A 143,731-nucleotide genomic window follows, 5' to 3' on the forward strand; every position below is an offset into this window, starting at 1 on the left:
CAGCTACCCAGTGGAATCCAGCTGCCTGTGACACCCACATTTTTTAAACCAGCTCTGACTCTCCGTGTAAGACTGTGAGGGCTTTTATTTTCAAACTGAGTCTCCACTTGTACAGGTGCCATGCACTCTCCTGGCAAAAACAGAGGGTTCCCTTCTTGGCTTTGGCAAGTTGCTGCTGGCGATGGAAGCTTGGGTGTGTTGGGCAGCTACCCCTGATCACCCGTGGGCTGAGCTGGAGTCAGACTGGCGGCCAAGAGGGGATCGGTGCATTTTCCCCGTAGACTGCATATTTCCTGAAGCGTTAAAAGGCTGGCTCAGCTTTGCCTGCTCTCGTTCAGTAGCATTTGCACTGGTGTCTGCAATGCCACAAGGATGGGAGCAATGATCAACTGGGTCCTGAACGTTTTTGCCACCCGTGACTGCCACCTCAGGAACAGAAGCGCCTTCCTTTCTGCCACCTTTTCTGCAGTCTCCCAGGAGCCACCTCCAAGCACCAGCTGTGCGTTCTACTCCCAGATCAGATGTGGAGGGTGCTGCAGGTTTCTTAAGCCATTAGCCCTTCCAGTGAAAATGCTGATAAGAGAGCTCTTCGGTGCAGCGCCCACAGCCTTAAGCATTGTGGGGCATCTAGGCAAGATGCCATGCAGACTGAATCTCATTGAATCAAAAGGGAGCATTAGGAAACAATGAAAACCCCTCAAATCTACTGCTCTCGGAAGTGCAAAAGAAGAATCTACCACTTTTATCCCTCGCCCTCCAAAGGCTCATTGCAAAAGGTTGAACAACATGGGACTAATTAGGATAGTCAATTTTAAAGGGATGCAGACAACTCTGCGTTAGCCCTGCCCCCACAGCATTCAAACAATTTGCAGAAGCTTGTACAAGTGAAGATGGTGAGGAAGCTGCTGCTAAAAGCTTCCAGTGAAAATTGTCCTCTTAAAACAACTAGCTCAGACTTTCTCCTGCTGTGTTTCAATCCAGGCACTGCTGCACCAAGATCATGGGATCGATGTTGACTAAGACACATTTCTAGGCTCCAGCCCCAGCTGAGAGAAAAATAAAAAAGGAAACAAATCACAGGTGAGATGAAATGCTCAATTGGATGTCTGCAGATGCTGCAAGTTTTATTCATTGTAAATGGGACTGGGAGGAGAAGCGATGGCTTTGTTTAAAGGATCTTTTCATCAACAGCCTAGGCCCCCTTTTGGCTGTTGGTTTCATGAATGGAGAATCCAAGGCCCATAGGAGAAGGGTTGATAAAAACTCCTAGAGCGCTGTGAGCTCAGATCCTGGGTGATACCTGCTGGCTAGACATAAGAAAAGGAACTCTGGCAGCTGGCTGGCTAACAGGTGATATGATCTTCCTTAGAGGATGTTGCCACTGGCAGTGAAGTGGGACAGGCTTGGGAACTAGGCGTGGGAGACAGATCTCTAAGGCAAATGAGCAATGCCAGGAGAGCTCTCGTGCTGGCCCACGGCTGTGACTTTACCACCAATTACCCTCGAATTTTATGCGCTGGGGCAGTTGTGTGCCACGGGGGGCACTGCAGCACAGCCTGCCACCCTGCTGCCGCTTGAGCCTCCTGCCTGAGCATGGCCTTGGGGAAATGCAAGAGTTGAGGGGCAGGAGCCAAAATCCACCTCTCTAAATCTGACAGTCCCCCCATTTCCCCGTCCAGACACCCAAATTCCAGCTCTCCCCCTCCACAACGGTCTATAGATCCAGGCCACCCGGGCTGCTCAAAACAATCTGCCACTCTTGGTAAAACTTCAGCCTGCTGCCCCCTTTGGCATTCATGGCAGACACCCAGCGCCTCCCCCTGCTGCCACCTCCACCCTGGAACTCTATGCAACTGGGTTGGAGGCTGATGTGGCAGGCCCCAGCCTGGGGCTGCAGGGGCCACAGGGCCCAGAGATGGACCCTGCAGGATGGGAATGCAGGGGTAGCTCCCAGACCACAGGGTCCTGGTTAACAGGCAGCGTGGCTCCCCCACCACAAAACCACCTGGGCTGGGGGTGCTGATCCCCCTCGCATGGGGGCAATGGGCTACTACCCACTGGATGGGAGGATCTGGGCATCTCATCCCCCCACTCCCTGAGCCCAGCCCCCACCCATGGGTCCGCTGGCCTGGCCTGTCCCCGCCCCCCACAGCACCCTGCACACCCAGCCCAGCCCCGCTGCATTCAGTACCCCCTGCCCAGCCCCAATCCCAGTTCCCCTCACACCTTCACCCCAGCCCCTGCATTCTGTACCCCCAGTCCAGCCTAGCCCCCACACTCTGCATCCCTAGCCCAGACCCCCCCACACACACTGCACCTCCCAGCCCAGCCCCATGCAACTCCCACTCAGCCCTCGACACCACCATCCCATCCCCCTGCACTGTGAATGCCCAAGCCCCCTTCCTGACCCCCCACTCCATAGCCCTAGTCTAACCACCCCACACCTTTAGCCCCCACCCACCCACCCAGCCCATCCCTGCACCCGGTCTCCCACACGTTGCACTCCCAGTTCATCCCAGCCTGCCCTCCCCCACCCACCCCCCGCATGCTTTACACTTTCAGCTCACACCCGGCTCCCCCCACTCACACCCTGAGCCCACACACCCTGCCTGGCCCCCAGAAAACCCTGCCCATGGATGAGCTCTCGCTGCTGGGCTCCTTGGCCACATGGTGTAATTGATGTAGTGGTGGCCAGGGCAGGGAACTGCCCGGCCAGCAAGGTGTGCAGTGGAGTGGCAGGCCAGGTGCCTACATGGGGACAGATGGGCCACTGTGCTTGTGGCCAAAGCCCAGGCAGCAGTTACGGTGGCACCAGGCACAGCCCCGGCCATGATCCTACCCCTGCTAATGGTGGTGGTCGCGGGGGGTGGAAAATTCTTCCTAGCAGCCTGGCTGGGGGCCACTTCCTTGGAGTCCCAGCTGGCGACTGCCCCCTCCCAGCCTTGTCCCTTGCTACCCCCAGTCTGCTTGTAGCTAGAGCAGCCTCTGCCAGGCCAGTAGAGACCATTGTTCTCCCCAGCCTGCCCTCCTGCACAGCATGGGCCGGAGAATCTTAGCCACGTTGGGTGGAGAGGGACTTTGGGACACTATCAAGGCCAACCGTCATCCCAGTCACCTCTGTGGTGCAGTGATGCATGGACAGCACACTGGAAGTTCAGGGCCAGCATCAAATCACCTAGAACCAAGATCAAATGAAACACAGGCCAACAGCACGGATGGGATGGGTAATGTGGGAAAAGTAGGACACGGGGCTGAAGGCATGGGTCACTTTCATTTAATTCTATTAAAGCATCCACTTTTTCAAACCTCCATGCAGTTTCTGGGGAAATCCCCAGACTTCTGCACAGGAGACTGCCAGACTCAGGGGTCTCAGCGCATCAGTCCAGTTCCCCACAAAGCACAGGTGCAATTCTCTGTGCTGTGCCAAGCAGCAGAAAAATCTGTGGCTGCATGCTAAAGAAGCGGTTCCCAAATATTAGGTGTACTATAGTTACTTGCAGTATATGATCTAGCCACTAGAGGTCTCCAGGTGCTGTTGAGAAACCCAGGCCCGGTGTGGTGTCTGATAAACAAGAGAGACAAAGCTGGGATGTGAGCTGGGGGGAAAGCCTGTTTGTGTCATTACCTGTTTCAATAAAAGTCTCCCTTTAAAGGTGGAATGGGATTCCCTAGTTCAGGACAGTAAGAAGGGAGGGTGCTGACCAATTTCAGAGTTCAGGCCCCCAGCTGTTTCAGGGAAAGAGGTCCTTTGCCACCAACTGTGCTGCATTTCTTCTTTCAGACAGTGGCCTTTCTGCACAGACACACGTGTGAGATTGCAGCCCCAGTGAGCGTCAGATACTTTTTGAGGGCCCCCCCTGCCACCGAGCCATCAGAGCTGAGGTGTTAAGAGGTTCCCCAACCACCTTGGTTCTTTCTGCTGAATGCTGGAGGTCCGGAGACAGCAGGAACCCCAGGAAGGTCCTGACGTTGGGGTGAAAGCAGAACAGGGCTCTGGGGAGCACTGGACAAAGCACAAAGCCCAGAGCCTCAAAAGGTGTTTAGGTGCCCATCTCTGGCTGATTTCCCATCAATGGGAGTTAGGTGCCTAAATACCTTTGAGGATCTTGGCTTAAGTGACCCAGAAGCTTAAGTCCTGGTCAAAGTCAGGCTGCTAAGTGATGCCAGTGCATTGGCTAATGTCCCTTCGAGGCTGAATCTAAGGCATTTCGGCAGGTGGGGGCAGCAGAGTCATTCCCCTCCACCCCCTGCTGATCTCCCAATGCTACCAGACAAGGACCCTCCTGAAGACTATGCTCCTCCTTAGCCCTTTGCATACACAGCCTCACCTCCCCCATACAAGCCCCGTGTTTATCATTATCCAAATACGTGTGACGAAGTGGCTTATCAACGTGGGATTATTTTCGCCAACCCCGCCGCCAATAGTAGCATTTTATCCAGGGCCGAGGAAACAAAACTCTACGTGAGGATGTTTCCATTGAGAAGGACAGGCGATGTATCTAACCAGACACAAACTGGGCATGAGCCTAGCTGGAGGGGCTATGCCTGCCACTGGAGCTGAAAGAAGGCCCATGCTCAGGGCATGCCGGATGTCACCAGGAGCTTTTAGGGGAAAGCGGTTCTTTTTTTAAGAGTGGCTTATTGGAGATTAGTTTAAACTGGTTCCTTATTGACTTAAACTGATTGGAGCCTGGTTAAGCCAAAGGGAAAGCCTCTCCCGGCAGGGATTAGCCCTGGTTTAAATTGACACCGTATGTTAAAAGTCTGCAATTTTCTCCTGAAGCCAAGTTCTAACTCTCAGAGGAGAGGGATTCCCAAGGTGCTAAGAGCCTGTTCAGTTTTAAGGCTTCCACCAGGTCCAGATTACCTCTACCCAGAGGACTCAGTGCCCTCAAGGAATCCTGTCACCCTTCGAACATTTCCTCGCCTAGTCCCAGATTCCAAGGCCAGAAGGGACCATTAGATCTTTCAGTGTGACACCCTGCAGAGCACAGGTCAGAGACAGTCACCCAGTTACTCCTGTAATGACCCCAATAACTCGGGTTTGACTCCAGCGCAATTTCACCATCATCATCGTTGTTGCAGTTGTCTCCAGGTTGCTTTTTAAGCTGCAGCATTGCTCAGTCATCTGGGAATTTGGGCTGTCCAGTCCCACTGGGAACCCTCTGTACCAGACATGTTGCTTTCTGGCAAATCCAGAGATTTTGGCCATTTTGGTTCTTTAGGTCACTTCTAGGATGGGGCTTTCGCTCTTCATAATCGTCTGTCTGATATGGCCATCTCACCTGTGCCACTTTTTGAGGCACAACTCCTGAGTGGCAGGGGACAGCTGGGCAGCACATTGAATAACCTCATCTGCCTTTGGAGTCCTTCACTCTTTGTTCTGAGGTCAGTGCACGTTTCAAAGGGTCTCCAGAAGTTGGTGAGGTCTCCAGGTCCCAGCTTCTTAAAGGTATTTAGGCACTTAACTTCCGCTGCAATGAATAGGAGTTAGCAGCCTAAATTCCTACGAAGATCTGAGCTTAAATGGCTCAGCTCCATTAAAGGCAAAGCAAGGAGCAAAGGAAAGAGCAGGGTGCTGTGGATAGAATGGCAGGTCGTGACATCTCCTGCTGGGCCTGCCAAGACCCCATTGCTAGAGTCGGGTTGATAGCCAAAGGTTGGAAGGTGGCTTGGGGTGACCTACTTGACACACTTTATAGGGACCGGAATTAATTTCAAGCCCCCCAGCTGAACAACCACAAATCAGGCTTCTTTAAAAGGGCACCCAGAAGAGTCACTTGGGGAAATCTCAGCCAGAAGGTAGGTGATAGGAGAATCCTGTGGCAGACAGAGACCCCAGGAATGGGGGTAGGGGAAAGGAACATGTCAGGAACTGGGTTGTGGGGCAAATTAGGGAAGGTGGAGGAGAAATTAAAGGCAGCTTTGACTTTGCAGGGCAGAGAAAGTGAAAGGAAAAACTCTCCCTCCCCGCCCTTCCCCGCTCTGCAGGGGGAGGGATCAAAAGGAGGAACCAGGGCTAGAGCCTGGCAGAATGTGAAGCTGAGGAGGTTGCATGAGTGAAGGGTACCAGGGGAGCAGCTCCTGCAGGGCATAGGCCACATGAAATGGTACGGGCAGCAAGACATGGCAGGGAGGAGGAACACGGCCTGGGTTTCTGAGACAGTCACTTTGAGCAGGGAAAAGCAGAAGCACGAGGTGCTGTGGCAGAGCTGCCGGGGGACAGGGAAGAGCCCTTGCTCCTCCAAAGGGACCACGTAGGAGGGGTGGGGAGATGGCATCCAAGAGGAAACTGGCAACCCCATAGGTTAGTCTCCAATGGCCTGAAATTGCGCTGCACCGTGTGCCATCATGACACTAGCAGAAGCCGGAAGCCCAGCAGGGATGGCCTGTTCCTGTCTGGCAGCCCCTGGGTTTAACGCCTCATCTGCTGTTAGCTAGGTGGAAGAAGTTCCCCCATTCATCAGTGAGTGGAGTTGTGACAGTTCTCAAAAGGGATCTATGCACCCAGCCCCTTTTCTCATTGCCAGGGTTACACTGCCCTCACCTGGCCATTTTTGGAAAGAGCAGCTCCCATGCAGGAACCCTGTCAATTTCACTCTGATCAATTTCCATATACCTATACCTTACCTATGGGGTGGAAAAAGGGCTACCCCCATTGATAGAGCAAATGTCTCTGTAGGAAAAGGTCTGAGCGATGGCAGTTTCATGAAGTGGATCCACTTTCAGTGGAGAGGTGGCTAGTGCCCACTGAGTTGTTTACAGGTGTCTCCTCTCTTCAAATTGATGCACATCTTCCTATCTGTGTTTCTAGCAAGATGTCTCTATACTCCTGACAGGCTGAGAATCCTATTTCCCCACTGGTTTGCACAGGGCCAGGAAGGACAGCTCCATTTCTGTCATTCAGATAGCTTCACGGAATTCCCAATAGGTCTTTTACTCCCCAGCTTCTATTCCCAGGTTGCAATCAGCAGTCGGATAGTCAACGAGAGTTTGCATTTAGCACACTTGATTCTAAGGGGGGTGATCTGGAGCCCACACCAGGTGGCAGGGGAATACGAAGAGTCACCATGATCGAGGCACAGACGACAACTTGCCCTGCAAAAGAATAAGGAACAAGATGCCGAGTTCAAGTTACTGAGAGAGCAGATGACCCCGTGGATTGGCACTGCATACTGCCCTAGTGGATGACACTGACCAAAGGCAATGTTTTCAGAAGTGGCAAGTGACTGAGGATCCCGTCTCCTTTTCCAAGGTGATTTAGACACCTCATACTCTAAATTCCATTGACTTTAGAAAGCATTCCTTTGTCACTTGCCATCGCTGGGCCTGCTTTCTCCTCTCTTGGCTTTGCCTATTCCAACTGAGCTCTTTGGGGAGGGACTGTCGCAGTGTGTATCTGCAGCGCATCATGCAACGGGGCCCTTCCAGGCACTACTGTCATACAACCAGTCTGCGCTTGATTTGGCATTCAGAACAGGGAACTGGCTGCTTCCGAAGAGAAGAGGCTTCTGGCCAAGGGCTCCCTGAGGCAAAAGCTATGTCTGGAAAAGCACATACAGCTAGATATTCACTATAGAGAACTGACATTAAAACAGATATTAAAAGGGGGGGGAGGGGGGAAGATGACTAAAATCATCCCCTGTACATTGGTACGAGTGATGATTTAGACTGTAGACACTGGGGCAAGGACCATCTTTTTGTTCTGTTAGTACAGCACCTAGCGCCCTGGGTCCTGGTCCATGACTGGGGCTTGTAAGTGCCACCCCAATAAATGATCCTAAAGTGAATGGGATAGGTTGGTGAATTCTCATTTTTCAATCCCTCATTGTTTCCACCCTCCACCTTAAAAGGGAGTCTAGGCCTGTAGCCATCACTAACATGTTTTGGTCCACTGTGCTATTAGACAAGTCAGTCTTAACATACAGATGGGTGCAATGGGCCGTGAGATTTCAAGCTAGCTTTCAAGTTAGCTCTGGCTAAGCCCGGGCAAGAAAGATTTCAATGCAAAAAAAGCTTGTTTTTCAGGATGTCAGGAGCATGGGGAGACAAAGGGTTGGAAGGAAAGTTCAGACATGATCTTAGCCAGAAAGCTAGAATGAAATAGATGTTAAGAGGAAGGAAATAAATCTGTGAAGAGCTCACGGAACCAAGCAGCAGCAGTCAGACATTGAGTCAGTTACTTGTTTGCTTTTTCTATCCAAACCTCAAAGTGACTGGATGAAAGGAGCAGATGGGAAAGGTTGGGTTTCATTTAAGCGTAGGACATAGGAGTGGAAGAGCCATCCCAGGTCATCAATTCTGGTTCCATGTAATCACAGGCAGCCCTGTCATATAATCCATATAATTCATAAACCGATCAAGCTCCATTTTAAAAATGAGTCAAGTTGTTCCCCTCTTCCCAACCCCTGCTACTGGGAGGCCATCCCAGAATCTCACTGCTCTGATGGTTACAAAGCTACTAATTTCCAGACTAACTTTGTTCATGGCCAGTTTATCCTTATTTGTTTTTGTGCCATTAGCTTCAACAGCTCTTCTCCCTCACTTGTGTGTTTACAACCCCGATGTATTCAGAGAGCAATCAGATCCCCCTCCCCCTGCCTTTGTTTTGTCAGGCGAAATAGCCAAGCTCTTCAGTCTCCTCTTGTAAGCCACACCCCTAATCATGCTAGCAGCCCTTCTCTGCGCCTGGTCCAGTTTGAATTCATCGGTCTTGAATCTGGATGACCACATCTGGGTGCAGTATTCCAGAGCGGTCTTACCCCTGCCTCCTAAAGTGGTATTAATACTTCCTTCTCTCTACTGGAATACCTCTCCTGATTCATCCTACAATCACATTTTCCTTTTTCACAGACACATCATACAGTTGGCTCGTAGTCATCCCGCAATCAAGTATACACCTAGGCCTTTCTCCTTCAGCCATTTCCAACTGAAGTCCTGAGCTTATAGCAATTTTATTAGTGCCTAAGTGCATTATCTTGAACTTTGTACTATTACATTTTATCCCATTTCTATTACTCCAGTCCTCAAGATCATCCACTTCTTCCTGTATAATATTCCAGTCTTGTTGTATTGACAATGCCTCCCAACTGTGTCTCATCAGCACACTCCAACTTTTTGTTCCAAGGTCATTATTTGAAAGTCATTCAAAATACTTGGGTATTAGCATGATTGTATGGCCACACAGTTAGGCCTGGTTTAAGTCCAGTCACAGATCCTAAGGGCAGAAGGGACCATTGTTATCATCTAGTCCAGGGGTAGGCAACCTATGGCATGCGTGCCGAAGGCGGCACGCAAGCTGATTTTCAGTAGCACGCACACTGCCCAGGTCCTGGCCACCGGTCCGGGGGGCTCTGCATTTTAATTTAATTTTAAATGAAGCTTCTTAAACATTTTAAAAACCTTATTTACTTTACATACAACAATAGTTTAGTTATATATTATAGACTTATAGAAAGAGACCTTGTAAAAACGTTAAAATGTATTACTGGCACGCGAAACCTTAAATTAGAGTGAATAAATTAAGACTCGGCACACCACTTCTGAAAGGTTGCCGACGCCTCCTGTATAACAGAGCCCAGAGAACTGCCCCAAAATAATTCCTGTTTGAACTAGAGCAGAGAAAAACCTCCAATCTTGATTTAAAAATGACCAGTCATGGAGAATCCACCACAGCCCTTGGTATGTTGTTAATGGTTAATTATACTATTAAAAATTCAACAGGCAGATGATGCTAAGTTGGTGCAATACACCAGCTAGGAAAGGCAAAGAGTTGAGCAGGACATTATCAGCTAATAGCCCACCTCTCCAATAAGATGGAGAAATGAGGGCAACAGTACCTCTGAACGATGCTCAGGGGTGGAAGCAGAGAACTTAAATGGAGTTTGCAATATTGCATGGTAGCAGAAATCAGTGCAGGATACGCCGAGGCACCCTACCTGATTCCAGAATAACTTCTGCATGCAGAGCTACAAAGACCAGAATGCACCACCCGTATCATATAGTTTGACCTCCTGTACAACACAGGCTAAATATCATCCAGCCCAACAACCAGAATTAGACTAAAGTATTACAGCCTTCAGAAAACTACACTATTGTGTGCCACAGGCAGAGAACAGGATGGAAGCCCTAAATTACAAACGCCTAGGGAACCCAATGCGCACAAAGAGCATGAAGGGTGCAAGCGAAGTGGAGAGAAATTGAGTTGGTCAAAGCAGGCATAACACGGAGATATAGAAGGAAAGGGCAGGGACACATCCTGCTGTGAAGACACATACCGGCAGTGAGATCTTTCAGCTTGTGAACCCAGACTCCTGGGAGGTGATGGAGGTTTTAAATCAGATAGCATTAGCATTTGGTTCTCTCGTTCCTTCCACCTGAGTCTCTCAAAGCACTTCCCTGCTTCAATGGCTGTTTATATATAGTGACTGCTGCTGGTCTGAAAAGCTTTTGCTTCTCTGCTAAAAACCCCATCAAGTTTCAGAAAGGCTTTTCTTCAGTAAAACCCAAAGCTACGAAGGAGCCTGTGAAAGGACCCAGTGTACTGAGCCTCCCAATGGACTTATGGCATTAGAGGTGCCTACATGAGTCAAAAGATGACATCCAACAGAACATGCATAACGGGTGCTTCATCTCTTACAAGAGCCTGAAGAGTGGCAGGATCTCTAGACCATCGTTTTTTCCAACAGAAATACTGGTCTGAAGACTGTCTAATCAGAGAACTAGCAGGGGTCTGACAAGGAAACCACCATTAACGGAAATAGGAAGAGCTAAATATGCACAATAAAACACCTGGTAGGACTGTTATACTCTTCTGATCACCTGAGGGGTGGCAAGATGACGGCAGTGAAACTAGGAATCTGAGTCGTACCATCGACTTGAGTTCACCTCCCCCTCTCGGGACGTTCAACTCCCACACAAACAACGTGCAGACCCGACAGTGTTTTCTTTAAACTTTTATTCCAAAAATCCACCCCCAAGAAACAAAATATTTCCCTTCAGAGGCTGGTATCTTCCCCTCCCTCCCCCAAAAATGTCTCTCCTGTTCATGTGGTAATAGGTTATGAGCAAAGATTCTCTCTAAAACCAGTACTGGAGAATGCTTAGAAGAGAAAATAAAAACAAAAGAATTCCAACTAGCTCCCCCTCCCTTTGCCCCCAAATAACCCCCAACCCAAACAGCATAAGACTTGTTTTCTTTTACCCTTAATGCTTACATTTAATTTTAAAGCACAAATGTTGGAGATGGGCTCTAAATCGCCAACAAAAATATATATTTACAGTATTTCTCTGGGGGAAAACAAAACACAAAAACACAACCAAAACCCTTTAAACCAATAGTGACTTTCTTCAGGGAGTTTTATTTAGGGAGCAGGGTTGGTTTTTTTTAAATCACTAAGTGATTTTATATATATATATATATATATATATATATATATATATATATATATATATATATATATATATATATATATTTGTTTATTTTCTTTCCTTTGTGAATTTTCATCCCTTGCCCTCCAAGGTGGTGGCCAGATACAGTAACGATATCACACCTTTATTTTAATTTTTTTTTAAAGTCTCTGAAGCCACAGACTTAGTGGAAGGCTGCGTCTGAGAAGGCTGTGGGACAGCGAACTTAAAGACTGACCACTTCCTTCACCCATCAATCAGCTCGACTCCTCCTCCTGCCTACCATGGACACCCCTGGCACATTGATCCGCTGTTGCTCAGCGCTGAATGCATATGTGACAGTAGATAAGATGCTTTTGTTTTTCAAACTGAAAAGCCAGCCCAGAAATCCTCGGGGCCGGAGTGTCCCCCAGGTCGGATGCACTTATATATCCTGTTTATAGCTTCCCCTGCCTTCCTTTAAAACAAACAAAAATAAGTAGTTTGATTCTTCTGTTTTCCACAGGAGTAACCAAAAACAAAATGGGAGAAAGCTTCCACTCCTAGGTCAGTTATAACAAAGTGTGGGCTTTTTCCCCCCCCTCAAAACTCTAACAATCCATTGTAGCAAAACTCCCATGTACCGAGGCACTGCGGAATTCATCACACTTGCACGTTCCAGTCAGCAAGCAAGCAGGCTCACAATATGGAGGCCAGAGGGGGGGAGGGGAAGCACAGGACCTGAGCCCCCCCACTGGGGGTTCAGTGGATCTAAACAAAGACATCCCCCACCCCCAGCCAACACTGCAGCAGCAGAAGTCATTGGTGCCAGAGAATTCGGAGCCAGCAGGCAATGGGGAGAGCTGGAGGGGTGACAGCTGCTTCTGCCTCCCTTATTGCTTTTGAAGCAGTGAGGGTGCATCTGGTCGATTCTCCTTTGAGGTTTCGCAACCGCTCGTCCCTCCCCCTTTTCCCTGCTGCTTAGAGAGTTCCTTTCTCCCCCGTAAGGCTGGAAAGGGGCTGGGGGGGAACACGTGGCAGGCTGGTTTTGTGCTATCCGTATGCTTAGAAGGAGGGGATTTGGGGGGCAGTAGGAGGAGGGGAAAGAGAGCAGAGTGCAAACTGTGCATTAAACATCAACAAGCTCAGACAGTCAAGGGAGCGTCCAGTCACTTGGGGGAGGGGAGGGGGGGAAATGACCCAAAATAAGATTCCAACCTTTCTTTTTAAAGTGCAAAAAGCTCTCTGCTGCCCAAGAGAGAGGGTTCTTTGGACCGACCATTCATTGCAAAGGAAAAGTGGCAGCTAAAGGGGTAAGGGGATGGGGACTTTCACACCCCCTTCCACATCTCCCAGTTCGAGAGCTGACAGCTACACACTGGGTGACAAGATGGAGAAGCATCCTCTCCTCTGGCCGCAGCATCCCAAGAGTGCTCAATTATACTAGCCTGCCCAAGGGGGTGGGGAGAGCATGTAGCCCACCCTGTGCAGGATCTAGAAACCCCTCTGGATGCCTTCTGAGTCCTCCCTGAGCTCTGATGGACCTGGCCCCCTGCAGACACCCACCCCCAGCCCTTCCAGAAGGGCTGGACACACTCATCCTCATGGGGGTGTGGATATATGGTGCTGTGAGCAGTCTAGTGCTGCTCTGGAGTGGAAGCTTGGCTAACCAAGGGAGACACCTAGCCTTGAGAACCCACTGCCATAGGGCTCTCGCCCTCTACATACAAGCTGCAGGAGGCAAACCCTGGCCACTTGGGTGAGGCAAGGCTAAGAGGAGGAAAAGCTCAGGGGGCAGAGATGTGGCATGAGTGCCAAGTATGACAAGCCACAGGGCCAACAGCCACATCTGTGGCAGTGGTACTGGAGAGACCAGGCATGCTTGCTTCATACCATCCAGCTCCAATCCCTTTTCCAGGGCGCTCCCCTTGCTGAGTAGGAAGTGAAATCTGTTTTGGGGTGCCAAGGCGGGGAGAAAAGCGGGGCACATTTCCCTGCGAAGACACCTCTGCACAACCTCAGACTAAGAGCAGCCAGGCTCCAGAACAAGCTCCCCTGGCCACGGCCCATTTCTCCTCAGCTATCGATCAGCCTGGCGGGACCCCTTCCGCTGCCGAAATCCCAGGAAGAGGAGGAGGAGGAGACCCAGTGGAGTGGGGCTGGCTACTGCCCTGCCTGTGGAGGTGGGTGATGGAGGAGTGCAGGATGCTGGCCTCACAGCAGGACAGGGCTGGGGAGGAGGAGCGCCTCTCTGAGAGGGGTGGGATGGGATCTTTCCTTCTCCTCAGTCTGCCTGGGGTTGGTCTCTAGCTGATTTTCTGGATCAGCTTCTCATCGGACAAGCAGTAGAGGCTGCTGATGGACAGGTCTGAGATGAAGTGCTCGCAGGCCTTGCGGGTAATCTGCTTGCAGCCTCGCAGGTCGATCAGGGTGAGGTTGGAGATGCGCCGAAGGTACAGCAGGGACTGGTCCGTCAGCTTATTGCAACCTGAGCAGAAGAGGAGGAAGGGGTTACAGCAGAGCACGCAGTACCCCCCACATGCCATGCACGGCCCTGCACACCCCACAGGAAGCTCGGACAAGTTTGGCAGGGAGCTGGGGCAGCCAGCTGGGAACATGGGGTAGATTAGAGGAAGGGAAACACACATTGAGGTTTATACTGAATATGAAAACATCCCAGCCAGAGCAATATCCCCCTAAATATCCCAGTCAGCACAGCACACCCCCTCCCCCCTTCCTCCGGCTAACATCTGCCTCTGCCCCTCAGCCCTATGAATACCCCAGCCAGCACCCCCTATGGAATTTAATCTGATGTCAACCTCAGTCTAAGCAGCCCCTAGATTTTAACCTTTTCCGCCTGCCATGGACTGGGTCTCTACCATTCACCCTGCACTTGTCAAGAGGGAGATGGTGTGTTCTGGTAGCTAAGGGAACCCTTGGGTCTGGAATGTAGAGCTGGCTGGAAATGGTCAGACAATGTTTGTCAGAAAAGGCTGATTTCACAAAATCAAAATGTTCCATTGGGATGTGTTCACTTCATCCACTCTTCTAGTTGTGCTCTGAAAGCCTGCCTGGTTCCCAGCCATCTCACCTGGTTCCCTGCACCCGCTAGGTCAGCTGCCACAGAACTGGGAGCCCGGCACAGCCCTGGCTCAAGCTGGGGGTTCTGGCTGTATGCCAGAGAGCCTGAAAGCAGGGCTGACTGGCGTCTGGGTGGCTCGGAGGGTCTCAGTTATGAAACAGTTTTGATCTCACTCTCATGTGGAATGAAGGTTTTCATCCATCTGAGCGTTTCCCCACAGGATGGGAATTGTGGATTCCGATCAGCCCTACTGGCCATAAGGGCTATCGACGTAATGTGTTTAAAAGGAAAGAGTGCCGATTTCAGAGCATAACCCTGCAGCAGATGCTGAGGAACATCTGGGGCACTGGAGACAATGCCACATGAGGCCACCCCCTTCATTCGGCCTTGGGAGCAGATTCCTAGCTGCCGGGTATTGTCGAAGACTCACAGTTCACTCATCCCTATGGAGCAGGACTGTGCTGAAGGTCACGACTGAGCCAACATGGAAACTAACCCCCACCCCGCCACTGTCCCCCAGCAGCATGGAACCCCTCCGAAGCTAGGGTAAATGAAGGCGGAGCAGTGGCCCTGTCTGGAATCACGCAAGGTGCCAGTGGAGGGGTGCAGAGGTTGCAGGCACCTGCCATGTTGATCTCAGTGAGTGAGTTGCGCGTGGAAGACCCCACGGCCGTTAGGAGGTTGGCCGACTGGTCCGTAAGGTGGCTGCAGTGACTAAGGTCGAGTCGTGAGAGCAGGGGCATATGGCGGATGATGAGCCGGAGCGTGGCATCGGTGATGTCCAGACCAGCTAGCCGGAAGTCTGTCATGTTGCGGAGTTTGCTGCGATTGTCTTGACCTGCAGAGGTGCGTGGGAAACAACCATGTGATGGCCACCCCCAGCTGTATTCCCGCCTGCTACATGCCAGCACCTCCCACTTCATCACCTGCACCAAGAGATGAACTTCTAATAAGTCAAGTATCAGGGGATGCATCTGAAGAAGTGAGGATTTTACCCACAAAAGCTTATGCCCAAATAAATCTGTTAGTCTTTAAGGTGCCACCGGACTCCTTGTTGGTCTAATAAGTCAGTGCAGCCCAGCCACCCTGCAACACTACCTGGAGACTACAGCCCCCATCTCGCTCCCAGAAATATGGATCCCTGAGGAAATACCCCCATCCCATGGCAACCACAGCTCCCACCACATTCCCTGAACACTGCCCCCGGGAGATTCTTCTTGGTAACCACAACCCCATCCCACCTGAACACAGGCCTTCCTTGCGCAACCACACCGTCCACCCTCATATGACCCAGGAACCAACATACTGGGTTTGTCTGTGGGAGGTGTGAGCAAGTCCCGGATCTGAGGGTCCTTGATTCCTACTGCCCACCGAAGATCGAGGGTCCTGAGAAGGGGGCAGCTGGAGGTACTGAGCGCACAGACTGCAGACCAGGAACAGCCTGCTAAGATGAGGTCTTTCAGGCCTGCCGAGAAGAGGGGGAACCAGTGAGTCAAGAGAGCCCTGAACTCCAAGACACCCCTGTAGCTTCCTTTCTGATCTGAGACCAACAGGATCCTTTGTCCACACTCCCGCCAACACATTCTAATGACTTCACCTCTTGCCCACCCCTGGGAGAGAGACAGCCAGGACGAGATGTACACAGAACCTGAATTCCCACCTCATCCTGGCAGGATAGGCGTGGGGAGGTCTCCCCACCCAGCACTGAAGAGGTCTCCTCTTCAATGATGGGGAGACTGGAGGACACAGGGAACTTACTGCTAGAGCCGGCTTCTCCATGTGACTCAGGAAGATCCAAAAGGACTCCTGGGAATGGGTGGTACCATGAGATACCCTGAAGATACATGAACATGGCAACAATCCTAGGTTACCTCTGACATCCACAAGGGGCACAGGGTTATGGCTGGCTGGCTATTCAAAGTGGTGGTGGGGCTACCAGACAAAGGGCAGTTCTGCTTTGCCCTCAGCATTACAACCCACACGCTGAAGAGACAAGTCCCCCCGCATCCTCCCAAGCACAAGCCCCACTGACCTGGCAGCCTGTTGACAAGCCAGGTGAGCTGTTTTTTGGAGATATTGGTCCAGCTAAGGTCGAGGCTGACCGGCTGCCTCTTGATGATGCCGCTCAGGGCCTGGGGAGTGATGGACTTGCACCTGCTCAAATCAATCTTCGTCCACAATCTCTTGTCGCAGCACCTGATGCACAGAGACACGCAGGTTGGATAGGAAGAGCCCATGGCCCCACCCGATACAGACTGCTGGATGCCAAGGGAGTGAAGGAGCTCCAGTGGTAACATGCTCCAAAGGACCGGGGAGCTCGCTGTGCTAATCAGACTACTGCAGGCTCTTCAGCACCAGTCTGTCTCTAGACACATTCCAGCTTGTGCTGGAGGAGCCATTTCTGATGCCAGTCATGCGGCTCATGCCCCAGAACAGGGGTTAGGCTGCTCTGGGAACCAGCAACAGGGCAGTCGGTTATCTCAGCACTGCTGGTTACAATAAGGACCAGGGAACGCCTGGAAGAGAAACCATGCTGGGCCAGCAGCTAACAGGTCTTGCAGGCCTGTAGGATCTAGTGTGCTTGTGCCTTCATGGGCACTGAAGTTGCTAAGGCTGAGGGGTTAGGGAAAGATGGGTCCCTGCTTCCCACTTCACTAGCTAGGAGGCTGCATGTTCTGCCTGAGGGGCCAGCTCTCCTCACACAAGCTACAGGTAACTCCATTGCCTTGATGAGAGCCACCAGGTAGCGTGAGGTGAGAGAAAAAGGCCCCTGGGTGGAACAGGTAATCACCACGTGCCCATCACGACTGGGGACTGGAGGGGGTAAGAGACTCAGGACCCTACGGGAGACATCACTGCAACAGTGCAGAGCCCAGAGACAGTCCCCAGTCCTCAGTGTCCTTGTACAGTGCCCTCCATAGAGAGTTAGTTTGTACAGCCTGGAGACAGCTCTGCAAAAGCCACCAGGAGAAGGCTGGTGGACACAGGACACTGTCAACCACAGGAAAGGTAAGGAAAGTGCAGGATTAGTCACCTTGGGCACTAGCAAGGATGGAAGGCAGGGACTGGAACTCAGGAAATGCTCTCTGATGGAGAGGACAACCCACTGATCACGGCCCAACAGAGCCATGCAGAGAAGGTTATTTCTTGAGACTGGAAGAGCACGTATGGCACAAATAGCAGCACGACAAGCTTCTAGCATCAACATACCTCAGCCAAGAGCCAGAGGGACATGGCACCTCTGCCAGGGGCCCCAATACATACCAGCTGCGATGGGGCTGCAATTGACCCTGAAACAACCCTCCCAGCTCTGATCATCTCCTATTTGGTACTGACCAGCTGGCAGGGGTCCACTGCCTTTGATGAGGGCGGGGATGGCACTATGCCCCACTTACCATTTGTACCAGGTCTTGCACACCCGCATACACTCGCAGAGCTCTCTGCGGCTGAGGTAGCGGAAGACGGACATCCACACCTCGCGCTGCATCCAGCTCTCCTCGCCATCCTGCACTCGGCCGCCTCTGCCATTCAGCCGGGCCGCCCCGCCCTCCTCCGCGCTTTCCTCCTCCTCCTCCTCGTCTACTGCCTCCTCCTCATCTGCCTCCTCCTCCCCGGCCCGCTGGGGCGTCCTGGCTGGGCAGTGGCGCACGACCACGCGGGGAGAGTGCCGCAGATTAGTGGAGGAGGCGGTGATGGCCTGCAGCTTGGGCACGATAGAGGTGCCATGCAGGTCTTTGGCGGGCCTCTGCAGCGTGACCGTAAGGTAGGAGCCATGCAGCTTGGCCTTCTCCACCTCTGACAGCTCCTTCTTGCCGCTGGGGTTGTTCTCCTTCTCCCGCACCACGGTGCGCTCTGTGACCTGGAGCCGCTGCAGCTGCCGCCGCTTGAAGCGCTCATCCCGGCTGGCACTGTGGTGGTCACTGGGGCCGGCCCCCGGGGACGAGCGCGTCGCCACACCCCGCGGCGATGCCGGGTCGTGGATCAGCTGCAGCATGGAGGTGGGCGAGTGCGGTGGGGGTGTCAGGGGCTCCTCGCAGCTCCGCAGGGGTCGCAGGACTTTGGCCTGCACTGTGTCCTCATCGCTCTCCTCCATCTTCCGTTTCTGCAAAGCAGCCAGAGGGCAGTTAACACCTCACCTATCAACAGTGCCAGGCCCAGACAGCACCCCCCAATGGCACAGCAGGCAAAACCCCAGGGGAAACACACCGCCACTGTGCTGATACAGGGCCCCACTCACCTGGGCAAGACCACTTTCTCTGGGCACTGAATAGCGGGGTCCGCACCAGCAGTGCCCAGTATGTGGAGGAGGGGCTAAGGAGAGTTTGCCCAGCACTGTCCATATGGCAAGTCTGCTCTACCAACACAGACCTGTAGTAACCAGGGTAGGGAGTGCAGGGTGTTACAACATAAAGGGCAGAGGGGCTCGAGCAAACCATCCAGGCTGCGGGCATCTTCTTTACAGTAGCCTCGCACCCAGGCCATGGCAAGTTCACCAGGCCTTACCCACAACTGGTTTCCAGGGTGGGGCCATTGGGCCCTCCACCATTTGCAAACCCACCTGCACAGAGGACTCAGTCAAACTCTTGGGAGTCACACTGATGGGAGGGGCAGAGATTTGGAGGCTGGCTGGGAACAGCACCAGCTTTTAGGAGTTACGTGATCAGAGCTCAGCACCTGGTCACCTGAACAAGCAGCCTGACTTTCAGGATGGCTAAGTACCCACTGAGGTCCTTTGCCTAAGGGAGTGGTGGTGGAAGGATTAAGCCACAAGACTTTGCTATGTCCTTGAGGCCAATGGGAAACCTGCCCCCTTCCCACCGCTGAGCCCTGCACCCAGGCTGGCCACATTCATCTCCTCCCGAGTTGCAGGCCCACTCCCTGCAGGAGGGTCCCCCACCTTGCTCGCCTCTGCTGGGACACTGCTCTCTGGGGCAACAGGCACAGTTCTACGTATGAGCTGGTAACTGTAGTTCTGCCGCCTAGGCAGCGCTGCCAGCCTCCACTTGGCCAGCCGGCGCCGCACATAGTCTGCTCGCTGCTTGGTGGCAGGGTCTGGGCGCCAGTGCCCTTTGAGGAGTCGTTTCTTCTGCAGGATGCTGGAGTTTGCTTGCTGACGGGCTCTCTGTGAACGTCGTGGGGGGTGGACACGGAAGAGCTATGAACCAGCTCCACTGAAGTTAGCAACGCGCAGCTTCACCAGTGCCTGCAAGCCACCTGGCCACACCGAGGTGCCACAGCTCCACCAGTGCCCACCTGCCTGACATGGCACTCACTGCCCTCTAGAGCATCAGTTCCTGTTGACCCCATGTGGCCATGCACATACACGCACACATGCCTGGCTCCATGGCATGGTGACCTCAGAGCCTCCTCAATTCTCCCTGCAACTCAGTGTCCAGAGTGAGTAGCATCCCACAACCAGCTGGGCTCCCCGCTTCCCCACATACCTCCCCATCTGAGAAGATCTGAGTGGGGTGTGCGTTTAGAGGGCAATCCAAGTCCTCCCATTCTCCCCACACTGGTGCTGTCCAGGCGAGTGGGTCTCCTCTTACCTGGCCCTTCTCCGAGTCATCACCCTGGTAGCACTTTGGACACTCCCAGCAATTGGGCAATTCATCATTCAGCAGCCCTTCCCCGTCCATCTGCAGACGGGACATACCAAGTGGTTAGGCACCACCCTTCAGCCATTTGCCCCCCACCTCCCACATGAGTGTGGACCCAAAACCCATGTCCCTAGGCCCACCTCACCTGCAGGCAGCCAGGGTGAACTATCTCATTGCAGATGCAGCATTCCATGAGCTTCTTCTCAAAGTCCTGCGAATCCTCATTCTGATCCACCTCCCCGCAAAGCGCGCACGTGACCGAGTGAGGCAGCCTGGGCTACAAAGGAAGCCAAGAGTGAAACCAGGGAGACGGGCACCCCAAAGGAAGTGCCCTCAAGCTTGGGGGATGGCTAGTTCCAGGAGCTCCCTTGGGTTGCCCCAAATTCTGCTCTGTCAAATTCAGATTTGGAGTGGAAGGCTCAAACAAATTCCCCTCCAACCTTGGCCCCAAGTGGCTAGCCACCGCTCCCTCCCCAACGTAACTTGCTGCAGAACTCACCGCTAAGCACTGCCGGAGGACGCAGGACTGCTTCATGCGACCAGGCCCCCCAAACTTCTTCATGTCCCTGCAGTAGTGGCACATGCCGCACTCGCCTTGCATGCAGGCCTTGCATTTACGGCACCGCACTCGCCTCCGTCGTGCTCCTGACACTATCGGAGACACTGTGGGCCTTACAGGTGCCAGGCGTGGGGCTGGCTTCATGGTGTGAGGCTTGGTGATGGGGATGGTGGGCAGGCGCACCTTCGGTCGGGCCTGGAGCTTTAGCTGGCGATAGAAGCACAAAGGAGAGGTCAAAGATTGGGAGGTTCATGGCTCACAGCTTTCTGTCATGTTCGGGCAGCAGGAGCATCTCAGCAAGCCCCGGTCTTGCCCCTTTCATTTGGATCTCAAAGGACTGCAGAGACTCAGCCCAGTCAGCATTTTCCCCATTTTAGAGAGCTGGGTATTGATGTATCCAAGGGAAGGCAGGATTAGATCCCTTGCCACTAGCTGCTACACCCCAGAGTCGGGTGGGAAGTCAGCACTTTCATACCATGAGCCAAGGAAGGGAAGTGACTGTTTGCAGCACTTATCTTCTTTCCCAATCCATACCCCAATCTCTTCTTCCAGTCCAGTCAGAGCTGCAAATGGGCCCCTACATCTCACTATGATCCTAGACAGTGGCTCGCTCCCTTCCAGCCTTCCCCTGGTGAGACTTGTTTCTGACCCAGGGACAGTGGCTGGGAAAGTATGCCAAATCTGAAACTGTTTATAACTGGCCCAGCTGCTAAGCACCTTCGCAACAGTCTTCTCCACACAATTGCAGCAAATTCTCCAACTGCCAGTGCTTTATACCACTGGGAAGCTGGGATCCAAGCTCAGCCTGTTAGGGCTGGTCAACGGTCTCTTCATCTAGGAAGGCTTTTTGGTCCAGGCCTGAATATTGACGCACTGCCCCTTGGAGCAGTACAGTTCCCAAATTCTCCTTCAAGAGACATCCTACTCTGACATTTCTAAGAGCAACACCCATGGCGAGAGCAGCCAGAACAAAAGGGACAGACTATTAACCCTCACAGAGCTATGGGGCATAAACTAATCTCCGCTGGGGTAAACTGCAGACCCACCTGGCCAAAGGGCCTGGGTGGGGGGCTTACTGTATCTCCCTTTCTCCAAGTCAAGAGGTAGGAAGGCAGAAAAACTCCTTGGCCAACTGCCAACACAATAATTTCTGTTAGAGGGAGCCCATTATCCAGCATGCTCACTCCCTTTTGGGGAACAAATTCAGACTTATGAACGTACAGGCAATTTTTTTTTTTTTTTTTTTAAGTATTTAGGTATCTATCTCCCATGTACCTTTTAAAATCTAGGCCTCACTGCTTATTCCTATGTATTTGCCGAATAAGTTAGGCAAACATTTCATCCTATGGGACCTTTCACTAAGTTTTCCCTGTGACTATTCGCCACTAGTGGCAAGTGATTGGACAAATGAATCACATGGCATCACTTCAGCTCCACGACTGGATAGCAAACTATGGATGGAACTGGCGGAGAGTGGTGACTCCCGTTTGCATGTGAATGACTGGTATTCAGACCAACACACTTAGATTCATGGATAGGATGTGAGGGCAGAGTCTGAAGCAGTCACTCTGGATCGCTAGCTAGCTGCCACCTCTGGGAAGCATTCCTTCGCAGGAAGGCAGGAGCATAGCTGGGACTGATCCTCATGAGCGTGGGGAAGCTGCCTGCTTCGCCCTGCTGTGGGCTTGTTAAGAGAGCAGACAGTAGATAAAGGGCATATCTGTGGGAGGCCCAAACTCTGCTCCAAGACAGCCACTTATGGAAAGTTCACTGGCTTAGAGGTGCTTGCTGGTGGGTGCCGACTTAAACCCAAGTGCGCTTCTGTGTACATGTTCATCTTTCACTTCTGCACTTTGCATTTCACCTGAAGTGGGGAATGTGACAGCACCACTTTCTCTAATCCTGCATCTTGCTGCCTCCTCCCATCCACATTCCTGCATTTAAGTGGCTCTGGGAAGGGCTGCTGGGAACATGACTCCTCTCCCCTGTGGTCCCCCTCTAGTGGCTATGTCAAACAGAACGCCAACTCCTGTGGAGGGTCATGGGGCAATTAGACTCCAGGGCTCTGCTCTCCACTTCCACCACTGGAATCTCTCTGCAGAAGAAGCAATAGGGAGAAGAGAGGCCAGACGAAACCCAAACCACCAGCAGTTGGCTGGGCCATGGTACAGCCCCATCTCTTACCTTGTCTCTCTTGGGCCACTGGATGATAGGGACTCCTGTAAGTGCCAGTTTGGGGTCGCTGTTTGCGTGCTCTTCCAGCAGCAGCTAGTGGAGAGTCAGGAAGAGAAAAGGAAGGAAACAGAAGCACAGATAGGTAAGCAAGGGAACAAGAAACTGCTGCCAGCCTGGATCTGTCCAGATGCGAGGGAGAGAACATTCTTTTCACACACTGCTGCAGTAGCTGGGGAAAAGATGTCCTCCACTCCACCCCCAGCTGCTTCGCGCCACTCCCAGCAGAGACACCTGTTCATCATTAGCAGAGCTGAGCTACACAAGTGATAGTTATCTAGCCATTTCAGCCCAGCAGTCCCTGGCAGACCATGCTGAGAGGAGTGTGCACATGTATGAGGACTAGTTCTTTTGAAACAGTGTAGGGTAGAGGAGAGGAAGCCTGGCCCGTTTCCCCGAGGAGCCGAGTTGGGGCATGATGCTTCCCTGTAATTCAAATGCTCGAAGCAGCAGACAGAGTGCAGGACAGCCAGCCCCCTGCTCTGGTGTAGGAGGCAGTCATTCTCACAGGGAAACCGCACAGCCCTGTGCTGGGTGCCAGGTAGCTAGAAGTGTCTTCCTATTCTGCCTTCCAGTTTGGATTTCACAGTAATTAACAGTTCCAAAAGGCGGCAGAGCTTCGCGGCTTCTGGGAATGTTCCCAGGGCTGGCCCGCCTACCTTTAACTCAAGGACAACATACTACAGCCAGGTGTTAGCAACAGGCACCTGCATCCCCAGGAGGGCTCTTGGGCTACCAGTGCCAAGCCTACTGCCTCTGCTCTCCACCCCACCCACCCAGATTGCCCTTGCAGATGTGCTTTATTTACTTGGCTGTTGCTATGGCTACGTTTTCAGGAGCCTCCTGCTGGCACTCCCATGTGCCAGGCAAGTGCAGTGCTTCCTGCTGCCAAGAGGAAACAGGGCATGGGCTGGGCTCACCTCCGCCCCTCCCCAAGGGATGCACGTCCCCCCAAAGGAAGCCTCTGCCGGGGAGGGCTGCTTTCCCGTTACTCCCCGCCCTTCTGAGAAGACTGCGGGCGGGCGGAAGTGGCTGCCTCCACTCCCAGAGCAGCACAGTCCACAACCAGACTTTCCTCCCTCAGCCAGCCTTCCCATGAGCACACACTGAAAGGAAAGGTCAGGGTCTGGGGGCATTTAGACACACGCCTCAATGCCTATCAGAGCAGGGAGGGGGAAAATGCACACTCCCCCTGCCCTGGGCACTCCAGGGGGTGGCTGGCTGGCTGTTCAGGCATGCACACCCTGCTTTGAGTGGGAGGGGGCACACCCTGATCCACCATCTAACCAAACAAGGCAGTTTGGGGAGGGGGACCCTAAATATGTCCCCTCTGCTCTCATCTCAGGAGGGAGAACGCCAACTCCCAGCCTTGTAACACCCCGCTGCGACGATCACTAGCACAAACGGAAAATGCTCCCATAGAGGGAACGGGCGACGGGATTCCCACCCCAGAATGACCCCCCGAAAAAGGTGCAAGGACCCCACGTAAGCAAGCCAACCCCAGTCAGATGAGAGAGGACAGCCCGAGCCCCAGCAGGGAGCTGTTTTGAGAGGGCAGGATCTCACAGAACAGTGCCAGCAGCATTGTTCTGCGGAAACGTGGATGGCAGCTGAGTGCCTCCCCACCCGGGGATTCCCATCCATTCTCCCCAAGGAAGCTCTGCTAGCTGCCTGACCTTGTGTGCCACGTCCCTCTGGAGCTGCCGAGGCTGTGGGAGGTGAAGTTTCCGAGCCCCTTTGTTTCGCTGCCTGCACTGCGAGCTGCGGAGCTCTCCCTGGCTCCACTCCTGCCGATTTACAGTGTGTAAATCAGCAAACCCCCCGCTCTTCGGGAGACATGTTCCCAAGAGCCGCCCCCCGAACCCAGCTCGCTCCTTTCCAGACCCCGTCCGCAGCTTCCTGTGCCTGCAGACAATGCTGCTGCGTCACCCACATGCGGCTCCCAGCAATGCTTTGCAGCGGAAGATGGCAGAAGAGAAAGAGCCAGCGAGCGAGGCAGCGCGCAGAGGCCAGCTCCGTTCTGCTGCAGAGTCAGAGGAGGCTGGGATAAGCGGCTGGCGGCTCGCTGATTGGCAGACAGGGCTGTCCAAAGAGCCCCCCTTCCCTGTCCCCTCCCCTCACCACTGCAATCGGAGAACCCAGGGCCAGACCCCCGAGGGCTCCGGCAGTGTGGCAGACTTTAGAGAGCAACAGAAAAGCGTTAACCCCTTGTGTGCGCTGCGGCTGGCCTGTATTTGTCCTCGTCTTACACGCCCTGGCTAGCCACCTTCCCATTGTCTTAATCAGGCTGTTTTACGGGCACAGCATCTCACATGGGGGGGGGGGGGGAAATGAGATTATTCGGATGAGAAAGGTGGTGGTCAGGGACGATTGCAGACTCTACTGAACACAAACCAAGTCTGCAGGCATTGAACCCGGTAACCTCGGGATCTACAAACATGAACCTCCACTACTTCAGCTAAGAGACCACCTCCACTAACTTTTGGAGGCAGTTGCAGCCTCGAACCAATTTATAGGTCCCCCTCTAGTGGCTATGTCAAACAGCCATACTGGGTTTACCTGAGTTACACAAGATATCCCAGTGCACCCATCCCGTTCCCATCACTGGTGAATCTCAACATAGCACATTGTGGGACAGCTTCAGCTAAAAATAGAGGATGTTATTTAAGTATGAAATATACAAGGAAAATGGTACTAATTAAGGTCTCTTAAATTGTGTTATGCTGCCAAAGTTTAATGTATTACATACCACAGATCCTTCACTCTTGTAGAAGCTGGAAGGGAAAGCTGAAAGTCTGGCAGGTGAGCAGGGGACAGTTGGATTTTTTTGCACCCAAGGGGCATGGGGAGCAGTTTGGGAAGGATGTGGCAGGGATGCACAGATTAGCTGGATGTTTCCACTAAAATAATCCAGTAGCTAACAAGGCTGTGGTTTGAACTGCCATCCATATTGGGCATCAGCATTAACACCATGGTGAACTGACCATCTTAGTGCTACTGTTGCAGGCTGTCCGCAGACTCAGGCAGACATCTCTGCACCCATAAAGGTTAGAAGCTTCAAATAATAAAAAGCTGAGATGCTAGATCACAATTCTGCAGAAGTCTGCAAATCATGGAGTACATGGGGTCCTTCACCAACCAATCACATGCACCTCCTGGGAAACATGCCCTGCATTCCTGTCCCTCAATGAAGGAGGATTTAATTAGCGACTGCAGGGGTAACAGAAAATAGATCTGAGCATAAGCTTTCGTAGGCTACAGCCCACTTCTTTGGATGCATCTGAAGAAGTGGGCTGTAGCCCACGAAAACTTATGCTCAAATAAATGTTAGTCTCTAAGGTGCCACAAGTACTCCTGTTCTTTTTGCAGATACAGACTAACACAGCTGCTACTCTGAAACCAGAAAATCGATTGGTGAAGAGACATATGGCGCAGTTCTGGGAAGCAGTTAGACTCTGCCATGAGCAATTAGCTCAGCTACACACTGGCGGCAGCCAGATCAGAGAGGAGATCTTGGATATGGGAACTTCAGATTGTTCACCCTTCAGGATAGGGAGTCTGTGTTTTTACAGCACCCAGGTCAATGGGATCCCAATCCCAGTTGGGCCTCCGGGCACTACCAGAATATAAACATTTACTACTGCAATGACTAAGAGGTCAAGACTTGGAATTAGATTGTTCATAAACCCAATGAGCAGGTAGTCGATATAACAGATTTCTCTGATGGCCCACTGAACAGCTACACCACTAAGAAACCAGGTCCCCACTAAGACTTTGGGGAGCATTGGGTGTGGGAAGACTGAGGGACAAGGGTGATTGGAAAAAAAAATGGGTGTGTGTGAAGCAGGTTTTAAGACCATAAAGCAGGGGGAGGGAGGGGAAGGAGCCTCTATTATTGAGACCAGATGAGGCACAAACTAATGGCTGCCCTGTTAAAAACCCACAATTGCCAGCTTAGGTACCTCAAGAGGAACCAGATATTAGCTATGCACCAGTAAGTGTTGCACAAGGCTTTGCATGATAGTCAGGAGGTAAGAGTGCTACTGGATAAAGGGAGTTCTGAGAAGTTTGTTCTTTGCAAGAGATCTGGACCGAGCTGCCACGTTCAGGTTGTATGTATGAGGACAGAGGGATCTATGCAGCAGTACACATCACTGTTTTATGATGCAGGTTAAAATAGGAACACACTCCCTTCCAATAGGGTATGAGGACAAGGTTTTCCAGTTCTCATAGGCCTTCTTAGTGAAACCATTACAGCTTGCGTAGTGATTCAATCACGGGACAAGAAAGGAAAGACCTGGAATCACACCAAGAGGTTTGTTGAGGAGCCAGGAAAAGCTAAAAAACAAAGCCTTGGAGAAGAGGGTAGGGCATGATGAGGCGAGATTAAGAGAAAGATGAAGGTGGATGTGGTACAACCCTCTCACTCTTCAGCCTCTATACTCCCAAGTGGTGTACAAGTCAGGGGTATACCAGTGAAGGTATAAACTATGTCCAAATATGGGACCACAGATAAGTATGTATCAGAATGGCCCACAAAAGGAAGAAGCCAGTAATCCCTAAAGCTTGTAGAGGAATGGTCCTAATGGTTTGACACACAATTCCATAGGCAGGACCCCTCTGCACCAACAAGAGGAAACCTAGGACAGGATAGCACTAAGATTTTATTGGCCTGATTTGTATGAACAAGTAGAGGAATGGATTCAAGCCTGGCCTGAAATTCCAGAAAGTTGCCTTCACTAAGAAAAAAAGGTGATTACACATCTTGTGATATTTCCAGTTGTAGGAGGTGTCACTTTCCCCACATATGATGGATGCTGCAAGACCCCTAGAATGCAGTTATTTGGATAACCAGTATCTAGTGGTTGTTAATGACTACATATCCAGAAACCTTTCCCAAAGAAGATATTAAAAAGCCAGCAGGTGGTGAGTGCATTTGTTCAATTGTTATCCAGGACACACCACAAACACCAGAAATGTCATGTCCAGGGTTACGTAGCCACTGTACAGACAATTGGAAATAAAAGGGATTCAACTGCATCCATTGGTTGACGGCCCTAGAGAAAGGTTTAAAAGATGCAGTGGGAATCTGGAAGTGCTACATGGGCAGTTTGGGATAGGTGACTGCTCATGTGCAAATACCTCCGGTATCTATAGCTTTTACTTTGTTCTATTATGTCTGACAGATGAGAGGACTGCTACACATTCTTAAAGAAACCTGGGAACCGTAGCGAAGCCTGGAAAGTAAAGCAAGTCAAGAGCTTCAGGTGAGCGACGGACTCTTCCAAATGAGCAAGCTGGCACAAGAACATTTTAAGGAAGCCCCCAGTTCCAGCGTAATGAGGAAGCAAAACCTACTAATACCAGGACAGAGGGTTTTATTTATTAGGCCTGGTCTACACTTGGGGGGGGGGAGGGGGGGGGAGGAAATCGATCTAAGTCGACATACTTAGATCTGAATCGACTGCTGCCGCTCCCCCGTCAACTCTGCCTGCGTCTCTTGCCGAGCTGGAGTACAGGCATCTATGGGAGAGCACTCGGGGATAGATTTATCGTGTCTAGTCTAGACACGATAAATCGATCCCCGCTGGATCGATCGCAGCCCGCAGAACTGGCCAGTAGTGAAGACATACCCTTAGTGTTGCAACAGAATAAGTTACTTGCAGAGTGGGAAGGACAATATGCAAGTTTGAAGAAAGCGAGGCTGTTAAGTTATCAGACAGCTATCCCAGACAAATGCCAAGTGTGGTGAGAATATATCTTAACTCTTTGGGAGTGGAGCAATGAGCCAGACAAGGGTGGAGGATGGAGAAGATGTAAGATCTAGACAGGCTAGGGTTACATCAGGAAGAACCTCATTTGAGCCACACCTCAGAGAACAAAAGAACTGCAAGGGAAGACTGAGCACTACTAGCAGAAAGACCAGTCAGAAGAACATATCACCACTGTAGGACTCCACTCAGATACAGCAATAGTATCATTGTATTTCTGAAAAGATGGCTGCAGTTCTGCAGGAAGAAATACAAACCATGATGAATATGGGAGTTACTGAACCAACCAACAGCAAACAGGTAAGACTCACAGTCCTGGTACCAGAGAGATGGGAAGATCTTCAGGGATATTTGCAATTAAACACAGTATCTAAGTCTCATTCATCCTTTATGCCATGTATTGAATTATGGAGGCATCGACAAGCAGCTCCAAAGATAAGGTTTGGTTCAATTTTGTTACATAAAGCAAAACCCCTTCGTTTTCCATAAGTAATGGAGCGTCTCTCGTCAGCACATAATCTGAGAGTGAAGATTTAATGTTGAGGATTTTACCAAAATGATCAAGAGATTTAATTATAATTTGTTTAAAATCGTCCCTTTAACTTTATTCATGTCTCAAACTTTTGGTAAAAAGTTAATCATCTTTTAATCTTAAATGAGTACCTTGTAGATTTTAAGTGCATCTAAGGGAAAGCTGACTTTAAAGTTTCTTAGTCGGTTATTTTGATTTAACAATATTCACCTGAGCTGTTTTTTCCTCCATCATGATGTTTGTTGACTAATATTTTTGATGACAAGTAGTTGCTCCAGAATCAAAGCTTTCATTTGAATAAGTTTCTAGCCCTCATGGCTGTGGAGAAAAAGTCTTGAAAATATGGATTGAGTTTATATGCAAGCCTCAAAGAGGTTCTTTCACAAGAGATAGGATCTCTGTGGAAGTTCACAATTGGCTTAGGAGTTCTATTGCATGTTCTGGCCAGTCTGTACTCCTTTTCACCCACAGTCCTTTCTGTTGATCTGCAAGGCATGATCCACCAGGTTTTGTGGATTATAAAACCTAGGAAAGTGGCCAAGAAGTTCCTATACTCCTTCTGGAGCATCCATTAACTGACGTTTAGAATGTGCCTGATGTGCCATGTAATTCACAAGATACGACATCAATTGGTGCAAGCTGCGAAGGGATCTAAAGGCAGTACACCTAATATTCAGATGGTAAGGATACGCAGCAATATCCCTTTTTCAGCTTAAGAGTGCAGACACACCACTTTCACAATTCTTATATCATACAACACTGTACTGTGTATGGTTAAGGTTGCGACACAACATACATGACAAAGCCACAAAAGCAAAAGAAAAAAGTTAAACCACCCAGCAGTATACTCCTCTATGCAGACACACCTCTCCACACGTGTAACTACCATAAACCACAGTCTTGGCTCACTTCCCCAAACTGGAAGGGGCATGTTTTTTCAAAATTTTGTACAGAAGGAATGGGTGGGAATCTGGTCTACTTGTGCTGATGGCAGGAGTATGGGCAAAGCTTGGCTAGAAGGCTGGCAGTGCCACCTGTGGAGAGGTAAGGCTAAGTTTGCCTCTTCATCTGCTTCAGAAGGGACAGAAAGCATAATGTAGGAGTGGACAATGAGGAAGGGTGGGACAGAAACCCAGCCTTCTAACCTTGGTTTTAGGATTCAAAGCTGATATTTTGGGAAAAGGGTGGGCTGGAATTCCCTTCTTCCTTCAGTAATGCAAGGGTTAGAGACCTGGCTCATGGTGACCATCTTCATAGGCCTGCCTATTGCAAAGCATGGTGGGATACAGGGTGAAAAGGAGAAACATGCATATAATAACCCACCTAGCGAATTCTGCAAGAGATCATATATCCTGGGCAAACAACCAAACAAAAATACAACCGAGTCCATCTGTACTGGGCAATAAGGAACAGAAGAGATTGTTCTGCTGACCACTAACAGAGGATTAAGGCTAGTATGGAGAATACATTGTGCCATGAACAATCTTGCAGTGGCACCTGAAAATGGACCAAATGGTTCCTAAGTTGATTTTCTGAACTTGTGTCCATGACGGCACCAGAAAAAACTGCCTTGGTAGAGATTGTTAGTCACACTAGCATCTCTACACCCCTAAAGGAATCAAAATTAGGTTGGGTTCTGTTTTCCCCTTTGGGCCCAGAGACCCTCTAAACATCATTTGGTAGGTTGAATACTTACATTTTATCTCTGAAATATGAGTAAAGACCATCAGTCCCCACCGGAAAAGGGGGGGACCAAGTTAGAGGGTAGCACATTTAGAACTAAATGAGCCTTTGGGGGGGTATAGCACACTTTTGGGGCACCTCTCACAGAAAGTCACCAAGACAGAGTGGACTCAGTAATGGAAGGTGTAGTTTTATAACCATTGATAACTATGTGCCAGCTTAGATCATGTAGCCAGACCTCATGGTTTCAGGCACAAGCTGGTCAGCTGCAGGGGGAATTCCTCCCTGAGCCTCTCTTGCGCTGCCAACAGCAAGCCAGGAGCATCCTGGCATTCCTTGCTTTTGTATACAGACAATGTCAGGCAGTGGGAATGGGACTCCGTGAAGCAGAGGTTCTCAGCTCCTACATACCTTAACGTCAGCAATGAGGGCGTCCTCATCCTCTATGCCCGTGGGGACACATTTCTTGTGCAGAGGCAGTGACTCCAGCTTGTCCACCAGGCAGCGTAGACCTTCCAGTTCGAACTGGGTCAGATGCACCTTCCTGTACTTGAAAGGACTGCTGCCATGGGGATCCCAGGCCTGACCATTGTGGGAGCCCCGGCTGGAATCAGAGGAATCCATAGATAGAGTTCTCTTGAGGCCTGGCAGGCTCCTGCAACTTCTGCTTAGTTCATCATAGTCTAGGTTGGCACCATTAGCCACAGGGCTTGTGAGGATTGATCGTCTGGTGACTGGGCGCCTGGGCTCCCTGCCTGCTGCATCGTCCTCTTCATCCATGTTCCCCGGCTCCAAGCAGCTCAACTCCATATCTGCCAGGAGGGTGAGGGGAAAGAGTAGAGGGTGAGAGAAGCAGAATCGCAGGCCTGCCAAGCAGACTGCTTACAGGAGATTGAGGGTTTTCAGGCTAATCATCTGAAGGAGACAAGAATGGATCTCCCTCAACCACCAGAGAATGGCATGTAAAGCCAGGAAAACAAGCGGCTGGACAGAGCAAGACACTGAATGGATACACCAGTGGGGCTGATCTAGAGTGACCGCTGTGCGGGAGTTGCAGAAGAGTAGCCTGATTTCCAATGAGTGCTAAATGTAAAGCATCCCTCCCCACCAAGGCTGAGAGAGGAGAAGGGCTGCAGATGCTGCTGGTCCTATAGCTGTCCCATTAACGCCATCTCTCTGTTCATTATTTCACCACACACCACTGCTGGGGGAAGCTGATCAAACGGACATGGAGTCACGCTGTAGAAGAGCAGGCTGCCCTGAACTGACCATCTTAAGCTTCTAAAGAAAATACTCTGAAATCTGCAGAAGGAGGAGCCACAGGGCTTTGCCTTTGCTGGAGCCCTTTGGGTAGAAATTTGAGCCCTGGAAATGCTACAGCTGTGATGAGAGGCATCCTGCAAATGATTTTCGGATCCCTTTTGAGAGCAAGACCTCATACATCACGCTTTATTGGATTCCTGGCTCCAGCTATGTTGCAAGAGGCCCCTGCAACCGTCAACATAAAAACTCACAGACATGGCAACTTAATCTAGCACACCATGAGGTTCTAGGCCACGGGAAATATTTTCCCCATCATCAGCTGGAGCCGGCCCTTGAACACAGCAGCAGGGACTGCATCGCCCCTTTCCCATTCACTAAAAGCTGCACGCCACTACACTGGGCACTTACACGGTGACAACTTGGGCTAGATTATCTGCAGCCCTTTCGAGCAAAGATGGCGGGCCTAGCACTTCATGGGGTAAAGGAAAGCTCCAGGACAAACTGCTGCTTTTGACTCATTGATAAAACCATACCTCCTCCATCCTGTTTGCCCTCTCCCCATGGATTTCCTTAAACACAGGAAAGATAGGAAGTGTGAAATTTAAGGAAGTGAATCTTCTGAATGCCCACCCCACCCTGCTGTATTGGCAGTGAGGGAAGTGGAAGAAACTCCTCCAGTATGACAAGGAAGAGATGGGGGCCAAGCAGCTGCTCTTACCCATGTTGAGTGATTCCTTCTGGAAGTCCTTGGTCAGGTGGGAGTGGCTGGTGATGCAGTAAACGTAGCGTTCCAGCACATACCAACACATCTCATAGTAGAAGGGGTAGCGAAACTTATTTGGGACCTGTCATGGAGTGAAAGAGGCAAGACAGAGGCAAGGGAAGAGATCAGTTACACTCAATAGGAAAGCACAGTGATGGCACTCCAAGCACAGCTATCTTGGTCCCAGAATGAGCCTCTTGTGGGAGGTGGGAATTGCAAGTACATGGAACAGCATATACAGGGAGTGCTTCCAGCATCCCGACATTTCGTCTCACGGTCGGAAGCTGCCCACAGGCAGTGCAGGCATAGCTCACTCTCAGGCCATTCACATTTTATTCTTGTTTAGGGTCACAGATCTGTGCTACATTTAACATCGAACAAACCCTCCCGCATTGTTGCGGGGATAGTAGCAAGGCAAGCACACTACACAACACCTTAGCTGTGAGTACCACACTTTGACCTCAAGCTAAAATCTAACTAAGTAACATGTTCTGAAGGATGCTTAAGAGAAGGGAAGGCTATTGCCAATAAGAGTCTGCGTAGTGCTTTTGCAGCTTCATGTTAGGAGCTGTGTGCTACGCCTGGCAAGTCCTGAACCCAATTCACAGCAGTTAACTGGTGGGGATGCATCAGCCTGCAGATCCAAGCACTCTCACTCAAGGTCACAAGAGGCCTTTGGCCTCAATAACCCTTTCCGCCTGGTCAAAACTTAGCATAAGACTCCAAAGCAGCAGAGGAAGGAAAATGAAAATGCAAAACCACTACATTTGAGCAACTCCAGTGACAAGTAATCTTCCTTTTCCTACGAAGAAGGGCTTGGAGAGCCCCACTCAGATTCACTGTACCCAACCTGGAGCTGGATTAGAACCAGTGCTCTAGAAGTTAATACCCCATATCCCAAACCAGTCAGTCCTCCCATTTTCTTAGACACAGCAAGCTAGAGACAGATCCTTTTGGAAGCTTGGTAACCTGTATTTCTTCCCTTGCATTGAGGGAGAGTCTCTGATTCAGAGGTCGCCTTCAGGGCCTCCTGATGGTCCTTACCCGTGTGCGGTCTTCAATGTTGTAGATCCGTAGCTGCATGGGGATGTTGAAGCTGTGCAGGAAGTTGCCCCCGAAAACCAAAGTGTCAGTGGGAGTGTACACAGCATGGATCCAACCTGTCAGAGTAAGACAGTAAGCAATGATCTTAAGTTGCAGTGGTGGAGGTCTAGGTTGGATATTAGGAAAAACTATTTCACTAGGAGAGTGGCGAAGCACTGGAATGGGTTACCTAGGGGGGTTTTTAAGGCCCAGCTTGACAAAGCCCTGGCTGGGATGGGGTTGGTCCTGCTCTGCGCAGGGGGTTGGACTAGATGACCTCCTGAGGTCTCTTCCAACCCTGATATTCTATGATTCTATGAAATGGAGAGTTCATAGACTAGCTCTGTCTAACAAATGCATGGTTGAAGCATCCTCACACACACCAAGGATGTGGACAGTGTGTGCCTGGCGGTGCTAATCCCAATCTTAGCTGCTCCAGCCACCCCCACTCATGTATGTCTAAAATTTCTCATTTGTCACTCACATCCTTACCTCCAACAGCACCTTCTCTCCCTTTTCTATTTCTTCCTCGCATGTTAGTCAGATTAAACTCTTTGGGGCAAAGCCTGTCTATCTGCATGGCACCTAGCACACTTGTGATCTCAAAGAAATAGCAGGCAGTCTACCTCATCCATCTAGAAATTAAAGTGTTTCTGATCACACTAGATTCTCCAATAGGATGTGATCTTGGTCATGGGTTTCCTCGGCTTGGATAGCTCGATAGCTGCCTTTAACCAATTCACTCCAGTGAAAGTTTGCAGTTCTCTGTTTTCCATGCAGGCCAGCTATTATAGACCCTAAGTCAGACAGGTCAGTGCCTTGAGAAAAAGCAGAGATGGGGTATGCACTGTTTACTAAACCAGAAGATCTAGAATGCACAGATATGATCGGCAGTGATGCCTTCTAAACAGTGGTCTAATTCCTGATCCTCCCATCTTTTCCAAAGGTGCATGTAATTCTCACTCTTTCATACCATTAGTACTCTTCACTCTCACAGCTCTCTCTCCTTGCTGAAGCCTTCCCACAACCAGCAGGGAGGAATTTACTTCCTTCCAAGCTGCGGCAGCCATGGTTCAGGGAAGTATCTATCTCCTTCTTTCCCCCTACCTTCCTATCATCCAATCTCTTAGGAAAGCCACCTCTGCAACATTTGTCCCTAACACTCCATATTCCTGCCACTCAGCTCTTTTATTCAGGTATCTTTCAGATCTGTTCTCCTTTAAAAAACCTCTCTCACTTACTACTTATTTGTAATCTTTGCTTTCACCAAAGAGGTGTTAGCAATCCTCATCTCTCCAACCACCTCTTACAAACCATGCCCTTGACAAATTTCAGCATGGGTTTCACTGCAACAAGAGCCCTCTGAGACAACTTAGATGCTAGGCATTATGAGCACAGTTGAAAAATCCTGACATGTGGTATTGTCCATTCCTTGCCCCAGGAGGAAGCTGCATATGGTAATTTATGTGCTTTTATTAGTGAAGGCAGGCTAGAGTGTGCCTGGCATTTGGGACAAAGTAGTGAACCCCAGATCCTGCAGGAGTTCCATAGCCTTGGACCAGCTCTTGAGAAAGCTCTCTTGCTCAAACAAGCTTTGCCTTCCAGTAGACCATTCCATTTGCCAGCACAACCCAGTTGACTGTTAATTTTCAAGACATACCAGACTTAAATCATTAAGAGTCTTGAAGATAAGTGTTCAGATCTATAGATTTCCACAAGGATCAACTCTTATCTTTCTGCTTTATCTACCTTTTCTCTCTGAGTTCTCTTCACCTTCTCTAACACTTACTTGGATCATATTCAGCGGTATGTTTAAGGACTCTTGACACCTGTTTATCCTCTGCCTGCCTTGGCAAAGTCAGTCTGAAGCTTTGTTTCAGCTCCCTTTAGCTGAATGTCCCAATGTCTCAAAGGACAGAAGGGTTCCTCTTGGACAGATGGACCAACCTCAAACCCCACTTCTCATTTATTTAGAGCTCCCAAGTGCTTCCACAGTTCCTAGCCCTGGAACCATCCTTGGCTATGAACTCCCTTTTGCCACATGTTTGTTCTACAAGTCACTACACAGTTAGCCCTCAAAGTCTCAAGATCCTCTGACCTTCACTCCTGCAACTCCCATCTCGATGTTTCCAGCTCTCCAGATTCCAGCATCTGCCGGATGCTGCTGCCACCTTCTCACACATACAAAGCAGTGCAGTCACATTACTCATTTCCTAAATACATGCACTCTCCTCCCCCCACCTTTCATTACAGGACACAGGTCAAAACTGTCCTCATTTTAGGAATGTCCACGGAGTTATTATAGCCAACCACACACCCTCCCCCATACTCCCCTACTTTGCTTCCTCTATCAGGACTAGCTTCCATTTTGCACCTCCAATAGTTCCCACCAAGCACCTTCTCTTCAGCTTCTGCCATCTGGAAGAGCCTCTCTTTGTCCAGCTCATTTCAAATATTCAGCTGAACACATCTTTCTCCGCTGCCTCTTAATTACTGACCCCTGCTTTGTTATTTAGATTTAGTATCTAGTTAACTTGGTGATCTATTATGGGAGTTTGTATGAAAGATGCTAGAGAGAACAGAGGTATATCCTATTTTCCTCTCTCACAGAGGCTTGCTATCCAGGAAGTTCAGGGAGAAATCACCCTGCTCTGAACTGCCCAAATTTTATGGGTGTCCCCCCCCCCAGAGATTCTTCTCCCCACTGCCTCAGACTTCCTGACCCCTAGCACAGATCATATTCCTTTCAAAGACAAGGACAAATGCACACTTCCAGGGTTCTCCCCCCAGCCCCTTATACCTGAGGGGATGACGAACGTGTAGCCCTGCTTGAGCTCAATTCGTTGACAGTCTGACACTTTGTCACCAAGAAAGATGTCCCCCTGTTTCCCTGACAGCAGCCAATTCTCGTAGAGCTCCAGGTTCTGGGGTGTTGGCGGGATCAGCCAGAAGATCTGCAAGGTTCATTGGGTAGAGATCCTTTAACGGTTGTGGACAAAACTCCCTTCACTCCTTTTCTATTATTTCTTTCAAGCACCAAACATCCAGCTCTTTCCACCCACAACAGGATCCACACAAAGGCTGGTTCTAACAGAACCATCAATAGGTATTCCGTTAGAGATACCAGCAACTAATAAAAGAGACTTCATATCAGAATGACGTGAAGAGTACTGCAAGCATCCAGGGTATGTGGAAATTCATCACCTTACAGGCAAACCAACAAGACAAGAATACAAAACCCACTGGAAATTCTAGATCCTTAGACACACACAAGATGTATAGTAACGTTTTCTGAAGTGCAGTTCTACTATTGAAAATGCCTAAGATTATTCTATTAGCCTCTGTGTAGCCCTACAGTATACAAAGACAATAACTCCTTCCTGAAAAATGCTACTTTACGTGAAACGATGTTAAGCGAATCCAATTTCCCCATAAGAATTAATGTAAACGGAGTCAGGGTGTTAGGTTCTAGGGAAATTTTTCCAAAATGGCTCATATTTTTGTGCGCCTATAATAAACAGCAAGTTGCCTGTTACAACTGAACACCTTGGGACGATTTTCAAAGGCAAAGATGAGAGTTGTGTACCTTTCCATGGCAGACAGATGCCTTAGCTGCCTTGGGTGTTAGAAGATCTCCCTCTTCCTGTACATGTCAAACTCCATAAAGTGTTGTGCATAATTAAAATAGTTTTTACAAAAAGCTATCACAAATCTTTGGCATCCATGACACTGAGGCCTAGCCTACACTAGAAAGGGTTAAAACCTCCCAAATGAGACAGCTTATACCAGCAAAAAAGTTTTTTGCTCATAGAGCCTATAACAGGGGTTGGCAAACTACGGCCCGCAGGCCGGAGCCATTTTAAGCCGGCCCACGAGTCTCACCATGCAGCTCGGCCCCACTCTGGCCGGGGCGCTGGGTTGGGGGCCGACCCACACAGCTCCAGGAAGCCACGGCATGGCCCCACTCTGGCTCCTACGCACTCCAATGGCCCCCTCCGGTGCTCCAATGGGAGCTGCAGGGGTGGTGCCTGCAGATGGGGCAGCATGCAGAGCTGCCTGGCTGCGCCTCCGCGTAGGAGCTGGAGAAGCGACATGCCACTGCTTCCGGGAGCCGCTCGAGGTAAGCGCCGCTCCGAGCCTGCACCCCTGAGCCTCTCCCCACACCTCAACCCCCTGCCCCAGCCCTGATCCCCCTCCTGCTCTCCAAACCCCTCGATCCCAGCCCGGAGCACCCTCCTACACCCCAAACTCCTCATCCCTAGCCCTCCCCAGAGCCCTCACCTCCTCCCGCACCCCAACCCCAATTTTGTGAACATTCATGGCCCGCTATACAATTTCTATTCCCCGATGTGGCCCTCGGGCCAAGAAGTTTGCCCACCCCTGGCCTATACCAAATTCCCTGAATGAAGTAAGCTATACTGGCAAAAGAACTCTGTTGGAATAACTGCATCTACTTTTCGGCTTTTATTAGCGTAGTTGTTTCAGTTAGGGATGTAATTTTCCCCCGTATGTCCTTAACTGACATAGCTACGTCTGCAAAACTTTATAGCTTAGACCTGATCTGAGCCTCTCTTAACCTAAAATATTGTTGATGAAGTTTTTTGCACTGGTTTAAACTCAAACAGTGCAAATGTGTGTCAACAATTCTTCAGCACTGTCTACACTAGGGAAAATGGTGTGTTATTAAAACATGATAGCTAACGTACATCCCAGAATGAAAAAAGTGAACATCATTCTTGCAAGAATGTTGTAAACAAGACACAAGGAGCAATTCTTCCACTCTATTCCACACTGGTAAGGCCTCAACTGGAACAGAGTGTCCAGTTCTGGACGCCACCTTTCAGGAAAGATGGATAAATTGAAGCAAGTCCCAAGGAGAGCAACAAAAACAATTAAAGATCTAGTAAACATGAGGAAAGATTGAAAAACCTAGGTTTGTTTAGTCTGGTGAAGAGAAGATGGAGGGGGGACACCATAACAGTTTTCAAGTACATAAAAGTTTGTTACAAGGAGGAGAGTGAAAAATTGTTCTCATTAACCTCAGAGAATGGGCTTAAATTGCAGCAAGGGAGGTTTAGGTTTCACATTAGGAAATACTTCCTGTCAGGATAGTTAAGCACTGGACAAAACTGCCTAGGAATCTTCTGGAAGCTCCATCACTGGAGGTTTTTAAGAACAGGTTTGACAAACAGCTGTCTAGTTATTACTTAGTCTTGCCTTGAGTGCAGACGCTTTGACTAGACGACCTATCAAGGTCCCTTCCAGTCCTTACACTTCTGTGATTCCACGTTTTAAGTCCTAGTGTTGGTGTCACTAGGCATAACCCTAGGTAACTCGGGAGGGTGGAAGGCCACAAAGTGTCAATGAAGCCTTCCTTCACTAGGCCTATATGAACCAAACTTCTTCCATGTTTAACTCTAATCAACCTCAAAAGCCAGGTGCAACAGGCTGCATACCAGTGCCAAGCGGTAATAATGAGGCCTGCATGTTTCTGGCTGAAAGGGGAGATAATAAATCAAAGGGAAAAAGGACAAGATAACGGTTTAAAGAAGTTACTAACAAGCTGGACTTATAGCCGCCAAGATGACGTAACTGCTTAAATGTAATTGTTTGCTACTTGCTTAAAGTAAACTATTATAGGAGAAAGGGAGGGGGAGGGGGGGGGAGCCTAACTGCAAAAGAATAAAAAGGGAAAACTGTTTGTCTCAGTGTGCTTGATCTGAGACTTGCCTGTCTCCTTGCACCACTTTGAGATCTCAAATAAACTTTGTTTGCTTCTCCACCCTGGTGTGTTCATTGGCGTGAAGCACACCGGGCAACGAACCCCGCTGTTGCTGTCCTCGGGCACTCTGTGCCGGCAACAGTTTTGGCGCCCAACGTGGGGTTCGAGGCTGAAATTTAGCCTTGCCCGGACCCCTCTCGGAGGTCGACGGATTGCAGCGACGACCGACGCCCAGCGCGCACCGGTGACTTCATCGTGGGCCTCGGCGGAGACGTGGTTTGGTCGACCCCGGAGGGCACAACGCGCTCGAGTAGTGGAGAAGCAGCTGCGCGTGACGGTGCAGAACCGGACCCTTGGATGAGGTAGGAACAGTCCAGTGGGGACTTTACCTGTTTTGACCTGGGGACGCCCAGTGTCTCCCTAGGGTATGGGGCAGGGACAGAGTACTCTAGGCAGGGCAAGGTGTACGCCCTTAGAGTGCATTCTGGTGAACTGGAAAGTGTTTGGATCGGATCCGTTGATTAAAAGTAAACTGAAAAGGTTCTGTACAGTAGACTGGCCTCAATATCAGCTAGAGGACCAGGAAAGGTGGCCACCGGAAGGATCACTTAATTATAACACGATCCTTCAATTACTTCTGTTTTGTCAGCAAACGGGTAAATGGAATGAACATATGTATGTACAGTTGTTTATGTTGTTAAGAGATAGGTCAGATCTTTTGCAAAAGTGTAATTTGACTCAGACAGGTTCGGTAATAGCTACTGTTAGTCCCCAGAACCCGCCCACAGCTGTAATGGCAGGTCCGGTGTCCCCTTCGGCTCCAACACCCCCACCATATAAAGACAGGGTGCCTCGGGCTCCAAAGATTGCCCCCTCAGTAGGGTTCTATCCGTTAGTCACTGAGACCGTGGTCGCCCGCCCAGGATCACAAGATCGCCTGGCCACTACTATGCAGGTCTATACGCATGTGCCTTTTAACCCGGTGGACCTAGCAGCCTTTAAGGCACAGGCAGGGGAATTCTCTACAAACCCAAGCAAGTTTATCTCGGTCTTTGAAGGGTGCCTGGCTAGCTGTAAGCCTGACTGGGATGATTGTAATGTCCTTATGCGGACCCTGCTGTCTGAAGTGGAGCGTAATCAGGTTGTGTCTAAAGCAAGGGAGGAGGCACAGCGGAGACATGACCTGGATCCAAATCACGTCCCGGTGCCCGCGGACATGGTCCCCCTAGCAGATCCCAGGTGGAACCCTAATGACCCTGTGGGCCAAACCCATCTCACCTCCTACAAGGAGCTCCTATTACATGGTCTCCGACACTCGGCTGTCCGACATAACAATTGGGCTAGGCCTTATGAGCTAGTACAGGAGCCAAAAGAGAGTCCGGTTGCTTTTCTGCAGTGTATTCGGGATACCATCAGGCAAACTACTAATGCAAACCCCGACGAGCAGACAACTGAGGCAATTATAAAGGGTATCTTTACCAGCCGTGCGGCCCCTGATGTTAAAAGGAAACTACAGAAAAAGGAGGATTTGATGGGTATGACCATGGCACAGATTCTGGAAACTGTGAACAGGGCTTACAGCCTTAGGGAGGGAGAGAAGGAAAAGAGGCAAGCGAAAATGATGGTTGCAGCAGTACAGGCCGGTGGCAGGGGAAAATTCCAGGAAGGTGGAAGGGGCCGGGGAATGAGAGGACGTGGGCGTGGGCGCCCTGGCTCACAGGAAAGGCGTCTGGGTCGCAACCAGTGTGCCATATGCCGGAAGGAGAGACATTGGAAAAAATGAGTGCCCCGAAAGGGAAGGTACCCCTATGATGGCAGCAGAGGATCAGGAATAGGGGTGTCAGGGGAGACGGACTATCCTGCGCCCCCGGAACCCCGAGTAAAAATGCGGGTGGGAGATTCGGACATAGACTTTTTAATAGACTCTGGAGCAGCACGAACCGCCGTAAACCAACCCCTTCAGCTGCCTGTGGCAGACTCCCTCACTGTGGTGGGTGCCACAGGGAAAGGAACCAAGTGCCCAGTGTATGCCCCAGCAGAATGTGCTTTGGGAAACAGAACTCTATCTCACAAACTGGTTTACCTCCCCGATTGTCCAACGCCACTACTAGGACGGAACCTGCTTTGTCGCTTAGGTGCCACCCTGCATTTCACCCAAAATGAAATAACCCTCACCTTACCCCCAGAGAATGCCTGGATAATGACCCTTGCAATTGAGCCCTCAGCCATGCAAGCCCCAGAATGGAGCCAGTGGGAAAAGCAGGTTTTTTCCTCTAGTATGGGCATCAGGGATCCCAGGAAAAGCAGCCCATCAAACCCCCGTTAATGTCCAGCTCTTGCCAGGAAAAGGTCCGGTGCGAATCAAGCAGTATCCGATCAAAAGGGAAGCCAGAGAGGGACTGCAGGAGACTATAGATCAGTTCCTAAAGTACGGGGTACTTCGAGAATGCCAGTCAGCTTGGAACACCCCCATCTTGCCTGTACGAAAGCCCAATGGCACATATCGGCTGGTCCAGGACCTGAGGGCGGTTAATGAGCGGGTTAAGACTGCACCCCCTTGTTCCAAACCCGTATACGCTGTTGGCCTCTATAGGGGGGCAGTACACCCATTTTTCGGTCCTAGATTTAAAGGACACTTCCTTCACGATTCCAGTCGACACCCAATCTCAGGAGATTTTCTCCTTCGAGTGGGAGGACAAGAGAAGGGTTAAAAAGCAGCTTTGTTGGACAGTGCTGGCCCAGGGATTTAAAAATTCCCCCACCCTTTTTGGCTAGGCCCTGGCCAGAGACTTGGAGGAGTGGGACAATGAGGACAAGGTCCTCCTCCTGCAATATGTGGATGATTTGTTAATTGCCGCTGTGGGTTTAACCTCTTGCCTTAAAGCCACTGTGAGCCTCCTGAACTTTGCTGGACTCCGAGGATATCAAGTAGCACGGAGTAAGGCTCAAATCGCCCTCCCAGAAGTACTGTACTTAGGGTTTCATATAAGGCAGGGAGAGCGCCAGCTTTCAAACGAAAGGAAGGAAGCTATCTGTCAAATTCCTATCCCAAGCAACCGTAAACGGCTCAGGGCGTTTTTGGGCATGGCAGGCTTCTGCAGAATATGGATCCCAGAGTTTGGACTGTGGGCTAAACCCTTGTACAAATGCGTTAAGGGAGTGGATCATGACCCCTTTCACTGGTCCTCAGAAGCCGACAAGGCATTTAAGGTTTTAAAAAGGAAAGCTATTGGACACCAGAGGCTGTACCGAGTGGATTCCTCAAAAGTGGGTGTGCTCGTCCTGGTTTGTTGCTCCAAAGCTCTGTATAGAAGTTATTTTACTGGAAGGGTGTATGATGGCAATGTGTATGTGTCCATTGTTGGGAAAAGGTGTATAAGTGAAGAGTGGAAGTTTCCTTTGTAGGTTAAAAGAAGCCAAGAAGGGGAAAAGGAAAAAGAACAGAACGAGTTAACTGGGAAAAAAATATAGCTAGCAAGCTCAGTCCAAAGATAAGATGCTGGTCCCATCCAAGGACATTGTTCACAGCTAAAACTTGGCTGACAACCAAGAAAAGGGGAGGCCTGAATGTGCCCAAGCAACTATGAGATCTGCAAAATACTGCCAGGCATTAATGAAATGTGTTAGGTTTCTTATCTCAACAGCCCTGCCGTTCATTAAAACAAGAAAACTGAGTCTATGTAAAGATCCACCAACGAAAGACTGCTTTGGCTCCACACTGGAAAGGCCCTTTCCAAGTCCTGTTAACCACCAACACCGCTGTGAAGTGCCAAGGACTGCCTACCTGGACCCATGCTTCTCACTGTAAAAAGACCCCTCCACCTCGGGAGGACTCTCCGACTGATGATAAGCCTATTTCTCCTTCTAGCTCTGCTGTGCCTTCTGGACAGCAGGAAAAAGAAAAAGAAAAAAAAAAAGGACAAGGTGAAGTGCTAGTAACCTCTTCCTTGTCCACTGACAGACCTACTGTGCCTTTGGATTTTTCTAGAAGAAGCAAAACCATTACAGGGTGATGTGCTAGTAACCTCTCCCCTGTATGATGCTGAACCACACTGTTTCAGGAAAAGAGAAGAAGGAACACTTGCTTCATTGAAACCACAAAGTCCAGGGATTTCTGACTACAAAAGACATTAAGAACTGACCTGGTGAAGAAACAAAGAATTATACGCTGGCAGGGAGGCTCTTACCCAGCTTATGAGTAAATATTTTCTAACCTCTGGTCTTAGACCCCTGGCCTCCCAGGTACAGGCTGAATGTCTAGTCTGCCAAAAGAACAACCCTCGACCAGGAGTGTCAGTGCCACCAGCCACTCTGGAACCTACCCCAGGCCCGGGACTGGTTTGGCAAATAGACTTTACTGAGTTCCCCCGGACCCAAGGATTCGGATACCTTCTCGTCGTGGTGGATCGATTCAGCGGATGGCCTGAAGCCTTCCCATGCCATAACAACACTGCCAAAACGGTGGCTCTGAAATTTGTCAAGGAGATCGTTCCCTGCTTCGGACTCCCCCAGTGGATGGAATCTGACAACGGAACACACTTCACATCTCAAGTCGTTCAAAAGATATCGGATGCCCTGCAAATCCCCTGGAAGCTCCACACTCCATGGCGACCGCAGGCCAGTGGAGTAGTGGAACGCACAAAATCAGACACTTAAGCGGCACCTCTCAAAGGTCTGCCAAGAGGCTTCCCTTAAGTGGCCTGATGCCTTACCCCTTGTTTTGCTCCGAGTTCGCGCTCTCCCTAAGGGCAGATTAGGGCTTAGTCCCTTCGAGATTATGTTTGGAAGGGCATGGCCTATGAACGGTACACCGGTTCTGGCAGGGGAGTGGGAGATAGGCTGTGGCTTTTTATCTCAGTACATGTGCTCTCTGTCTGCTGTTCTCTGTTCTCTCCACAGGTATACCAGAGATTTGCAGCTTCTCCCGCTGGATGCCCCGATCCACTCCCTGCAACCTGGTGACTCCGTTCTCGTTCGGACCTGGAAGGACGAGCCTCTCCAAGAGAAGTGGAAGGGACCCCACACCGTCCTGCTGGTTTCCCACACAGCAGCAAAGGTTGAGGGACACAAAAACTGGATCCATCACTCCCGTCTGAAGGCAGTGCCCACTCCTGAACGGTGGACCGTCCAACCTGCAGAGAAGACTGCCAGCGACGATCTGGGACTTAAACTGTTATTCAAAAGACAATAAGGTCTGCTGGGAATGCCCTGTGATCTCTTTGGACAGTCGCGGCGCACTCCCCGCGAGAACTCTGAGCATTGGTTGTGTTTATTTTCACAGGGCCGGCCTAACCTGGTGGCCTGGTCCCTTTTGTTTTTAGTCTGCCTGCTATTGGTAATTGTTATTTTGTGGGTATTTGGGGAATTGTAATTGTTAGGCCCTAGGGTCACCTGCCCAGCATGAGTTCAGGTCCAGGGTCTGCCACAGTGGTACTCTTTGCCATAGGGACACTCCTCTCGTTACCTCCCGTTTCCCCCCAGGCACATGCGGGATGGAGAAAAATCCCTACTAACTTGGAAACAAACACATATGAGTCCCTGAAGGTTTGCTTTGCCCAAGAGTTTAACCTCTCTAACTGCTGGGTGTGCTCCCAAATCCCGCACCACGTGGCAGGGTTACCTTGGAGGGCAGTCCCCCAAAATTGGTCAGATATCTGTTGGGGATGGTTCAGTAGGGGAAAAAATACCTCGGGTACCCCCTTGTCGCAAAACTGTACCATTGAATCCCAGTATGGATTAAGGGACAACCCCTGGAAGCCGCAGGCCAACACGCATCTCCCTTCCCCTATTAGGCTGCGGTCAGTGGCCCCTGGGTTGGTGTGCTATCGACAGTTCAAGTCTAGCAATCACACCTGGCCTGCTGGAAATAGCACCTGTCAGTATTATTTATCCCCCGACAGTAACGCTTCCATCCCTGTCTATGTTAACGGCAAATCCGACTCTACCGCCCGGTTCGGAACGTTTAGTGACACCCAAACAAGTAGGTGGAGTAGCGGTTATAATGGCTTGGTAGGGAATGGCCACTCCTTTTACATTTGTGGTACCTCTGCCTATAAGTGGCTACCGCATCGGTGGTATGGAAGCTGCTATCTAGGATATCTTGCCCCTGCCCTTCGTGTCCTCCCTAAACTGCCCCCTGGCCGCCCCAGGCAGCGTAGATCTTTGTATGCCACCCCAGAGCCCATTAAAGAAGGAGACAGGTTGGGTATGATCTTTCTCCCATCCTATGGGGTGAGACGACTGGCTCAATTTTATCGTGGGCTCTCTGTGTTTCTCACCAAGTATGCCAATGAGACCTTAGCCATAGAGAAAAGCCTTAACTGAGAGCTTTACCAGCTCCGGTTGCTGTCCCTGCAAAACAGACAGGCCTTAGATTATGTTTTAGCCTCCCAGGGCGGAGTGTGTGCCCTTATTGGAAATGAATGTTGTACTTATGTCCCGGAAAACTCACAGGACATTAACAAGCACATCCTGTCGGCCGAACAGGTTTTCGAGCAGTGGAAGGCCCAGGAAAGGGAACCCACGGTTTTCGATTTCCTTTGGAGTCGGTTGCCCGACCTGGGAGGACTGGGGGGTGGCCTTGTGCGTCTCCTCCTCACAGGTGTGGTACTGTGCCTGGTCACCCTCCTCCTGATTGCTTGTTTTAAGATGCTTCTCCGTAAGCTTTGTGCCCCCCGTTCCCCAAAAATCCCGGCATACCCTCTCATTGAAAACCCCAGCTTCATAGCACTCAATCATATCTTGTCCACAGAATATGAGAAAACTCAGCCAAAGGCTTGTTGAGTATTCTCAAAGGAGGGAGTTGTTGGTGTCACTAGGCATAACCCTAGGTAACTCGGGAGGGTGGAAGGCCACAAAGTGTCAATGAAGCCTTCCTTCACTAGGCCTATATGAACCAAACTTCTTCCATGTTTAACTCTAATCAACCTCAAAAGCCAGGTGCAACAGGCTGCATACCAGTGCCAAGCAGTAATAATGAGGCCTGCATGTTTCTGGTTGAAAGGGGAGATAATAAATCAAAGGGAAAAAGGACAAGATAACGGTTTAAAGAAGTTACTAACAAGCTGGACTTATAGCCGCCAAGATGACGTAACTGCTTAAATGTAATTGCTTGCTACTTGCTTAAAGTAAACTATTATAGGAGAAAGGGAGGGTGAAGGGGGGGGGGGAGCCTAACTGCAAAAGAATAAAAAGGGAAAACTGTTTGTCTCAGTGTGCTTGATCTGAGACTTGCCTGTCTCCTTGCACCACTTTGAGATCTCAAATAAACTTTGTTTGCTTCTCCACCCTGGTGTGTTCATTGGCGCGAAGCACACCGGGCAACGAACCCCACTGTTGCTGTCCTCGGGCACTCTGTGCCGGCAACACTAGTGTAGACAGGGTAAGATGGTACTTAACACATATCAGGCAGAGTGCTGGCCCAGATGGATCTTGGGTCACACTGGGGCAGACAATTCCTATATGAACCCACAAGGGTTCAGCACAAGAAGCTAACACATGTTAAGTGTTAAGACCAGGCCTGAATCAAGCCAAAGAAAGTATAGTTTCAGGACCAGAAAAACCCCAAACATTTAAAAACACTTTCTATGCAAGATGAGTAGGCAGGGAGATCTATCACGCTAGGAAGATGTAAGCAACCACAGATTTGCTACAACACATTATGCAAGAGACTGCAGGAGCTGGGGGATCCAGCTCTCTTTCAGGTGTGTCTGATTTCAGATATCTTAAGTCTGTGGTTCCAGACCTACAATTCCTCTAGAGATTGGTGTTGATGTGATCAGAACTCTGTGGGCTTCTCTGTGCATTTTACCAAGGACTAGATCCTCTATCTCGGAGTATAGACCAGGGATGAGACACAATGATGTTTGTACAGGGAAGAAAACCTGGATTTATTCAGAGCAGTTTTATATGCAGGAGTCCATGTAATGCCTATATGTCTTTCAGATATCAATAGCCCAGGAAGGCTTTTCAACATCGAGTTTATGCATATACAATTTTTATGTACTGAAGTTTGTTTATGCTTTATAATATACCTTGAAGATTATGCTTGGGTAGTTTCTTTATTATTATTGTGTTGCCTTGTACCTTTAAGTGTTACAAAAAACTAAACATTCTTGTTAATAAAGACAGCACAGTAGAACCTCAGAATTACGAACTGACCAGTCAACCATACACCTCATTTGGAACCGAAAGTACGCAATCAGGCAGCAGCAGAGAAAAGAAAAAGCAAATACAGTACTGTGTTAAATGTAAACTTCTAAAAAAATAAAGGGAAAGTTTAAAAAAATTTGATAAGGTAAGAAAACTTTCTGTGCTTGTTTTATTGAAATTAAGATGGTTAAAAGCAGCATTCTTCTTTTGAATAGTAAAATTTCAAAGCTGTACTAAGTCAATGTTCAGTTGTAAACTTTTGAAAGAACCACCATAACGTTTTGTACAGAGTTACAAACATTTCAGAGTTACGAATAACCTTCATTCCCAAGGTGTTCGTAACTTCTGAGGTTCTACTGTAATACAACAACAAATATGAACTGCACAGAAGTCTAAACCAGTGGAAAGTCACATTAGGCTTTCAAAGACATCCCACAACCTTAATTGTAAATCATCAGAAGTCTATGATACAAAGTTGAGAGACTTAATGCTAACCAATCAGAGATGAGCCAGAGAAATTTGCATCCAAATCCGTCCAACCCTTGACGAAGTTTGACAGAGTTGAGTTCAGTTATAAGAAATGGACTAAAGCGGAGAAGCTCAGAGTTGGATAACGGTTTCATATTCAAACCCATCGCCACCCATCCTGAGCTCTGATCCTTATACTTTTAACCCATGTATCACTTTAAGGGTACCTGTTTGCAATTTAAGATCTTTAGACAGCTGCACTTTTGAAAGCACTCCAGTTAGTCTTTAGGAACCCCAGATAGTCTCTACCGCTGGTCCCAGAATGCTGATAGTTATGCCACACCCACCATGGAACAGCATCCCAGTTTAGAGATCAGATCTCCCCTGAAGCACATGGCTTTGTAAATTTAGCTCTACCCTGGTTGCTTTCTAAAGACCAACATAAAACATCTTTAGCAGTCCTCACAGGGGCTGCCCTCATACCTTTCCCCCTCGGTGGATGTGGTACCATACGGAGGTGCCGCCAAAGTCCACATGGAAATCTGTGTAGCAGCCCTTAACACTCATCAGACAGTACCTAGCCAGAGACAGGAAGAAGAGATGAGCAGGATGAAAGTGAGTAGCACATACTTCTGTTTTAAAGCTGTCACTTGTGAAACCCCCAACAGCTGCAGCATACTCAATGGGTGTGGAGGGGCAAGATGGGGGTGGGTGGGTGCAGGGACAAATAGTAGTGTTAGGCTCCAGGGAAATGCAGACTGAGCAGCACGTGAGTCTAAATACTACAGTGATAGCAGATTGCTGGCAATGGCAGGAGAGTTCATTTACATCAATAAAATAAAATACACAGGAGGAGCCTTAGCCCAGGCAGGAGGAGGAAGAGCTTCCCTCCTCATCCTAAAAGCTCTGGGATTCTAAAAGATCATTGAAGTCTGTCACTGCCTAGTCTTGCTTGCTATGGCAGGACAGTAAATACTTGGCAACTTGTCCAATTCAACATGTTGTATTAGAATGACAAGCCAAGCAAGTTTTACCAAATGCAACAAAGTGGAACTTGTGCAACTGTCCAGAGGCTGGAGGAGTTAACAGCTCTGCTGTTTTAACGGTATATGCAAACAGTACCTAGGGGCAGTTATAGAGGGACACAGACTCCCTCATCTCACCTCAATACCAGGCTGCCTGCCACATTCAGTTTTACTTGCGTGATTGCCTCACCCCCTAGATCCACCAGAAGGAGGAGGAGCTGGGTACATGTGCTTCATGAGGCCACTTACTTTTGCACCTTGGGATACTGCATCTCCAGAATGGCATTTGTAGACTCCGTTTGACTCTCCTTTAGGTGTCTTGGCCACATGTTGTCGACCCAGTCAATCAAATCCACCTGCAACCAGAGAGGAATTAGGCCCAAGTCTCGGTAAGATGGTCCATGGCTCTCTTCGCATGCTTGAGTATTTCTAGGAGGTCCTGTGGCCAATCTGACATCTGCAATGGCCAGGTAACTAACAAACAGGACTACTGAAGTAGAAATACTATTTATGGCTGTAGTGAGACTGCCTCCCAGGCATGATCACAGTCACAAGGATGAACAGGTGTCACAGTTCCTAGCCACTTTGCCGCACTGCTACTTCAGGCTTGGGACTGGAATCCAGGATTTCATGCATTCCACAGCTCTGCAGAATCCAGTGTGCAGATCACCCTTGCCACAAAACTGTGCTCTGAAATCTAACTTATTTAAACAAACTGTTCTAATTCTTATAGTTGCATAGGAAATCTTCCAAATGTGAATGAAGAGTACGTAATACACCAGTGTCCGAGTCTGCAGAGAATTGGACACAATAGCTGAGGTATGAACCACTCTGCATTTATCTCAATGGGACCCTGTCCTTAGGTTTAAGAGTTAATTTAGTTGTCAACATTCACTACTCCATCATATTAACATCATCCTGCTTGTGTGCTTCTCTCACATTCCCAACTGTTTTTTACATATTTTCAAGACCCCCTTCCCATACTGCCTTTACCCAAGCTGCAGAAATCTCCAGTTCCCCCCACCCCCCACTGCAACCTCTACATAGCAATGGGCATTTGTAACACAAGATTCTGAAGCACATGGAAGGTTTAAGAACAGCATAAATAATCTGAACACAGGGGATGCTGCCCTGGCTGGGTTATTTTCATATGTCATGCAACAGAAGTATTACTTTGTAGCTTTGCTGGTATTCCCATCTTCTACTTGGCTGCCTGTGCTTTCACTAACAATGGGATTGAGGCTTCCCCCAAGATGCAGGAAGGGGTTCTACCAAGCATCATAGCAGTTCAGTGCACGCAACTGAACACGGAAGCAGGCACTGGTTGGAAGACAGACACGGTCTTGTCAGGCAGTGGAACCAGCTAAACAGGATGAGGTTGGGAGTAAGTGACCCAGTCCAGGGACTAAAACTTGGACTAGCCCAAATGTATCCTTTATTCAGACTTGGATGTACTCTACCGTGCATCTGTTCTTGAACCCCTTCCAGCAGAGCAGGTTACTCCACTGTCTAGTTAACCTCCTCATTAGGAATGGCTTACATTTCTCTCACCTGCAGGCTGTCTCTCCGCACTGCGGCTTTGCCCCCCACCTGCCTCATTAGCTACAAATAATTCTGCCTCCACAGTGACTGTCTTGAGGATTTAGATAGGATTACTGTGGCCTCCTCTGACAGAATAGCCTACCCATTCCTTTCTGCACTTCTCACCAATTTAGCAAGGTCTGCAATGGCGCAGGTGCTCAAAACTTACATAAAGCTCCAGCTGCTCTTTGGGGTTGAAGAAGCAGCAGCAACCCTGTCTGACCCCATAAGTATTGTAGAGAGGCCTCTGGTTGCTCTCTTCTTCAGTACGGAGGGGCCAGGCTCAGTGCTCTACCTTTACCAAAATGAAAGGAAAGGGGGGGGGGAGAAGACAACAACTTTACTGACCGTAGCAGGTCTCTGCACCAGGTTCTCTAGCCTTGTGTGGCTGAACTCCAAGCTGATGACGTTATACAATTTCTCCCGCTCCTCCTCTGGGGTCTCATAGTAGCGTGCCCACTGTGCCATGGACATCTCAATGTCCCTTTGTGTGTTCACATCCATGACATCCACCATTCGCCGGCTCCCTGCCAGAGCAAAACAGACATCACTGCTGTGCACAAGGGGCTACTAAGAACAGACAAGCCAGGGCACAAGAGGACAAGCCCTTTCTGAGGAATGAACTTGTAAGCACCACCCATCTATGTGCAAGGTCAATCCCTCTCCTGCAGGAGTGTACCAAGGTCCTTGTCCTCATCCACACCAGGGTAACCAGAAACTGTTTAGAGTTTTCTGAACAAAGCCCATGGCTCAGCTACTCCTGGTCACAGACTAGATTTCTTCTCAGGCAGTAAAAATCCTTGATTATTTGGACTGGAGGGGCTGTTAGAACCCAGCCAGCAATGTGTTGAGGGAGCCATAAAGACTGTTGTAGCTCATGGATTCAACAGCCTGAACTAGTTCCCCCACCCCTTCTGAAAGTCACCGTGGCCAGTTACTACCATGCCACAAGGCAGCAGGAGAGACACTTACCTACATACAGTCGCACGTCATTCACACTGAAGTCAGGATCTGGCATCCTGCAAGACAGACACTTAACTAAAACAAACCTCCTGTAGCCCTTGGCTTCATATAGGCATCTCAAAGGCTCCATCCCTCCACATTTGCCTTCCTCTCCCCTATAGAACGCTACATGCTTCCCCCGCCATCTATGAGGGCAGCCAAGAGAGCCATGATAGCAGCACACAAATCAATGTGTGCAAACGGATTCTTCTGCAAACAATAAATCCACTCAGGTGCCTCAACAGGCAAATGCTGGGCACAACTGTCATAAGGGGAGTAGTGGTAGTTTAGGAATAGGATAAATTGTCACCAGCAAGTACACGCATTGTATAGCGGCTCTAGGAAAAGGTCAGCCTATACTTGAGAATCACTGGGCACGTCTACACTATGGGCACTATAGCCACACAGCTCCACCTATGCCACCGTAGCACAGACGCTTCCTATAGCAACCCAAGGGGTTTTCCAGGCGATGTACGTAATCTGTCTCCCCGAAAGGCAGCAGCTAGATCAACAGAAGAATTCTGCCATTAACCTAGGGGTTAGGTTGGCTTAACTACAGTGCTTAGAGGTGTGATTTTTTTTCACACCCCTGAGCAATGTAACTAGGTTGAACTAAATTTTAATGTAGAATAAGCCTCAGCTTTCATTTAAAAAAAGTCAAAGTAATGGCCTGTCTATACTGGTGATGGGTATCGGTGTATCTACAGCAGTACAAGCTGCATCACACCAACACAGCACATCTACCCTTTGTGTTTGTACCGGTGTAGCTACACTGGCATAAATATCTCCACTGCATGTAGGGCCTAAGTCTCTAGCCCTCATGGTTAAAGAAAACCTTTCGAAGTGTGAACTGAATAAATCAGCAATATATGATGCACCAGAGTCATGGTGTTTTATCTACACTGATCCAGTTAAAGTGGTACAACCCCCACTAGGGTGGACTGTTATACCATACAAACGGGCTTTCACTGATATAGCTTGTTTCCAGCTTATTCCCAACTATAATAGGTAAAAAAAATAAGTCATCCCCATAACTAGCAGAGACATACCAGTACTAAAAACTGCAGACTAGGCCTAAATTTGCAGGGAGTCTGAAACAATAGCTCTGAAGGGTTAACTGTCCCATTCATCTCAAAAAGGGGTTAATTTGAACACCATCAGCATTAGCTGATCACAGCATATATGGAAAGAGGGATGAGCATGTTAAGCAGATCTGCACAACTGTAAGTGACATCTCACTTGGCACCATGAAAGCACAGCACTTGGGAGTGTATCAGTTAATTCCCTCCACCCAAGTCAGGAAAGAGCCATGCCCAAGGAACCTACCAGAGCTCAGAGCAGGGCATTTGAGCCCCACTAAGGGAGAGCCAAACCCGAGACCTATATAGTGTGCTCATTATCATATTCTGAATGGTCCTAACCTATTGACTAGCCTCTCCCTTTAGCAACTCAGGCAGGCAAGAGCATCTTCACTCCACTGATTGAGCCATTCTTGTAACTCTTGCCCAACTCATACTCTCTCAGACAGGGCTCATAAGCCAAGCAACTGTCTTTGTTCTGTGCTGATACAGCGCCTCGTACAATGTGGTCTGGCCCACTACTGGGGATCCTAGGCACTGCAGTGATACAAATACAACCACCACCCCAGATGGGTGCCCAGTTAGAATGAGTACGTACACCTCTACCCCGATATAACGTGGTCCTCGGGAGCCAAAAAATCTCACCGCCTTATAGGTGAGACCACGTTGTATTGGGTTCGGGCCGGTACGGTGTGCCGGACTGGACCGGCCTTCCCCAGCGGTGATTTAAAGGGCCCGGTGCTCCAGCTGCTGTGGGGCACCCCAGGCCCTTTAAATCACCGCCGGAGCTCTGGCAGCGAGGCTCGGGCGGAGATTTAAAGGGCCCAGGGCTCCCCGCAGCGGCCGGAGCCTCTGGCCCTTTAAATCACTTCCCGAGCCTGGCTGCCGGAGTCCACATGAATTCGGATATAACCCGGTAAAGCAGCGGGGCTCGGGTGGCGTTTTAAAGGGCCCGGCGCTCCCCGCTGCTTTACCGCGTTATATCGGAATTTGTATTATATCGGGTCGCGTTCTATCGGGGTAGAGGTGTATGTCAAAAGCACAGTAAAAACAAGTTGGACACCGCACCGGGGCAGCTACCAGAATCTGCTTTCCCACAGTTGGACGTGGGGGGGACAGTGAGACTAGATTCTGAACTGGGAACTCTTAGGAGAGCATCCACGGATACAACTTGGGATAGAAAGACCACCCTCAAGTGGAAAGGCTTTGTCAGACTGCTAGGTTATTTCTCTAGTACAGCCAGTGGCCAGCTAGGCTAGAGTCACCCACCCTTCCATATCCTCAACACTTACTTTATTCCGAGCCCGTCGGAGTTCTTGAAAATCAAAGGGTCTCTCAGGCCACCCCGCTGGATATACTCAACGTTGAAGTCTGTCATGAATGAGAGAGAAGAGGGGATGTATTAAGGGGAGGTTGCCAGCCACAGAGATACTGGGGATGCTAACCAGGGAAGGAGCAGGTAGCATAAAGAATGGAAAGAAGAACTGGGCTTAGCCACCCTCTCCTACAGAATTTCATCTCCAAGCACTGTCCTAATCAGCTGTAGACAGTCTGCCATAAGCATAGGCCAGACAGGCACAAGCAGGGCAGGGTATGTGGGCCCCTATAGCTGAGTCAGACAAACAGGGAAAGAGTTTATCATTTCCCGAACAAACTCAATCAAGCAAAAGAGGCCTTAAAGAAACCAGTTAGACTTCCTCCTCCCCGAGGGCTCTGCATCTAGAGCCTAGCTCACATCAGCTGTGTGAGCATCAGGGATCCTAGTTTTCCATGTTTAAAAAAAACACCAAAATTCTCCGATAAAACACACAAAAGTCCACGTTTTTCCACGATTAAAATAAAATGCTGAACTTAGTTTCCTTAGCTACAATATATTTAGGTATCAGTTGAACACAAGGTTTTATTGATATATTTACAATTTTTAAGCTGACAGCCTGAGTTCCGCCCATTCTCTTGATTATCTGAATTTGATTATCCGATCTGGGACTGGGGCCAGTTAGATTGGATAATCGGGGTTCCACTATACATGTTTTTATTTTTTTACAGAATATAAAAACTAAAGATTCTCTGTAAAAATGCAAATTCCATGTTTTCCTGTGGCAAATGGATTTCTAGGATCCCCAGTGATCATAGGTAAGGCTAAGATTTTGTCATGGTTATTTTTAGTAAAAGTCATGGACAGGTGAGGGGCAATAAACAAAAATTTGCGGAAGCTATGACTTGTCTGACTTTTGCCACTGCAGCTCCATGGTTTCCCCTGCCACTGGGTGGCTGGGAGCTGTGGGGATCTCTCCCCTCACCTCCCTGCAAGGCTGTCCCCAGTCACTGGAACCCTGAGGAGAGGCTGTCGCCTGTTGCTGGAACCCTGCCGGGGCCCCACTGGCTGCTAGCTCCAGTGGCAGACCCAGGGGCTGAAGCAGAAAATGTCAGGGCAGTCTCTGGAAGTCATGGCTTCTGTGACTTCGTGCCCATAATGTAGCCTTAATTATAGGTGTCACATGCAAGCTTATATTTGCCCCTCTAACTCTCTCTCTTTACCCCACCTCACTTAGGTATGCAAAATTAGGGACCTAGCTCCACTCTTACTCAGTATGTTTCAGGTGGAGGTTTGCTAGGGAGAAGCTTCAAAAGCCATTCTTAGGACTGGATTCCCAGCTGCTGGCTCATTGGCCACAGAGCTTTGAGGGGTAGAGCTGAGACTTCACTTAGCATGTTCCACTCCATCTCCAAGCCACTTAACAGTGGCTATAGCAGGGCTTTTTTGGGGAGGTGGGGTTGAAAGGCCATATTTACTCTGCTGCGTGTGCTAGGAAAGCAGAGCAGCTCAGAGAGGAGAAAGAATCAAGACAGACAGCAAGGGGGAACAAGGCTCAAAATATCAAGGGGGCAGGGGGTGAAGGGAGGAGATAGAAAATAAAAATAGAGGCGAATCTCTGGATTTAGATACCAGTAGTTGTGTCACCACGATCCAACTGGCAGCTAAAGAACTTAGCAGTGAGTTTTGTCCTCTAAGGCCCTGAGCACTGGGGAAGAGCTCCTCTCCTCCCAGAGATTATATATATGCCCTACTAGAGAAGTAGTTCTCCCCCCCTCCCACAGGAGTGAGGACTGTGGAGGACACACACTGATCAGACAGTTTGTTCACAGGGGCACTTTTCCTACAGTGTTTCTCTCTAAAAACTTTGCAGTAGAGTGGGTGTGGGCAGCGGAGGGGGCACAGACCTTTGCCTTCCATAAAGAGGACGAAGTTGGCATTGAATTTGTTGGTGGAGAGTTTCTCCTCCAGGTCAAATGTCCTCTTTCCTTCAATTTCATCATCTGAGATGCCATCATCTTCATAGCGCCGCCTCATTGTGCCACGCTGTGGAGAGAACGAAGAGGAGGATGAGAACAGCTGTAGATAGTGCCAAGTAGCCAGCTGACTTCCTTTTCCAACTGTCACAATAACCCCAAATTAGACACCTGGATGCATTCCAGCTTCACAAAAAAAAAATCTAGCCTGTGTTTTCAGAGGGCCTCACATCGCCTGACTGGTATTACATTGGAAAGGAGCACCCCACCCTCCCAGAAAGGAGGAACAGCTATGTTAGCATGTCAACATGTTGTCCCGGTATTATTCTGGGATATCTACCACTGGCTAACTGGTGCACACATTTATTCCCCAGTCCCTTTTGCTCAGGAAAAATCATCAACTATTGTGGTCAGTTCCCTGGATGCAGGCCATGCAACAGCAAGACCAGCTAAGCAACCTCTGCCCCCACTACCAGAAAGCATGCAGCTGTAACTCCATATTTGTTCCCCCTGCTGCCTATAAGTTCCCACACTTTAGGCAAGATGGGGGACAGATGGGATTAGAATCTCCACTGGCCCCAAGTGTTGACCACACCTCAACTCACAAGGAAGGGATGGGATAGTGGTTCATGTGAAGTGAGGCCAGTCAGGGCCGGCTTTAGGACCTGCAGGGCCCGATTCTGCGGTCCGGGTCTTCAGTGGCACTTCGGCGGCGGGGGGTCCGCTCCGTGTCTTCCGCGGCACTAAAGGACCCCCCGCCGCCGAAGACCCCGGAGCGGACCCCCCCCCCCCCGCCGCAATGCTGCCGAAGACCCCAGAGCGGACCCTTGCCCCCCGGCCCCCCCGCCGAAATGCCACCGGAGCGGACCGCCGTCGGGTGAGCCTAAGGCGCGGGGCCCCTCTTACCCGCAGGGCCCGATTCCGGGGAATCGGGCTAAAGCCGGCCCTGAGGCCAGTGCCCCCTATCTCTGCCAATTTTCACCAAGAATGTTAGCTGGGCTTTACAAGCTCATCAGTATTTTGTCTTGAGGTGGGAAACCGAATTTTGTCTTTTGTACATTTAGATTCCAGCAGGCCTACCACATTATTGATTACACTGGGCATACAGAATGCAGGCACATTTTCATCTTCGGCCTTGTTGGCACAAAAGAGTAGTAACAGACAGGAAATAGGGGATACCAATATAAAGATGCTTCTGAGACCACAGTGCTCTGCAAACAGGTTTATAGCACCTGGAGCAAAGGAAGTGGGATAGGTGGTAGGCGTTGAGGCTCATCCATGGGCCCTCCAGGTTCAGATCTGACTCTCCATCCCAGCCAAAGTGAGCTGGGAAATGAGGGAGTAAAAGCAGTAACTCGCATGGGAAGAGCAAACCCCAGGAGACACAAATCCCCCAGCAGGAGGCACTACCACCTCTGGACATAGAGATGATAATCAGAACAACGTGCTTAGATCCTGAACTCGATTTGCCATTTGACTTGACCTCCTTCCCCACCCCTCTCACTCTCTCTGCTGCCAGCTTCACTCTCCCCAGCTTTTCCAGTCTCCCCAGACCACATGATGCATTATAAAGCCAGATCATAAACACAAAACCAGAACATTAAGCAGCTACAACTAACTTGCCAACCATCACCCTTATCATTGTAGGTTGTATCTTTCACCCTTGCCCTTCAGTCTTGTCTATTTAGACCAGAGGTGGGCAAACTACGGCCCATGGGCCACATCCGGCCCGCAGGACCCTCCTGTCTGGCCCCTGAGCTCCTGGCCCAGGAGGCTAGCCCCCAGCCCCTCCCCTGCTGTTCCCCCTCCCAGCAGCCTCAGCTCACTGCGCCGCCAGTGCAATGCTCTGGGTGGCAGGGTTATGAGCTCCTGGGGCAGCACAGCTGCAGAGCCTTGCCTGATCCGGAGCTCTATGCTGTGTGGTGGCATGGCTGGCTCCAGCCGGGCAGCGCGGCTGTAGCGCCGCCAGCCACCACTGCTCCAGGCAGCACAGTAAGGGGGCGGGGTGGATAAAGGGCAAGGGAGTTCAGGGGGCGGGGAGGTGGATAGGGGTCAGGGCGGGGAATACGGGGGTTGAATGGGGGTAGGGGTCCCGGGGGGGGTCTGAAAGGAGGGAGGGTTGGATGGGCGGCGGCGGGGGGGGCAGTCGGGGCAGGGGTTCCGGGGGCGGTCAGGGGACAGGGAACGGGGGGTGGGGGTGAATGGGGCAGGGGTCCCATAGTTGCAGTCAGGGAATGGGGAGGTTGGATGGGGCAGGGGTCCCAAAGGGGCAGTCAAGGAATGGGGGGGCATCAGGGGGCGAGAAGCAGGGGGGGGTGTCAGATGGGGGCGGGGGCCAGGCCACGCCTGGTTGTTTGGGGAGGCCCAGCCTCCCCTAACTGGCCCTTCATACAATTTCGGAAACGTGATGTGGCCCTCAGGCCAAAAAGTTTGCCCGCCCCTGATTTAGACAATGCTCTTTGGTACAAGGAGAATCTTAAGGCCATATCCACATGAGAAAGTTGCACTGATTAGCTTAAGGTGCTCTTCTTAAACCAATTTAGCTAAAATGATGCAAAAGGATTGGTTTAAGAGTGGATTACAGTAAAAGCTTTGTTATCCAGCACATTGGAGGAATGGGGGGTGCCGATAACTCAAAAATTCCGGTTAACTAAAAAGGAGGGAGTTTGGGTGCGGGAGGGAGCTTTGGGCAGGGGGTTGGGGTGCAGGAAGGGTTTCAGGGTGCCAGATCCAAGCAGCGCTCACCTTGGGCAGCTCCCTGAAAGCGGCGACATGTCTCTGCTGCTCCTAGGCGGAGGTGCAGCCAGGCAGCAATGCGCGCTGCCTCCACCCACAAGCTGCGGAGCCAGCACTTGGGGCAGGGCGGGGGCAGTGCACGGAGACCCCGTGGCTGTTCCTCTGCCTAGGAGCAGCAGGGATATGTTGTCGCTTCCATGGAGCCATGCAGAACGCCTGCCGGCCCCACACCAACCAGACTTTTAATGGCCGGTTGAAAACTGGACACCTGGCAACCCTATTGAAGATCAGAAATGCTGATTTATAGAGCTTTTTGCTTGGTAAACTGCCAGATACACCACTTTTACTGTATTTTGACTACCTCAACTTGCAAGTAATTTACAAGTTTGATCTAACAGCATCTTCAAAATCACTGATCAATTTATAAGGTATTTTCTACCATCCAGCCAGAGAAATTTACTCACTGATAACACCTCATTAACTTAGATTGGCTTTCATGAAAGCCAACACATTAGTATAAGTAATAGAGGTGTAGCCACCTTATCAGCAAGACATGCCACAACATGCAAATTATGAATGATGGTTTTAAAAATTACCTAGCTAAATATTCTACAACAATTTTTTTGTTCTCAAACTTGTTTGCATAGTTTTGTAGATGGTTAAGCGTTCAACTCCAGTGAAAGGTAATGTCGGTCTTAGAAGCCACATTTCAAGAACAGATTACAAACATGAACAGTATTCTTAATTCAACAAAAGTTTGATTTTTTTTTAAAATAAAATACAGTAAGATAAAGTCCGTTTACATTTAAGACCATTTTAGGACAAATTAAGACTTTAGGAAGTCTATTTTTATTATATAGTTAGCTGTGTACAAACATGGCCAAATTAGGGTCTCAATACTAACAGTTATAAATGAAGATTTCATATTGAATAATTTTAATATCGCACTTTCAAAGCCATATTTTGCACACTAGCCACTGGGAATAGCACTTACTATTATTAGCCCCAGTGAGAACACTCTTAGTAGTTCCGCTATTGTTTTTAATAACAATACACCTAGATGTATTTGTAGGACAAGACCAATAGGCTAAATTCCCAACCTCATCGCTGGTTTCTTGATCACTTGAAACCTTTAAAAGGCCGGGTATCTTTCTAAGAGATATGCTATAGGTCAAACAGAAGCTATGAGCTTAATGCAGATGTTACTGGGTGAGCTTCTAAGGCCTATGTTATACAGATCAGACTAGATGATCATAATTGCCCCTTCTGGCCTTAAACTTTTTTTTTGTGTGGTCATGGCGGAATCCACACATACCTAACAGTTAAACACAGCAATTAAGAGTCCTATTCTATGCAACTTTGGCCCAGGATTTCGAGCTACAGCGGTACAACATCTGTGGTCTTAAGTTCAAGGCTTGGTAAGAAGTAGTATTTCAGGAGGCAAGAAACATTAGTGCCTGTATGCGGATTCAGGAAAGGTTTGCTTCAAGCCTAAATCTTCTGACCACACTAGCAGTTAATGTACTTTAGGAAGTTGTGCACCAGTGCAGCTGTACCACAGCTGAAAAAACAGGTAAGAAGCTCCTTAGTGAAGACAAGGCCAGAGCTACACTACTGCACAGCAAAGTGTTGTGCTTTTTGCACAAGTCTTAAAATGTTTAGAAATGCAACTCCCCTGTAAGCGAGAAGCCCTGTGATCCCACCTCCCAGCTGCAGTAAGCCTCCCAATCAGGAGGGAATGCTAGGATTTGACAGTAGTCAGAAGAAGCAATAGTGACTGGCTTACCACATTGTGTTCATTGCAAGATGCACACTTGCAGCGTGCCACCTCCTGCAAGATGGAAGTGAAAGAGACCAGCTCCTTTTAACCCCTTGGGATCTGGCTCTTGTCCCCTGGGAGGGTCAAAAAGAGGAAAGCCCCAGATCAAGAAGTGAAGCGTTATCCTAGTCTGTAACCGTATCACTGGAAAACAAGTTCTGAGACTATTATACACCCTCCCCACCTCCAATGCAAATATAACGATACATCTCTACAATGGAAATCTGGATCCTGCTACTGAATCAGGATTGACACAGCATCTCATTTTCCCTGCCCCCCAAGGATTTATTTTACAGTTCTGTCCCTACCCCTGCCCTTTGCACAAGCTAAGGGAGGGAATGATTTGCCAGGATCCTTATAAAAATGGGACTTTCCTGAAAAACCAGAACGTTAGTCACTCTACATAGCAGGGGTGAAGCAGGCCAAGGGAAGTATCTATAGTCTGGCAGCCACACAGAACCAAAACCCAGTCCAGACACTGGAAGTTTCATTTCTGCTCACTTGCTGGGAAAGCTGCACAGCTGTAGATTTTAAGGATACAGACTGGGGCACACCCAGCCCAAAACGGAAAGTGAAAGAATTGGGACAGCTTTATTTGTCAGACAACCACACTGGAGATCTGGAGTGTTATTTTAAAATAATTCCTAGGCTGAAGAGAAAGTGTGAGGGTGTTAAAGAAGTTATGTTTAAAGGTTCTTTGTGTCAGCAGGCAAGTCAGTTAGGCTTGATGCTTTCCCCTTCTTTATGATATTAAAGAAAACCCAAAGGTTCTCTTCTGGTTGTTACATTAGAAATTGAGGTCCTATCTACAGTAGGAAATTTTAGAAATAGCACCCTGTGGCAATCACAACAGTTCAGCTGCACCAGTGGAAACTGAGCAAACTTCAGCGGCTTCTGGTGATTTTACCACTGTGTTGGAATGAACCTGCTTGTGAGGGGGTTTAACTATGCATATTTTTGTGTTAGTGGTTTCTCCCTTATTAATAGACTACAGGGAAGCTGACTACACACAAAGTACTGTCAAATGTCCTATCAGAAAACAGAGTCTTCCCCCCCAGCATTACTTTTTACTTACATGTAACACGTAAGGTTACTATAACAATACTTGACAGTATCCCTTTAAATACAGAAACTGAAGAGACTACCAGTCCCAGCATGCAATGCTCTATCTTAATCTGAATAGAAGATGTGCATATTGAAGCATACAGCATGCTAGGCTCAATAGTCTATCGGCCACACTCACATATAGAACAGGAGGGTGGAGGCAAACTACAGTGTCAGACTGTGAGCTGCATTGGGCTTGCACTCTGCCCAACTCCAGATACATCACTAGTCCCAGATTACTGAAATGCCCACTTCAAATGCTTTGGAAAGAGATCTCATTTTTGCGATGCAGTTACTGGTACAAACTGACAAACATTAAAAAGGCACAGGGGCATCTGTGTTGGGAAAAACAGGCTTCTTGCAAACTAGTCCCAACAGAAGGAAAATCTGGTTGCCATGCCAGAAAGAAGAAGCGTGTTTCAGGGCTTCCAAGCTAAAGCTATACAAATGTAGGTAATAAAATGGACTTGACCTGAGGCATATCAAGTCAGATCTGAGCCTTTTGCCTCAAGAGACCGAGGCTGAAATTCAACTTTGGTCGCAAGTGACATGACTGGCTACATGAGTTTAGTTTCTGAAGCAGTCTGCAGCAACAAGCACAGCTATTTAGGATAACTAGCAACCATTGCTCAAGGACAGCAAAGGATTGGAAAAGCAGCGAGTGCTGCAGTACAACAGGAAACCTGCATGTGAGTAAATAATTGAAAGTTACTTGTAATGGGAAGTTCTTTGAGATTTGTGGCCCCTATCTGTATTCTATATGTGGGTATGCAAGCACATCACGTGCCTGAGACCGGAAAAATCTAGCAAATAGTGTCTGTTGATTCACACTTGTGCCCTGGATCTCCTCATGCTCAGCACTGAGAGCACAAGGGGAGGTGCAGACCGACCACCTCTCCAGGTCCTTCTCTACCATGAATCCAGTCATGATCTGAAGCAGAGGGGCAGGAGGATGGGTAGCAGAATAGAGAGAGACCACACATCCCAAAGAACTTCCAGTTACAGGCACGTAACCTCCATTTCTTCTTTGAGTGCTGGTCCCTCTAGTTATTCCATGTATGGGTGGCTGGAAAGCAGTACTCAAATAGGAGGAGGGGAGTGCTAGGATGCCAGTCATATAGATGTTTGTAACATTGCCATTCCAAAGGCTGCATCAGGAAAAGAGGCTTGAACCAAAGCGCAATGCTTAGTGAAAGCATGAATGGAATTCCAGGCTGCTCCTGTACAAATGTTCAGCATAGGCACTTCCTGAAGAGTTGCTACTGAGGTCACCTGTGCTCTAGTTGGGTTCTGCAGACTATGTCTAAGATTTCCAAAGTGGTCCACACCTCCATTCAAAATTTCTGTAGGGGTCCACAAATGAAAAAAGGTTGAAAACTACTGCTCTAGTGGAAAGGTCCCTCACCTGGTCCAAGGGAGGGAGATTACCCAACTGATAGCAAAGGAACATACAGTCAGAAACCAACTTAGTCTCTGAGCAGATATTACTTGTCCCACTGCTTGCTCTCCCATAGCAAAAATTATTCAGGTGATTTTCTAAACAGTTTTGTTCTCTGCAGGTAGAATGCGAATGCTCATCTGATGTTGAGAGAATGAAGTCTCTTCTCCTCACTTGAGGCATGAGGCTTCAGGGAAGATACCAGTGAGTTGACTGGTTTATATGGAACTTGGAAGTTACTTTCAGGACGAATTTCAGGTGGAGGCGAATGGATTCCTTCTCTTTATGAAATGCAGTGTATGTCGGGTCATCCACGAGGGCATCCAGCTCACCTACCCTTCTGGCTGATGTAAATGGTGACCAAGAAGGTGACCTTCAAAGACAGGTGGGACATGGAGCACATGGGCAATGGTTTGAAAGTACGAGATCGAGGTTCTACTGTGGTAGTGGCTTCACTACTGGTGGGAAGTCAGTCCTACTCTTTAGGAATCTGGCTGTTACTGGATGAGTAAAAGTAGAATAGCCATCTACTGGAGGAGGGAATACACTGATTGTTGCTAGGTGAAGCTGCAGTGACCTAATAAAAAAGACCCAACATCTTGAGAGTGAGGAGGTAGTCTAAAATAACAGGACTACTTGCTGCCCTTGATAACTGACTCTGTTGCAACAGGTAAACAAACACCTCAATTTGGCTAGATAACATTTTCTGGCAGAGAGAAAAGGTAGGTGAAATAATATCTTCTATTGGACCTACTTCTGTTGGTGAAAGAGGCAGGCTTTTGAACTACATAGAGCTCTTCTTCAGATCTGTGAAACCTGAATATCTTTCTCACACCTGAATAGCTCCATGTAGCTCAATAGCTTGCCTCTTTCAACAACAGAAGTTGGTCCAACAAAAGATATCACCTCACCCACCTTGTTTTCCTAACACCCTATGACCAACACGGCTACAACATTGCAAACATCATTTTCTGGTCGTCTTTCATGCTGTAATTAAGAAGAGTTTGAATGGCCACGAAAACTCTTGATATTAGGATGGGCATCAGACCTAGCTGTGAGTGAAGAGAGTTGGGTTGGGATGTCTGATTCCATGGCTCTTGAGTTAGCAGGTCTGATAAGGACTGACTGCAGATGGGTTAACAGGTTGACATTTGTAGAAGGTCTGGAAATCAGCACTGTCTGTGCCAATAGGGTGCACTGAGAATGACTCATGCTTCATGGTGAAGAATCATCCACAGAACCTGGGGTTGTAGTGGGATGGAAGGGAAAGCATACTTCAAGTGGCCTGTCCAGTATGGTAGAAGAGCATTGCCCCTGGAATCCTGACCCCATGCTGCTCTGAAATAATACAAGTTAACTTCTTGTTCATGAACAGGTCCAAGATGACGTACTACACTGAGTGAATATATTATTCAGCACTGAATTCTGCAACTCCCACTCATGATCCATGGCAAAATGCCTGATGAGGTTGTCTGCCAATCAGTTCTGAGTGCCTGGGAGGTATGTCAAAGAAATTGAGGTGGCTCTGGATACACCTGTGCCATAAGTTGCTCATCTCTATGCACATTGGGAGGGATTTTCCCCCTTTGTTTACACAGAAAATGACGGTCATGTTCCTTATATTATCCCGACATGTCAGGATCATGTGAATGGGAGGAATGCATTGTAGGCCTGTCTGACTGCTCTTAGTTTCAGGAGATTGATATGCATCATGGCCTCCAAAGGTATCCAAGTACCTTGTGCTGTGTGACTGCCAATACAGGTTCCCCAGCCTGTGAAGGATGCATCTGTGATTACTGTCATATCAGGTGTGGGAAGTAAGACAGGGACTCCAATGCCCAAGCATTCTGGGTTTGTCCACCTGGTGAGTGAAGCCTTGACACTGGACAAGGATTGTCATGACAAAGTTCATGCTGTGTCTGGCACATACACCAACTGGAGCCAAGGTTGCAGACAAAGGAGATGTAGCCTGGTGAATGGTATTTATGTAGGTACAGGTGGCCATGTGGCATAGCCAGGAAAGACAGGCCCAGACTGTTATCCAGGGTTTGTGAGTGACTTAGTTTATCAGACTACTTATGGCATGGAATCTACTCATGGCATGGAATCTGTTTGCACAGAGGTAGGCCCTTGTTGCTATTGAGTCCCAGGTAGTCCCTATGCTGCATGGGAATGAGAGTAGACTATTCCACGCTTACTTGGATTACCAAGGATACCAGAAGGTGGAACAAGGAAAAGCTGCCAACTCAACTTCCAGTTTGGATCTACCTACTAGAAACCTGTTGTCCAAGTATCAGAAGACTGTATAGCCATTTCGTCTCATTTGTGCTGCCACCAGTGATAAGATAAGACCTTCACGAAGACCCTGGTGGTGGTGTTGCCAGCCCAAATGGGATGCCATGAACTGGTAGTGTTCCTGTCCTACCAGAAGGCTGATGTGTGCCAGGTGAACATCCACACAAAGGTAAGTATCTTTCACGTCAAGAGCTGCAAATCATGTGTGTGTCCCCCAGTCCCGCTAGGAGGGAATTATGGATGACCATGTAAACATGTGGAATTTTAATTTACAAATAAAAATATTTGTATTTATAGCTGATGTAGGTCAAAAATTAACCTCCATCCTCCCTTCTTCTTGTAAACTACAAAACAGTTGAGAAGAACACTCTCCCTTGATGCTGAGGTGGCACTTGCTCTATAGCTCCTTATTTGAGGAGAGAGTCCACCTCCTGTCAGAGGATCTCCTTCTGAGAGTAGTCCCTGAAGAGGAACTGGGAATGGGGTTTTGAAGGAGATGGGGAAAGGAACTCTGTGTAGCCAAAATGGATGACATCTAGTACCCACTTGTCCATTATTATAGCCCTCTACAGTTGTGTGCAAAGTACATTAGGAGACCACCAAAGTGGACTTTGGAAACAGGTGAGGATGGCATCATTATTAGGTTGCAATTCTTGAGGCTCCCAACAAAAGTTAACATTTAGCTGGTGGATGAGGTTGAGTGACTGTCGTTGAGGTGGATGGGGCTGCATACCTAGGCCTCCGATCCTTTGACGCTTGTGTGGGTTCATATGGTTATTGGTGGTACAAAAGCTGTGGAAAAGGCCTTGGCTTATATACCTGTTTAGAATGCTTCCTCTTTGGGGCCAGGGTATAAATGCTGAGGGAGCAGAGGACTGTCTGAGTCTTTTAATGAGTGCAAAGACTTCTCAATTTCTTTAATGAGAACAGAAGTCTTTTTGGGAAAAGCACTCAATAGTGTTCTGAACTTCTCTGGGGAACCCCAAAGAGTGAAGCCCAAACTCTCACCATATTACTATTGCAGTCGCGTCCACTGCAGCTTGCAGTGAGGTTTTAGCCACGAGTCTACTTTTGTCAACAAGGGCTTGGAATTAAACCTCTCCAAGGAGGACAGGATTCATCTTTGAACTCCAGGAATTTTAAGTATATCATAAAATCATGTTTGCTAACAGGGCCTAGTAGTTAAGAGTGTCTGAATTGGAGGCTGATAAATATAAATACTTTCTTCCCCAGAAGGTCCAGGCATTCAGCTTCCTTGTCAGTAAGGTATTAGGGTATTGTGCCTGGATATTTCCATGGCTACTTGTACTACTAGGGAGTTGGGTGCAGGGTGGGTGAACAAGAATTCTGTCCCTTCCTCAGGCACAAAGTAATGTTTCTCAGCTCTTCCTCTGAGGTGGGGTACACATTGCCAGTGTATGCCATACTATGCTAGCTGGTTTCATAATGGCCTCATTCACCAGGAGAGCTACCTGATTGGCTCCGGTGGGCTCCAGGCTATCCAAGGGTTTGTGCCACATATTTTGAACTTCTTCTGATGGAATCTGAAGTTTTGTCATCCTCCACAATAGTTCCTGGTATTCACCTTTCCCACCTGATCACCATGGGTAAGACGGGGCAAATAATACACCTGTCTGCACCAGCAGACCCAACTAACTCATCCTCCTCTACATACTCCTGCAGAGCCAGTTGCTGTTCATTAGGAGTAGAGGGATGATGTGACTCTCTGGTAGAGTTCACAGATCTGGGGTGTGAACTCGGTCACATTAGGAGTCCAATAGGACAAGTTATGAAGGGTCGAAAGCTGGCTTGGGAGGACGCCCAAGGCATTGCGTACCAGTTATGTCTTGGAGGGTAACCGTGCTTGTGAAAAGGACTGGTCCAAGAAACTCTGAAGGCCCTGTCTGGACTAACCACCTTCCCAACCCAGGGAGACAGTTCGTCCTAAACATCATATTCAGCCAACAAAAACGGCAGTTCTGGCTCCATCGGCGATACTGTCAGTGCTGGTGGGAGGAAGCTCTGGCTCGTGGCCAGACTAGGGGAGTAACTCCCTTTCCTTGAAGTGATATGCTTTTTCTGGGCTCAAAATGTCCCTCAGAAGGACTGAGTCTGAAAGTAAAGGAGAGTGTGGGTTCAGGAGGGTAAAAATGTTCTTTGGGGTAGTACTTGTCTCAGTCCGTCCCAGAGTATGAGGGGTCCTGGTTGTCAATTCCACCAGATCCAGTGCTGCGGCACTTAATGGTTGGGGGTTCTTCACCAGATCAGGCCGGTACCACGGGGGGGTGGGGAGGGGAGGGGAAGAGCGGAGCGCGAGAGAGGGAGTCTTGTCTGGAGCTCTTCATCAGTACCGGCAGATGTCGATCCTTCAGCTTTGCTCCTGCACGCTTTCCCTTTGTGATCAGGAAGTTTAGGCAGACCTAAGTCCTTGGAACCTGCACGGGAAGACTCACCCGACTTGGATGGAGTTGGGGAGGGATCTCTTCTCCTGTAAGCAGAATTAGAGGGGGGATCTGTTTTTATGTCTGTGAGAGAGTGCCACTTACTCTCATGAGAGGCCTGAGACAGTGGGTCTTTAGATTTATCTGATCCTACTTCTGCTCGAGAACTGTGGATGATGTACAGGGGGTCTCCCCAGCCTGGATCTGGCTGGGGTCTCCTGGCTTTCTCCATGAGGTGCTTCCTCAGTTGAAGTTCTCGTCCCTCTAGGGCAGTGGTTCTCAACCATGGGTCACAAGTGCAGGGCCAATGTTAGGGTGTGGCAAGCAGGGCAATTACCCGGGCCCCATGCCACAGGAAGCCCCACGAAGCTAAGTTACATGCTTCAGCCCCGGGCGGCGGGGCTCAGGCTGCAGACCAGGCTCACAAGTAAAAACAGGCTCAAGTACCACACTGAAATGTAAATACAATACTTATATTTGAATCAGTTTATTTTATAATTATATGGTAAATGAGAAAGTAAGCAATTTCAGTAATAGTGTGCCATGACACTTATAGTTTTATGTCTGATTTTGTAAGCAAGTAGTTTTTAAGTTAGGTGAAACTTGGGGTATGCAAGACAAATCAGATTCCTGAAAGGGATATAGTAGTTTGGAAAGGTTAAGAACCACTGCTCTAAGGTCTGGGATGGAAAGGAGCAACAGATATTGCACTCGGCAGAGATATGTGCCTCCTCAAGGCAGTAAAGGTAGTGACGGTCACATATGGAGAAGGAGCAAGGACAGGAGAGTTTTTAAATCCTGGAATTCTGAGCATAGTTCTATTCCTGAAAGGAGGGGACGTAGAGAGTCTGTGGGGTGCAGAAAAAATAAGCTAAACTACATAAAATATTATAATTTTCACACGCTACATACAATTATGTTCCCAGAGATGAAAACTATGTGAGGATAGCTCCAGACACAGTGGATTCCAACTCAAACCATGCGGTGGTAAGAAGGAACTGGAGAGAGAGTTGATTCACATCTCCCCTTACACCTTCAGTACTGAGCACAAGGAGATCCAGGGAGCAGGCGTGGACCAGAAGATACTTGCAGGGTATTCCAGTCTCAGACGCATGCACACCCATGTATGGAGTACACATAGGGACCCACACTTGAAAAAAGAACCTAAAGCAGCGTTTCTCAAATGTGGACACCAGGGGCTTTTCTTGCTGCCACAGCCTCCTGGGCAGTGATTGGGGGAGGGAGGTAGCAGCAGATCCTCCCCCAGGGCCATCAACAGGGACTGGTCCCCAGCCCCTTCTGGAGCCTCAAACACTGTAGGAGCTGGCGATCAATGCAAGTTCCCCACCTTCCCACGGGCAGTGGGCTCCATCCCCCAGACACTGGGCTTCAGGCTCTGGCCCTGGGCTCACCACCCCACGTTGCCCTGGCCCCCCCACCGTGCATCATGACCCCAGGCTCTGGCCCCAGACTCACCCCCCCCCCAAATCACCCTGACCACTGCTGCCTCCTTCAGCCCTCCATCCAGCCTCCCCATTGCCCCGTCATCACACACACACACACACACACACGCCTCCCTAGACATCTCCCCATCCAGGGCTTAATTTGTCCCTCAGCTTGCCAGGGCTGAGTAAATCTGCTGTGAAAGGCGATACAGTATTAATATACAAATATCACTTTTCATAGTAGCAGACATGAGAGTTAGAAAGTCTAAAAAAAAAAAGGGGGCAACCAAAAAAGCAAACATGCAAAGCACCTTGTGTTTCTATTCTGTTTAGGTCCAGTAAAGAATAGAGACAACTGTACATTATTTTTATTACTGAGTCTGAAAAAAATCTCTACATAAATAAATTATAATGATTTGGACATGGCTATGTGCATATTTATTTATTTTTCCTAAAGCTAATTACGGATTTTAGGAGAAATTGTCAGAGCAGCCACCAGCACTCGGAGGCCACCAAAACTTTTGTTGAGAGAACCCCTGACCTAAAGATATCTGTGGGCCATCCCTGAGATGTCCTCACTTCTTACAGAATTCTGCATATTGGCTGACCCAACATGATTTAGATAGTGTGAACTAAAGTCTAGTCCAGACTACGATTTAAAAGGTGCGATGTTAGATCGAGTTACCTACTTTAAGCTAAATTAGATGTTCTAAAATTATAATCAAGACAAAAAAGTTATAAAATTTTACAGGTTGTCAACACACTAAAGTTATACACTTTACATTGGTGTAGTTCAAGTGATATAACCCCTAGTGCAGATGCAGTTGTACCACTACAAAGGTGCTTATGTTGGTACAGCTTATTCCCATGAAGAAAGTGGAATAAGTTATATTGGTAGAAAGGTGCCTTATACCAATGTAACTGCATCTACACCAGGGTGCTGGATCCGTATAACTGTTTTGATAAAAAAGTCACACTCAACCAAAGTAGTTATGCTGCTACAAGAACTGTATTTAAACCATGCCACAGACCATGCTAAAGATATTAAAAAGCCTAAACTCAACCAGTTTTGTATGTTCTAGAGTGCAATTGCTTTGTGTTGACTAGAGTTTTAGGTATTAATTACACTGAGCTAAGTAACTCCATCATACCTTTAAATCTTAATCTAGACAAGATCTAAGTGTTTCTCTCTCATCAAATAGGGTCAACTACAAAGGGCTCAGATTCCATTTACGAGGATAACAAGGCAGAACAACATATTTTTCTTCGAGTAGGCAATTTCCCCACTCGTGTTCTCACACCAATATAGACTCTTCATGAGAATGCTCCTCCTCACTGGCATAGCCTCTTCTCAGGTAGATCACAGAAAAGCCCTCCTGTTTTTACTGTGGCTAGGTCTACACTACCCGCCTGAATCGGCAGGTAGAAATCAACCTCTCGGGGATCGATTTATCACGTCCCGTCGGGACGCGACAATCGATCCCCGAATCGATGCTCTTACTCCACCAGCGAAGGTGGGAGTAAGCGCCGTCGACGGGAAGCCGCAGAGGTCGATTTTGCCACCGTCCCTACAGCGGGGTAAGTCGGCTGCGATACGTCGAATTCAGCTACGCTATTCGCGTAGCTGAATTTGCGTATCTTAAATCGACCCCCCCCCGTAGTGAAGACGTAGCCTAAAACTAGTAAGGGATCTAGTTGTTTCAAAATGGTCCGAAGCAATTCACAGAACATTTGAGGGAAAGAATTGTTTTTCTTTGACAGACTGGAATTACACACACAGAGATTACTATACCATAGTCCAATTCTATTTTGTTGACAACATAAACAACAAATAACACTGCTCTACAGCCAAAATGCTTCTGAAATAAATGTAGTCAAACTTTACTAATTCTGGGTCACTGAGAATGAAAATGATGCTTAAAATTGTTGATTGGCTCTAGTTTTCAAGATATGCTATTGGGTCAGTATATACGACCCTTGACTTGGGAATGGCGGAGGATAAGTGAGTTATAAAGGGAAGGGATCTCAAGTTAAACCAGAAATGACTAAAATACATCTTTGACTGGATCTATGAATCTATGACTGGGTTTGGACAGTACTTGCTTTTTAGGCAAAACAATGAATGATGCAATCTGAAGCTGGTATTGCGTCATACATGATATGAATTGCATCATGTTATTCCTAGAAGTCATGGATGATGCAATCATAACGAAGCTTACATCACTCTGCTGAACAAATTGCCCTATATCAGCTCTAGAAATCATACAGTGTCGTGCTCTCTTATTTGTCAGTGTTTGATTTTGCAAAGGGACACATTTCTGTTTAGCCAAAGTGAGCAGAGATGCCTCGTACTTGTGTGACCAGTGCAGATAACTTCTGCTATGTTTGTGGTGAAGTGACTTTTGCATCACAAAAGCGCAGTATAACCACTATGGTTAAGAAAGCCTATCACCTTTATTTTGGCTGCAAAATTGGAGATCAGGACAAGAGGTGGGCCCCACACATATGCTGCAACACTTGTGCAACAAATCTTCGCCAGTGGTTGAACAGGAAAAGGAAATCTATGCCTGTTGCAGTGCCAATGGTTTGGAGAGAGCCAACAGATCATACCAGCAATTGTTACTTCTGCATGGTGCCTCCAGTTGGGAAAGGTGTGTCAAAGAAGAAAAAGTGGACTGTGCATTATCCAAACATTCCATCAACTATACGCCCAGTACCCCACGGAGAAGGACTGCCGGTTCCTGATGCACCAGAATCATTCTCACTTGAGTCAGACGAGGAAGAGGAAGAGGATGAAACTTCTGGTCCTGAACCATCAGTGTCACAGGACCCACATTTTTTCCCATCCTCCTCCTCTGAACCACACCTCATAAACACAAGGTGAACTGAATGACCTTGTCAGGGATTTGGAACTACCCAAGAGTAAGGCAGAGCTGTTGGGCTCCAGACTACAGCAGTGGAATCTCCTGGCAGGTGATGTTAGGGTTTCCATGTTCCGTGACCGTCAAAAGGATCTTGTCCCATTCTTCTTCATGGAAGGTGATCTTGTAGCCTGCAACAACATCGATGGTGTGATGGCAGCCCTCAACATCGTTCACGATCCAGAAGAGTGGAGACTGTTCATTGATTCATCGAAGACGAGTGTAAAAGCTGTTTTACTGCATAATGGCAATGTTTTGCCATCAATTCCAGTTGGTCATGCAGTCCATATGAAGGAAACCTATGACAACATGAAACAACTTTTGAGGTGCATAAACTATGACCAACATCAGTGGCAGCTTTGTGGCGATTTGAAGGTTGTTGCTCTCTTGCTTGGTCTGCAGACTGGATACACAAAGTACTGCTGTTTTCTTTGCGAATGGGATAGTCGTGCAAGAGATTCCCACTACATCAAGAAAGATTGGCCACTCCGACAGTCATTGGAGCCTGGGAGGAAAAGTGTTCAGCATCCATCACTTGTTGAATCAAGATTTTGTTACCACCCTTACACATCAAGCTGGGTCTGATGAAGAACTTTGTCAAGGCCATTGACAAAACACAAGCAGCTTTCAAGTACCTCCATGGAAAATTTCCAAGGTTAAGTGAAGCTAAGATAAAGGAAGGTGTCTTTGTTGGTCCTCAGATTCGTGAACTTCTTCGAGATGATGCATTTGACCATACACTGCGTGGCAAGGAAAAGACGGCATGGAAAGCCTTCCAGTTAGTGGCAATAAATTTTCTCGGAAACAACAAGGCAGACAACTACAGGTTGTTGGTGGAAAACCTCCTCAAGGCATACAAAAGCCTCGGTTGCAACATGTCACTAAAGATACATTTTTTGCACTCTCATCTAGATTTTTTTCCACCGAACTGCGGAGCAGTGAGCGACGAGCACGGCGAGCGATTTCACCAGGACATTGCAACAATGGAGAAACGCTATCAGGGCAAATGGAGCCCATCAATGCTTGCAGACTATTGCTGGACAGTGACAAGAGACAAGCCAAGAAGCGCCGACTAGACACTGAATAGGACTAAACTATGTACAGAATAGTTTTTTGCCTTTTGTTTCATAATAAATTTTATTTATATAACCCTTTTGCTGATTTTTAAAGTGTTACATAAACAGGACAGGTGAAATATTATCATGTAAAGCAACCATAAACACATGAAAAGACCTAGGTTTACAATTTATGATTAAAACTCTACTATCTACACAATATACATAGACATAAAATGTAAAAACTTAAATATCTTAGAAACAGTAGCCAATCAGTTGTTTTAATTGTCATATTTGAATTCAGCACAACAAAATACATAATAAATAGCACGTTTTATCTCTGAAGCAGACGACTTCTCAAAAATTGTAGACCAGTGTAATCTTACACACCCAGAGATTTACTTCGCCTGTAAATTCTTTGTGGCAGGAACAGTGTTTGTTATGGGTTTGTAAAACATCTAGCACAATGGGGTCCTCGTCCATGACTAAGGCTCCTAATCACTACCACAATACAAACAGCTATTCACTGTCAAGTTACAAGAAGCCTCTCATGCACACAGTAGGTCAACACCACAGCACTTTCACTTCATTGTCATCTCATGAGTAGGGAAGAGGAAGACACTTAGGCCCTGGCTACACTCAAAACTTCAAAGCGCTGCCACGGGAGCGCTCCCACAGCAGCGCTTTGAAGTGCGAGTGTGGTCGCATGCCAGCACTGGGAGAAAGCTCTCCCAGGCTGCAGGTACTCCACCTCCATGAGGGGATTAGCTTACAGTGCTGGGAGCATGGCTCCCAGACCTGGGGCACTGTTTACACTGGTGCTTTACAGCATTGTAACTTGCTGTGCTCAGAGGGGTGTTTTTTCACACCCCTGAACAAGAAAGTTGCAGCGCTGTAAAGTGCCAGTGTAGCCAAGCCCTAACTATGGTCATTAATTGCAGCGATAATCAAAATTACCTCAAATATAACGTAAATCTTAGTTATTTTTAGGCCTCTATCACAGTAGTATCTACCGGGTGCACTGACAATTATTTACAGTAGACTTCTCTCCTAGAGTTTGCAGTATTTCCTCTGTGCAACTAAACAATTTGTTATTGTTTTCTCTTCTCCCTCTGCCCCTCTGGGATTTTTTTCAGCTGAAGACAATCTGGGATATTTATTGATCCCCTTCCCCTGGATCAGGTCTGCAGAATGTAATTGTTGCTTAGTCAGCTTCCAATTTAGAATCATAGACTATCAGGTTGGAAGGGACCTCAGGAGGTCATCTAGTCCAACCCCCTGCTCAAAGCAGGACCAATCCCCAACATAATCATCCCAGCCAGGGCTTTGTCAAGCCTGAACTTAAAAAAACCTCTGAGGAAGGAGATACCACCACCTCCCTAGGTAACCCATTCCAGTGCTTCATCACCCTCCTAATCATAGAATCATAGATTATTAGGGTTGGAAGGGACCTCAGGAGATCATCTAGTCCAACCCCCTGCTCAAAGCAGGATCAATCCCCAACTAAATCCCCAAATGGCCCCCTCAAGGATTGAACTCACAACCCTGGGTTTAGCAGGCCAACGCTCAAACCACTGAGCTATCCCTCCCCCCAAATGAAATAGTTTTTCTTAATACGTCCCCCACTGCAACTTGAGACAATTGCTTCTTGTTCTGTCATCTGCTACCACTGAGAACAGTCTAGATACATCCTCTTCGGAACTCCCTTTCAGGTAGTTGAAAGCAGCTATCAAATCCCCCCTCATTCTTCTCTTCCGCAGACTAAATAATCCCAGTTCTCTCAGCCTCTCCTCATAAGTCATGTGCTCCAGCCCCCTAATCATTTTTGTTGCCGTCTGCTGGACTCTCCAATTTTTCCACATCCTTCTTGTAGTGTGGGGCCCAAAACTGGACACAGTACTCCAGATGAGGCCTCACCAATGCCGAAGAGAGGGGAATGACCACGTCCCTCAATCTGCTGGCAATGCTCCTACTTATACAGCCCAAAAGGCCGTTAGCCTTCTTAGCAACAAGGGCACACTGTTGACTCATATCCAGCTTCTTGTCCACTGTAACCCCTAGGTCCTTTTCTGCAGAACTCCTGCCTAGCCACTCGGTCCCTAGTCTGTAGCAGTGCATGGGATTCTTCCGTCCTAAGTGCAGGACTCTGCACTTGTCCTTATTGAACCTCATCAGATTTCTTTTGGCCCAATCCTCTAATTTGTCTAGGTCCCTCTATATCCTATCCCTACCTTCCAGCGTATCTACCGCTCCTCCCAGTTTAGTGTCATCTGCAAACTTACTGAGAGTGCAATCCATGCCATCCTCCAGATCATTAATGAAGATATTGAACAAAACCGGCCCCAGGACCGACCCTTGGGGCACTCCGCTTGATACCGGCTCCCAACTACACATGGAGCCATTGATCACTACCCTTTGAGCCCGACAAGCTAGCCAGCTTTCTATCCACCTTATAGTTCATTCATGCAGCCCATACTTCTTTAACTTGCTGACAAGAATACTGTGGGAGACCATATCAAAAGCTTTGCTAAAGTCAAAGAATAACACGCCCACTGCTTTCCCCTCATCCACAGAGCCAGTTATCTCATCATAGAAGGCAATTAGGTTAGTCAGGCATGACTTGCCCTTGGTGAATCCATGCTGACTGTTCCTGATCACTTTCCTCTCCTCTAAGTGCTTCAAAATGGATTCCTTGAGGACCTGCTTCATGACTTTTCCAGGGACTGAGGTGAGGCTGAATGACCTGTAGTTTCCCAGATCCTCCTCCTTCCCTTTTTTAAAGATGGGCACTACCATTAGCCTTTTTCCAGTCATCCGGAACCTCCCCCGATCCCCATGAGTTTTCAAAAATAATGGCCAATGGCTCTGCAATCACATTTGCCAACTCCTTTAGCACCCTCTGATGCAGTGCATCCAGCCCCATGGACTTGTTCCTGGTAAGCCTGGAAGACCCTGTGCAGTGACGTTTATGCAAAAACCATTTTCACCCTGATACTATTCTGATCCTTACCTGCCTAACCACATAATTACTATACAATTACATAATTGGCCAACAGTTGTTAATTGCAAGGGAATTTTAGAAGTGGGAGGGGCAAGAAAAGGCAGGTACACAAGATACTGATGGACCAACACCATAGTCAAACCTCTGCTCTATCATGCACTTAGTATTAGTTGTACAGACCCTTTTTCAAGGGGAAAGAGGCTGCCCAGATGTTTCTTTGCAGGACCAGCCTGCACTGTACACCCTGCAGCCCAAACCAAGACATGGTAGTGAATAAGGAGACATCATGCTGTGACCTGAGCTGTTTTTGAATACATCCCAGCAGATTTCCACACTGTGCTCCCTTCTCCATTTTAAACTGAAGATTGTAGCCCAGCTCCCTCTGCTGTGGGCATCTGTGTATTGCTTGCCAGCCCCAGGGTGGATAAAAATCAATGATTAAAAAAAAAATTGTTTTTTTTTATTTAAATTGGATTTTTTTGAGAAAATGCTTTTTGAGGAAAAAACTTATCTAAAGATAGTTTTAATTAAGATACATTATAGCTCAAATGTATCAACATGGAATAGGGATTATAAATTCTAATTCCATACTATGAGACAATATATTCATGTAACGTTTAAGTTTTGTAAATGAGTTCCAACAGTTCATGGATTAGGGAACCAATCTTATGTAGTTCCAGGGGCGTCTGTATAGATTAATTAAGTTAACTTTCTATCTATCGAATGGGACTCAGCGCTCAGTCTAGAAGATACCATCAGAGATGCGTAATTTTGCAGTTCTCAAACTGTGGATTTGTGTCTCCAGAGAGAACATGCTTGTTAACAGCAAAAATGTTTTAAATAAATAAAGAGAGAGAGAAATAACAGACCTCAACCCTATTGTCCCTCTGCAAATTTGCATATAGAGTCAATCCCTTACCTCTCTCTAAAAGTGCAAAGTTTCAAAAAGTTCAGTGAATAGAAGATTGTTGGGGGGGAATAGAATGGACAAGGAGAAGAAGTCTGGAGATAAATGTGAGAAGGGAGGGACAGGCAGTAGAAACAAAAGTGAAACTGAGCAGCATATTTCAGAAATCTTGAGGTCTTTCTGAGTGTAGCCTTCATTGATTTGAGATCTACCATACTATTCTGTCACTAGAAGGGAAGCAATGTCCACAATGATCCTGTTGTATGTGCTTGTGTGACAACAGAAGGGAATGTCTTCCTTACAGAAACAATTGATACATCAGGAAATGCACACACAGCAGAATACTTACAAGAAGTAGCAGTAAAAGCTATAACAAACTTTCAAAAAAAATTCGAATGTCTAGTACGCAGCTTGGTCACAGACAATGCTGCAAATGTATCCAAGATGAGAAGAAATTTAGAAGAGTCTCAAGCTAATAACATACGGTTGCAGTGCTCATTTGATGCACCTCCTAGCCAAAGACTTCTGTGTTCCAGAAACAAAGAGTAATGTTGTTGAAATTGCAAAATACTTCCATAACAACCACTTTGCACCAGCTGCTATGAAAAAAGTGGGAGAACCCAAGCTAACTCTCCCACAAGACGTGCAATGGAATTCAGTAGTTGAATGTTCTGAGCACTTTATGAAGAACTAGCCTAATCTGATGACAGTTTGTGAACAAATTCGTGAAAAAATAGATGGCACTGTCACAACCAAAGTTCTCAACATTGGGTTTAAGAGAAATGTTGAACACATGCTGAGTACCCTGAAGCCTATTTCTGTAGTCTTGAACAAAATGCAGGGAAATAGCTGTTTTATTGCGGACGCTGTTGAAATTTGGAAGGAACTGAGTGAGATCTTAAAAAGAGAAATATGCAATGACAGAGTTAAATTACAAGCATTAAAAATAAATGAATGGGACAAGCACTATCTCCAGCTCATTTTCTTGCAAATATTCTCAATACTCGGTATCAGGGTCAAATCTTAACTGCTGAAGAAAAGGAGTTGGCTATGACATGGACATCCAGCAATCATCCCTCCATAATGCCAACTATAATAAACTTCTGAGCTAAGGGTGAACCATTCAAGAAATATATGTTTGCTGATGATGTTTTAAAGAAAGTCACACCAGTGAACTGGTGGAAGTCACTTAAGCACTTGGATTCAGAGACTGTTGAAGTAATAATCTCACTTTTAACAGCTGTAGCTTCTTCTGCTGGTGTAGAAAGAATATTTTCCTCTTTTGGACTAATTCATTCCAAACTGAGAAATCGTTTGGGACCTGAAAAAGCAGGAAAGCTTGCTTTTCTTTTCCAGATTATGAACAAACAGGAAAATTGAGAAGACAACGGAGTTAGCTGCAGAAGTCAATATTTTAAGTTTCTCATGTTGACCTGGCTGACATAGTCCATTTAATTTTTTTTTTTAATATTTCATTTAACTATTTTAGTTAAACAGTTTTAACAAAAACAAACCGATTTTAAAAAACTTGAATGTTTAACTAAATTCAAAAATTCATATGCTTGTTTTGTTAAATTATATGTTTGCTGTTGAAGAAAAAAATCCAGACTACACAATGTTGTTGTTTTAGTTAAATAAAACAATTTAAATGTCTGTCTGGTGATGTTCTCCTCCTAATACAGCATGGCAAGAAAATTCTCCAAATATTAATGATTAACCTGTTGAATTGGAGATAGTTCACCTCCCAATGACTTCATAAATATCTGCTTCAATTACCTTTGGTAAATGAAATAACCAAACAATCATTACTTTTACAGCTATATCAGAAAATTAATCTGAAAAGTTTTCAAAATAAATCACTTTAAAAATGTATAGTGTGTACTTTCTAAAAATGAAACCTACATCCATCTCTGAGTTGTGAAGAATATATATTAAGGTTATAACAACCAACAAGAATGCACTGTTATGTAGAAATCCATGATTAAATCAAGTCTTCCTGACTAGTGATTTAAATCATTATTTAAATCAAATTGATTTAAATCAAATACATCCTGGCCAGCCCACTCCTTTGCTTGAGCACAACAGAGACTGGAAGCTCCAAATCTTGAAGCAGATAAAACTTTCCTACACATTTGGTGCTCTGCTGTTTGGAGTATTTGAATCCATTGGCAGTCAGAATCCTCACAATTTACTAGGGAGGCCAATTTTTAATGGGACAAAAATGCATGTTTATGGTACAATGGTGGACAGGCATGCTGGAAGCCATTGCATAAGAAGGGCAAAGCTAGAGAATTCAGGAACCCCTCATGACATACCCCCCTCAATCCAATCTTCTAATCACCTTCCAATACTGAGCAACCCAGCTAAATCCATCCAGCCATTAACATTATGTCCTATTGTCACTCCCCCTCCATGTCTATTGAACTCTCTCCAGCCCCCTGCCTTACTCACTTCTTCACACCACACACCTCTCCCAGCAGTGGCAAGATTTCTATTCTCCTCACCCACCAAGTTGTCAATTATTCCACTTCCCATCCCACAATGTTATTCACAACAGGCAACTTGGGATCCCATGTGCATATTTTTGCATAAGGTGCCCCCAAACCTAAGACACTCTACACATATAGATTGTAGAAACCACGCACCAAAGAGCTTTCAATGACTAGGGAGGAAGAGAACTTCACTAGTTAGGCATGTTGCCTATAGCTGCCACATTACCTTGACATTTAACAGATCTCAGCACCAAGTGAGGATAGCTGTAAAAGTATTTCAGTTATGTTAGCACAATATCATCTGAGTGTTCTTCATACTAATGAGAGCTCATGTAATGAGGGGCTGGACTGAAGCCCAACAAAGCAGCTCTCACTGCAGCAGAGTCCAAGCTTCAATCAGTTAGAGGAGGATAAATACTGACAATTACACATTATTCTCCATTAATCCCAAACACTCAGAAGCCAGTGGTCACCTCTTAGATACCTTTTACATGTCCCTTCCCCATTTATTCCTAGAGGTAACATACTCTAAGGAAATGGAAAGCATAGATAATACTTCTACACAGATAACAGAACTGCAGCTCTCCCTACTCATGCTGATCCTTCCACCTCCCATCTAATCTCCTTAAGGATGGCAAGGCTGAGGCTTACACCTGTCTGCACAATGGAATTCTTCAGACACTATTTCCTTTGATACCCACATCACCCCTCTACAGGCTACTTCTGCCTTCCAAGTGTCAGACCCATCTCTAATATGGAAGAGAACTGAAAATCCAGATTTCGAAACAAACTATGAATTGTGTACTTTTAAATACAAGGTCACATTTAAAAACGGATCAAGCTTGCTCAACCCACCTCATGTTTTAGGAATGAAGCCAGTGAACACGACAATGCTTTAGTCGCTTCCTGCCTTATTTGTTGCAATTTCCTCCATAATCTTCCTAAATCTCTGCTCTTGAAACTTCAGGGGGCCCAGAATGCTGCCCCCAAGTTCTCTCCATCATAGGAAGCAGGAGCACAACATGCATCTCTCTTTTTCTCCCCTCCTCCCCCCCCCCCCCCATGTCACCTTCCCTAGCTTGGTTTGAAACTCTACACAAACGTATTCCATGAACTTCCCTACTACTCTCTCCCTTCCCCATACACCCACACAGTCTGCATTTCTCTAATCTTCATATCTCCTTTCCACAAAAGGAATTTTTCATTCATTTGTGCATACTTTTCTGAACTCTCTCCTTCAAAACTAACCTGCATATATATACCACCACACCTCTACCTATACATCACACCTCTACCTTCACATGATGTTTACAAGAAAGCATGCATGAGAACTAGTAGCTGTTGCTTTGCTCATAAGCAACACCCTCATTAGCCACACACACCCCTATTCACCTCTTTTCATTTTCACCCCATTCTAACTAAATTTGGATATTTTTACGATACTTTGGCATCCATATACCCCCCCCCCAAATATATGTAGATTTAAACTCAAGTCCTCTGATGAGGCAAAGTAGTATTATCTATAAAAATAGGAAACTGAGGCAGAGATTAAGCATCTTGCTCAAGGTTGCACAAAAATTGTGGCATTTCAAGAATTAAACCCAGATCTCCCAAGTCTTAGTTAACCTTAACCACAAGACCATTTTTCCTCATCTCTAATCCTTCCCTCAGCTCCTCCACAATTTACCTCCACCCATTGTTCCTTGATCACAGTGACCTGCCTTCTAGAGTCCAACCACCACCACATCTTGTGTTGCCAGCTTTGGTGGGGGACAGTATAGTCGTCCAAGCACTCTTTATTCTTTCCAGCACTAGAGCTTTTATAGTTTCAGCTCTGCTTTTCCTGAACTCCATCTCTATTCTTCTTCTCCCTCCTTAGCTGTAGGAACAGTTGCACAAAATTCTGCAAGGCATGTGCTACTACGTCTCTCGCTGCAAAAGGGTGTGTGAAGGACCTTATACAGCTCAACTTTGTGTTGTAAGGTTAATAATATCCTGATTCCCCATGGCAATTTGGCTCAATCAAAACGGCTGGACCCTTGAGGGAATTTATTAATACAGCAGTGTTGTGTTACCTCTGTCCAACTTGAAGGTTTCAAACCTTAGCATAATAAATCATGCAATCCTCCATACAAGTGACCCTAGATATATTCTGCCAACTACTGCATAGATCTGAATGCTGACCTTAATCTGGAGTGCAGCCTGACACTGGGAAAGACAGGTGGCTAATTTTAGTAGTACTGCACAACCCATCCTCCAAAGAAGGGTTTCTGGAGAGAAAGCCATATTAAACTAACACTGACTGGCTGGTTTCACATGAAGAACCCTAGAACTAATCCAGTAGATTTTTCCCGAGGTCTAATACTACTACTTATTGCTTTATGCTTTCAAAGCCCTATACAAGCTAACTGGCATTGCATACAGTAGGTGTTTATCCAGAATAGGACAGACTCAAGTACCAGGCTCATGATTTAGCAGGAATATAGTCAAAACCTGGAGACCTTCCAGGGTTTAAAGTTCCAGGAGGGCTTCCTATCACAAGCAGGGCTGGCACAGTTTCAGAGCAAGTGGGGAGGAGAGTGTGTGGTTTGTATGTTTTCTGGGGGAGTTATAGCTGATAGTGCCAAGGAGTAGCTGGACAATTCAGGGGCGGGGCATACAGTCAGGCTCTTCAGTACCCACAGGCTGAAGAAAACTTCAGCAGCTGTTTACACAATGTGTACTGATGGGCAACACTGTTTAACTCTAGGACCCATGATGAGTTTTTGGCCAGGTCAAAAACAGGTTCTTGGCAGCTGCCTCTGACACAGGAATGCTGTTCCCAACAAGGAACGTGGCAGTGCCATGCTCTGCACAAGCTGCTGGTTGCATTGTACTTTATAACCTCTTCCATAATGTCACCCGTGTTCCTGATTGGCTTATCACTTCAGAAACAATATTCTGCCTATGGAAATAAGAACAGTCACTCACTCACGGAAACCTACTCCCTTTACTGTGAAGCGTTTTTTTTGCTTTTGCTTACATTTGACAGCTTAAGTTTAAGTAAACTATGAAAGACTGCTCTGGAGATGATGTCCTCTAGTAACAGGACAGGTAACACAACCTTTTTCCATAATACCCCACCTGTATGCCTCAGCCTAGTCTAGTAGTTAAATATTCATTGGCAGTGCTACCAAACAAGGGCTGAGAAACCAGACTGCCAAACAAGAATGTCTATGAATGACAGCATACTGGAGTTAAGACATAGCATCCATGCTGAATTTCTCAGACCTAGATGAGGACTCACTGAGGCTTTGCATCACTACTCTCCCCGAGTGTCCCCAGTATATGCACTACCCACTAGACCCAATCAACAGCATGTATCTTTGTTGGTTCTTATTCTGTACTGGTGACAAAGCACCTTAAGAGTGATCAGACAGACTTCTCCAAATAAACCAGAAGGGAAGTAAAAATGTGTAAGCTTAAATTACTCTCTGCCTGTCCTCTCTCATGACACCTTGATAACTTTAAGTTGCAATGCTCTCAAATCTCACAAGCTAGACAAGGCTGGACCAGGACAGTATCTGGACAGTAGATGTTGAAAGATGTCAACAGCATGGGAAAATCTGGGTTGCCGTTCCCTCCAAATCAAGTCCATCCATTAGACAAGACATCCCAAGGCCCTTACCACTTCGCTTAAAGGGCCCATCCATGGTGCTTTTTAACTGAAGTAGGGGAACTAACCTCAGTGTTCTTGTCAAATTCAAATTGCATGAACATGGCCAGTTACACTCACGTAGTTGGAGCCCTTCAGCTTCCCCCCATGTGGAATGAGAATCTCACGCACATTGCCTTATGTATAGTGTTACTGTGTAGCTGTCATGTTCCATCCCAGAAGTAGCTGCATTTTATCTTTAGGTGAAGCATTCACTATACATCCCTTCGTTACTTCACAAGGGTATTAAGCAGATTAGTGAGCATTTATAAAGCACTTGGAAACACTCAGGTGAAACATGCTAGAGAAGTTATGGTAGTTGAATACTCAAGCTACACACTTCTCGGCCCTCTCCTCTCTACTTACAGCTGCTAAAACCTTCCAGTGCTAGCTCCTGCACTTGACTCCCAGAAGCACAACCATCAGAAGCTAGCTGCAGGGAGGAAGGATTGCATGAGACTGCATGAGAATAGAGGAAAGTGGGGCATATTATGATTCATTCTAGTCAACAGTTAAATTCAGCAGCTTCCAAATCTGTTGCCTAGGACCTTGTACCTCTCCTCCTCTTCTCCCAAACCCTCAGGAGACTGGCTGTTGAGTAAAAACAGTAGTTTCTCCAGTCTGTACCCAGTCTTTATGATCAGCAGCAGTAAAAGCCACAGGCATTTATCACACTGTGCATGTCTACACAGCAATTAAACACCTGTGGCTGGCCAATGTCAGCTGACTCAGGCTCATGGAACTTGGGCTATGAGGCTGTAAAACTGCAGTGTAGATGTTTAGGCTTGAGCCCAAGCCCTGGGATCCCCCTCCCCTCTCGCGGGCCCCAGAGCCCAGGCTCAAGCCCAAGCCTAGACATCTACACTGCAATTTTACAGCCTCAAGAGCCCAAGTCAGCTGACCTGGGCCAGCTGCAGGTGTTTAATTGCAGTGTAGACATACCCTCTGTGGGGCTGCCTCTTCACCACCAAAAAAAAAGGTGTAAGCTACCCCACTGCAAAATCCTAGAGGGGACAAGGCACAGACAGTTTTTATTGTGATACAACTGGGTGAAGTATTAGTACTGGCCTTGCTTAGCTACGTCACAGTAAAACCTACCCGCATCTCATCTCCATTAGGATTTTATAGTGGGATAGCTAACATGCATTCGTTTTTTAACAGCATGATAACTACCTATTTTGGCAGTGAAGAGACAGCCTGAATTCTGCATCCTCCCTGGTGCACAACTTGTGCAGATGTATAACAAAGAAAGACACCTCTCCTTAAAACTTCTATTCAGTTTAAAGAACCTGTGTCTGACAGAACTGTTATTTACTACCAAAGCTTTGCCATACTGTAACCTGTAGCACATTTCACATCACCATACTTCAATCCAGTTTGTTTTAGTTAAGCTCCTGGAGTCTCCACCGAGATTCAGAGTCCCTGCACAGAGAGCTCACACTGTTTACTGCCAGTACTGTTTCTACAGCAACAGAGACAAGCAGAGCATAAAGACACAAACATTGCCCTTATTCAGTTCTCTTTTAGGGAACACCTGCACAGAATTTGAACAGGTATAGTCCTCTCAGAATTTGAACAGGTATAGTCCTCTCTAAGAGAGGCCTTCAGAGCTGAAGGTGAGAGAAATCCAATCAAGCAGACTCAGCATCTTTTCCTGCTGCCTATACACATTACTCCCTCTCTCCTGATGTTCAAGTCACATGCTAGGTTTCGTCCCCAAGTTTCTCAGAACCATCTGAGGTATTGACAGAAGTGCTATGAGCAGCCTGTGGGCTGCTATGAAGTCTCTCCCTTTTCCACCACTGCTTTCAAAGGTCTCCTTGTTCACAGTTGCAGGGGTAGAGCTAAAAGGGAGATCTGGAGTAGACACAGAACTAAAGGAATTTCTATGAGCCTACCTTTTCCCCTTCTGTATGCCCTGGATTAAGCCACACATCTAGGGTGAAGGGAGCTCTCAGTTCCTAAGGACCATCTAGATCTTGGCATCTCTGCTGAGATGGAACCCAATTGTGGTGGTAGTTTTAGGTTTCATTTATAGACTGACACTCATTGTGCGAGTGCCTCATTTAGAGGTGTTTAGGACAAATCCATTAGTATTCCCATTTTGCAGATGGTAAGACTGAGGTACAAAGAAATTCAGTAACTTGCCTATAGTCAAGCAAGAGGTCTCTGGCAGGTTATCAACAGAACTAGATCTCCGGTGTTGCAGACCAGTGCCTTAACCAGTCATCTTTCCCTCTCAATATAACTATTGCTTCACTAGGAACTGGACTAAGACTGACTCATGTCTCAGACCATTGAACAGTTGTGGGAGGTAACCACTTTCAGACACTACCAAGTTGGGCCATATTGGAACTGAATGATGATGAGAGAAAAAAATTCCATATCCCATTTCCAAATCCTTGTGCCCTTCCCTGAATGCTCCCCCTAAAGGCAGATAATCCACACTTGTTCATTATGTGCATCACCTTTCCACTCCAGCTGATTCTCGATCCATTCCAACTCATTCTCCCTCAAACCTATTTAGCATTAGGGTGCCTGTCTCCTATTCCTGTCTTCCTGCTCTGAAGTATTGAGAATGGGCAAATATCAGAGGCTGGAGAGACTCCAGCCAGCAGGGCAGAAGCAGCCAAAGCAGCGACCTTTGGACTTTCAGAGAACTGTCTACAGTTTTGACTGGACTTTCTCTGCCCCGTGCTGATTGGCTGTTTGCTCCAACCTTCCCACTCCCACTTCCTCACAGAGTCTTTCCCTCAGCTTGACCTCCAGTGTCCTCTTATTCTCTTCTCTCCTGCCCTGTCCCCCTCTGCCCTTTTTGTTTTCTTTAGCCCCAGAGTTAGTTTTTTGGGCATATCTTTAATGGAGCCTCATATCAACAGAAATGATCCCCTTCTAGTTAAACCCACCCCCAAAATAATCATGGGACTAACCTGTCATTTGCTGCCATTACATGGCACACTCTCTTTGTGCGTTATACCCCTTCTCCCATCATGTGAGTGAATCATCTATTTAGATTGTAAGCTCTTCAGTGCAGGGGCCATCTACTACTTTCTATGCACAATACGTCCCTACATTGAGTTGCCCTTAGGCACTACCATAATAAACATGTTAAATACATTAGATAGACCAGAGATCTGACCTACTATGGAAATTCTTATACTGCTAGAAGGGAGGTGTTCTAGACATGTGTCAGTCTAGTGGCACCTCGGCACACTAATCAGGAACTGGCCAATAGTGCTGTATTAATATACTAGAGACCACAAATAAGAGCAGAGCTCAGTATTGCCAGGGGTGGGCAAACTACAGCCCGCGGGCCGGATCTGGCCCGCAGGATTGCCACTCCCCTGGCGCTGCGGGCCCCGCGCCGCTCCCGGAAGCAGCTGGCACAACATCCCTGCCACCCCTTGGAGGGGAGGGTGGAGGCAGAGGGCTCTGCATACTGTCGTCACCTGCAGGCACCACCCCCCGCAGCTCCCATTGTCCAGGCACCACAGCCAATGGGAGCTTTGGGGGAGGTACCCACAGTCAAGCTGTGCGTGGAGCCCTCTGCCCCCCTCCCCCGGGGGCAGCAGGGACATGGTGCCAGCTGCTTCCAGGAGCAGCGCGGAGCCAGGGCAGGCAGGGAGCCTGCCCTGGCCCCAGTGCATGCTGCTGCCACCCCAGAGCTATTCCGGGTAAGCGGCACCAGGCCAGAGCCTGCACCTCGAACCCTTCCTGCACCCCACACCCCAACTCCCTGCCCTGAGCCCCTTGCCGCACCCCTCCTGCACCCCAATCCCCTGCCCTGAGCCCCCTGCCGCACCCTGCACCCCTCCTGCACCCCAACCCCGTCCTGAGCCCCCTCTTACACCCCGCACCCCTCCTCTGCCCCAACCCCTTGCCCTGAGCCCCTTCCTGCACACCGTACCCCCCCACACACCCTGCATCCCAACCTCCTGCCCTACATTCATGGCCCTGCATGCAATTTCCCCACCCAGATGTGGCCCTCGGGCCAAAAAGTTTGCCCACCCCCGTTATTGCACATATACAACACTGATTATGGCAGGTCTCTCAGATCCTTAACTTCCTTCTCTTTCACAGTGATGAGTATCTCTGGGCATTGTCATATGATCATAGGATTTAACTACAAATCCAAACAAAACAATGACTGCATAATTCTGAAAGCCAATGAACTGAAAGGTCAACAATGGCCACTGAATTAACTTTCAGAGTTCATACTAGCCATTTAGAGCCCTCCACTAAGCTCATCCATGTCCTCTCCTTCACTGGAATCAGCAAATATGGTCTGTGCATCAGGAGTGCTAACAGCTTTCCCCAATGGCAGGGAGCAATTGCCCCAAATGTTTGCACAGACAATAACCTAATTCAGTCTGAGGTAAGAGCTTTTGTTTTTCCTCTAAACACAGTGCCACTGCCCCATCACATGAAATACTGTCCCAAAGGGCCACCTGCTGAACTGCAGACCCAGAGCTGGGACTAACAAATAAGGATTAGTGAACAATAAAAAGCCAATGGGGAGGAACAGGTATCCTAAGGAGTTAGTAACACCTCCAGCAGGGATAACCCCATAACAATATTCAAATATTCATGCTCATTAAGAGGAAATACTGATGCTACTTGCAAACTTTGTTTAGTATGGACAGGCAACTGAAAGTGCTTATCTGCTGTACTACTAGTCTCTTCGGCCTGGTCTACACGGGGGGGGGGGGGGGGGGGGGGGGAGGGGGGGGAGAAACCAATCTAAGATACGCAACTTCAGCGAAGTCGACGTATCTTAGATCGACTTACCTCCCATCCTCACGGCGTGGGATCGACTGCCGCGGCTCCCCCGTCAACTCCACTTCTGCCTCTCACTCTGGTGGAGTTCCGGAGTCGACGGGGAGTGCGTTCGGGGATCGATCTATCACATCAGACGCAATAAGTCGATCCCTGATAGATCGATTGCTTCCCTCCCCCGCCCCCGATCCGGCAGGTAGTGTGGAAGTACCCTTCAGCTCAGTCAGCACTGCAGCGTACAAATCATGTTAAAGGGATAGTCAGCTTTTAAAAACAGCTGTGTTAAATAATAAAGAGCAAATGAGCCTTTTAAAGGTTTGTTTAAAGACATTTATCTCCTGCACAGCTCAGCTGAGAGAAAATGAACACAACTGAGTCACATTTTAGTCTTTTTTTCCTTCAGATTCTCTCATGGGTTAGCACAGGGCTGCAATGTTTAGGATGCAAATGCTGCAGGGAAATGCTTTTTTAACATAACTGTTCTACTGACATTTCAGAGCATTCCAAGTAGTCATTTCTACTGATATTAGGTTCCATTAAAAATATGTCCAAAAACTAAGTTTGGGGCTAAATATGAGCAGTCTCTACAAGACAAGATAGTTTGCTGCTCACACATTGTTAGTGAAGTGAGCCTGAAACCCATTTTTTGAGGCCAAGGGGAGGAGTGAGTTGATTGAAGTGATTAGTCTCACAAGTCCTGTCTAGATTAGGAAAGTAAGGTGTGTTTAGCAGCTATGATCACATTACAGCTGAAGAGCATTCAGCCACACAAGGTTTCACCTAGTTTGCTGGAGAACCACTTTAGTTGGTCCTCTGAGGTAATTTAACAAAGCATAGCCTGTCAAGGTAGGTGCTCACAGAGCATCTGTTCCCAAACTGGGAGGCAGTCCTAGAATATGAATACGGGGTGAATGCAACCCTTCCAGATTCACATGCAAGTATATTTGGCACCTCTCACCCCCAAGCATCCACAGCTGCATGCATTTGGCAATCCAAGCCACCCCCCACCCCACCCCAGACAGCCATAGCTGCAAGCACTTGAATAACTGGGGATCAGGACTTGAAGTGCTACCACCCATGACACTGATCTTTTTGTAAAGCACTTTGAGATCTAAAGTCAATTGCTAGCTATTACTACTTGGTACAGGCCAATACAAGAGACCCTAAGGCCAACAGAAGCCAGAGAAATTATTCTGATGAAGGATCACCCCAACATCCCCCACTGCTAGGAAGCCAAGGGCTACTTGGCTTCCTACCCATTGGGGCTTATATTTTGATGCTAGCCTAGGTCTGATCAATTTAGAGCCTCCAGAGGCCAGAGGCCTGGTCTACACTGCGGGGGAGAGTGTGTGTGGGGGGGAAATCGATCTAAGTTACGTAACTTCAGCTACGCCAATAACGTAGCTGAAGTCGACGTACTTAGATCGACTTACTGTGGTGTCTTCACCGTGGTGAGTCGACTGCTGGCGCTCCCCCGTCGACTCCGCCTGCGCCTCTCGCGGCGCAGGAGTACAGGAGTCGATGGGAGAGCACTCAGGGGGTCGACTAGACGCAATAAATCGACCCCCCGCTGGATCGATTGCTGCCAGCCGATCTGGCGGGTAGTGTAAACATACCCTTAGAGTAGAAGGCCCTGCTCACTCTTAACTCCCTATAGCTATGATTGCTGTAGAGCAGTGGTTCTCAACAAAGGGTCCAGGACCCTTTGGGGGGCCGCAAGCAGGTTTCAGGGGGTCCGCCAAGCAGGACCAGTGTTAGATTTGCTGGGGTCCAGGGCAGAAAGACGATGTCCCATTGCATGGGGCTGAAGCCTGGGGCCCTGATCCCCACCACCTGGGGCTGAAGTAGAAGTCTGAGCAGCTTAGCTTTGCGGTGCCCCCTGTGGCATGGGGCCCTGGGAAATTGCCCTGCTTGCTACCCCCTAATGCCAGCTCTGGCTTTTATATGCAGAAAACCAGTTATTGTGGCACAGGTGGGCCGTGGAGTTTTTATAGCATGTCTGAGGGGCCTCAGAAAGAAAAAAGTTGAGAACCCCTGCTGTAAAGGATGGGGCTGTGCCCACTCTTCCATTTCTGTTTCTCCTCCTCCTCCCCCCCACGCAGTGCTTTGGGGTGAAATAAGATTTTGCCCTTTTTCCTGCTCCCAACTCCCAGCATAGCATTCTGAGTTACAGTGGTCTAGCCAGTTTCACTGCTACTCAAAAACAGGAAGTATAAAACTTACTATACTCATATATTTTACTCTGCTGCAAAGGGCATTTTCCTAGAGAAAAGTCTGTCTCTCACCCCTGCCTTGAGTGCTTCCCCAAAACACAGACTATGATTCTTCCTACAGCATGATGGAGATCAGTGTCAGGAATTGTGGTTGAGCACCTTCCCTTATCCTACGAATCCACACACTGTAAAGCATATCTGAACTAGTGTCTGGAGGGATACTGCGGACATCAAACATGTCAAAGCAGGTTCACACTTTGCATGGAAGAGCTTTCACTTTGTGCGGGTGGGGACACAGTTTCTCTCATGCAGAGCATCTGCAGATTTCACATGTGGATCTAGTCAAGAGGTCACGCCAAGCCAGTACTTAAATGGGAGATCTCCAAGAACACCTAGGGTCAGTGGGAGGAGAGTAGGTGGGAAGCAGTATCGGTGATTCAATAGGAGGCATTTTCAACTATGACAAAACAGCCAGCATGGGATGTGTACAATGTACAAAAGGAAATGCAGCCTTTCAGATTATAGGTATTGCAGTAGGGTCCAGAGGCCCCAATCAGCAATCAAGACACCCATTGTGTTAGACTATGTACAAACACAAAGAGATGGTCTGAGACGAAGACCCTTGGCCTTGATGACTTGACAACATAAAAGACCCAGTGACCTGCAGAATTTCCAGTTAAGGTAATGACAGTTTATTGCTCTACATTCTAGTCAAACTGCTTTGACTAGATACAATGTTATTGCTCTTCATTTCCTAACTTAAACTTCATTACTGAATGGTTGTAGAACAATTTCAGTGGTGGGTGAAACAATCCCTAATTTCTCTCCCAAGGGTCTTGCAAGTCTTAATTCGTGTGTATATGGATAATGCTTTGAGTTCCACTGACTAATGAGAGGGTCAGACTTCTTATTCCTGTGATTCAAATATTCCCCCCCGGCATCCTTAGATTGCTGAAAGGATTAAGAATATGGAGTCTTTCACACATTGGTTCTAATCCACCCTTCTAGTACCGACTGCATATAGCTCCCACCAATGACTATTTTTGCAACTGACAGTATACGAAAGGCAACGCTTACTTGTGTTTCCAGTGGAACATTTTTACACTATTAAAACTACAATTACCATCCCATGCTCTTACTGACATCAGAGAAGACAAGATTTGAGTAGGCCTTGGAGACTGAATTCCCCTTTCACTGCTATAAATCATTAGCCAGTACAGAAATTCTTTTTATACCAATGCTATTTAAAAGTATGGTTGAATCTAACCAAACTGATGTGGGAAGCTGGGATTATTTTGCTCTTGTGCACTGAAACCAATGATGCTCCACTGACAGGAAAAGAATCTCCAGAACTAACAATACCTTGGCTCTATACCACAAGAGTAAGGGGCAGTAGCTTTTCAAACTAGATCCATTTCTCTCCAGGACAGACTGTGGAACTCACTATCAGAAGGGACCATGGAGACAAGTACAGCTTTGGGAGAGTACATGATGATAACTAAACACATTTGTGGTTCTGTGAACTCAGATAGTGATGCAAGGGTAATAAAGTCTCATGTTTCAGCCAATAAGATGATCATAGAGGAATCTTCCTCTTGTACAGCATTCTACAAGTGGCCAAGTGCAATATGGAAAGAGTTTTAATTTCCATCTGAAGCATCAGATACTGGTTGCTGCTGAAGATATGATCCTCGACTAGTTGGACCAATATTCTGATGCAATATGACAAATCAGACTCTTCAAAATGGCCAGACGACTAACTGGAAAGCCTTAACTCATGTACTCCCTACAATGTCCATCTGTACATGTCTGCATGAAAACAGAATTAAGTGGTGTCTTTGAGTATGAAAAGTATTGGATTCACAGCCCCAGGAGAATGAATTTTTCAGTTCATTCTTCATAAGTAGAGCCTAAACATCTGCAGTTCATGCTTCCTACTCAAACTGCCATTCCTGCCAGCATGGCCATGCAGGCGCCAAGTAGGAAGTTCAGTCTCCACGGTGGTCAAATGCCTGACCCATAGACTTGACGTCCACTTGGTGTCATGTTGCTCACTCAAATACGTTCAGGCCTGGTCTACACCTAAAAATTAGAGGGACTCACCTACACGACTCAGCGTTTGTGAAAAATTGTGCCCCCTGTGTGATGTAGTTACGTCGACCTACCCTCACCGCTCAGGGCTGTGAAAAATTGTGTGTCCTGTGCGACGTAGTTAGGTCAACCTACCCACACTGTAGACACAGGTAGGTTAAAGAAGCATTCTTCCATCAACCTAGGTACTACTTCCCAGAGAAGTGGATTAACTACAGCAACGGAAAAACCCCTTCCATCGATGTAAGAAGCATTTACACTATGGTGCTCCAGCACTCTAGCTGTGCTGCTGTAGCACAGACATGCTCTCAGACTCCTCAGAATCAAAGCTTGCAATTAGAAGAGTTTCTAGCCTTCTTTGCAGCCATGATTACGTTCTGGTTTTATCTGTAAAGTTAACTGATGAAATGCAGTCTTCTTGAGTCTGCTACAGCCCGAGACATTAGCTAGGACAGGGGCTCTCAAATTTTTTTTTGCTAGGATCCCCTTTGAAAATATTTCAGACTGTGATGATTGGCCCAAAAAAGTGACTCCCCCTCCCCTCCATACCATGCCACCTTTACTGCTGCTGGGGGCAGCGCTGCCTTTAGAGCTGGGTGCATGGCCAGCAGCTGCTGCTCTCTGGCCACCTAGCTCTGAAGGGCTCGGACTGTCAGCCCTGCACATGGCTCACAGCCGAAACCCTGGCATGCATGGGGGCTGACACCTCGTGAGCCCCTGAAGGGTCGCGACCCCCAGTTTGAGAACCCCTGGGATAGGAGAATTACTTTTCCAGCCCATTCATCTCAACAACATGTTAAATAGTTAATGCTGGCACTTAAGAGTTAACCCCAACAGATCTTCAACCACTGATCATTTTTAGCAGAGGAGATTAGGAAGGGGGTGGCAATGAAGCCCAAATAAAGTGGTAGCGTGGTAAATTGGAAGTTGCTACAAGGAAGAAAGCAGCAGACATTTACAAAACGTTAATAAATTAAACATCACGACCCCCATGTAACAGATCTCCCTGTGAGACAAAGGGTTTGCCAGTATAGATATACCAGTAGAGCTACACAAGCCGCCCCCTCCAGTGGAGGCAGCTTATGCCGGAAAAATAACTCTTTTTGCTTACGTCAGTTAACGCTATCAGAATAAGCCATAGGGGTAAAAGGACTTTTTCCTGGTATAGCTGCATCTACACTAGGGTTTTTGCTCACCTAGCTATGTTGGTTGTGGGTGTGATTTTTCTGGCAAAACTACACTTACTTACCCCAAGGCCACAGGAAGACCAACAAAACCAGGTAGAGAACCAAGCTTATAACTCGGTCCTCTGCTCTAATCCCCAACCATGCTCCTTCTCCTGTGATCTGAACTTACTTCAACACTGCTGTTTATTCCGCTCATAACATTTTGTTGGAGCTAAACCACCAATACTACTACAGCTATAGGTAAAAGAGCCCATAGTTCATGGTAATTTTAAGTTTGATGACTACAGCCATTTTTAACAGGCATGGCTGGCAAACAATGACAACTATACAGCCTGTAGCAGTTACTTCAGAGTTTCCCACAGAAGCCATAAGGGGCTGGAAGTATGAAGAATTTGTGTCTTTCACTAAGATGTTTTCTGCACCAGATGTTTAGCCTGCAGATTATATCCACAAAATTTAAGATGCAACAGACACTATCCCCTGCTATACACAGTCCTCAAACTAGAACTTTATCATTAAGTCAAGATGAAACATGGCCCTACTAACTTCTCCTTCCTCTTAGGAACAAATTCTTTAGCGGGAATGAAATCAGTTACTCTAGAGATTACAATTGCTACCTCACCTTTACAAGGTGAGCACTAGTGCTCTCTGTAGGCTGTTAAGGCACAGAAGTAGCGATTGACTAGATGACAAGGAAAGTGACCGTTCCCCCTCTCTGGGAAACCTAATCCTAGAGATCAGTGCACCACTTCACTAGACTTCATGCCAAGTGATTTTATTTCAAAGCGTTAAAGGATAAAGATTTAATTGCAGTAGTCACAAGCTTGAGGGTTAGGGCAGAGAGACCAAGCTGACCATGCAGCTTAGCATGACTTCTCCATGAAGTGGGAATGAAAGAGAACACCAGCTTTTTTTCTTTTCTCTTGATGGGAACTCTGTCCCAGACACAGACATCATTAATAAAATCTCAGACTCTGTAAGGGAAGGTCTAAACTTAAAATGCTGCAGCTGTGCTGCTGTGGCACTACAGAGAAGATGCTACCTATGCCAATGGAAGGGATTCACCTCTCAGTGTAGGTACTCCACCTGTACAGGAGGTGGGAGCTATGCTGATGGGAGAATTCTCCCATCAATTTAGCACTATCTACACTGGGGGTTAGGTCAATTTATCTGTGTCGCTCAGGGGTGTTGGGTTTTCACACCTCTGAGCAATGTAGTTATAGTGACCTACTTTCCTAGTGTAGATCTGGCCTCTGGAGTGCGAATACTAAAATAAGACAAACACACACCACCAGTTCCAACTAACTTCAGCGTAGAGCCTATTTCCTTCGGGCTGGTCTACACTGAAAAAGTACATTGGCATAGCTATGTCTCTCAGGGCTGTAGCTATGCCAACCTAAGCCCAGTGTAGACAATGCTAAGTTGACAGAAGAATTCTTCTGTTGACTCAAGGAGGTAGATGACTAAGTGAGAAGAGAAGCACCTCCTGTTGTTGTACAGCCTCTACAATGAAGCTCTATAGTGGTGCAGCTGTGCTGCTGTAGTGTTTTAAATGTTGACAGTCACAGGTTCAAAGTATACTCAAGACAGATTTGGGCCAATGTAATGCCAACGGAAAGCCACCCCAGTTTAACGTACACAGCATCCCAACTCCTCCTCTCCCCATCTGCCCCAAATACTAAGAGATGCCTGTTTTGTCACAAGTAACAACTATACCAGTTTCTTATGTCTGAAAGCATATTCTTTGACCTGTGACTTTTCCGTTTTTGAAGCTTAAATAGCCATGTATTGGGCTGGTAACAACCATGGTTATAATGTTCCCCCAAAATAAGACACACTTGTATGATGTGAACTGGAGGCATCAAATGATCTGATTGATTGCCCACCTAAGTGGTTATATGTTTCATTGTATAAGCTGGAGATGCTAGTCTCATTGCTACATGGGATGGTAACAAGCCTGCTCCCACTATAAAGCCAGGGAGTTTTTGGGGGGTTGAAAGGCAAATAAAGAGACTAATAGTGAGAATTTGATGGGTAAAAGTGAATACTGACCAATCTTTGGCTGTAACGGATCCTCTCTTCCTCAGGCTCCATCTCTGACTCTTCTGAAGAGAGTGAGAAGGATACTCCGGGGCTACTGTCTTCCTCCTCTTCCTCCTTAGTAACCAGAATGAAATAGTGAAAGATTGCACACAGATATTAGAAACACTCCTTTAAGCCTTCATTTCTTCATTCGTAAGTGAATGATTCTGTAACGTTGTGAAATACTATGTACAGAGGCCACAGAACAGCAATGGGCTAGCTCCTGCAAAGCGTTACAAAGGGATCTCACTGAACTGGGCGACTGGGCAACAAAATGGGAAGTGAAATTCAATGCTGATAAGTGCAAAGTAATGAACGCTGGAAAACAATCCCAACTATACATGCAAAATGATGGGGTATAAATTAGCTATTACTACTTTAGAAAGATCTTAGAGTCATCATGGATAGTTCTCTGAAAACACCCACTCAATATGCAGCAGCAATCGAAAAAGCTAACATGTTAGGAACTATTACGAAAGGGATATATAATAAAACAAACGATCTCATAATGCCACTACATAAATCCATGGTATGCCCACACCTTGAATATTGCATGCAGTTCTGGTCACCGCATCTCAAAAAACTGTACTAGAACTGGAAAAAAGTAGGAGAAGGGCAACATCAATTATTAGGTGTATGGAACAGCTTCCATACGAGGAAACATTAGAAAGACTAGCACAGCTCATCTTAGAAAAGAGACGACAAAGTGGGGATATACTCATGGTCTATAAAATCATGGTGTGGAGAAAGCTAATATTTACTCCTTCACAAAACAAAAACTAGGGGTCACCTGATGAAATTAATAGGCAGCAGGTTCAAAACAAAAGGAAGTATTTCTTCACACAACGCACAGTCATGTGCGAACTCATTGCAAGGGGATGTTGTGAAGGAAAAAAGTATAACTGGATTCAGAAAAGAATCGATGGCTATTAGTCAAGATGGTCAGGGATGCAACCCCATGCTCCGAGTATCCATAAACCTTCAACTTCCAGAAGCTGGAACTGGATGACAGAGGATGGATCACTTGAAATTGCCCAGCATGGCCATTCTTATGTTCTCCTTTCTCCATTAACTCCTTGGGGTTCTAGCTTGGCCCCAGGTGACTAGTAATCTGGAGTCATTATCATTTTCTGGTCTATGTGAAGTGAGTTCATATTCTCAGTTCAGGGAGATGCCTCCACATTAGAGTCATTGTTAAGCCATTCCACTTTGGGATCAGAACCATGCTGGCTTCAAATATATACTTAAACATATTTGGTGGCAGCAGGGTTGTAGCATGGTTTTCCCAGAGAATCAGATGTGTGTGTCCGAGAAGCATGTCTCCTAAATCATGCTGTAGACTCCTCCTCTTGATAGTTTGTAATGTGGTTCTCTGCAGCTCCCCCCTACCCTTCAACAACAAATCCACATGGACTCTTTTCAGGGAAAACGTGCAGAAACTCTTCTAACAGTATTTCAACATACTTGCGGATAACATGACTGACTCCAGTGTGGACAGATTCCACAGCTCAGAATTTGCCTCACGGTAGTGCTATCCCATGGAGGTGCTCTGATATAATACTGTTTGATCTTTTCTATACGGACAAGATAATGCTGTATTATAACTACGTTAAAAAGCCCGATCTTTATGGCCTTGTCTTTCCTAGGCTGTTTGGGGAAATCTCCCCAAACAGATTGGTTGGTAGCAATAGGAGTGATAGCATAAGAAGAGCTCAAGCAGCAATTGGTGTTTTCACCACCAAGTCATATCTACCCATTATGAGCAAGATCAGACAACACGGTAGTTAAAGTGCCAGTGCCCTGTTTATACTAACTCTTCTGCCACTGCTACCACCAGTGACTTAAAGTTTATTATAGACCAAGAATTCTCAAACTTCATTGCACCATGATCCCCTTCTCACAACAAAAATTACTACGAGACCAGGAGTGGGGACCAAAGCCTAAGCCCGCCCAAGCCCCACCACCCCGGATAGGCCAAAGCCCAAGCCCCACCGCCCCGGGCAGGGGGGCCAAAGCTGAAGCCCAGGGGGCCTGTACCTGAGCCCTGCTGCCCAGGGCAGAAGCCCTCGGACTTTCGCTTCAGCCCTGGTCAATAGGGCTCAAACTTTGGCTTTGGCCCTGGGCCCCAACAAGTCTAAGGCAGCACTGGTGACCCCATTAAAATGGGGCTTTGGCCCATTTTGGGGTCCCAACCCACAGTTTGAGAACCGCTGTTATAGACAGTTTACATGGATTGAGCGTGGTCTAATAACATAGTCAAACAGTTTTTTTCTCATGTGCACAGACAAGCTATGGTATAATAACCAGCGCACTAGTACATCATATCACAGTGCCACAACACATGGTAAATTACATAGTGTAGTTGTGGTCTAACAGGCCCCCAACCCTAGTAGTCTCATCAGAGAAGGCCAGTTCAGATATTGGCCTACAGACTTAACTCTCCACTCCTCATTCTTAGAAGTGATCTTGGGCCTGGGCAGAGAGGCAGCTGGTTGGGTTGGTGAAAGGAGATAGCATGGCTGCTGTCGTGGTTTGACTGTGCTGGGAAGACATTCAGGATGTCAATCTCTGGGGAACGGTCAATCCAGCATCCTTCAGTAACACAGAACTCGCTTTAAATTGCACAAATTATTAAAACAGAAGTTTGACAGATGTCAGATGACTTGCCAATAACAATAAGTCTTAACCTAATCTCCCTCTTCAGGAGTCAGGGGAAAAACCCCTTACAAAGTTTTGTATTTAAGAGTAGTAAAAGACAAGAGGGAAAGAAATCCCATCAACTCTTTCTCCCTACCTCAGGGATAAAACCAACCTCTTCCCTCACCCCACCCACTGCCCTGCTCCCTCTCCAAAAATGTTTTTAAAAACATGAAACAAATGAGAACAGTGCAATATAGTAAAGAGATTAAACAATGCCCACATACAAATCCCAGCTCATCTCTGGGGAGAAAGGCAAAGGAGAGATAATGCCAGTGACTGGCTGCTCCCAAGAAGCCACAATAAAATGCGTGGTCCACTGAGTTACATAAAGTTGGAGGGGTCGAGGAGCAGGGAGACCCTGGGCACTGGAGAGGTCACTAGACTCATCACTGTTGGCAAAAGCAGGGGGATATGAAGGAAATCAAGTCTCTCACCAGGTCTCTTCTTCTCCTTTGTCCTTTTCTAGGGATGAAAAGAGATTCAGAAAAATAAAGAGAGGAGAAATTAAATCCCACGCATGGCTGTCTTCATCTTGGGTGCTCAGAGGATCCTAGTATCCAAAAGGGATGGCAAGTCCCAGGAAAACAGCTCTGCTCGTAGAAGGGGATCAGGACAGTCTCAGGGTGCTTGCAACGCTCACCCTTTTCAGCGTGGCTGGGAGCAGACACACAGACACCCCCCCCCCAATAAAATCCTCACACACCCAGTGAACAGACTCACAGCCAGTTACAGGCAATGCCCCGGGGGGAAGTCACCCCACCCCCAAATCAACCCCAACATACCCCAGCCCCCCACACCACCAAGCCCCAACTCACCCCAGCCCCCCACCTCAAATCTCCACCCACCCCCTAACTCACCCCAGCCCACGGCCCAAATCCCCTGCCCCACCCCCAGTCACCCTACCTCCAATCTCCACCCAGGCCACCCTCTAACTCACCCCAAAGCTATCTCAAATCCCCTGCCCCACCCCCTCAATCACCCCACCTCAAATCTCCCCCCCTAAACTTACCCCAAGGGAGGTCACACTGGGGGTGCCCCAGGGCTATGAGGGAGTCACTCTGGGGGTACCCCTCCCCTAACTCGCCCCTAATTCCCCCCTCTCCCCAACTTGCCCCCCGGCCGCCGCCGCCTCCCCGCCCAGACCCGGCACCCCAAGGCCGAGCGTCCCCAGCGCCCCGCCCGGCTCTGCCTCAGCGCCGGCGGGCTCGGCACCCCGCTGCCATCCCCCGCTCCCCGCCCGGACTCGCTTCCCCTCCTCACACAGGAGCAGTCGCCGCCATTTTGAACCCGTCAGACTCTCACATACACACACAGGATCGGCCCGGCCGCTACACTGCGCCTGCGCGACCGCGACCTCCTCCCAAGCGGCTTCCTCCCTCCTGTTCTGAGCAGGCTCCTCTGGCCGCGCACGCGCAGCGACTTCCCTCCCCCGGCACCAAGAGAGCGACGGGCATTCCCACGCGGCGCACGCGCACGAACCTCACGTCCTCCGGCCGAGAACGCCGGCGCAGGCGCTTTGGCTCCACCTCGCAGCCACACTTTGGCGCATGCGCAAAAGCTGCGCCACGAGTCCGGCTCCGGTCTTGGGTCTATCAGCTTAATCCGCCCGGAAACCCGTGCGCATGCGTAGTAGCAATAGCCATTCCTTACTCCGAAGGGCTCAGAAAAGGCACAGCGGGTGACAGCGGAGGGAGAGTGGACTAGAGCTAGGGGCTCCCCCAGTGTGACCCCCCCACCTTTCCCCACACAAACCTGGGGCACTCCCAGTGTGACCACCCACGCCTCCCCACACAGCCACGGGGCATCTCCAGTGTGACCCCTCACCCTCCCAACACAGACCTGGGGCACGCCCCCAGTGAAACCCAGCACCCCTCCCCACATAGCTATGGGACTCCCCCAGTGTGACCCCACTGCTCCCCACATAGCCATGTGACCCCCCACGCCTCCCCACACAGCTTGCGCGCTCCCCCAGTGTGACCCGCACACAGCTCTGGGGGGACACACTATAACCCTTCAGCCACCTATTTGTACAGGTCCCTGAGAGTGAATGGGATATACCCATCCCAAAGACCCATTCCCACAGAACCCTAGGTGGCCCTGAGACCCCTCCCTACAAAGCCCTGGGGGCATACAGCATATCACCCCCAAGATCCCTCTCTACACAACCCTGGGGGTGCCCACAGTATAATCCCCCCTAAAGAACCTTCCCCACAGAGCCCTAGGAATGTCCACAGTATAATCCCCCAAAGACCATTCCCCACAAAGCCCTGGGGTGCCCACAGTATAATCCCTGCAGACCCTGCTCCCCGCACGGTTGGGGCACACACAGTAGAACGCCTCTGAGACCCTTCTCCCTAGAGCTCTGGGGATAAACACAGTATCACTCCCCCTCCCCAGATGCTGGCATGGAGGTCACGCTGTATCATCCCCTCTGCCCTCTCAGATTCCAACCCCACACCCTGAAGGCACCCATGTAGGAATCGTTTCCCCCATCCCACTCCTTGCCTAGGGCTGGTTGGAACTGGGACAGGAAACCAGTAAGTCTCCCAATCTGCTTTCTTGTTCATCAGAATCTCAGCTCTCATGAGAAAATAACAGAACTAGAGTTTCTAGCTGTCGCAAATAAACCTTGACCATCTGTAACTGGTGCAGAGAGGCCATGAGCAGAGCACTGATCTGGGGCCTGGGTTTTATTCCCAGCTCTGTCACTGCCCTGCTGGGTGACCTTGGGCAAGTTGTGCTGTTTCTCTAGGTCTCAGTTTCCCCATCTGTGAAAGGGGGCTAATGATGCTGACCTCCTTTGTAAAGTGCTTTGAGATCTATGGATGAAAAGTGCTATAGAAGAGCCAGGTATCCTAAAGATTTCTTTAAGATAACAGAGCAACTGCTCTGCTTTAGCTAAAGCTGAGACTCACTGTTTAACAGATGATTTTTCAAAGTGCCCTAACATCCATGGGCTTGCTCAGATTGTCTTGAAAATGCCCGTGCCTCATAGGGCTCCAGAGTTGGCTAAGAGACCCAAATTTGAAGTTGTTACATAAAGGGGTCCCTGAGATACGATGCCCCTAAAATATGTGCCATCAACATTTTCCAGCCCTTGTAACATTTTGTTTGCACCTAGGTCAGGGAACTGACTTGGAAGGAAGAAGCAGGTGGTTGAGTCCCAAAGCCGTCTGGATTCCCTGATGGCTATGCAGACCCCAAGCCAAGGAGTCTGCTAGGGATGTGGAACCATCCCGATGGAAGGACTTCAGCACAGACTGTTGTCCCTGAGATCCACCCACACAGGAGGGCCCACAGTACTGAGGCTGTAGCGGTTCCCACAGGGTGTCCCCAGCAGCCAGCCCCTTCCCCGTGCATTGATTCTTGGCCACCAGCCAGCCCCTTGCAAAGAGGGTGGATGGTGCAATGCAAATGTCAGAGCCCCCTTCTGTGTGGAAGGGTGTAAATCCCCATCAAGAGGTGGGCAGATCCTGGGGCGCTCCACAGGCTTCAGTGTTGGAGATTGGAAGGCGAGAGCTGAGCTTGTACCAGGTGGGTCAGGCAGGCTGGACTGTGTATCTCTTATTGCCAATGTGGCTCCCCACCTGGCATGCTGGCTTTTGTGGATTGCTTTCTAAGGCACTTATTTCTCCCCATTCATTGTACGGGGAGCCTAGGTGCCCCACTTGGGCTTTGTGGATCACAGCATTTTCCTGTGACTTTCTAAGTGTCTGTCCACACTTAAAAGTTAGGTCGACATAACTACAGTGCTCAGGGGGTGTGAAAAATCTGCACTCCTGAGTACTGTAGCTATGTCGACCACACCCCCAATGTATACACAGCTACTGGACAGAAGAATGTTTCCAGCCTCCTAGCTCCTGTCTCCCAGGGAGGTGGAATTCCTACAGGGATAGAAAAACCCCTTCTGTCGATGTAGGAAATGTCTACGCTACGGCGCTACAGCACCCACAGTGTAGACATGACCTGAGTCCCTTTGTAAATCTGGGCCTACGCTCCCCACTTACATTAATTTCAACAGAAGGTAGGACCGTAAATGCCTTTGATGATCTGGGCCTGACCATCTGTAGCCTGGAACAAAAGGGTGGAGAGTATTCACACTAGCAGCTACAAATGGGCTAAGTACCTTTAGTTAATTGGCAATTAAGGTACAAAAACCCAGTGAAGACAAACCCATATGAAAAGCAGCAGGGGTATTTCTTCCTATCTATGGATTGTGGGATCTGCATTGCTGGATATATTTCTGCTTTCCTTCTCCCCTGGCCTGCAAGGATAGTGAATCACCCTCTGCTGTCTTTATGAATGGCAAGAATGGGGGTACATGGGGTCTGGCAGCAATGACACTTCCTGTCCGAACACATTGAACACAGTGAAAGATTTCCCACTTCCAAACTGCAACCTTGTTGTGAGCTCCATCCTGCCAAACCATAGCATTGTATCTACATGAATTCATGGAGTCATGGAGTTTAGTGCCAGAATGGACCATTAGGTCATCTGCATAACACAAGCCCATAAATCTTCCTTCCAATCCGCATGTGGAGCTATTGCCCTTTAACTGTATCTTGTAGCTCCTCCTGATAATGACAGGAACACAGTCCAAGACAGGTCTTGCAGGCACAGACAACAGGACCCCCCAAGTTAGGTCCATCTTGGGGTCCCAGGGCACCATAGCCTCCTTGGGGCATCAGCGCCCCGTCTCCCTCCCAGCCGTTCCACCAGCCAGCCCTGAAACTCCCCAGCCTTTGTTCAGTTTCCCGGGGCAAGGTGTCACCTGGCTTCTAACCCCTTCCTGGGTTCTCATGTTACATGCTCAGGTATTCTCCCTCAAGGCCAGTCTCCCATCCCCCAATGCAGACCGTCCTAGCCACACTCCCCTGCCTTCCCAGCCAACACTCCCCACTCAGCATTCAAAGACCACATTAAGAACAGTCCCAGTTCGTCACATCTCTCCCCCCTTCAAGACCGAACTGAGCGGGGTCACTTCAGCCAGTGACCCGGGGAAGTTCGAACCTACCCACGTTCCCGTGGATGCTCCAACACCCCTCCCATTCCTCGGTGAGAATTACACCAGGCCCTTCCAGTTTCACACCCCCCCCTTAGGTCGGGTATGCTCGATGGCACTCGTAGTTCGCCTGTGGGAAGGTTTATGCGGCCCGTGCCCTTTTCCCACCCCAATACCCCTGGGGTTCCAACTGGGCTTGGGTCTTCTCCCAGCATTCCAGTCTGGAGGTCTGTGATTCGGGCTCTCTTGGTTCAGAGCCCCCCTTTTGACCCTGGCCACCCTCTGGAAAGGCTCCTCTATGATGGGCAAGGGTCCTAAAGCCATTTTCCCCTTGTCCCACGCCTTCCTCCCCCTCTGACAGGGGTCACAGGATCGGCAGTACTGTCGGACAGTAACAAAGACCCCAGGCCAGTAAAAGTTTCGTAGCAGCCTCTGCTGGGTACGCCAGGCTCCCTGGTGCCCTGAGAGGGGAATGTCATGGGCCCGGTACAGCAGCTGGCGGCGATACTTCTGGGATACCACCAGCTGCCTCTTGATCCCCCCGACTCCATTTTCCCTGGGGGAGCCCATTCTCGGTACAGGAACCCCTTCTCCCACAGGAACCTTTTCTGGCCACCTCTCCCCATGGTCTGTACCACACTGAGGTCGGCCAGGTCCCTTATCTTCTGCAAGGAGGGATCTTTCTGCAACTCGGCCTGGAACTCAGCAGCTGGGACAGGGATGGGCACCTGCTCTCTCTCGCCGGCTGGGTCTGAAGCCGCAGCCTCCCTGAGCCATGTCCCTGGGCGTTCCCTCCCCACCAGATTAGGGTCCTGTGCCTCGGGCAAGGCACCCTCCCCAAGGTCAGGGCGCAGTGCCCCTTGCCGATTTTGAGTACGGGTCACAACCAGGGCACCCTGGGGGTTGCTTGGCCAGTCCTCCAGGTCCCCCCCCCATCAACATCCCAGTGGGCAAATACGGGCGTACCCCCACGTCCTTGGGGCCCTCCTTGGCCCCCCACTTCAGGTGTACCCTCGCCACAGGCACCTTGAATGGGGTCCTGCCCACCCCCGTCAGGGTCAGGTAGGTGTTGGGCACCACCCGATCTGGGGCCACCACCTTGGGCCGGGCCAGCGTCACTTCTGCGCCCATATCCCAGTATCCATTGACCTTCCTCCCATCCACCTCCAGGGGAACAAGGTACTCTTTCCGGAGGGACAGCCCCGCGCCCACCCTGTAAACCAAAAACCCTGAGTCTGGAGCATCCAGCCCCCAAGAGGAGCTGGCCTGGAGCTGTCCTCCCTCCTTAGCAGGTAGTATGCTGCCAGCCCCCCTTTCCTGGGAACGCTGCCTCTCGCCTGGCTGGGTCTCTACCCAGTCAACCCTCTGTGGGTTCGGTCCGCTCAGTCTGTCCCTGAGCCTGAGGCACTGGGCCCTTATGTGGCCTCTTTGGCCACAGTGATAGCAGCCCATGTCCCGTGGGCCCAGGTCGGATGGACCTGACGCTGGATGTTCCCCTTTGGTGGGGGTTCTCCATATTTCCCCGCTGGTAGGTCCCCTGGTGACTCTCTCTCTGCGTTGTGGTGGGCTGTTCCTTTGGGATTCCTCTCTGTTATCCCCTGTCCGACTGTTCACAAACTCGTCAGCCAGCTGGCCTGCGTGCTGTGGGTTCTCTGGTTTTTGGTCCATCAACTGTCGCCTCAGGTCGGATGGGCACTGCTCATACACGTGCTCCAGTACGAATAGGTCAAGCAGGTCTTCTTTAGTTTGGGCCCCAGCTGTCCACTTGCGGGCGTACCCCTGGGCCCGGTTGGCTAGTTGTAGGTATGTGACCTCACGGGTTTTACGCTGACTCCGGAACCTTTTCCGGTACATCTCAGGAGTCAGCCCAAACTCGCGGAGCAGGGCCTTTTTGAAAGTTCGTAGTCCCCTGTCTCCGCCCCTTTCAGTCGGCTGTACACCTCCCTGGCTGTGGAGTCCAGTGAGGGGATGAGAAACTGGAGCCTGTCTGCAGGGTCAACCCGGTGCAGCTCACAGATATTCTCAAAGGCCGTCAGGAAGGTATCCATGTCCTCCCCCTCCTTACGCTGGGCCAGGAAGCACTTATCAAAGCTCTTTGCAGTCTTGGGTCCCCCCTCACTCACCGCAGCCGGGGGCTCACTGCTCCTCAGCCTGGCCAGTTCCAGCTCATGCTGACGCTGGTTCTCCTCATGCTGACGTTGTTTCTCCTTCTCTTCCCGCTCCTGCTTCAGTTCTTGCTTCCTTAACTCAAGCTCTTCCCGTCTCATCTCCCATTCATATTCCAGCCGCATCCGTTCCAGGGATGGGGAGCTCCACCGGGACGATCCCCTGCTGGCCGCCGGGGTCGAGTTTTCTCCTCTTTAGATGCAGTTCTCTCTCTCAGTCTGTTTGGGAACAACTGGTTTCCATTCTAATCAGGGAGGACAGGGCTATCCGCTATGATGCACCAAGTTATTATTAATTAATGAGCAATGTCTGTTTAATTTCCAAACTGCAGGAATGGGAGTCAGGACTCCTGGGTTTGTTGTTTTATTTTTACAAGCTCTGGGTGGGGAGTAAGGTCTAGTTGGGTTAGAGCAGGAGGGGCTGGAGGCTGGTCTTCTTGGTTCTAGCCCTGGCTCTGGGAGGGGAGGCGAGTCAGAGCAATGGGGCCCAGATGTCAGGGCTCTGTGCAGTGCCTGGCACAATGGGCCCAGATGTCAGGGGTCTGTGCAGTGCTTGGCACAATGGGCCCAGATGCTAGTCAGGGGTCTGTACAGTGCCTGGCACAATGGGCCCAGATGTCAGGGGTCTGTGCAGTGCCTGGCACAATGGGCCCAGATGTCAGGGGTCTATGCAGTGCCTGGAACAATGGGCCCAGATGCCAGTCAGGGGTCTATGCAGCACCTGGCACAATGGGTCCAGATCTTGGTCAGGAGCCTTTAGGCACTACTGTAGTCACATATGATAACACTGCTCTAGAAGAAGGAAGCAAGTGCAGTCACAGCATGTAGGTAGTGATGACCCCTTGTTCCTCCCTCAACCTGTTCCCTGTGGGTACTGGAGCCAGAGCCAGTTACAGCCAGGTTTGACTGCTTTCCTGCTGCTGTCCCTGCGGAGCCAGCACAGTGACAGGAGAGAGAGCTGGATTGCTGTCTGTCTTGAGCATTGCTAGCAGAACCATGAACCTGCTGCTGCCCACTGCAAACTCTTCATTCTGGCTGCTGCTTGAGAGGGAAGGAGCCTCCTGGACCCCAGGTGGTGACTGTAGGGCTGGTCCGTGGTTAGGGAAAGCAGCTTCATTTTGCTTCTAAATTGGGCATGTAGTTTGTCTCTGAGCTGGTGAGCTGCGATAAATGAAGCCCACGAGGCCACGGTGTCCCCAATTCTCCTCTGAGCACTAAAATGGGAGGGAAGGGGGCAGTTCAGGCCATGGGAAGCAGAGAATAGCTGGAATATAGGAGCTCCCCCTGGGCTGAGATGCTAGAGGTGAACAGGGGGATCAGTATCAAGACCTTGTGCTGGCTCTGTGCTGCTCAGGGAGGCCCTCTGCCAGTGGATTATTCCCTGGGGGCTGTCTCCACCCGCTTCCACCACGTCCCCTGCCGTACAGGGGCTGGATCACAACAGAGAATAGGGCTATAGAGCAGAACAGCGCTTTAAGGCTAGATCTCAGGGCGGCAGCGGAGGGGGTGGGGGTGGCAAGAGCCCTGAAAGCAGCTGTGCCCTCCAGCCATGGGAAGCCAACTCCCAGCCACATGAAGCTCTTGCTGCCAGCTGCCCCGGAAAGTCCCATGGGGCCAGTGTTCCATCGCCCAGGGCGATTGACTCTCCACAGCGTCCTGCTGCCCATGGGAGCAGCAGCCGCGAGGGGTAGAGCATCCATCACCCTGCTGAATGGAACAGCCTGGCTGTCTGGTTAACAGAATGGAACAGCCTGGTTAACAGACTGGCTGTCTCCTGAACCCCAGCTGGAGAGGAGTCTCAGAGAGGAGGAAAAGATATAAAAATGAGGAACAGAGGCCCCAAATCACCTTTCCCCTCATCTGTACTCATGGCATCAACAATGTTTGAAAGACAAAAGATGCATCATTGAACTGGGGGAGGGTTCCTGGCTGAAAAATCCAGCCAGACTGCTGTAAGCATATGGTGAGAGAAACCCTTTTGCTTTAAATTCACTTAGCTTGTTAAGTTAGGTATTAGTTTGCATCTTACCTTTTATTTCTTTGTAACCAGTTCTGACTTTTATGCCTCATCACTTGTAATCACTTAAAATCTACCTTTCTTTAGTTAATAAATTTGTTTTAACTGAACCAGTGTGTGTTTGGATTGAAATGTTTGGGAACCTCCTCTTGAGATAATGGAGTTTGTGCATATCATTTTCCATTACTGAAATGACAGACTTTCTATGAGCTTGTATTGTCCAGGAGGGTGCTGGGCAGTACAAAATGTACATTTGTGGGGACAAGTCTGGGACTAGGAATTTTCTGGTGTCACTCTGCAATATAATTCAGGAGCAGCTGGCTTAGAGCACTCATATAATTCAACTGGGAGTAATTTACATGCTGGAGGCTGTGGGTGAACAGTCCGGGAGTGGCTGCTCTCACAGCAAGGCAGTGTAAAAGGCACCCCAGATTGGAGAAATGAGGGGACACAGCTGTTCAACAGGCCAGATTGTACCCTGGGGAACATCACAACCCCATTGTTTAGTCTTTGTCTCTGTCTATCTGACCTCCTTGGTCTATTCCTAAGTGAGAGCCCCAGACTTTCTCCAGCAGCCAACCCTTAACACCCCCACCCAGGGCCGGCTCTAGCTTTTTTGCTGCCCCAAGCAAAACAAAACAAAACAAAACAAAAAAACGGCAGCCACAGGGAGCGCGTGGAGGGCGGTCAAGGCGGCTCGCAGGGGGGTGAAGGGCGGTGCCCACCTGCTCCCTCCACCCATGGGCAGCCAGGCGCTGCAGCCCTCTCATAGCCAGGCGAGAGGGGCTCCCCCCTCCGGCCTTGGGGTGCCTCTCCCAGGGGCTGCAGGAGGTGCTGGCTCAGCCGCTCCTTTAAAGGCGGCTCTGCCGGGCTGGGCTCAGAGCGGTGTGGGAGGCGGAGGCCGGTGCAGATGGCGGGGAGTGGCGCGTCCCGGGGAGCCCGGCGGCACAGTGAGCGGCGGGCATTGCTAGTTCCTGCCCCCCCGGGCCGGGGTCCGTGCCCCTGCAGGGCTGGGCTGGGACTGTCGGAGCGCGGGGAGCCGGCCGGGGGCTCCGGAGCCGCGGACCGGGCTGCCAAAGAAAAAAAAAAGAACCACGGCAGGGCGGCCGGAATGTGTCGCCCCAAGATTGGCTGGAATGCCGCCCCTTACAGTGTGCCGCCCCAGGCACGTGCTTTCTCGTCTGGTGCCTGGAGCCGGCCCTGCCCCCACCTCCATAGTTCTTAGTCTTTTGTTCTTCAGCCCGGGTTTTTGCTTAGCTTCCCTGCTGAGAGTTGGGGAAACCCTTCTCCCTCTGGGTCCCTGGTTGCTAGGTGTCAATGTGTTGGTGACTGGGTTTTCCATTGTCTTTTTGGACTTTCCATTGATATGAGACTGGCCTCGGACACTCTTTTTTAAAATGACCCTGTAATGGGGTGTATGTACCACATGCCAGCCCAGCAACTAAAGGGTTAACACAGCCCTTGTTGCCTGCCCTCCTTGATTGGCTGCCTCAGTGCAGCTGGGACGATAAAAGGACTGGGAGGGGGTGGTGTGGCTCCCTAAGGAGTAAGCAGGCCTGGAGGAGGGAGCTCTTCTCAGCAAGCTGCTCAGGGACAAGATGGAGACAGCCTGCAGAACCTGGGGGAGGTAAGTAGGAGCTTGTGGCATAGCTGGAGGTGATGAATCCTGATCTGGCTTACTTAGCTTGAGGGCCCTGAGTTGGAACCTACTTGAGTGGGTGGGTCTGGGTTCCTCTAACCCCCTGATCATAGGTGTGGAAACTAGGGATGTGGGGGGTGCTGCAGCATCCCCAGGCCCACTGGCCCTGCACCTAGGCCTCCACTCTCCAGCCTGGGGCTTGGGTCCTGGCTGCTGGTCTGTGCTTGGGGCTCCTGCCCCAGGGCTCCACTCCCGGCCCTGGGTCTGGGACTCTACTCTCTGGCTCTGCGCCTGTGGCTTGCAGCTCTGCCATTGGACCCATGCCTGGGGCCCTGCACCTGGCCTCCTGCTCCCAGGGCTCTGCTCTTGGTGTCCCAACAGCTGGCCCTGTGGCTGGGGCTCTGCTACTGGCCCTGTGCTCACCCCCAGCCTTTGCCCCCTTACACCTGTCTGGGTCTCCCCTCCCAGAGATGTGGCACTGCTCCTGGCCCCAGCTGGGGGAGGGGCGTGGACAGGGGTAAAGGGGCTGGCTTTCAGCACCCCCACTGTTAAAAGGGTTCCAGTGCCACTGTGTGCCAGGCCAACTTCAGCGGTTATGCCCTATCTAGCCAGAGGGGGTACCATTGCACTGACACCAACTCACAAACCCATACAGGCTCAGACAGTTAGGTGACATTCATACTTGTGTGTCTCAGCCTGCCCTGAGAGCCAACAGTCCTCCCCCACTCCCCCCATGGCTAACAATGCAACACAAGGGAAACTGAGGCTCATAAAAATATTACAGAAAATTCCCACTCAGTCACATACTGAAACAGTCTTTTGTCCTGTCATAGATCGGGTGACCCCTTGTCTTTTTTTATCTTTGTGTTTTCAGGTATTTGCAGTGGTTTCTGATGGTTTTCTATTGATAATCTTGGGCTGGAGCAAGGCTAGACAATTGAGCCTTACATTACATTACCACTAATGAGGGAGGCATGACCACTCCTGCTTGAATGGGTTCTCACCAGACATATCCCTGGGAGATCATCTTCGACTGAGTCCATAAAGCATACTTTCAACGTAGTTATGTTTCTTAAATTATTACCTGTAACTACTTCTTGCAATGATTAGGAGTCTTGATAAGTCACGAGCTTTCTGTAGCTACCTTCCATGTTACCCTTTATGGATAAATGCTGGGCACGACATGTTTGATGTAGTGAGTTTATCAGGTCTGAGATAAGAGTTGCTTACACAGAACAGGGGACCCTTTGCCAAGGGACCTTTGTGTCACTCCACCCCAAGGGGGTGGTTCATCCCATTCCCTATAACTAGTATGTATGCCAGCCTCCCCCAGCCCCATGGGGCTGATCAGCATCCCTCCATTGGAATCAAGGAGGCTAGGTACCCAGTGGGTGTAAACTGGTTGTAGATCTGTTGGAGTCAAGAGAGCCAGATCCCCAAATGGTGTAAATCAACCCTATCTCCATTGAAATCAATGGGCCAGATCCCCAGCTGGTCCAAATCAGCTGGAGCTGCAAGGGGGCTAAATCCCCAGCTAGTGTAAATTTGGCATTACTCCATTGGTGTCTGGGCCAGATCCCCGGCTGGTGTAAATGGGTGCAGCCCTATTGGAGTCAATGGAGTGATGCCAATTTACTCCAGTTGGGGTTCTGCCCTGTTGTGCTGAGCTCTGGGTACCACACCACCAGAGTGAGATCAGCATACTGGTAGCTGCTCAGAGAAGAGCTCAGGTGACTGATTTAGGTGGATCCAGCTGATTTAGGGATGCAGCAATGAAGGGTGGTGGTGACACAGGATCTCTGATGGGTTAAACCCCCCCAGGAAGGAGGAGCTTAGTTTGACAGACAGGGGAATAACTAGAGTCATAGGATAGAACCTGAGTGAGGGACAAGGGGAGCGAGGAGATATTCTGGGAGGTGAGATGGCTTAGGCCATAGGATCTGCCTCTGGGGGAAGTGATGGGAGCCCCAATGGCATTTAACATGACTGGTCAAGCCCATAGGAAATGTCCTGTTGGGAGATCAATCCTGCCCTGGCTTTGTGGCGATAAGCTGGGTGGTCTAGTTGGTCCTTCTCATCTCTCACACCAAGGGGTCTTTGATGGGCATTCCCTTACTCAGATCTCCCTGATGGGAGAGGGAGCCTCACCCTCAGCCCTTTGCTCAGCCTTATCTGTTACTTCCAGTTAGTATTTATTATGTGTATTATCGCAGGAGCCCCAGCCATGGGCCAGGACCTCACTTTGCGAGGTGCTGTACAAACACACAACAAAGACGACACCACAGTCCCTCCTTGGGCTTATGCCCTGCAGAGACTTGTGGCTGTGGAGTCTTGTCGATGGATTCAGGGAATTGGTCACTGGACATGGATGGGGGCCCCTGTGGATCACAATGGTGAGAGTTGTGCGGGAGCCATGCCAAGCCAAGCCTGGTTGTGGTGGTGGGAGCAGTGCTGAGCCGAGCTGTGCTATTAGGAGCTGTGTGGGCTGGTAGCTGCCAGATGGAGCCAGGTGAAGCTGGGAGGAGTTAGGGCTATTTGACATGTACTCGTGTTCTGTTACAGAGCTGAGGGAGTGAATCCTGTGAGCTGGAACATGGCTCCTTCTCTACTCTGGTCTTATTCCATGTCAGACTATGTGGGGAGGCACTTGCCCTTCCTGTGGCATTATTCACCCCCTGGTGATGCCTGCTGCAAGGAGGGCAAGATCTACCATCAGTCCCGGCTGTGTGGGAGCCGATGCCCATGGAGATGCTGGAGGGCGGTGCTGGCCCTGGGATGGGTGCAGGGCACTGGGGCATCCCCAGGAGGCGTGTGGAGCTGGCTAGGAGAGCAGGCAGCTCCTCTTGGGTTTCCGTTTGCGCTGGCTCTTCTGCATGGCGCTCAAGGCGGCACTGGAGGCCTCTGTGAAGATGTCGGTGATGTTCTCCTGGTACTTGGCCGAGCACTCGAGGTAGGTGACAGCGTGCACCTCCCGGGCCATGGCCTCTGCCTGCAACAGGGGAGTGGTGTGAGACCTGCAGAGGGTGGGGTCCCTGCTGAAGGCATGTCATGCCCATTGTACAGCCTGGGACCTCCAGGATCCATTCCCATTGGGCATCACCTCCCCTACCACCATCCCTGGGCTTCCCCATGTCTCTGGCAGCGCCCAGGACATGCCCTACTTTGGCTGACGTAATCGCTGCCTTGCCACAACCTCATCCCAGCAGGAGCTTGGCTGACCCCTGGCCCGTTATCTCTGGGAGGGACTATTTTTCCTTCCTGAGGATTCAGGATGGCATGTGCTGGCCAAGTAGGCTTGGGGGTGTGGGGGGGGGGGAGGGAAGAAGGGGGCTGTCACCTTGTGGTAGGTGATGGGCTCCAGCTGGTCCTTGTGGAGCCGCCTCAGAAGGACCTTGTCCTTCCTCAGGTCAGTCTTGCAGCCCACCAGCACGATGGGGACACCCTTGCAGAAGTGATTCACCTCCGGGTACCACTGTGCAGGGAAAGAGATGGCGACGGGGGGCTGAGCACTGGGGTGGGAGACCCCGCATGTCCTCAGAGGCTTTGGGGGAGGGTCTGAGCCCCATGTTCATCCTCCATAAATTGGAGAATGGGATGTACCCCTAAGGAACACAATAGAGGCCAGCAGAACAGAGCTAGAGCAGGGGTGGGCAAACTTTTTGGCCCAAGGGCCACATCTGGGTATGGAAATTGTATGGCAGGCCATGAATACTCAGAAATTGGGGGTTGGCTGTGGGGGAGCTCCTGGCTACTCGAGTCCCAGCCTCTCCCAGCTGGGGGCACTGCAGAGAGAGGGGTGGGAGTGCTGGCTGTGGGGTCGGGGGGAAGTTCCCAGCTACTCTAGTCCTTGCCTCTCTCAGCAGGGGGTGCTGCAGGGAGCAGGGCAGCAGCGCTGGCTGTGTGGGGAGCTTCCAGCTACTCCAGTCCCAGCCTCTCCCCTTTGATCTACAGACAGCTTTGTTACCTTTGTGAGAATGTTGTTGAAGCTGTTGGGACAGGTGACATCGAAGCACATGAGAATCACATGGGCTCCTGTGTAGGAGAGGGGACGGAGCCTGTCGTAATCTTCCTGCCCTGTGAGGAGGAGATGGAGGTTACTAAGTACTCCTCCCCTTCAAGTGCAGGGTCCCCAACCCTCCCTGCCCATCCTCTGTATGTGAGAGGGGATCTAGCCCTCAGGAACAGCTAACCATGGGTGTGTATTCAGCCACCCACTGGTGCACTCACACATACACCTGTATACTGACACACACTAACACATGCTGATACATATGCGCATGCACACTCACATATGCACAGATGCATGTACATGTGTACACACGTACACGCTAGCACACGCATGAACTCACACAAACTTACACTCTCTGCCACTCCAAATAGGCCCCAGCCCTGCCCTGCAGAGAGCCCCCCCCCCCAATAGCTGGCAGAGATTTGAGAAGTGGTGATCCATAGCTCCTTCTAAGTCCCAGGGGAATCCCCTCTTGGCTCTTTTCTCCTTGGCCTGCCTGGCATTGTTCTGGCTGGTCTGGGTTCAAATCCCTGCTCTGCCACAGACTTCCTGTGCAACCTGGGGTGAGTCTGTTAGCTGCGCCATGCCTCAGTTTCCCCATCTGTACAATGGGGATTATAGCAGTGCCCTACCTCACAGGGGCGTTGCGAGGATAAATTCACTAAAGATTGCGAGGAGGTCAGATACTATGGAGATAGGAGCCAGATAAGTATCTAAGATAGCCTTCCACCCCCCCCATTCACCCATGCCCAGAATCCCCATCACTCCACACACCCATTATCTGAACGATAGCCCTGCTTTTGAAATGTAGGTGTGATGAGTCTCATGATTTTTATCATGACAGCTGGTATTTCTCCAAAAGCTCCAGCTCCTGGAGTCATTTGATTAGGGGTGACTCTCCTCTAAATTTAAATAAAGAGGAAGGTTGTAGCCCTTATGGAGTGAAGGAATGTCTGACAAGTTAATGGCTCAAAAACCAGAAAGAAAAGAGCTCCCAGTTTATTACAGATCTCATGATTTTTGAAGCTGATCTTGTGAATTTCTGAGGCCTGGCTCCTGCTGTTGGAAAGGATGGGGGGCCAGCAATCCTGGGCTGTATCACTTGACCCTCAGGGTAGGGGACAGAGCTCAGGATGCCAACAGCAGAACCCAGAAAGAACTTTGATCCCATGCTGCTGAGGTGGGCCTGTGGGGAAAGGGGCCTGTTTGCAGGAAAATGTTTTAAGAAAATGTATATGCTAATAAGAGCCACCTATTGATTTGCATAATACACCACACCCCAACACACATGCATAGTGTATACAATCTTAGATCCAAGTATGATTTGCATAGCAATCTTAGATCCAAGCCTTGCCCCTTTGACTCTCAACCGTTCCTGACTACTGCACCCCTTTTAGGAGTCTGATTAGTCTTGCCCTACCCCAAGTTTCACCTCACTTAAAATTATGTGCTTACAAAATCAGACATAAACATACAAAAGTGTCACAGCACACACTTAGTGGAAAATTGCTTACTTTCTCATTTTTACCATATGATAAAATAAATCAATTGGAATACAACTATTGTACTTGCATATCAGTGTATAGTATACAGAGCAGTATAAAGAAGTCATTGTATAAAATTTTAGTTTGTACTGACTTTGCTAGTGAACATAATGGCCACACTGGGTCAGACCAAAGGTCCATCTAGCCCAGTATCCTGTCTTCTGACAGTGGCCAAGGCCAGGTGCCCCAGAGGGAATGAATAGAACAGGTAATCCTCAACTGATTCATTCCCTGTCACTCATTCCTAGCTTCTGGCAAACAGAGGCTAGGGACACCATCCCAGCCCATCCTGGCTAATAGCTATTGATGGATCTATCCTCCATGAATTTATCTAGTTCTTTTTGAACCCTGTTATAGTCTTGGCCTTCACAACATCTTCTGGCAAAGAGTTCCACAGGATGATTGTGCATTGTGTGAAGAAATACCTCCTTTTGTTGTTTTAAACCTGCTGCCTATTAATTTCATTTGGTGACCCCTAGTTCTTGTGCTATGAGAAGGCCCAGGACTTCCTTATTTACTTTCTCAACACCAGTCATGATTTTATAGACCTCTATCTCATCCCCCCCCTTAGTTGTCTCTTTTCCCAGTATTATTAATCTCTCCTCATACGGTAGCTGTTCCATACCCCTAATCATTGTTGTTGCCCTTTTCTGAACTTTTTCCAATTCCAATATAACTTTTTGAGATGGGGCAACCACATCTGCATGCAGTATTCAAGTTGTGGGTGTACCAAGGATTTATATAGAGGCAATATGATATTTTCTGTCTTATTATCTATCCCTTTCTTAATGATTCCCAACATTGTTTGCTTTTTTGACTGCCGCTGCACATTGAATGGTTGTTTTAAGAGAACTATCTTGAGAGAGTGCTTTTTATGTAGCCTGTTGTAAAATGAGGCAAATATCTAGATGAGTTGATGTACCCCCTGGAAGACTTCTGTGTACCCCTGGTTGAGAACCATTCTCACACACACAAGTGTCCATTCCTAGACTCAAATAGACTGGTTAATTTTTCTCTCAGGATGTTGGCTCCCTCTACTGTTCACATTGGGAGTAGAAGGATCATACACCCCATCCTCTCCCTGTACATACAGTAACTCCTCACTTAAAGTCCTCCCGGTTAACCTTGTTTCATTGTTAGTTGCTGATCAATTAGGGAACATGCTCATTTAAAGTTGTGCAATGCTCCCTTCTAAGTCGTTTGGCAGCCGCCTGCTTTGTCCACTGCTTGCAGGAAGAGCAGCCCATTGCAGCTAGCTGGTGGGAGGCTTGTAACCAGGGTGGACTGGCAGCTCCCCGCTCCCCTAAGTTCCCTGTGCTAGCAATTGCAGCTGTCCCTCCCCCCACTGCCACGTGCTGCTCCTGCCCTCTGCCTTGGAGCTGCTCCCAGAGACTCCTGCTTGCTGTATGTGGGGAGTGGGGCTAATGTCAGGGTGTCCCACTCCCCCCTGCTCCTGCACCCTGCTTACCTCATTTCCATAGAGCAGGGGGTACACACAACAGGGTTCAGGACAGAGGGAGCTTCCAAGCAGCAGCTGTGGTCTCAGCAAGCTGATCTAATTAACAAGGCAGTGTACTTAAGACTGGGGTCAGCTACTTAAAGGGGAAATGTGCATCTCTCGCTCTCACACACACGGTGTGTCTGTCTGCTATGCTCTCTCCCCTCCCTCCATGCCTGCTGCCTTGTAGAGTGAGGCTACATTAACGAGTTAACCCTTGAGGGCTCAGCCAAATGCTAGTTCATCATTGAGCAGTAAGGCATTCCCTGCGAAATATCCCACCTTCTGACTTCACCACCTCAACCCAGCTTCACAATCATCATCGCTGTGTACCAGTATTAAATTGTTTGTTTAAAACTTATACTGTGTATATTTGTGTGTGTGTGTGCATGTGTAATATATAAAAATGTCTTTTTGTCTGGTGAGAAAAACTTCCCTGGAACCTAACCCCCTCATTTACATTAAATCTTATGAGGAAATTGAATTCACTTAGCATCGATTTGCTTAAAGTTGCATTTTTCAGGAACATAACTACAACGTTAAGTGAGGAGTTACTGTACCTGCTGTGTCCCACAGATTGATTTGCACCGGCTTGCCACCAATCTGGAAGGAGGCAGAGTACTTCTCAAACACGGTGGGGACATAGACCTGGGAGGAGAAAGGAGGGGAGAGTCACTGTGCTGAAAAGAAAGACAGCCAGCCATCACTACTGCTCAGCAGGTTGGCCCATGGGGACCTAGTGTTCATTCCTCCTTAGATGCTTCTCTATCAGTCTATCTCAAGTACTCACATGACCTCCATTGCTGTAATAATTGAGTGCCTCACAATCTAATGTATTTATCCTCACAACACCCTTGTGAGGTAAGGAAGTAATACTGCTGTAGAGATTGGAAACTGAGGCACTGAGTGGAGCAAGGTCACATAGGAAGCTCTTTGGAAGGGTAGGGACTTGAATGGAGGTCCCAAGGATGGCCCCTAACCACTGTCCATTCACTGCAATAATGTGTGGTCCCCCCCCCCAATGTGCTAGGGGCCAGGGTGCTTGTGCTGTGTCTCCCTGGGTTTTTTTAATAATTGTTTTATTTACATGTAGAGATGAACCAATATTGATTTTTCAGTTCAGGGGCTGAACTGAAAGGAAAAAAAAATCAGTTTGAACCAAAATGGATTTTTTGGGGGGCTTTTCTCATTGAAACACAAACCCAAAACAAACACAACCACCCACAACCCCAACCCTCCTCCCCCAAAACCCCAGAAACCAAACCCCTGAAATAAAATTCATCTTGGATCAAATGGAATGTTTCATTGGAGCTGGGACATTTCCCTCCCAGTGTTTTGTTTCATGATGGATTGTATTGGGGTGTGTTTCACCCTTTTTCATTTAAAAAAACCTGTCTATATTTCTAAATGAAACACTGTTTTGAAATGAAAAGTTGAAATGTTTAATTTTGAAATGGTGAAATGCAACATTTTCCCTTTTATTAAAAAACCTTTTTGCCCCCAATTTTTTGGAGGGGATCTGAAACTATTCACTGAATGTGACCCAAGTTGGTGAATATTTTCGGTGCTCTAAAATATGCATTTTGTGGGCAAATTTAGTATTCACTGAAAAATTGTTTCCCAGATCTATTTGCTTATCAGAGACACTACCCCATTGTGCTCAGCCCTGTACATGTATAACAAGGAGGTGGTTCTGGCCCCAAAAGGTTTACATGCCAAGCGTGAAGTCAGAGAGGATGGGTGGCTGCCACAAACACAGTGAGATGGCCATGGTGAGTGGAACCCACAGTGACCATAGATCCCCAGTTGCTTGGTGGTTGGTGTCATTTGCAGGCCATGCAGCAGAGGTGGGTTTGAAGGAGAAGAACGTGTTGGCTTTGTGTATTCTTCCAAGCTGCCTCTCCACCATGCAAGAGGCGCAGCCTGAGAGCAAGCACCAAGGTGCTAGTGGGGAGATGCGGGCAGTTCTTCAGGTGGAAGAGGCGCCAATATAGAGTGCCCCAAAGCATGCTCCAAAGAAGAGCTCTGTGTGAGCTCGGAAGCTTGTCTCTTTAAAAGATATTCCTTCACCCACCTTGTTTCTTTAATACCCTTGGACCAATACAGCTACAACAACCTTTCATATGGTCTTTTTTGAATCACCCTATAGCATTGAATAGGGCATCATACCCCTGCTAGAGAATTCTATAAAACCAGTCACAAAAGCCTTTAGAAAATGTTTCATTCTCCATTGCTTTCTATAGTAGGTTTGTAGAGGAATTCCTACAGAGCCCCCCTGTTTCCCGCCCCACTAAATTCCATAGGATTTGCCCTGAAAGATTAAGAGAACCTTTGATTTTTTTTTTTCACCAGCCCAAGAAACCTGAAGTAGCTCTGTGTCCTTCTGACTGGGCTCCATTTATGAAACCACTGCGATAGGTCTGATGGCCATATTGGTATACACATGCTACAGCAAACAGCCTGGGCTAGTTAAGGTCTAGACTAGACCAACTTTCTGTTTAAAGCTCAACTCTTCTAAATGCTAGAAAATCCTCCCCGTTACTTGGGTTGCTTTGACATTTTGTGTACCTCATGGAGGAGTGGGTACAGTTAGTGAGCAAAATTTGGGGTCATTTCCCCAAGGGGTTATTGAGTTTATACTAGTGCAGCAGTTCTCAAACTGTGGGTCAGGACCCTGTTTTAATGGGGCCACCAGCGTTGGTGTTAAACTTGCTGTGCGCCCCCCCCTCCAGGGTGGTGGGACTCGGGTGGGCTCAGGCTTCATTTCCCCCCTCCTGGGGTCATGTTGTAGTAATTTTTGTTGTCAGAAGGGGGTTGCAGTGCAATGAAGTTTGAGTGTAACTGTCACCACTAGGGGGTTATACAGCATGATCTATACCAGTACAGCCAAAGCGGCACAGCTACAACTTGTGTGTGCAGCCAATGCTTTACAGCAGCTCAGCATGTAGCTGGGAAGTCTGGAAATGCCCCGGTTCACTGCTGGAGGTGACCCGGACAAGCTGGGATCTCTCCAGCCACTGCCGGCTGCCAGGACAATCCTGTCTGGGTGAGCTCCTGCTTGCTCCTTGGGGAGGGTGTTTGCTGGCGGCCTTAGCAGAGCAGGTTCCCTGGGCAGGGAGAATGTTGTCACGAGGCCAGGACTCTCCCCAGAGCAATTGCTTTCACTTCCCTTGGCCAGCTGGGCTCCTGCAGTCTGCTGATTGGGGGGGGGGGGGGGGGGGGGAAGAAGGGGGGAGTTTCCCTCCGCCCCCAGAGGTTCCTGCTCTGCTAACTCCATAGAGGGCTTACTCAGAGCACCTGGCAGGGGAGAATGGGGCAGGGAGCTTGTGTCAAGGAGGGGCTGCTCTATGGACCAGGGGTTTGACCCAGTGAGGGAAGAGGTTATCTTGGAGATAGAGCAGGTGGGCCAAGCATGGCTGGTTGGGAAGCCGTGTGAGGGGGTTCTCTCTGGGTTGGGGTCTCCCAGGGGAAGCGGTGCATGTCTGGACTGGGACACGGTTTGGATCCCGTGGGGGGGGGGGGGGGAGAAAGTGTGTGAGGGGAGGGGGGTCTAGGGCAGGATCCCAAGGAGAAGCAGTGTGAGGGGGGGCGGTCTCTCTGGGGCAGGGATAGGGTCCCATGGAGAAGCAGTGAGAGGATGGGGGGGGGAGGCCTCTCTGTGGTAGGGACAGGGTCCTATGGGGACCCAGTGTGAGGGGAGAGGGGTCTCTCTGGGGCAGGGTCCCCTAGGTGGAGCAGTGTGAGAGGAAGGGTATCTCTCTCAGGCAGAAACAGGGTCCAATGGGGGAGCAGTTTGGGGAGAGGGGGAGTTCTTACCCTGGGGAAATCCCCCTTGGCGAAGACCATGAGCAGGGAGGTCTTTCCACAGCCCCCGTCCCCCACGATCACAGCTTTGATCTCGGTGGGCCCCGTCTCCGTGCCCCCTGCTGTCCGGCTCTGTGCCCTGTCTCCTCGCTGCATCTCCAGCGCCCTATGCCTAACAGCCCATCTGGGGGGGGGGGGGGGGGGGGCTCTGCCTGTCTCTGTTACTCAGCTGCCCTGAACCACCACCTGCCAGTGGGCACCATCCCAGAGCCTGAGACCTGGACGGGGCAGGATCCTTTTCCCCCTCGGATCACGCCTGAGCCTGCCCTCTGTATGGTGAGTCGGTGACCTCTGCTCTCCAGGCCTCCTCCTCCCCAAGAGTCCACCCCCCTCTGAGCTACTCTTGGCTCTGAGACTGCAGGCGACACTGACTTCTGCCCTACACCCAGCTCTGGCCGGAGGGTGCGGCCGGGAGCCGGAGGGTGCGGCCGGGAGCCGGAGGGGGGGGAGAGAGAGCCCTGCGTGTGGCTTCCCGTGGGGTGGGGAGAGCGGGGGCAGGTGTGGCCAGGAATGTGACTAAGGCCAAGGGGACAGGTTGGCACAGGAGAGAGTAAATAGTGACACACATGCACATGCTATCTGGACTCAGGCATGGCAGATTTTTTTTTTTTTTTTTTTTTTTATAATTTCAAGGGATAGTATCGATGTTGATATTTTAACATTTTGCCCCCCGCTTTGTATAGATTTAAATTTTCACAGTTGTGGGAAATCCTGGGGCCGTATGTCACACAACGGGGGAGGGGCCCAGGCAATCATTTAATGGCAGTAGATGCTGAGATTCAAAACAATAAAGCTTTGTAACTGTTGCATGAGGTTGACAATTTGTGATTTATCAGAATATACCAACTCAAATCAGTTCTCAAGCAGCCGTTTTCTTACCTTGCCCTGTTGTACATTTCACTGGTTATTGAAGGAAACAGTTCTTCTGCGGGGTGTGTGTGTGTATGGTGAACTTGACATTTACCAACATTCATCAATAAAAATAAAATCCTATTTACACTGCAGGTGTGATTCCCAGTCCAGGTTGACCTGGTTAACCTGTGGAACTCATTGCCAGAAGAGGTTGTGAAGGCTAAAAGTCTAAAAAAAGAATTCAAAAAAGAATTGGATAAGTTCATAGAGGTCCAGCAATGGCTGTTACACAAGATGGTTGGGGACACAACCCATGCTCTGGGTGTCCCTAAGCCTCTGACTGCCAGATGCTGGGACTGGATGACAGGGGATCGATCTCTTGATAATTGCCCTGTTCTGTTCATTCCCTCTGAAGCATTGGGCACTGTTGGAAGACAGGATACGGGGCTGGATGGACCATTGATGTGGCCATTCTTATGTTCTTGGGCAGACTCACACTAGCTCAGCTCGAGCTAGTGCCATAAACGTAGCAGTGTGGATGGAGTGGCCCAGATGGTGGCTTGGCTTAGCCAATGGAGCTGAGATCCAGAGGGCATGGTGGGCTCTACACTGCTATTTTTGCCATATCAGCTTGAGCAGAGCTAGTGCAAGTCTGTCTATTCGGCCTGGGTATCACAGCTCCTGCCTGCCGTGGTGACGTACGCTCCCAGTCCACACGTGTGCACCAAGACATCAACCCCCAAAGTTACACAATCACGAGTCAGGCCCCCAAGAATCAGCAGAGCCACTTTGAAAGCTGGAGACTGGCCCTAAAGCCAGATTTTTTTTTTTAAAGATCAAAAGATGAAAGACAATTTAATTTTTTTGAACTCCTCCTGCCCCACCCCTACAATGCACATGTGTCTCTCTCTCACACACACATAATCACAGCATGCTGAGACAGGGGATTCTGGCCTAGCTGGAGGAGCTCTCAGAGCACAGCTTCTCCCTGAGCCCCAAAAGTCTAATAGATTAATTCTGTGACCCACCTGCCCTTCCCTCAGACTCCATGTCCATGTCCCCTGCAGCTCCTAGGCCTTGGTTCTTCACCCCCCCCCCCTTCTCTTAGACCCGATGGTGCAAGGATGTAGAGGGGTGTGGGGAATGAATGGGACCAGATCCCGAGCTGGTGTGAATTGGCCATAGCTCCACTGGAATCAATGGGGCTGGATCCTCACTGGTGTGAATTGGCTGGATGGGATTGGTGGTATCTGAAGGCCCAGGGAAGGCAGAGGAATCCAGAGAGGGTGTAATAAGTCAGGAAGCTATAAACCCTGTGCCCTGAAGTTCTATGCTAGGGAGCTTGTTACTGTCATCTATGGGTGAATTGGTGGGAGCCTTCCAGAGCTGCTTCATGACTCCAGATGGGCAGATGCTCCCTAGGGGGAGGAGCTTTCCACTGCCTTCTATTGGTGACCCAGGAAAGTGACTGAATGAGCCAGAGCTCATTTGCATTTTTGTTATGTGATAATTTGGGTCATTTTGGTAAGAATTTAGTGAAGGTTTGTCTCGAGGGGTAAAATGAGACATTATTATCTCTGTTCGGTGAGCAAAGGGCAAGAGAACTGCACAAAGTATACCCTGGGAAAGAGGTCATCCTAACCAAAGCTCAGCCTGGTAGGGCTGGGTACTGGCATAGGGTACAGGCAATAGAGAGGTACTGTAGCAATGTTTAGTGGGAATCTAAGGTAGCAAAGGCTGTATTTAGAATCTTTTATGCCATTGATGCCTTTCTATAGAAGGCTTTGAGAAGAAGTGTTGCTGTAGGAGCTTTGTGACCAGGATTGGGTCAAAGGAGGCTATTGGCAGAAGTTGCAGAGTGGATTGGAGAGACTACCGGTGTGGTGCTTCTGCTTTCTCCTGTTGATATCACTCGGCTGCGTGCGTGTGTTCCCTCTGTGTGCTGCCCCAGCTCTGCGCAGATAGCTGACACAGCAAACCCGACGAGAACCCCCAATAACCACAGAGTCTAGTAAGGTACGAAGGCACCTCGGCCAGGTTTATTGCGACCCTGACACAATTTCAGTTCCCCGTAGATTACTTAGTCTACCGGGCATACTACTAGAAAGTGCCGCTCGGCAATGGATTCAGCTCAGTCAGTGGCGGGACTTTCCACTGCCCCCTCGGCTGGACAAAGACACCACCCCAGGGATACATTTTTATACACAGGTACAAACAAGTTACACATAACTCCTGACGTATTGAGGTGCAATCCCTCTACGTAGCAAGGTACAACCCCTCTATGTAGTAAGGTGCCGCCTCTCACCTTGTACATGTTGGTTCGATCAAAACAACTCTATCCATCATATTACCCTTTTGCCCCTGTCATTGGGATGGGTCGGCCTGTTCCATGTTATCTGTGGAATGTTCCAGTATAGTGTGTTCTGTACTTTAACTTTGCTAGGTGAATATATATTTATGCAACATCAGCCCTTTTCCTGCCAGCTTCTGTGAGCAGGGCCTGCCTCTGGCTCACAGCTTAACTTTGCTTTATGTTAGCAAAGTCTTGACCATTACTGTAGTTCAGGCCTTAGGCCTCATACCGGGCCTCTGATACCAAGGTTTATATCTTAGGGCCTCCTCTTACTACAGAAGTGTTGCTGTAGGAGCTTTGTGACCAGGATTGGGTCAAAGGAGGCTATTGGCAGAAGTTGCAGAGTGGATTGGAGAGACTATGGGGAATATTGACAAAACTAACTCACCAGATATGGGTTAAGTGGTGGAACCTCAAGACTGAACCATGTAGCCCTTTCCTTAGGGGCTGGAGTCAGATCTGTCTGAACTCTAGACTGTGTGACCCATGGACTGCAAATTGAGTGGTGTGCTTAGTGGGGAAGGGGGAAATGAGTGCTAAGGGTGGGGAGCTGAGCTAAAGGACTTTGACCAAAGACCTCATGGAGTGGGTCACTTACTTAGTAGTGTCTTTATCTCTCACTCTCTATATATAGATATAGAAATACAAAATAGTTGATTTATTGGTGCTGTGCTTCCCAGAGTGGATTCTGTGTTCATGCCCCAGTGGTTTGCGCATTGGTCTGCTAAACCCAGGGTTGTGAGTTTGATTCTTGAGGGGGCCATTTAGGGATCTGGGGCAAAAATCTGTCTGGGGATTGGTCGTGCTTTGAGCTGGGGGTTGGACTAGATGACCTCCTGAGGTCCCTTCCAACCCTGATATTCTATGATTCATACAGTTCTCTTTGTTTCATACCTGATCACTGCATGTGGGTGGGATAGGGATGTCTGTTAAGGTCACGTGGGGAAGGTATTTAGTTTTTTTTCTCTTCATGTTTCCAAGTGGGGGCTCAAAGTGTTTGTTAAGAGGAACCCTAGATATTTGAATCTGGCCCTCTTAGCTGCCCACCATACCTGGCAGAAGACTTGGTCAGATCTCAGGACCTTGGCTGGGTGGTGGAGTTGTGTCCCCAACGGAAAGTGTGGGAGCTGGGTAGACTGGGCCACGCACTAAGTAAATGATCAATAAGTTGTTTGAGATGTGTAAACCCATATTAACTCTGGATGGGGTGCTGCCTCTCGCTGGTTTTTGGATTGTATATATTGGTTAATAAGCCTGGTCCAGCCTCATTGCTCATATAGCTGCTTCTTTAACTTAAGTAGCAGAGGCTCCTGCTTTTTAGATCCAGAGGTTGTGGGTTTGATTCCACAGGTGGCTAGAGGATTGTCACACCCACGTTGGTTCCATTATCTCTGACTTCCTTGCAGTCACCAGGGAACAGCAGGGGCATCCAAAGTCCAGGGAGCATGCCTGAGTCAGAGCCTTTAGCCAGGCTTATCAGCATTGGCACAGGTTTCATGGGAGGGCAGGTCCCACAGAGTCTCACCTTGGTGCTGAATGCCACCCAGCCCCTAAATGCCCCCCAGGGTAAACCCAGGCCTTTCTGTGCTAGTCTGTCTCCAGGGCAATGCCCTACCCTGGCAACATATCACAATGATTGGGGGTGGCTTTGGGCTTGCTCAGCTGCTAGGTTAGTCTAGGCTGGGGGTGGTGGGTGGAGTGAGTGCCTGATAGCCCTGTTCATGCCCTAGCCCCAGCACCATCCACCCCAGCACCAGGCCTGCTCCCCAGAGGAGTCCCATGGCCATCCACCACCAGTCCTAGCCCAGGGCCACTGCTTTATGGGGGTGGGGAATTCCATTTCCTGCACTGCTTGGCAGCACTGGGGTGTGCTGGGGGACAAGTCACAGGGGCCCTGTGGAGACAGCCTCCCATACTCCCCCAACTCCTCTCCTTGGAGGGGGATTCGGACCCTACCAGATCCAGCCAATCTTGTACCCCTGGAATAAACCATGTTCCCCTCCACAGTGGGTAGCATATGCCAGGTGAGCTGGCCTTGCTGGAGCCCTTGGTCTGCCAGGCAGCTCCTACCCCCTTTCCTGGGGTCACATCACAGCTAGGGTTGCCACCCCTCCAGGATTGTCCTGGAGTCTGCAGGAATTAAAGATGAATCTGTAAAGATTATGTCATGTGATGAAACCTCCAGGAATACGTTCAACCAAAATTGGCAACCCTAATTCACAGCATGAGCTGATGGGCTCACAGAAGGTGCCATGGGCCCAAGGTGCACTCCTTCTGCCCCCCACAATCACGGTTGTGCTGGCAGCAGAGCCCTGTCCAGCAGCCATGTGCCATGAAGCAGAGCCCCTGAGGATCCTGGCTTATTTCTCTGGCCTGGTCCACACTACCCCCCCCCCCCCCACTTCGGACTAAGGTACGCAAATTCAGCTACGTTAATAACGTAGCTGAATTCGAAGTACCTTAGTCCGAACTTACCGCGGGTCCAGACGCTGCAGGCAGGCTCCCCCGTCGATGCCGCGTACTCCTCTCGCCGAGCTGGAGTACCGGCGTCGACGGCGAGCACTTCCGGGATCGATCCGGGATCGATTTATCGCATCTAGACAAGACGCGATAAATCGATCCCAGAACATCGATTGCCTGCCGTCGGACCCGGAGGTAAGTGTAGACGTACCCTCTGTGTAGCTGCCCTAGCGTCTCTCCCAGGCCTGCACCTACAGTAAAGCACCCCTCCCCCTCCCCAGCAGGCTGTGCCCCTTGCACCTGGCGTGCAGGTGAGCCAGGCGTGTCTGTTCTCATTAGAAGGAGCAATTAGTGGGTTTAGTGAGGTGGAAATATGATGCTCTGACCTTGGGAAGGTAATTCCAGGAATTTTGTTCTGTACTGCATGTGAACTGAGCTATTCCAGCCCTGGGCTCCCCATCTCACCTCCGTGCTGACCCACAGCTCCCTGCTATCCCAGCCCTGGGCTGCCCCCCCGCCAGCTCTGCCAGTGCCCCTCTACCCTTCCCCACAGCCCCCTGCTATTCCAGCCTTGAGCTGTCCCCACAGCTCTGCCCATGCCCCTCAGTCCTGACCCACAGCCCCCCTGCTATCCCAATCCCCTAGGTTCTGTATTTTTTTTTCTTTTCCATTGAGGCCTAGTCTACACTAGAAAGGATTTGCTGGTATAACTACACTGGTCAACCCTTGTAGTGGAGACCCAACTTTAGGGCTGCCAGGCATCCGTTTTTTGACCGGACTGCCTGGTTGAAAAGGGACCCAGCACTGCCGACTGGGCCCTTAAAAGTCTGGTCGGTGGCACAGCGGGTGCCCAGGGCTAAGGCAGGCTCCGTGCCTGCCCTAGCTCTGCACGGCCCCCGGAAGCAGCTGCCGGGTTCCTACGGACCCTAGGCGCATGGGTGGTCAGGGAGGCTCCGCGTGCTGTCTCAGCCCTGAGTGCTGGCTCCGCGGCTCCCATTGGCTGGGGACCTGCAGATGCGAGGGGAGTGTGTGGAGCCTCACTGGCGGCCACTTCCTGGGAGCCACAGTAAGTGCTACCGGGACCCCGCACCTCATCCCGCGCCCCAACCACCTACTCCAACCCTGAGTCCCCTCCTGCACCCAAACTCCCTCCCGGAGCCTGAATCCTGCACCCCACCCCCCCACAGCCCAACTCCCTGCCTCAGCCCTGAGCCCTCTCCTGTACCTCAAGCCCCCAATCCCACACCCCCAGCTGGAGTCCTCACCCCCCACCCTATACCCCAACCCTCTGCCCCAGCCCAGAGCTCTCTCCCACACCCCAAACCCCTCATCTCCAGCTTCTCTCCAGAACCCACACCCCCAGCCGGAGCCCTCACTCACCCACACCCCAGTACCCTGCCCCAGCCTGGTGAAAGTGAGTGAGGGTGGGGGAGAGTGAGCAACGGAGGGAGGGGGATGGAGCGAGCGGCGGGTGGGGCCTCGAAGGGGCGGGGGAAGGTCAGGGATATTCAGTTTTGTGCGATTAGAAAGTTGGCAACACTAGCCAACTTCAAAACAGTGCTTTTGCTGGTATAGCTCTGACTAACTCCCTGAATGCAATAAGTTATAGCAGCAAAAACCTTTTTTTGGCTGTTATGACTGCATCTGCACTAGGAGGGTTTGCCCATGCACTATACTGGCAAACCCTTTTTACTATAGGCTAGGCCTCAGAGGAAGGGAGAAAAATCCCAAGCCTAGGATTTTTTTACCCTGGGACTTTTGCTGGTATAAGTGTACTCAATGCTTTTTTTTGCCTCTGTCTTCACAAACAAGGTCAGCTCCCAGACTACTGCACTGGGCAGCACAGTATGGCCAGGAGATGACCAGCCCTCTGTGGAGAAAGAAGTGGTTCAGGACTATTTAGAAAAGCTGGACAAGCACAAGTCTATGGGGCCAGATACGCTGCATACAAGGGTGCTAAAGGAGTTGGCGGATGTGATTGCGGAGCCATTGGCCATTATCTTTGAAAACTCATGGCGATCGGGTGAGGTCCCAGATGACTGGAAAAAGGCTAATGTAGTGCCCATCTTTAAAAAATGGAAGAAAGAGGATCCGGGGAACTACAGGCCAGTCAGCCTCACCTCAGTCCCTGGAAAAATTATGGAGCAGGTCCTCAAGGAATCAATTTTGAAGCACTTAGAGGAGAGGAAAGTGATCAGGAACAGTCAGCATGGATTCACCAAGGGCTAGTCATGCCTGACTAACCTAATTGCCTTCTATGAGGAGATAACTGGGTCTGTGGATGAGGGGAAAGCAGTGGACGTGTTATTCCTTGACTTTAGCAAAGCTTTTGATACGGTCTCCCACAGTATTCTTACGGGCAAGTTAAAGAAGTATAGGCTGGATGAATGAACTAAGGTGGATAGAAAGCTGGCTAGATCATCAGGCTCAACGGGTAGTGATCATAGATGGCGAGTTACCTGGGTCCGTGGTGCCCGTGCTCCACCAATATTCAGGAACGTGGGCCTCGCTCCACCAATGTTTGGGCTTATATTTTCAGAGCCATCCATAGAAACGGGACAGCTCTGCTTGGACCCGTTCTGGGCACCACCAAAAATTATACACACCTGGCGCCCAAGGTAGTGATCAATGGCTCCATGTCTAGTTGGCAGCCGGAGTGCCCCAGGGGTCGGTCTTGGGGCCGGTTGTTCAATATCTTCATTAATGATCTGGTCTGGAGCATGGCATGGATTGCACCCTCAGCAAGTTTGCAAATGACACTAAACTGGGAGGAATGGTAGATACGCTGGAGAGTAGGGATAGGATACAGAGGGACCTAGACTAATTAGAGGATTGTGCCAAAAGAAATCTGATGAGGTTCAATAAGGACAAGTGCAGAGTCCTGCACTTAGGACGGAAGAATCCCATGCACTGCTACAGACTAGGGACCGAGTGGCTAGGCAGCAGTTCTGCAGAAAAGGACCTAGGGGTTACAGTGGACAAGAAGCTGGATATGAGTCAACAGTGTGCCCTTGTTGCCAAGAAGGCTAACAGCATTTGGGGCTGTATAAGTATGGACATTGCCAGCAGATTGAGGGACATGATCATTCCCCTGTCTTCGGCATTGGTGAGGCCTCATCTGGAGTACTGTGTCCAGTTTTGAGCCCCACGCTACAAGGAGGATGTGGAAAAATTGGAAAGAGTCCAGTGCAGGGCAACAAAAATGATTAGGGGGCTGGAGCACATGGCTTATGAGGAGAGGCTGAGGGAACTAGGATTGTTTAGTCTGTGGAAGAGAAGAATGAGGGGGGATTTGATAGCTGCTTTCAGCTACCTGAAAGGGGTTCCAAAGAGGATGGATCTAGACTTTCCCAGTGGTAGTAGATGACAGAACAAGGAGCAATGGTCTCAAGTTGCAGTGGGGGAGGTTTAGGTTGGCTATTAGGAAAAACTTTTTCACTAGGAGGGTAGTGAAGCACTGGAATGGGTTACCTAGGGAGGTGGTGGAATCTCCTTCCTTAGAGGTTTTTAAGGTCAGGCCTGACAAAGCCCTGGCTGGGATGATTTAGTTGGGGATTGGTCCGGCTTTGAGCAGGGGGTTGGACTAGATGACCTCCTGAGGTCCCTTCCAACCCTGATATTCTATGAATTTGTCACAGAAATCACATCCCCTGTAGCAGCAAAAAGAATCTAGTTTTAAAAATATCCTTCGGAAGGGACATAAATCAAACCGAGAAAAAGCCACATGGGGAGTTATATTGGTGTAGTAATGCTGGTTAGTGTCCTGGGTAGACAATCCCATAGGTGCTGGCTGCTGCTGGAGAAAAGAGACAGACAGATGCTCTGAGCCAGGGCCTTCTGGGCTGTGTGCACCTATGGAGCAGTGTATCAGAGGGGTAGCCGTGTTAGTCTGAATCTGTAAAAAGCAACAGAGGGTCCTGTGGCACCTTTAAGACTAACAGAAGTATTGGGAGCATAAGCTTTCGTGGGTAAGAACCTCACTTCTTCAGATGCAAGACATGGAGCAGGTGGTTCCTGAAGATGTGCTGCCACCCTATGGCCATTTCTTGTCATGCAGTTTCTCATTTCTGCTCTGTTATTGTCACACTTGTTTGGAAAGCCAGCGCAGAACTCCAGACACCCAATGGGCTAACGAAGAAGGGTGGTGGTGCATGAAGCTACCCCATACTCATACTCCCCCTCAGTGCTGGGGATTTACTTCTTCCCACCAAACTCTGATGCATGTGTCCATTCTCTGCAAGGGAGTAAGAGCAAATCAGAGGAATCTGGGGACCCTGAAAGTCCCTGGCACAAACTCTTGGGAATGGGAAGCGCCCGAGCTCTGCTATTTCTGTGTTCTGGTGGCAGAGGGAGACTTTAAAATACCAGCTCGCAGAATCCCATTTACTGGCCCCCCAACAGGAGGAGCTGCTCAGAGCAGCAAACAATGCAGCGTTTGTCATCGGGAAACAGGACCCCTCGCCAGCCATGCTAACAAACATGGGTTCAAAGTGCAAATAAGCACATGTTTGATGGCTTGGTGTGTGGCTGCGTGAGGGGGTGCCTACCCCACACAAGGCCTGAGGAGAGAGGAAGGGCCAATTAACCCTTTGACAGGCAGCACCTGGAAGAGAGTCAGGCCCAAGGGGCAGGCTGAGCTGTATAAAACCAGGAAGTAGCATGTAAGAAGGGGGCTGCAGTATCATAGGCACCGACTCCGTGGGAAAAATTTGTACTGAAGGGCAAAGCACAAATGTATGACACCCCATCAGTGAGTGCTTCAGAGCCTTTATGCATGTTCCAAGGGGACATACAACTATTAAAATATTTGTGTGGTGTAGTGCAAAACAAGTGAAAAGGAGAACTGGTCGTGATGTCCCTCCAGCCAAGAACTTTTTTCTTGGGCAAACCAATTAAGAATAGAAGGCTTACCACTGCTCTGCAGGTGGCTTCCATAAGTCTGCTGGTAAGATATGGGGAAAACAATACATAACTAACAGCAATAAGCATGGCTGAGAAAGCAAGGGATCTGCAGAGAAATGCTGTGAGTGTTGCTTCCATTCCTATAGCATGTGGACAGGAATCAAGACTCAGCCCACGTAGCTGGGACAGTGGTTTTCAGATGCTGTCAATGTTAAAAGCTGGATGGACAGAAAGGAAGAGAGCAAAATAGCAGGATCTGCCCGATGTGATTTTCAGGAAAAAGACAGGAGACTGAATATGAAAATATAATTTGACATATGGCTCTGCAATGCCTGGGGTTCTTGCATTAAACTCACATTTGTTTCCTCTTCTTTTTCTCTGTTAGAATGAATATAAATACATGTTTCTAATGCAAATTTACAGCATTCAGAGTGCAGCCAGGGCAAGTCAATAGGAGTTAGGGATATAACTTACCGAGATGCTTTTGTAAACTGCGCTAGGTGGCTATCTGCATATTTCAGTGCCTAAACTTGTTTGTTAATCTGACCCTAGGACATTATTTCTTTTCTTGACCATTTTTTCCAGATCCACAGATGTTCACATATTACGTTTCCAAAGAGAGTTTGCAGGCAGCAAGGAGTCATTTGCAAACAGCCTTTATAGAAGAGACACACACACACACTTAGCAAATACAGATAATTTGCCTTAAATTGGGCACACTTAAAATCCAAAGACAAAAGTAGTTGCCAGGGGCTCTTTTTACATTAAATGGAAACAAAGTATTATTGGCCTGATCCTGTTCCCACTGAATGCAAAGGAAATTTTGCCCCAATTTCAAGGACTGGTCATCGTGTGGCTATTGGAATCCCGTACAATTAGGCAGAACACGATCTCTAATTTCTATGGTTCTCTGATCTAGAGCAGTGGTTTTAAAACTTTTTTTCTGGCAACCCAATTGAAGAAAATTGTTGATGCCCATGACCCAATGGAGCTGGGGATGAAGGGTTTGGGGTGTGGGAGGGACTCAGGGATGGGGCAGAGGATTGGGGTGCAGGAGGGGGTCAAGGCTCTGGGTGCAGGCTCTGGGGTGGGGCCAGGGATGAGGGGTTTGGGGTGCAGGAAGGGGCTCCGGGTTTGGGGGGCTTAGGATGGGGGGCAGGGATTGGGGCACAGAGTTGGGACGTAGGCTTACCTTGGGCGGCTCCTGGTCAGCAGCGCAGCGGGGGTGCTAAGGCAGACTTCCTGCCTATCCTGGCAGCACGGACTGCGCTGCGTCCCAGATCCGGCTCCTAGGTGGAGGCACGCAAGCGGCTCTGCGTTACTCTTGCTCAAAGGCAACGCCCCCCAGCTCCCATTGGCCGGTTCTCAGCCAATGGGAGTGCAGAGCCGGTGCTTCGGGCAGAGGCAGCACCTAGGAGCCAGATGTGCTGCTGGCCGCTTCCAGGGCGCAGCACGGTGTCAGAACAGGTAGGGACTAGCCTGCCTTAGCCAGACAGCACCGCCAATGGGACTTTTAACGGCCCAGTAGGTGATGCTGACCAGAGCCGCCGTGACCCAGTGCCTTACATTCTGCAACCCAGTACTGGGTCGCGACCTGCAGTTTGAAAACCACTGATCTAGGGTAATCTTCATCTCCACAATAGGGTCTACCAGGTTGGATGCTGTAGGGATTTGTGATGAAGGGGGGGGGGGATTTTCTTAGAGTTTTGCATGTATTGTATATAAAATCAAAACATAATAAAAACACGTGTTATTTACTTATTTTACATTTCAAAGATAAGATCAAAACAATGATAATCTATGAAGCAACTACAACAGCCTCTTTCGTCTAAGCTTCATTCTAGCAAAGTTATTACTTTATTATAATCTACTTCAGTAGCCAATTCTCTTTCAATGGAGAGCAAAGCTAACCCAGACAATCTATCTTCACCCATTGTAGAGCTCAGGTAGGACTTTATAAGTTTAAGTCGGCTAAAGGATCGTTCTGCAACTGCGCTACTTATTGGCAAGGTCAGAAAAATGTGGTACAATCTCAGAAGGTTAGGATAAATGGTGAGGTAATATCAGGGCTGGCTCTAGGATTTTTGCTGCCCCAAGCAGAAACAATTTTGGCCGCCCCCCCCCCCCTGTTTTTTTCTTACCCCACCCCCGGCCCCGCCTCAGCTCCGCCCCTTCCCCAAATCCCCAGCCTTGCCTCCTCCCCCCAGGCTCTCAAGCCTAGGAGGGAGGGGGAGAAGCGGCACGCGTGCTGCGGCCACTCGGAGTCTCCCCCTCTCTCCCAGGCTCTCAAACCTGGGAGGGAGGGGGAGCAGCGGCATGCGAATCAGCTGTTTCGCGCGCTGCAGCCGCTCGGGATCTCCCCCTCCCTCCCAGGCTCTCAAACCTGGGAGGGAGGGGGGAGCAGTGGCGCACGAGCGGCAGCAGTGGAGGTGAGCTAGGGCGGCCGGGGCACATTTTTAGGGGTGGCATTCTGGCACCGGCCATGCCGCCCCTAAAAATGTGCCGCCCCAAGCACCAGCTTGTTTTGCTGGTGCCTAGAGCCGACCCTGGGTAATATGGGGGAGGGTAATATATATCAAGGTGGGTGAGGTAAAATATTTTTTATTGGACCAGCTTCTGTTGGTGAGAGAGACAAGCTTTTGAGCTTTCACAGAACTCTTCTTCAGGAAGAAGAAAGAACTCCGTGAAAGCTCCAAAGCTGGTCTCTCTCTCACCAACAAAAGTTGCTCCAATAAAAGATATTACCTCACACACCTTGTGGCTCTAATTTCCTGGGAACAACAGGGCTACACCAACACAGCATACAAAAATGCAAGATTCACATGAACAGCACAGAGTGACCATCATCACACCAGGACACTATTTTCACGATTCATCTTAGCATAATGTCATCATCACACCAAGGAAGTAGCACCAGCACAATGAGATAAATATAGCCACATGTGCATGCCAAAAATTCACAGTACAAGCACACTGGGATCCACACAGCAGGATAGTAGTGTCAGTTTAGATCTCAGTCTCTGAGTCCATCCCCACTGAACTGAGTCCAAAGGTTCAGCTAAACACAAGGGCACCTGCAAATAGCTGTACTAACAGCAGGATCTACACTGGCACAATAGGAGGAGTTGCAGGGCACTAATTCCCAATCCCAGTGCAAGGCAATATGGGATCCAGGCACCAGGTCCTTAGAACCAGAATTTGTACTCACAGGAGAGTGGGATGAAATTAGAGAAGTTACAGAAGGCAACTCCCAAGAAACAAGGCACTTGACCAAATGGCTGGGTGGATGTTAAACAACCATCACCAGCCATTGTGTGCAGCAAGTGAATGACAATTAGTAATGTAATGACTACCATCACCAAATAATTACTCAACCCTGGGACTCAGCAATACCCCCCCTCCTCCTCCCAACATGATCACAAGACAAGCCCTTCCCTTAGGAGACAATTCAGGTTTCCCCTGATAGGAGAGGGAAAATCAGGCTACCTCTCCCTGCCCCCCAACATGGTGCCTGGACTTGTGTTTGCCAGAGCACATGGACTAAACACATATAATGTTTTCACCCCTCAGCTCATAGAGAGCACAGCAGATAGTTCCAGCCGTCCCTTGGGAGACAATTCCATCCACACCCCCAAGGCAGAGATTGTACTGCTATGAAGATTTCCCCTGATAGCTTTCCTCTCCTACCCCCCCCACCCCTATCCCTTCCCCACTGCCTCTTCCCTTCCACCCCTCACCCCCTAAGAGGCAGACACCCAGATGCCAGGGAGGGGGAACCAAGCACACTACATGGTCACGGTCTCTGAGAGGCAGGCGTCTCTGCCTGGGCAGGGAGGGCAAGCAGGGATACCCCACCCCACAGGAGATGTGCCTCCCCCGCACCCCCCATGCCTGTCCTGGTCCAGCTACCCAGCAGGGGCTGGTACTCCCAGTCTCTCTGTGCTGCGGGGGTGCAGGGGATGTTTTTGGAGATGCCTCTGGCTAAGCCCCCTGCCCCCCACCATGCAGACAGCCATCCCACCAGCAGCCAGGTGCTGGCTCTCACAGCCACCTGGGGGGTTTCCAGTCCCCCCCACTGCCACCCTCACCACAAGAAAGACCCCCTTTGAAATACACTTACCAGCTGCTGCTACTGGCTGCCTTTAGTTGGGTGAGAGGTTAGGTGCTGCTGCTGCAGAGCCAGAGAAAGCACACCTGCCAGTGCCACAAGGAGCAGGTAGGAGAAGGAGGTGGGGCTGCACCTCACCGGTGGGGTCTCTTAGCTCAGCCCCTGCTCCAGGAGTAGTTCCCATCGCTGATTGGCTGGTGGCCAAAAACCAGCTAAACAGCACCCACTCCCCTAGCTACCCTACTGCCCCCACCCCGGCCGAACAGCTGATGGCTCATGGGCCCCCCAAGGGCCCCATAAACAGTTGACTGGTGGGTGGGTGCCCCTGCCTGCCCCCTATAGGGGGGCATGCCCCAACCGACCCCCTTCTTCCCCAAGGCCCCAGCCTCTCCTCCTCCCCAGGAGCCCAGCTTGCTGGAACTCAGTTCTTTCCCCCTCCCTGCCTCCCCAATTAGCTGTCTGTCTCCCTCCTGCTGGGAGACAGCCGGCACGGCAGGAAGGGTATGCAATGCAGCATGCTGGGGGAAGCCGGCATAGCCTGCCTGCAGGAGCCCAGCGTGCTGGAGCTCAGTTCTTACCCTCCCCTCCCTGCCTGCCGTGTGATCAGCTGTCTCCCTTCTGCTGGGAGACACAGCTGATGGGCGTGGCAGCGGAGCATGCCCCCCCCTCCCCGCTGGCGCCATGGTAACCCCGCCTAACTAAGGTGGGGCTTTTGAAAAATGTGCTGAGGGGAAGCAGTTGCTTCCCCTGCACCCCTCCAGCTACGCTATTGACTGATCAGCTCCAGTAGCTCAGCATTGCTCCAAGCAGGGGTTTGTTTGCTCCCTGGAGCAGGCATTGTCATCTGGCCAGATAAGTGAGCACTTGCCAAGAAAACAAGAAGGGGAGTTTCAAAGTTCCCGGGGCTTTACACAGGGAGGGGGTGGATGTCTGTTTACCTGGTATCAGAGCAGCAGAGCTGCTGGCCACCTAGGCACTGTGGGATATCTGGCAGAGGCTAAAAGCTCTATAAAACCGGAAGAAAGTGTCTCCACTTGCACATCACCGCAAAAGCATCACTGGTAAGAGCTGTATACCTCTCATGGATGAGGTTTTCTTTTTGCGGTGAAACTTCTAAGTTTCACCGCAAAAAGTCATTGGCAAGTGTAGATGCTCCCACGGTTTTTGTGCAAAAAAGGGAATTTTCCCGCTTTAAATGGCAAGTGTAGACATGCCCTGAGAGTTCCTGCAGTCTAGAGATCAGGGTGGCATTATTTCCTCTGGGTGTGGAGGCCCCAGGGGTCCAGAGTGAGTGGATTCCCTGAGGGGGCCCACAGCGAGAGACAGGTGTGCTGAATGCTCAGAGGTATGGTTCCAGGAGGTGGAAGGGCCTAAGGCTTAATCCCCGACAGAGAGTGGACCCCCAAGAAGGGCTGTCACACTGAAGGGGGTTCCTCCCAGGGACCATAGGGAGAGAGCACGAGTCGTGTGAATCTGTGACAGGATCCAAGTGGCCATCTCCATTGTTTGCATTGGAGGACTGTCCTTCCTCTATGGGATTTTCTTTATTTTAAAAGACATTCTGGAGAGCATCCTTGAAGGATCCCCTGAATCGCTGATTCCTGTAGCTTCCCAGCTAGGAAGTATATCCAGTAGAACCTCAGAGTTACAAACACCTTGGGAATGGAAGTTGTTTGTAACTCTGAAATGTTCAAAACTCTGAACAAAACATTATGGTTGTTCTTTCAAAAGTTTACAGCTGAACAATGCCTTAATACAATGCTTTAAACTTTACTATGCAAACGAAAAATGCTGCTTTTAACCAACTTAATTTAAATGAAATAAGCACTGACACTTTCTTTACCTTTTCAAATCTTTTAAAAAAACTTTCCTGTTATTGTTTTTAGTTGTTTACATTTAACACAGTACTATACTGTTTTGCTTTTTGTTTGGGTCTCTGCTGCTGCCTGATTTTGTACTTCTGGTTCCAAATGAGTCTGTGGTTGATTGGTCAGTTTGTAACTCTGAGGGTCTACTGCAGGCCTACACAACATGCGGCCCGGGGGCCGCATGCGGCCCGCATGGGCTCACTGTGCGGCCCGCGGGGGTTGAGTAGATGGGCTCACTGTGCGGCCCGCGGGGGGGGGGGGGGTGAGTAGGCAAGCGGCGGGTGAGGGAGGGGGGCTGAGTAGGCGAGCGGGCGGGCAGTGGCGGGGAATGAGTAGGCGAGCCGGGCGGGTGGAGGGCTGAGGAAGCGAGTGGGCGGGCAGTGGCAGGGGGGGCAGGTGAGCCGGTGGCGGGCGAGGGGGGGCTGAGGAAGCGAGCGAGCGGGCAGTGGCGGGGGAGCAGGTGAGCCGGCGAGCCGGAGGGGTGGGCGGCTGAGGAGGCGAGCCGGGGTTGTGGGGGCTGAGGAGGCGAGTGGTGAGTCAGTGGCTGACCTGTTCTACTGATCTGGTCTGGCTCGCATCCCCTCTCCCAGGGCCGGCTTCAGGCACCAGCAAAACAAGCAGGTGCTTGGGGCGGCACATTTCTAGGGGCGGCATTCTGGTGCTGGCCATCATAGGTGCCGACTCCGGGGCATGGGGAAAAAGTGCCCTCACCGCCCCAGCTCACCTCCACCTGCTCCCCTGAGCACGCCGCCGCTGCTCCGCTTCTCCCCCTCCCCCCCAGGCTTGCCGCGTGTGAAACAGCTGTTTCGCACAGCAAGGCTGGGAGGGAGGAGAAGCCAAGCGGCGGGGCGCCCGGGGGAGGCGGTGGTGGTGGAGCGGAGGTGAGCTGGAGCGGGGAGCGGTTCCTCTACCCCCCGCCTACTTCCTGCACCCCCCCACCCTAGCTCACCTCTGCTCCGCCTGCTCCCCTGAACGCACCGCTTCTCCGCCCTCCCTCGCTTGAGAGAAAGGGGGGAGAAGTGGAGCGGCGGCACACCCGGGGGAGCAGGCGGAGCGGAGGTGAGCTAGGGCGGGAGGTCACGGGGGGCCTGCAGGACGCAATGGGGGTGAGAAATGCGGCGCTGGGGATTTGGGGAAGGGATTCGGAAGTGGTGGAGTTGGGGCGGGGCCGGGGGCAGAGGGGCACGAAAAAGAAAGGAGAAGTGGCCAAAAATTTTTTTGCTTGGGGCGGCAAAAATCCTAGAGCCGGCCCTGCCCTTTCCAAGGGTTGCAACTGTCTGGAGGTGCCTGCCTTCCACGCCTTCCACATTCACACCTCATTCATTCAACAGGGCAATTGATTACAAAGTGGGGGGAAGATCTTATTCTACTTCTAGCAAAAAGACATTTTTCTTTTACTTTAATTATACTACCTTAGGGGCCCACTATAACATATTACCGAGGTTCAATACTGCCGTTTCAGTGGGGCGGCGCTGGGGAAGGAGGTTTTTTTCCTGCGGGGCAGGTGGCGCGGTGGGGGGGGTTTCGGCGGTGCTGGGGGGGGGGTTGTTTCCATGGGGCGGGCAGCGCTGGGGGTGTGTGTGTTGTGTTTCGGGAGGGGGGCTGGGTGGTGCTGGGGCGGGGGGTTGTCGGCGCTCGGAGGGTTTCGGCCCACAGCTGTTTTCTTTGGAGTATTATGGCCCTCACCGCTTTACGAGTTGTGCAGGCCTGGTCTACTGTAACCAGACTGATGCTGTGGTTTATAGAGGCTGTCAGGAAAGTAATAAAAATGAGTGCCACCTAATAATCTAACTTCTGGCGGAAGGTCACCATACAGAACGTGTTGATAAATTGTATAGTCAATTGCTTGACCACACTTCGGTTTGTTATGAAATATACTCAATAACAATAAGCAGTGTCAGTCAGGTTTATTAATCTGGTACAGGAGAAGGCTTCTATATGATATCAGTCTCCGAAGAGCAGTCCTGTGCAGCGATGTTACGTTCACTTTACGCAGAAGGTGTGCTCCCACATTTCAGCTGGTATTATTTATCTGACTCGACAAGTTACACGCTTCTTTACACATCACTAAAATCCAACCCATCAGTTTGTCACTGTTCCCTAACTTGCTGTCCTGTTCCTTCCTTCTCTCTGTTTTGTATAGTGGCATTCCAGGTAGTGATCCAGGAAGGTATTTCCCTAGCTTGCACAAAGACAGGGGTGAGCAAACTATGGCCTGTGGGCCGAATCCGGCCCCTCAGGGCTTTGGATCTGGCCCACGGTGCCGCCGGCACCATGTCACTGCTGCCCCTGGGTGGGGGGGCAGAGGCCTCCATGTGTTGCCCTTCCCTCCAGGCACCGCCTCCCGCAGCTCCCATTGGCTGGGAATGGGGAACAGTGGCCAATGGGAGCTTCGGGGGAGGTACCTGGTGGCGCGGCAAGGGCAGTGCATGTAGAGCCCTCCGGCCCCTCTCCCCCAGGAGTTTCAGCACTTCCGTGAGTGGCGCAGGGCCGGGGACAGGACAGGCGTGCAGGAAGCTGCCCTGGCCCCGGTGTGCGCCGCTGCCACCCTGGAGCCGCTTGAGGTAAGCAGGGCCGGAGCTTGAACCCGTCCTGTACCCTGCCCCCCAACTCCCTGCCTTAAGCCCCCTGCCTGCACCACGCACCCCTCCTGCACCCCAACCCCTTGCCCTGAGCTCCCTGCTGCATCCTGCACCCCCGTGCACCCCAACCCCCTGCCCTGAGCCCCCTGCCGCACCCTGCACCCCTCCTGCACCGGAACCCCCTGCCCTAAGCCCCCTCCTGCAGTCTGCACCCCTCCTGCACCCCAACCCCCTTCCCTGAGCCCCCTCATACACCCTGCACCCCTCCTCTGCCCCAATCCCTTGCCCTGAGCCCCTTCCTGCACACTGCACCCCCTCCCACACTCCCTCCCGCACCCCAACCCCCTGTCCCGGCCCTGCATACTATTTCCCCACCCAGACGTAGCCCTTGGCCCAAACAGTTTGCCCACCCCTGCACTAAGATGTAGAATGAACGTGTCTTGTTTTTGACAACTTTCCTGTCTGTTTGTGACAAATGCTTACTTCAGCAAATGAAAGGGGTTATGGGATACTTAGCCTAAACTGGTGTGGAAGTTGGGAAAAGAGCAGACATCTTAGTCTTCCAGGAAGAGCAAGAGTCAGGCTAATTCTAACAGCTAATAACGTGAGACTTCCAAGCAGGGCCTGGGCGAGTGGAAAAGAACTGTAAGAGATGCTGTTTTTCAACCTTGTGTTAGATAAGAATAGAATGCAGACTGTAGCAGAAATTGCTGAGAAAAGTAAGATATCAGAAAGGAATATGTATAAACAAAATGCAGTTGTTGATCATTACTGTATGTCACAAAAGGTATAAATGCTTGCCTTAATTGTTTATCTAACGGAGATCTGCCTTGAGAGGGGAACCCCTGCCCGTGAGTACTCTCCCCTTGCAAGTGTTAAAGAAAATAAAGCTGCCTCTGGCATGTTGCAACCAACCTCAGAGTGAGAACTCGTTTTTCTCCCACACTGGGCTATAGCATAAGTGAACAGGATTATGCGAACATAAGAATGGCCATACTGGGTCAGACCAAAGGTCCACCTAGCCCAGTATCCTGTCTACTGACAGTGGCCAATGCCAGGTGCCCCAGAGGGAATGAACAGAACAGGTAAAATTATTATGAAATGATTTGAACACTTCATTTTGTGCAAAATTCTGATATTTCAAATCAGGACAAAACCAAATGTCAAACTCTTAGAATTTCCCACAAGATGGAAATTTCATGGGGTGTTTTATTTTTTTTTGGGGGGGGGGTAACAGCTCTAGTGATTTTCCTCCTCAGCATACAAAAAAGAAAACAGCCATCCCTCCCCCAAAAAGCTGCATCTCAGAAACCCCTTGACCAAATGACCCCAAATTTACCCCAGAAAGTATAAATGCGGGTTCTGATGTAGCATACCAATATCCAAGGCTATCTCCCTGTCCATGTGGATTTTAGTGTGCGTTGAAAATTAAAAGGTGATCACTTGTTGTTTTTGGTCTGGGGGCTATATTCTTAGGAATCCCTTCACTAAACGAGTCCACATTTGCTCCACAAAGTCTAACCCAACCCTTAAAGTGGCCCATCAGTTTTCAAGGTGCTATGACTCCCACTGTATATTTTAGAACACTTTGAATTTTGGCTTTTCCACAGGAACATTGCTGCAGGATGCTCCTGCGTGCATGCTAGATTCTGAAGCTCAGCCCAGTGTGCGTGCCACTTTACAGATCCAGAATGAAGGTCTAAAAGATTTTGAATTATTAGGTTTGGAAGCTGAATCTTGTTGCTAGACATTAGATGAATTCTGGGGCAGTGATCCAAGTTTTAGGTGGCTACTGCCATTGGTTTATTCTCTGGCTGGGAGTAAAAAATAATGATAGGCCTCAGTAAATTTTAAAAATATGTCCATTCTGGGGGACTCTATCTTGGGAACCCTTGTCCAAATGATCCCACATTTGCTCTGCTTACACCATTCCAGCCCCCCAACTGTCAGAGCAATTTTCAAGAGAATCTGATTATGTATGTAGATAATAGAACTCATAGACTTTAAGGTCAGAAGGGACCATTATGATCATCTAGTCTGACCTCCGGCACAACGCAGGCCACAGAATCTCACCCACCCACTCCTGTAACAAACCCCTAACCTATGCCTGAGTTATTGAAGTCCTCAAATCGTGGTTTAAAGACCTCAAGGTGCAGAGAATCCTCCAGCAAGTGACCCGTGCCCCATGCTGCAGAGGAAGGCGAAAAACCTCCAGAGCCTCTGCCAATCTGCCCTGGAGGAAAATTCCTTCCCGACCCCAAATATGGCGATCAGTTAAACCCTGAGCATGTGGGCAAGACTCACCAGCCAGCACCCAGGAAAGAATTCTCTGTAGTAACTCAGATCCCACCCCATCTAACATCCCATCACAGACCATTGGGCATATTTACCTGCTAATAATCAAAGATCAATTAATTGCCAAAATTAGGCTATCCCATCATACCATCCCCTCCATAAACTTAATAAGCTTAGTCTTGAAGCCAGATATGTCTTTTGCCCCCACTACTCCCCTTGGAAGGCTGTTCCAGAACTTCACTCCTCTAATGGTTAGAAACCTTCGTCTAATTTCAAGTCTAAACTTCCTACTGTCCAGTTTATATCCATTTGTTCTTGTGTCCACATTGATACTGAGCTTAAATAATTCCTCGCCCTCCCTGATATTTATCCCTCTGATATATTTATAAAGAACAATCATATCTCCCCTCAGCCTTCTTTTGGTTAGGCTGAACAAGCCAAGCTCTTTGAGTCTCCTTTCATAAGACAGGTTTTCCATTCCTCGGATCATCCTAGTAGCCCTTCTCTGTACCTGTTCTAGTTTGAATTCATCCTTCTTAAACATGGGAGACCAGAACTGCACACAATAGTCCAGATGAGGTCTCACCAGTGCCTTGTATAACGGTACTAACACCTCCTTATCTTTACTGGAAATACCTCGCCTGATGCATCCCAAGACCGCATTAGCTTTTTTAACGGCCATATCACATTGACGGCTCATAGTCATCCTGTGATCAACCAATACTCCGAGGTCCTTCTCCTCCTCTGTTACTTCCAACTGATGTGTCCCCAATTTGTAACCAAAATTCTTGCTGTTAATCCCTAAATGCATGACCTTGCACTTTTCACTATTAAATTTCATCCTATTACTATTACTCCAGTTTACAAGGTCATCCAGATCTTCCTGTACGATATCCTGGTCCTTCTCTGGATTAGCAATACCTCCCAGCTTTGTGTCATCCGCAAACTTTATTAGCACATTCCCACTTTTTGTGCCAAGGTCAGTAATAAAAAGATTAAATAAGATTGGTCCTAAAACCGATTCCTGAGGAACTCCACTAGTAACCTCCTTCCAGCCTGACAGTTCACCTTTCAGTACGACCTGTTGTAGTCTCCCCTTTAACCAGTTCCTTATCCACCTGTCACAGCCCTAGTTGAGCTCCCCCTACTGGACATTCATAGTGCTGCTGGGCTTGGGCCTCGCCACACTAGAGCCATGTGCCATAAGCTTCTCTAAGGGTATGTCTACACTACGAAATTAGGTCGAATTTATAGAAGCCAGTTTTATAGAAATCGGTTGTATACAGCCGATTGTGTGTGTCCCCACATAAAATGCTCTAAGTGCATTAAGTCGGCGGACCGCGTCCACAATACCGAGGCTAGCGTCGACTTCCGGAGCGTTGCACTATGGGTAGCTATCCCAAAGTTCCTGCAGTCTCTGCCGCCCATTGGAATTCTGGGTTGAGATCCCAATGGCTGAATGATGCAAAACAGTGTCGCGGGGGGTTCTGGGTACATGTCGTCAGGCACCTCCCCCTCCGTCAGAGCAACGGCAGACAATCGATTCGCGCCTTTTTACCTGGGTTACCTGTGCAGACAACATACCATGCCAAGCATGGAGCCCGCTCAGCTCAGCTCACCGTCACCATATGTCATCTGTGTGCCGGCAGACGTGGTACTGCATTGCTACACAGCAGCAGCTAATTGCCTTTTGGCAGTAGACGGCGCAGTATGACTGGTAGCCTTCATCGGCGATCTGGGGGCTGGCAGACGTGGGGCTGCGTTGCTACACAGCAGCAGCCCCTTGCCTTTTGGCAGTAGATGGTGTATTACGACTGGTATCCGTCGTCGTCGTCATACTGCAGTTCGATCAGATGATGGCTGAAACTCCGTATGTCCCCCAGTCATATTCTGCTGCCTTC

At 49.2% G+C, this 143,731-nt stretch overlaps 2 protein-coding genes across 2 annotated transcripts; both read right to left on the reverse strand.

Annotated features, from left to right (window-relative positions):
* Window positions 1-13,366: 13,366 nt before the first annotated feature.
* On the reverse strand, window positions 13,367-99,125 carry KDM2A (lysine demethylase 2A). Its single transcript, XM_065402651.1, has 21 exons — window positions 99,107-99,125; window positions 95,943-96,047; window positions 56,207-56,345; window positions 54,277-54,355; window positions 51,876-51,922; window positions 51,252-51,430; window positions 49,572-49,678; window positions 48,781-48,874; window positions 36,757-36,910; window positions 33,918-34,033; window positions 32,829-32,955; window positions 31,259-31,659; window positions 22,814-22,897; window positions 20,570-20,836; window positions 20,216-20,347; window positions 20,020-20,109; window positions 17,866-18,572; window positions 16,503-16,666; window positions 15,777-15,935; window positions 15,093-15,308; window positions 13,367-13,876 (listed from the first exon to the last, which is right to left on the reverse strand). Exons 2-21 carry the CDS (start codon window positions 95,982-95,984, stop codon window positions 13,695-13,697), a joined length of 3,486 nt encoding a protein of 1,161 aa, XP_065258723.1. The 5' UTR covers window positions 95,985-96,047; window positions 99,107-99,125; the 3' UTR covers window positions 13,367-13,694.
* Window positions 99,126-112,316: 13,191 nt separating this feature from the next.
* Window positions 112,317-120,506, reverse strand: RHOD (ras homolog family member D). The gene is made up of 5 exons (XM_065403044.1): window positions 120,363-120,506; window positions 117,107-117,194; window positions 113,460-113,569; window positions 112,833-112,967; window positions 112,317-112,484 (listed from the first exon to the last, which is right to left on the reverse strand). The coding sequence occupies exons 1-5, from the start codon at window positions 120,504-120,506 to the stop codon at window positions 112,317-112,319; spliced, it is 645 nt and encodes a 214-aa protein (XP_065259116.1).
* Window positions 120,507-143,731: the final 23,225 nt, after the last annotated feature.

The sequence above is a fragment of the Emys orbicularis genome, chromosome 4 (assembly GCF_028017835.1).
Source record: "Emys orbicularis isolate rEmyOrb1 chromosome 4, rEmyOrb1.hap1, whole genome shotgun sequence".
Classification (NCBI taxonomy): Eukaryota; Metazoa; Chordata; order Testudines; family Emydidae; genus Emys; species Emys orbicularis.

What these genes read in the sequence shown, in the direction of transcription:
- KDM2A (XM_065402651.1), bottom strand. Translation starts at nt 95,984, where the DNA reads ATGGAGCCTGAGGAAGAGAGGATCCGTTACAGCCAAAGATTG. An exon ending in CCTCTTTATGGAAGGCAAAG is followed by an intron (nt 54,356 to 56,206) that starts GTCTGTGCCCCC and finishes CATTCATGACAG; the next exon opens with ACTTCAACGTTGAGTATATC. An exon ending in GAAGGAATCACTCAACATGG is followed by an intron (nt 31,660 to 32,828) that starts GTAAGAGCAGCT and finishes CCCTCCTGGCAG; the next exon opens with ATATGGAGTTGAGCTGCTTG.
- RHOD (XM_065403044.1), bottom strand. Translation starts at nt 120,506, where the DNA reads ATGCAGCGAGGAGACAGGGCACAGAGCCGGACAGCAGGGGGCACGGAG. An exon ending in TCAACAACATTCTCACAAAG is followed by an intron (nt 112,968 to 113,459) that starts GTAACAAAGCTG and finishes TTCCCTGCACAG; the next exon opens with TGGTACCCGGAGGTGAATCA. An exon ending in AGCCCATCACCTACCACAAG is followed by an intron (nt 112,485 to 112,832) that starts GTGACAGCCCCC and finishes CCCCTGTTGCAG; the next exon opens with GCAGAGGCCATGGCCCGGGA.